Genomic DNA, 137,529 nt, shown 5'->3' on the forward strand with positions numbered 1-137,529 from the left:
GCACATTAAAATATCGTCTTCAAATGTAGCAAGCAAATTAGATATTATCATAGATAGATTGCAGCTCGATTTTTCCTTGTATAGCTGTGATATCTTAGCATTGAGATGGCTGAACCTACTATCAAAGTAATAAATTTGTCAATAAATATCTTTATAGGACGGGCTGCTATCAAGCCATATATTACAATATATCTACAATATAAAATAACACTTTCTACCATTCTAATAATAGAATATATAACTTTCTCTTAAGAATCGATTATATTAGTTTTAAAGCTGCAAAGCTGTGATATTGCTATTTATTGAATATCTTATTTAGTATTGTCAGTAGATTTATTGTTGGTTTTGTTTTATGCAGGAAATCAATTATATTTGTAAAAAGGTTTAGAAAAATTTTGAATTGGCGCAACGATGGAAAAATTGGTCTTTATCATGCCAGTTTTGGCTTACTTAGTGCTCGCTAGTGATATCATGGATGAAGGAAGTAGTCTTGGTATGAATCACTCTCGTAATAAAACTTTCTAATCGTAAATTATTACAGTGTACTTGCAAATACTGCAATAGAACTACAATCATTTTATCCTATAATAAGTGATCGATGTTATGTACATAAAATCAAGCTCTAATACTGTATCATCAAAGCAATTCTGCATTATAGTCGTTATGATTGGCATACATTTACACACATAGCTATAAGAATAATCTTATACGGTAGAGAATCTATCACTCAATCTCAAATTCATATATCTACAGTATTGCATCGTTGTACCTGAACTTGGCTCTTATGGGCTTAACTGATAATTTTAAAATATAAGCGTCTATTAATTGTAATTAGATGAGTATGTCCTTATTTAACTACTATATATTATATTCAACCTAATTCTAAGACTGAATTATAATCAATTTTCTTACAATATTAGAATTTGAGTTGGAAGATTTCGATATCGAAAAACGCTGCGATTACGCTATCAAGCAGAATTATGGCAAAATTAAAAGTCCTAATTATCCGTTCTTTAATCCCAGTAATAGTTCTTGCAAATATGTCATAACGACGAGGGAAGGAAAAGTCGTTGCATGGCGCTGGAGCGATTTCGATTTACCACCAAAGGTTTTCGGCCATTGTCGAGAATCAGTAACAGCTTATGACGGTCAAGTTCTTGGCATTAATCAATATTTATTCACACCTATCTGTGGAAGATATTCCCTCAATTCGTTCGATTTTACCTCCAGTGGTAATCAACTGAGCATTGTGTTACATGCAAAAACGAATCAGCCAGATATTGAGGTTTACCGGGGATTTTCTGCATATTTTTATTCAAGTAGGTGTCCTATTCAATGTCAGTAATGATTGATACAGTATGTAAAGTCGATATAAAATTTTTAGAACATATAGAAGACATGCAATCTTCATTCTGATGATCATAACACCGCCATTTGTACAGATTGGCAGGCAATCAATCAGTTAACCTCCTTTTTGTATTGTCGTTATTTCTGCTTATTTCTAAAATTTACGGTACCTTAATTACATCAATCTCTTTGGCCAATTTAAGAGAAATACAGTACTATACAAATTTGAGCTTACGATTTGCTATACAGCACAGCTGTAAACTAATATGTAAACAATACATAAGCCAAGCTAGAATACTTTGAAAAACTTTTCTAGAATGTCGGATAGTTTTCTTACCTGATATTCAACGGCAATTAATCAATTTTATGCAGTTAATAGGACACTAATTATTCAATTTTTTCAGAACCTTACCGATGTAATAATATGGTTTATAGGACTGCTTCGGGTGCTATCGTTAGTCCTCATTTCCCATTAGCATATCCACCCAATCAGGACTGTATTTACAAGATCCAAGTTGCACCTGGCATGATATTTTCCCTCAACTTTGCTGAATTTGCTTTGGGAAGACCTGCGAAACGTAATAATGTAAGTTCGGTGGAAAACTGCGACGATTATGTTGAGGTCTATGAAGGATTAATGGATCCAAGGCATCGTTACTTTAGACACTGTGGACTTTATAAACCACCACAGATTTTATCCGGTGGCAATATCGCTTATATCAAGTTTCACTCTAGCAAGTCGGCGTTATCCTTATATACTGGCTTTAGAGCATTTTATTCTGCAGGTATGCTATACACCATTTTTATTGGATATTGCTTTATGATTATAGATCCATTAACAAAATAAAACAGAGAGATTATAATTTGCTTTCCATTTAATGCTATATCTACACTCCAAAATATGAATTGTAAAAATCATTTCATAGTGAATTCTCTATGCGCGTATTAGTCTAACTACAAATATTTTGAGATTTCATCGTTGAGTAGACTTTTCCGGTATGTAAAACAAAAATGCAAACAAGCTACCGTTAAATATTTAAAACTTATTTTGAAATATGTTTTGGGTGTTTTCATTTTTAGCATATCCTGATAAATGTGGATTACACTACGGGACTGCATCGGGAGCAATGTCTATCCCTGTAATACCGCAAACCGATAACGTGGATATAGAATGTCAGTTCGTTGTTAAAAGTCGAGAAGTTGCCTATTATAAAATTCGCTGGCTAAGCTTTGGTATTGATATATTCAAGCATGGATGCGACAAAAATAATTACATCGAAATTTATGACGGATTTTACAACAGAAAAGATAAATTACTAACCAAGAAATGTGACAGAAAGTTAGAGGAAATAAATACACAATACAATGAAATGTTGATACGATTCAAGATAGAAAAGTTTAATCCTACTAGAAACTTTAAATTTCTCTATATTGGAGGTAAGTAGAAGTCTGATTAAACTTTCCTATACTTTATTCTTGGTTACAAGTGGAATGATGTAATTCTTCACAAACTCATATAACGATAACTTGCATACGACTGATTGACTGCAGTGTTCGACTCTAGGAAGATCAAGTTAAAAATTTTTACTTGCAGTTTAGATAAATAAAATTTCTGATTCTACATTTAGCCAAATACTTTAACTATCTTTAGAAGTCTATAGATATCGGTGTGTGTGATCGATTTTAATGGGATTTAAATGAGTAATTATCATTGTTTCTAGGGTGAAATCTAATGCCGATTTTATTTGTTTCATTACAGTGACCGATAATACTGTTAAAGTAATTACGGATAAAAATCAAACTTGTACGACCAAGACGACAATTGTATATCGATACTCTGGACCAGAAATTATCAGTAGGGAAGTAACATGCAAGCCTTGTAAGTAAATCGAAAAATAGGATTATTACACAGAGGTACTTAAGTGTTATTAGCGTTGTACGTCGAAAAATACGAGTATTCAAGTATTCAAGACGGCTGGCTTCTCGTGTTTACTTTTTAAATTAATGTTCTTTTTTGTGCTTTAAAGTTACAATTGCTGGATTACCAGTTTGGGCATCGATTCTTATTGTTATTGGTTCGAGTATAGCAGGAATAGCACTCTTAGTTGGTGGTTATTGCGTGATTCGTAGGAGATCGAGATCGAATGAAAGCTACGGAAGGCTTTCAAGAAGCAGTAGCGATGGGTCCATTTAACCGATTATGTTGTGCATCTTTCCTTAGTTAATACCGCTACAAAGATAGTTAAAGTGATAGCCTATATAAGTATTACTAAGTACATGCTATTATTAGGCCATTGCTTTATTAAACTTAAGGGTAAAGCTAAAAGTAAGAAGCCTCTGCCACAGGATAAATAATGATTTCTTTAATGTATTTGCACTTGCTTGCACTTACCGTACTGTTGTATTGTAAATTTAATGTGCTGTATGTGCAGTAGCAGAGAGATTTTAAATTGTATAATCTTAATGTGAACAAGCTATTTGATATTTGTCATCTCACTTAGAGGGCGACTTAGATTCTATAACGCGAGCACTACAAAAATATGGATTTCTACGGTTATCTCAGATAGTAGATACTTGTATATCACTATATTTTCATCATTAACGTTGATTTACACAGTAACTATCCTGTTTTGCCAGCAATCATTTGATTGTATTCAAAATAACTGCATAAGAAATTGTTCTTGAGTATTCCCGTAGGTCAGCTCGTAAAAATTAAAAATTGATTTACTAGCTTCATAGCTAATCCAAACTTCTGCCATATTGTAATGGATTATGTATTGCATTTAGCTCCGCTATATTATGTAATATTAATAAAATAATTTCAAAATATATAAATTTCGTACCCATATACAAGAGAGTAAGTTTGATGGATAACTATTTCTGGAGCGCTTGCACGTAATCAACCTTAAGCAAGCAAAGTTTAGATAAATTGACACAAATCATGTCCTATCATTTATTTAGAAATATACTATGCCTTAGGCTCACCATGAAATTAAAATCTAAGGCCAAGAATTGAATTGTATGAGAATATACAGAGCTTAAAAATTTAATTACGTTAAAATTGCTATTACTTTAAAGTGACACTGCCAGCAGAGAGAATTCACAATCATATTCAAGCATCAAATAATTTTCGTAGTTCTTTCCATTTATTATTCTTGAGCGATGTCCGGATACAACGAAAGAATTCAATATATTGAAATAAATTATGTCTAAAAAAATTTAAAATGCTTAATTAATAGTAGATTAAATAAAAACAGCACAGGCAATGTAACTCATAACAAAATTATAAGTTTAGACTTACGTCATGAGAAGGACTCCGCCCAACATCTCATTATTAATTATTAGATGGTGAATATAGGCTCTTGTATGGTTCGAACACACGAAGCATTTACAACCACTAACCAATGGTGAGAAATCTTCATTATATCTATTTTAAAGTTTAAGAGCGCAAATTCTGTTGTTTTAGTAAGTAGGGCATATTATGTGCTACAGACTGACTCCAATAATGTTATGACCTATCTTCACGTAAATTTAACAATGAAAATGTTGCAGTACGATCTTGATCATTGGAGGAATCATTTCCGTTTTCTTCTTCAACTTCAGTTAGCTTACTTGAACGACTTAGAGAATTGATAGCTTTAAGTGGTAAAACCATTGCCAAATTATTTTCCGTTAGATTGTATGGATAGCTGAGTTATTAAGGAGTAGTAACGTCAAAAGTATATGAATGTAAATAATATGAATATTGTTAAAATAAGTAAACAAGGATACTACGCATCAAATAGGTCAACTCCACTTTCGATAGCTTTAATGATGTTTGCTGTAAAGTTTTACATTAAAGGATAAGATCATGTACGCAATTGCATAAATTACATTTCGTAGCCAGAATAAGTTAATAAAGGTTGTACGCTCATAATATGGGTGATTAACGTAGCTTTAATAAGTATTTTCTATTCTTTACATACTGGGTGAACCAATCGCGTGAATTAATCTTGGCTTTTCAACTGGGAGGTTTTGCTAATATAAAATAATAATAAGCGCTTATTAATAATTTCTTATATTAATTGAATATTAACTTTATAGCTGTCATGAAAGCACGCAATAAATCATTACCGTTGTTAACGGAAGAAGCTCAAAAATAGTTTCAACATTCATTTGATCGCTACCAAATCCTTCTAAAGTGAATCCTAAATTTTAAAATTTCATATAAAACGTTATCTCTTAAGATTTACGGGGCTAATAGATGCAAAGTGGTTTAACTAAAATCACAATCAAAATGCGTATGTCACCGAAAACAGGCCTGGTTGCGGATTCCTTAGCAGATCGTTGTCTCTCATCAACTAGTCCACCTCCTTCAACAGCAGCCCATAACTCACTAGTTTTCAAACTCTTTAAGATTAATCACAATGAAAGTTTAGTTTAGTTTGTTAAGATGCAATAATGTACTCGTTCGTTGACACTCCGGTAGTAAATAGAAGCTAGGTGTCTACTGCATTTACTTATTGAGCTCAACAGTTACTTACATCATGTTTCTCACGATATTTAAGGCACTGATCTAAAAATTCTAAAGTTCTATCAACTGATTTGCGCGTTCTTTTAATAGATGCATTAGCAGGCACCGTGTCGCATAAGCTTTGATACCAACTAGGCCGGCAAACTTCGACAAATTTTGAGTAATCATCAGGTGTAACCTAGAAAAAGTTCAATAATGTTTTATTCTCCTAATAAGCTATAACATGGTTCCTTAAAATTTCAAATCATTATCGTTTTACCTTTGTTCTACCAGTCTTTGTCCACACGGAGATTGATTTATTTTCATTGTACTGGTACATAGCCTCGCCCTGGTAATCGGAGGCTGATATGTAAACTGAGTTATCCTAATAACAAAAGTAGTTGCATATGTTTCTTATTGCGCTATACAGCTTTGATAGTACTATATATATTTTAACATGGATTCTTCCGATACAAGTAGGACTTTCAATATACCACACGTACTTTGTATCCTATGAAGCTAGCGAGACCTTTGCCATATCCGCGTAATTTTATTAATCCAGGTTCTTCAATACTAAATACGATTGTTTACGTTAATGGAAGTATAGAATAAGTACATCATGAATATCCTACTTGGATTAATTAATTAAATAATAAATGGGATTGCAATGTCTTAAAAGCAAGTTATATCACGATTGAATTTTATGGTTAGTTAGTCTGCAGCAATTGGAGCATTTCTAAAATCATTTATATCGTAGTGTGATGACATGCTTTATTCTAATGATTGGTAAAATTTATCGAAAGTACGCCTATTTTGTAATACTGATGTATACTGTACACTGTATAGTATACTCATAGATGTAAATTAGATAAGCAATTTATTATTACTTTTACCATCTACATTTCGTCAACGTGTGCGTTTCTATAGACACAATCAAGGGACTGCTACTGCTTTCTTGTTTGTTTAGCGATTAATTTTGGCTCGAAAATATTATAAGATGTCATTTGGCGAACAGTTTTATCGTCGGCAATGTGATATCCTTGTCCATATATGATAGCAGTATTTTCTTAGATTTATTAGCTACAAATTGAACTGATGCTCGTGATACTTTTCATACAGTACGGTACAGTACTTTTTATCTCAACTTTATCAAACTTCAATATTGAGTAGAAACTTATTTACAGAGTAGCCTATTTCAATTTACAATAGTATACAGTAGTACGGTGTACGTAGTATCGAAACACTACTGTACTTTACTTTTCTAGTTGTATTATTTTCAATTCATTTAAATAAAATAAATTTTAAAATTTATTAAATTGAATTGAATTTATGTATTTACTGTAAGTACAGTATAGTAAATACAGCTATTGATTGATTGTGCAATAGTTATAATGCTGTACCGTGGCTACTAGATCTAATTAAGTCGTTCATGGCTATACTATCGTCATGGATTGCTAAATTTATCGTCTTTGCTGTTTAATGACGACAGTCAGGAGGGCATGAAATAGCCTTAAATATCACAATTAAAAAAAAAAAAAAATTTCGACCACGATGGGACTCGAACCCACAATCTTCCGATAACTTCATCTTCCATACAGAAAGATTTCGAAGTCGGACGCCTTATCCGTTGGGCCACGCGGCCGGTCAAGAATAAGGTCGAGAAATTTGCTATTTATATGCTTTTCCAGTCATTGTTTGGGTAATACAATGTCGCATTGAAGTGTACTGTACCGTATTTGGATATCTAAATAAGCTGTTCGATACCAAAGTATGCGGTATAGTGTACAGTATGGAAAATGTAAACGTATGTCGAAGTTGACAAGAACAAGTACAACACGGTGGACGGTACCGTGTTATGTACGGACTTGACTATATACCTGTAGAATTCCTATAGCGCCTACGAGCATACAACTAACTATACAAGGTAAAACCTGCTCCATATTTAATCAGTAATCGAGTTGTGGAGTAATATCACTCAAATGTAGTAAAAAACGATCATCTTAATTACAGATGATGGTTGGTATTACTCTTGCTGAGATTATTAACTCTATACACAAAGTGAGTGAACTGTTCAAGCAGAAGTATGGATTTGACATTGACGAACTGTACAATTGGAGAATAAAATGTACTAACAAACCGCAACAGCAATAGATCTATTACTGTCGTGGTCCGCAAATTGTTACACCGCCAATACATTCATTCTATGGCGAATTTCTAGTTTTACTGTAGCAACCAACAGTTTAATATATACTATAACTGTATTGTAGTAACTCAGAAAGTTCAAATAATACAAATGATTTAAATGCAGTAAAGTACAATAGATAGGACAGGCCTTATGTACTGTATATATAACTATATATATATATTTTACTGTAGATAAAGACATTGAATGATCAATGAAAAAGTATATGGCAGTTTATAGTACATACTTTGCATTGATCACATTGAGTCACCATTAACTAACTGTAACCCTATTTTACAACTGCAGGTAGTAATATTTGATTGGAATAAAAACCCTTTAAGTTGACTTCATAACGTTACTATTGAAAACTTACATCGAAGCCAGAGGTGTATGCATAATAGGTGGAACGTTGTCCAAAGTCTCCAAAATATCCGGTGTGAGATGAGGAACTACACCAGAACGGTTATAAATTAAACAACCAGGAGTTTCAACTACCTTGGTTCCAAATTGCAGTGCTCCTAGACGACAGCAAGACCCGGCCAGATCGATTACTCTCACTTTGAAATTCATGACGACAATGTTCAAAATTGATTAACCATTAAGCAGTAAAAGTAATATTATGATGAGAACTTTGGCTATGAACTCTGCACTCTCTATTTTTTGAACGTACAAAGTAATGAAATTTTACAGTATTATTTTAGGTAGAAAACAGTTATACTCATTGTAGTTAAATTATTATTAGTAAGAGCTCAAGTTGCACTTGCAGTCTTGCACAGCACTTTTTGAGCCTAGAAATTTTTTTCTACTTCCTTGGACGACTCCAGTATTGTACTGTAGACGATCACGTTGGTTACTGACTTACAGTACTGTATTGTACTGTAGAGTACAATACACTGTACGCACAGTATGTACAGTAAAGTAGAGCAGGTTGAACAACCCACACTCGTTCGTCATACTGTACCATACTGTACTCATATGGTTATGAATTTGTTCCTTCGATTCTACTGTCATGTCTCATTTACTGTACAGTATAGAGGTACACGTATAGTACAGTACACATGTACAATTGTACATGTACTTTCTCAGTAGAGTTGAACGTTTGGAAAAATGCAATGATTTTGAACGTTTTCAACGTCACTGCCAAGGGTCTGATATACTGTGTTATAGCATAGTCGATAAGCGGAACACGTTGAAATGAGAAAATGCGACAGACGGGCTAACAGACATCTTTTTCCAAATACTGTTGTACAGTATAACATGTTCTACTGTACAGTGTACAGTATACAGTACAGTACTTTGCCATGCAAATGTTGGAAACTCGTGCAGTACTGTACTTCCTCTCTTCACACGTATCAAATTTTATTGATTTTGATGAAGAAATAACTCAAAAAATATTCGTCGACTTATCTGAAAAGAAAATAATCACGTTGTACAGTACATACTTTGCCGTTCAAATGTTGGAAACGCGTAAAGTACTGTACTGAACACAGTGTACTGTACAGCTAGTACAGTATGGAATGAGAAAATGCAACAGACGGACTAACAGACAGTCTTTCCCAAATACTATTGTACTGTACAGTGTACAGTACTTTGCCATCCAAATGTTGGAAACTCGTGCAGTACTGTACAGTACAGTACTGTACTGTACTTTGCGTTCAAATGTTGGAAACGCGTAAAGTACTGTACTGAACACAGTGTACAGTACAGCTAGTACAGTATGGAATGAGAAAATGCGACAGACGGACTAACAGACAGCCTTTCCCAAATACTATTGTACTGTACAGTGTACAGTACTTTGCCATAAATGTTGGAAACTCGTGCAGTACAGTACTGTACACTGTACAGTACTGTACTTTCACCAAACGCTGGAACTACCGTCACTGGAAGTGGTCTGCATTGCAACTGTGGTAGTCTCCACTGGTGAGAGCTTCCATTCTCCTTGTTCTCCTTCAACGATAAACCAACTAGAAATACACTTCAAATGACCTCCATGATTTTGACATTGCCACCAGCTTCAGCTGAAGAAGGTAAACTATTAAGACGTAAGTATGCATCATTTCCACTCAGCAAAGAAGAATCTTTACTTAAAAAGAAATATGATGAAGGCAAACGTAAGGTAAATAAACGCTTCCGCGATAGACGATTTCAATGCTGAAAGATACAAGGTGCTCACCATCATCGATGAGCAATAACCTTGACAACATTGTTTTGAAGCATCACTGAAATGACACTAGTTTGAAGTAGAGATGCTAAAGAGTATATTGAATTCAAGTTTCTTTCTATTCAGGGAGCCCATCCAGCAATATACGTTATGATATGATAGTTTACTTCTAAATATCATGTGATTGCATTGACATTGCATTGATCCTACTGCGCTATACTATTCGTATTTCACAAGTACTGTGCATCCGAGTGATTCACAGGATAATACAGTAATGACAATCGAGTCAAGTAGTATTGAGTTGTGTGTACTGTTCGAGTTCGAGTTGATATAAATTGTTGTACGTATGGATGTAGTGCAGTGTCTCAAGTTTACCTGAAATAAATACAAAAACCAATCTGCAATATAATATTCAAGATAGATTCTGTTATTACTCTCATGTATTTAGCCTGCACCGAAGGAAAAGACCATTAAATCAGCCAAAGAAACTTCAACGATACCACTCAAACGATCAGGTAATTCGAAAACTACATACTTTACCATCAACAGTAACTATTATATCATTACAATATACGCTAATGTTAGTAAGCAAACAGAATTGACAGAGTAGCAACGGTCTAATTACAATAACGTTGAGGTTATCTAATGCTACACTACAATGTTGTGAGTGTTGACTTCAATGACGGCATTCGTCAACAACTACTTATTCACATAACTTTAAGTCATTATTTTACAATCGAGTATACTTAAGCTCACAAATGAATGGAGGGTTACTAGCCTCATCATATCTATTTCTGAAATGTATATTATGATCTGTATAATTCTGCTTTAGAGTGTAGTGTACAGAATCATGAATGATAAAGGACATGGCCTATGTTAATAAAGCTTACGTTATTGTAATTGTTAACTGATACTAAAATGATAATTGCGTATGACTAAATTTTTCCTGCTTTAGTCTACCATTCCTCGATGTGGATACCACCTTAACTTATGATTATGCTTATTACGTCTCTAATTAGGATCGTTAGATAGCGAAGAAATTAAGAGAGAAACGATTAAAAAATTACAAGCTTTAGGAGTTAGTACCGATAATTAAATTGATATCATACTGTAATCTTGATACAATCACCTTAAAAGCCAACTGATTGACTGATTCCTTAGTCCTTGCCAAATACTCAAGAAACCCCAACTCAGCCAAGTACAAAGAAGTTGAAAATATTACGACGAAAAACCAAGGTCTTTTACTGTAGTTTAATTAGTTTATTTGCGTTCGTACATAAAGAATATATTATACAGTCGGCCAAAAAACTATTTTCTATTGAAAATTAAATCGATTTTAATTATTTTTCTTAGCGAGTAAACTCACCTGCCACCAAACAAGCTATAATTAGTGAAGATGCTACAAAAGAGACAAAGGATAGCACCTCAAAACCTGTGACGGAGGAACCCGAAGAAAACGTATTATTAATTAGTCATTAATATACAAATAGATGCATAATAGATTTAAATTAAATGCAACGTGCTGAGTGTTGGTCTTGCAATTTTACTCTAAAGCAATCAGAGGTGGACAATGCATCAGCAGATTCAAGATCAAGTAGGTGTCATCTGTAACCATTTCGTGCTACCTATAGATTTACAATTAAGAATATACATGATACAGCGAAAATATTGATACGATTTTTTGACTACTTTAGGAAGACATCGGGAGATGGTTAAACAGTCTACTTCTTTCAAAAAAGTAATTGAATATCGAGTTAACCGTGCCTTTCGTCATAAATATACTTACTGCTTCGAGCCAGTTTAAGCTACGATGGCGATAGCGTTCTCTATACAAACTTATGCTTTGAAAGAATTTAATATCAACAATTCATATTCTGAAACTAGAAGTTAATTCCCTATAATTTTATCCAGGGTAATACGATCTATGTAACTGGCCGCGGTATTAGTGAGATGGTACTAAAGAAATCATTTACTGAGTTTGGTAGGTTCGAACAGATTACTATTTCATCTTAAATTAATCTGTCTCACCAATAAATTATCAATGGTAGGTCGTATACTATCAATTAATATGGAAGCAGAAAAAAAGTAAGATATCTACATTGGCATCTGAATTATATCCTACTAATGTTATCTTGGTTATATTATATCCAATTTATTGTAGAATGGATTTTGTTAATACTGTACTTGCTAATGCTGTTCTACTTTTTAGTTGTGCCTTCATAACTTTCGATAGCTATGAAGCGACATCACGCGCTATAAATGAAGTAAGACTGATATTTCAATTAATGTCTCCTTACGTAATTTATATCGTAAAGTGGGTATCCGAACTTCGGACACCTTATCTCTTCTGCTAATATACTTAATAAATGAATGGCGTACATTATCTGTTTGTAACCTTCTCATGATATATCGAATTCGTATATTTTTAGATGGACAATACAACGGCCGGAGGCGTTTCACTGAAAGTATCATATTCTAGAAAACAAAATTTTGTTTATATACCAGATAAAGTTGCTACTCATTCTCCTTGGGCTAGAGCTGGTAAGATTACCTAAATTTTTTTGCAGATGTTCTTAAGAATCCATTTCTAAGAAATAATAGGATTTATTAAATATTTTACTATATTTTTGTTGTTTATTCAATGTAGCTGCAGGACAAGTCGAAGGTAAGTAGTAAACGCTTAGATACATGATTTTGTAATTGAAACACTATTGCATAATATATCTGATTGGTAGCTTTAAGTTCCGCTTTTTAATACTGTCGTAACATAGATGCCAAAAGGGAAGAATCAAGAAATCTTGTGGATTATGAAGATGTATTCTAAGAAAACCTTATTCCTATATAAAATGCATATAATGCCGCTATCAGATTAAATTTATTACTGCTATTATTATTGTATTTTTAGTGCCGCTGTTAACTTTGTATTTGAGATTATTGTATAGTGTATACCCTCAGACATTCAGCAAGATGATAGCAGTTAATTTAATAGTCATTGAGAAGGCCCTGTAAATAGTATCTTAAAAATCTATAAGATTGTCAGTCTTCTGAATATGACGAACTGTCCAGTATTTTACGAAATTGATATACGAGTATTAATCTAATAAATAGAATTAAATTTGACCCTGTTGTACAGTAGTATGAACGAGGCAGTCAGAATTGACGTTTCTGTCGTGAAATGTATGATTAAAATGTTAGACTTATAGCACATTTAATTAATATTTTTGTAATTCTATGTGTAAGCGTTACTGTATGGTACATGTATGTCGTGTGGAGTTGTCATACGTATGCTCTATGTGCCAAATTACATAGAGGTACTTACATTATTTCATGTTAACCGAATAAATTTAATACAGTATTACTAATTTACTATAGTAGCAACCTCGTACGATTTCTAAGCTCAAACGGTACTAAAAGCGAGTGGATCAGTTCATCGAGAAGCAAGGGTTCCACAATCGGTTATAGTACTGCAATTTTGATACTGTATTGCAATTATGATCTATCATAATTTTATTTATAGTACAGTACTATCACGTACACTAAAAAGCACATGTACATGTTCTGATCAGCTTAGCTATAGTTCAATACGCCTACTGCTACTGCACTAAGTTGATAGTCATGCTTGAATATATGGGTACAATATTGTAACAAACTAGAAATCACAATTTAGATAACTTGCTGCTTCACGCTCATCGCTTCCCATTTCATAAATGAATCGCTATCGTCTTACTGATTCTTTAATACAGTATTTCGCTTCTGCATTTTATTCGTATCATGCAATTATGTCCACACTCCTATTTGCGCTTTATTTTCTTAATCCTGTACACTTAGAATTGTTACTTGGGTTACTATCATAGAGATTTTTTAAGGTTACTACGAAGACTTGAACAGAGCATTTCTGAGCTAGAGGTATCAGGCTATCTTGATAGTGCTAATCATTATTATCAGTATAACTGTATTATTTTGACCGAAAAGAATGGTAATATAGTCCACAGTAAGGAAGAAGGACTAAGACAACAAAGTCTTGCATGTATAACATTTCATAATTAGATGAAAAGGTTATTTCTTATTTCTCTACCTAGATCGTAGGCAGTGTTCTAAAAGGCAGTATCGTTCTTAGACTGATATCAGATCATAATGATAAGCTCCAAAAAATCACATTCCACAACGCAACTTAGTCCACTCACAATTACATTAATAATTGCCTATCCAATGTCAATAATTGTTAACTTGCGCTTCACATTGTATACAATATCAGATCGTTCGCACTGCACTACCACGTCTAACTGAGTCAGAATTAAAGGTTTATAATCGGAAATTATAAATTGTGTAAAGTAAAGGATATTGACGTAATTAACAAGAATAGATCTAATCTGGGTGGCAGAAGCAGACACCGCATGATTTAATTTAACGTCCGTTCAGGTTAAAGGTTTTATGCCAAGAAAAGTACTTTGTACGCATAGAAGCCATGTTAATTTGCAGACAAGATTTCAATCTCGAATTGAAGCTCGGCATTTGGAGGTATTCCCCAAGCGGGAAATCCTTGGGCTCCATATCCCTTATATCCAGCTATAGTAATGCGAGCAACTTCCCCAACAGCCATTGTCAAACAGCCTTCGTCCCAACCTTTGATAACTTTTCCGACACCAACTTGGAAAGTGAAAGGTTTTTGTCCAGGATCTTTGGTGCTCCAGAATTTCTTTAATGGAGTGGATAGCGATCCTATGCAGTGGACTGTAATAGTGTTATTGCTCTGGACTTTTGCACCATTGCCTGGTCTAAGAATCTCCTTATAGACACCATCACTTACTTGTATCCGATTTGCCATAGCGCTACCTTTGACTTTTTATTAGCTAAAAGTAAAAAATGGACAATATTTGATGATCTTCTTTAGCTCCAACGTTTCCGCTAGCACTGTTCAAGCAAACTACCGTGGAGTACTAAACTGTACGTTTCGATTTCCCAGTGATTCACTCTTGGATTACCATACTAAATCCTATTCCTCCATGGTACAGTTTGGGAAGTGTTTTACACACAGCATGACTGACATAGTCTACGCCGAAATTGGATTATGTCCATCGTAGTTATTACAATACTCATGTTCTATATATACTGACTATCAGTATCACTACTTTGAGCAGTTACTGCTTACTGGTATCAAGACACTAGACACTTCGTCAACGCGCATAGCAGCAATTTACTAAACCAGAATAGCATTTCAACTCTTTAATCCTAAAAGAGAAGACAGTGTTTACAGTTGAGAAAGTTACCTTATCAACTTTATCTTCCTTCACTTATTTCTATTAAGTTCATCAATACTGCAAAGGAGACTGCCATAGCTGTGAATTTTCCTAAAAGCCCAAAATAACGCAAAGATTGTACGGTATCTGTAATAAGCTAGAACAGGCCACAGAATTCAGAAAGCACAATTATACGAGAAATCTTAATAACTATGGTAGGTACAAATTAAGGTGTATACGTAATAGATGCCAGAATATTTTTGAACGAATAGAGTAAGTCTTAGTGACGGTCAATTTCATTGAAGCTTAGCTATATTACATACAGAACGTTGTACGCGTACAAGTTCGATAGGCCTGTGTATTTAGTGATACATCTTATGGCTGATCTTAAGACGATGATCGTTCTGCAGTTTTCTACGTGATTATGTAGAGTAAAGCGAAATATCTTTTTACGTTAATGTTAACATAAGTAATACGAAGTCATTAACGCAGTATCTGATTGCTGCTAGCATAATGACGTTGATCAATGAGCCAAGTTATGGCTAGCTAATTTCAGCCTACAGTACAAGTGGTTACGAGTACGCTGTTCAATTTTCGGATCAACATCAATATACTGTACAACTTCCTTAATACGCGTATTGATCTAATTTTACTTCTACCACTGTACTAGTGATGAACTTTTCGCCTTTCTAATAAGCTGATGAAATTATTTGCACTAAAGTGTTGTATGTTATATTCTAAATCGGAATATCTTGCTAATACGCGTATATCAATTATAATTATTAATAGCGATACGAATTTCATGCCAAGTTCAGTAAATCAGTTTTGGTTAATTTGTAATTCATTTATTTTAATCTCCGAATTTCTAAATGATTGCGTATTATAGGCCACAGGAGTCGATCGGTTCGTTGGTGCTGGAATGATAGGTTTCAGCCTAATTGTATTTATTTACTACACATTGTGGGTTATTGTAATGGTAGGTACATGATTGCTATTGATATATATATATATATTCAGTACGTAAGATACAATAAGCGAATGCGTTGATACAGGATAGCTTGCATAATCGAAATTAATTTTAGGCCTTGTCTTTAAACTAAATACAGTATCTCGTAAAGACGTTAAACAAGCTAGACTCTCGAATTGGCTAAATAAGTGCTGTTTCTAATGTATAAGCGATTTAATGAACTACTGTATTGAACGATTAATTAATTATTTGTATTAATTGATACTGCTTAATAATATATCTACAAGAAGCAGCAGCAGTAAACACAGGCACTGTCACAAGTCATAAACTAAAATTATCTTAAAAATAATCCGGAACCGCCTGAGTGCAAATACTTCCTGCTTATCGATTCAGTACCTGTACCACAGATTAGTAATTTAGTAATCCATATACAGGATTACATTCAGGTCTATTTAGTGTATTTAGAGAATTATGAATAAGGCCATGTTTGTAGAATTTCACAACAGTATTAGTTTCCTATTGTGAATTGCAAGAACTTATCTTGGTATATTGTTATTATAGCCTTTTATAGATAAGGATCTTGCTATACAACAATTTTTCCTACCAAGAGCCTATGCAGTTCTCATACCTATCGTTGCCGGAGTTGTTCTGCTATTGATATTAAGTAAGAAAGCTTCGTATATGGATATTCACTTATCTTGAATTGTGACATATTTATTATTAGATACCTAGCAAGTACATCAACCTTATAAATTGCTGCATTATTTGATATATAAGCATGGCAATGTATTTATACTGTAGATATTACTGTAGTTATTACTAGACCAGACACCGATAGTACCTCTTTTTGGAACAAGTTTTAGTGTTAGTTTATACAATGTGCAAAATCTAAGCTTTTCTAGTGATTAACTACTATTTGAATTTGCAATAATGGACTAGTTCTAATTTTCTTATTTCGCTTTTCCTGATGATAGCTGCAGTATTCTGCCTGATCATGTTAAAAGGTAAAGATCGCAAGAAGACGAAATAACATCCTGAACTGTGATTTTTGCCAGATGACTGCAGCTTTGATGTTTGCTATGACCACATAATACTTTTCGTTGTCAATCAATTGTAATTATAACAAATAAAAAGATAAATTATTATTATACTATTCGCCTGAACAATTGATATGACGCAATTTTTACTTTCTATTAGCAGACTTTCTTAAAACCTGTTTAGAAATGTGTCATATGTAAGATTTCGGTCAAATTTCAATTGAATATGATCCGAAATTCTTCAAGTCACAACACACAACATCATACAAATTTCTGTGCATTTGTCGACATTAATGGTCGCGCAGTTTTTGCTAGCTTGAAATTACAGCCGAGGTAGCACATACATGACTTAATAGTAGTTAGCAACTGCAGAAAACGTTCATTCGTAGAAAGCGAGCAGAATCGATCTTACGCCAAATTGGCATTAAATATTCTTAAGAATGAGACTTTGGATTATAACAATTTTGGACGGATTAGTCTGAATACACGGGTACTCTGAGCAACATTGCTTTCCAAAATCATGTGTTAGCTTTCAGTTGCATTTACGCTTAAATTGAAGTTCTTAATGTTATCCAAAGTGATATCAAAGTCGTAATTACTTTTTAAAGACTGCCAATTTTTGAAATCTTTCCAAGCTAAGTTATCCTGTTGACTATTCATACGCGTAGAAAATTTTGAATCCGTTAACACGGAAAGTAAAACTTTGCTTTCGTTGTCCATCATTGATGAATATTCCAATTCTTCAACGACGCGATGATAGTTAGACAAGTCAACAAAGTTAGCTGAAATTGCAATGGATCTTTCTAAGTTTTCAACACGATGAGGGCAGCCTGATGGTACAAACAACAGTTCACCTGGTTGTAAAATGCATTCTCTCGGTTTACATAGGCTTAATGCTCTAAGGAAATTATCATCGTTAGACGATAGATCGATATTAAAGGTACCGTCCAGACTATTGAAATATGACGGATATAGTAAGGGTAGATCTTCTCTTCTGAAAATTAGCCATCTAAAATCAATGAAATACGGTATAATCAGACGATTCATTATACATATAAGTCAGTACACAATAGGATATGGTCTGATAAAATATCAGTTAGGAAAACAATTGAATTATGACTGTCGAACAAATACAGTACAGTACTTTAGCGAGAATGTATGAGGTAAATTAAATATATAGACTATATCTTGATAACCACCTCTTTCGACCTTGAAATAATGCCATCCAGAAATTGGATCCAAAAGCATCTATATGCAGTTCACTACGTGCACCTTCCGGAGCGATGAAAAGGCTTGGCCAACTATCGTGATACAGGATTCCTTTAGGGGTACGTTGCAAAAAATCGCTTGCAAAGTACTTTGGAATAGTCAGTTCGCTTGCTAACTCAGGACAATTTAAGGGCAGGCTCCAGTCAAATAGATATAGTAACTGTTCGTCATCTAAAAGTGTAAATAAATTACAGATTTATATGTGATCTAAACATACAATTGAGAGGCGATTTGTACGATTTGTTTACTAACTGAAATTGCTAGGACTATCCATATTATTAACGAATTCTTTAACCGTCATACTACGAGCAATTTCAAGTCTTGCCCATTCAACCGAATCAGGAATTAGTCTTTTAACCGCTGCTTTCCTATCACCAGCGACATTCTTGATATGTTCAAAGGTCCAAGGTGTTGAGATCATATTGCAAACAGCATCTGTAATAATTACTGGCTTTGCTTGCAGTGCATATCGAGATAGAAACTCCTTAAATGAGAGATCTTTAGCTGATCTCCTTTCAATCTGCATAGGTGGGATAATTAAAACTATTAGTACAAAAAAATCTAAATTAATTTAAGATTATTAGCAATTATTTGATCTTTTAATAGTTTTGTCTTTTTAATTTTCTAATAGGTGTATATAGTATACGCATACATTTATACATGCATACGAGTATAATGTACGTAGATATATTTGCTTATTTTATATTATATAGGTAGCACATTATGCTGTAGTTTTATCATCACCGGTAGGGGATTGAGCATCTGCGACTTCTGGAAGGCAGAGTGCTCGGCCAACAATCTTTCTCTGGTTCTTTGCGCAAAATGAGCTCTGCTGATCTTTTCTTTTAGCCATAAAGCATCGCAAGCCTTTTGATCTACCTGAAGAGACCTTTCAATAAGATTTAAAGCTTCGGTATAGTCCCCTCTTGTATCAAAGAATGATGCCAAGGCCGAAAAGTAATGTGCATTCAATTCATATCTTTGCTTTACGGCTTGTAATTTTTGGATGGTCTCCTCGATGAACAGCTGACAGTCGGATCTCCTAAAATATGTATATTGATGCAACGTGATGATAAATTATCAGATACACAGTAGCATAATATTATAATGTATTTCAATTAAATCTTTCTAGGTAAGATTGATGATTACCGACTTTAATATGCGTTTAAGCTTGGTGTTTGCAACGACAGCAGAATCAGTAACGCCTTTATAAATTATCTTCTCTTTGGCAACTTGCTTCCTCCACCATCGTGCAATGCTTGGAAGTGCCCAGAGAAAGTTGTGCTCTTGGTCATCAACGTCACAGCTTGAATTTTGCGAACTATTTGCATGCGTTGTTACATTTCGTTTCTCATAAGGGTCATTGTCAGGCTGTTCTTGATCAATATCTGCTATCTTCCTTTTATGCGACTTGGTTAAGCTCTCGGTTTCGTCATTATCCGGAGGCCACTGGCTGATAAAGGTAACTTCCGGAAGGTTATTACCATCAGTTCCTTCATTCATACCATATGCTACTTCAGATGCTTATACCGTATAATACAGTCAATATCCAAGCATAAGAAGATGGCTATTACTAAGATTACTAAACTAGCAACACTAACAGTATTTGCAGTTCGTGGTTCAATTTAAATTTATAATCTGCAAATAGTGTCAATATAACTTTAGATCTACTGTATCTATCTTTAACTGATTATATCACGGTAGCTAGCGACTTGCTGATATGATCGTATGATCACATCCAACATCCGGTATAAAATCACTTAATAATAACGCCTATGCATACTTGCATAGCTCTTAATTAATTAATAATAAATACATGAGTTCAATCGGTACCGTCCTGTACAGTATCTAGAGATAATGAATGGAAGATTTCGCAGGCCTAAAGAGTTCAGGTTAGAAGAAGCAATTAGCAATTCCACTATTCCAGCATTGCAGCCAGCATCTTGCGCCGCTGCTCATTAATTCGTTGCATTCCAGTACAGTATACTGCACTGTAGATGTGATAGAAAAGCTGTTTGTCTTCTGTACCAGCGTGGGATAGAGATACTGTACAGTACTGTACGTACTGTACCGTACTGTAGGATTTTAGAATCCGTCCTTACATCTGTATCGTGATGTTTACTTTCGGTGAAGTAAATAAATCATTCACTTGTAATGATAATTTTATAATAATTTAGTTATTATTTGCTTATTATACTTATTTATTTGCCAGTGTTTACTGCACGCTGGCTTATTATTAAATTGTACAGTATACTGTAGTAGTAAAAAGGAAGAGGTATACAGTATAGTGTATAATATACAAATAAGCTGAATAAACTATCGTACGAAAACTTGCCGTACGGTACTGTGCTGTGCAGTAAACAAAGGTAGCTTTCTTAAATTCTTAAGATAGCGCAATCCAAGGGCTCTCTCGTCCTGAGGGGTTCAACTTCTTACTATAGTAGTACAATACAGTATGTACATTGTACAGTACTAGTACTGCTCATGATGTACAGCAGGGGCTAGGGACTACTACTGGAAGAACAGTTGGCCGTGGACTGCACTGCAACTTTACTGTAGTACCTTGGCTAAAAATTAAAACTTTTTAAGCTCCGTATTTGAATCCCTTGCTGAGTTGCTGTAGTAGTGTACTGGGCGTAAAGGCGAACAAACAAATTATCCTGAAAGCCATTCATACTTGGTGACGTCAAAAACGCCCACTACCACGTGACTTCTTCAATTGTTTTGAATTCTTCTTCTTCTTCTTCTTGACAGTCCAAAATAATATATATGATATAAAATAAATAAAATAAAATGATAATAATAATGAATTATGAGTAGGTGGCTGGGTGCTTTTTGGCCTTTATATCATACAGTGAGTGTATGCTGTTGGGCAGTTATGCGTACCAGGCCTGTCCATTCGTCCTTTTTTTTTCTCTTTGGAAATCCTTAACTAAAGTTGTATACAGTACAGTACTGTCCGTACAGTACAATCATGGTACAATTCATACTGTACAATACAGTACATTGTACAAGGTGAAACGTCTACGGTACGTGGGCTGCAGTGTACTGTATCTAAGGGCATAGAGTGATTACTGTACTAGTTGAACAGGTTTGCTTCAGTTTTTGCTGATCGTACACGTAGGTAGTCACGCCGGTCGCGACTACGCCGAGAAAAAATTCACTGAAAAAGACAAAACCACTGCAAAGAAATGAAGAAGAAATTTAAGTTTCAAGTCAAATTTCATTTACAAGAATTAGTCTCTGTTCCGTTTGTCAACGGTGCTCTCTTTGCTAAAATTCGCTTACTTCATGGGGGTAAATTTGTAGCCTTTTCGCCAAGGTAACGAATCAATAATTTTACTCAACATCACCACAGTGGATTGCCGTTTTTCTTTTTTCAATCCATGACATGACGACTTTGTTCATTGAGTAGGGGAATCGATAGTGATTCCAGTACTCTTACCTTTAAAATAATAATGCAGCTAAATAAAAAATTGACTTTCTATCGATAATAGGAGTAGAATAGGCTGACTTGGATAGTTGTAAAAATTATGGTATTATGACCAATTTGATAGTTGATAATTGTCAATGGACGTGGTGCTGCTAAATGTTAGTCTTTGACAACAGTTACTCGGGAACGGTTTGAATTCCTCATAAACTCAGTGAGATCGCCGCTACGTATTCTCATCAGTAACAATAATGTGATGTAATATAATAGATGTACTTCTAATAGCTAAAAATAATAGTGCTGCGATTATTTTATTGAAAGCCATTTTTTAGTATGATATTACAGTACTGGATGTCGTTGGGAATATTTAGAAATGCTGCTGGTTACAGCATGATACACTGTATACTTTTACTTCTAGCCTTGCAATACGCTTAAGAATATCTATTTTTTCAACTGTAGGGAAGAAATTCGTAATCATTCTGTTAGTTGGCAATCGGAATACGAATTTTCATGTAAAATATCAGCTAACGAAGAAACTGGTATTTTAGAAAACTGCTGTTGTCGAGTTTCGATACGAAAGGTAACTTTATCTTTAGCTCTCTGAATTTATAGTTCCATCTTTCAACATTGTATAAATCTTAATTTCTAATGAGCATTAAGTTAAAATGTATCCAATATCGCTCCAAGTTATAAGCTATAAATCAAAATTTTTCCACTGACAGCATTCTAGCGTTGTATGCTGCTAGTATTAATTAAGTATACAGGGGAGAGAACGAAGAGTAAGGTCAACTTAACGCCGTCTTGTTATCAATTTTAATAGATAGCGTTACTATGATTTCCGCCTTCTAACCGTTAAGTTAGCCAAACTAAATTTAGAATAACGCTATTTCATCTTCATGCGGTGCTGTGAAGCAATGCAAATGTACTATGGATGCAATTTCCTTATAACTGTTTCGATGATGCAAGCTTAGAGTTTATATTTTTTATTATTTATGATGAAAAGGAGACCTTGCCATCTCGAATCATGCTATAACCATATAACCAACATTTTCGTACAATTACCATAACGGCGTAGCGTATTTATCATCGATTTTATTGATTAGTGAGATATACAGCCTATCAGGTGCTGTATTATACAATAGGCAATAATTAGTGGTTTGCTGGATCGCTTGCGTGAATATTAGTACGGGGCAGCGCGGCTTAACAGTATGTTTCGAGAATTTTTTCTTCTTTTGTTTTTTGTCCAAAAAATCGTCCACAGAAGGACGATAGTGTATCGCATTTTACGATGGAACGAACCTGAGATCAATCTATATTTCGTCTTGAGTTTGTATTTGATGTACAAAAATGGATGAGACCGTGGAAAAATATAATTAGCACTAACAAAAATAATATTACTAGCCAGGATTTAGACTGTTTGTTTGTCCAGTCGAGTTCCGTACTGTACCATTACGGCTGTGCTGAACATTTCCATAACAGAGACCCACCCGTTCAGCAGTTCAAAATCGATACAGTACAGTAGTAAAGACCGCCAGTTATAGTGTACAGTACACTATACACTACGTCATGATCCCGCAAAAATGTATCCGTAAACATGCCGTTGTATATAGACATTTTTTTACGCAAGATGTCATCACATTTTGGGAAGAAACTAGAAATATTATATACTTTTTTCTTTGTTTGCTTGCCTGTGGTACTTATTTTTTTATTGATGAATGGTGTCAAAAACTGCCAGAACTGTATTTCTGTAATTGTATTGTTCACCATGGCCAGCATTTATGCAAGACAAAGAATCTTAGTAAGTGTGATAAAAGGAAACCGTACGACTTAGCCATATGTTGTCTTATGGTTTTGTCTTCCGAATCACTTAGTTACCGAATAACTCCTGTAAGGAGACTGCACGTCTCCAAGTTAAAATGGAATCAACATTTTTTCTCAATTCAATTAGTACAGGCCAATGATATTGGAGATAGCAAATGTATCTGTACAATTTTAATTGGAGACAAGCGCACTTTGTAGGATATTTAAAGTTTAACCATGACTTATTGATTCTAACTGCAAAATTGCTTAGCTGCTAAGTAGAAACTAGTTAAGATTTCTAGTAGAATAGTTCTAATATACAGTCTTGAATATATATTTTTATTTGCAAATCCCCACCGGAGCTAATACGCGTATATTAGTACTGAACAAAGTGTTTATATAAAAGTTTGATAATTAATTGCTTATTAATTTATTGTAGCTTAAATACCTTCGTTACTGACTAGCTTATATGGTACAATATTCGATTTTTGTGGCTTACAAATTAATCGTGCTGCACCATGCATTTGACAGCAGGCCCTCCGATGATCATGACTATTTCACCTCTTATGATTATCATGGGCATCGAACTTCCGCAAATATTCATTGGTCAGAAGCAATCACTTGTAGTAGAATGTATCGCCGGTGATACTTAGTATAAATATAGTGTTCTTATAACAATAATAATATTTAGTTCAATTCAATACTGTACTGGATATATGCATCAATTGAGGCTTAGATACACGGAGGTGTATTTACACCTGTTAGAGGTTTTTTAAATTAAAAAAACCTAATAAAGGACCATTCGCCGTTAAATTATACAGTAAAAAATTGGACAATGGACATTACTGTATTTGTATTTTAGTAATTTCAGTACTGTTTGTAGTTGTGGTGATTTCCCGGATGATTTTATTGTTTACTGACAGATAACAGGTTATCTTCGTCACTGCGTTTTATAGTCGGTTTTCGATGTTCGATGAAACGCCTCGTTTATTCCATGTGAGCGTTTAACACACCGTACAGTATCTTGTCCAGTAGTAAAGTAAATATAAAGGAAAGAAATCAATTCTTTATTGGAGGCTCTACGTTAAAGCCTTTTAAAAAAGTATCTATTCTGTATTTACTGTACATGTGACATATTTATAGTCAGTTAATGCAGAAAGATAGATAGGGTTTGATGCAGAATTTTATGAAATTATATATTAGATAATGGATGTACTGTACTGTATATTACAAAAAGATGTGATTAATGAACTCTATTTACATTTGCAATAAAAATTTTGCTGAATAACCCTCATCAATCGAACCTTTTCGTATTTATCACGTGCTGTTTTATAAGTCAATACAGTAAGATAATTAATTATACAGAATTATACAGTACAATGGGTAATGAGGGAGCGAACTTTGTCATTAGTTGTGTTTTAAAGTTTTGGTTACTGTAGATAATAAATACGTATATTAAAGTGATTGGCTCACTACAGTAACTATTTAATCTGGCACACCCATAAGTACTACGAGTGGCACCTCTCTCCGACGCAGTTCACTATTACGCAGTAATTTGTATTTTGAAAGCTTAACTATCTGTATAAATTTTTTTATCCATATATAGGAAATAAAAGGTGGACAAAAGTGTCAGAAGGTAAGAAATGCGAATTTTATTATATGCTTATTTTTATAACGACTTTCAACGTATTGTTTAGTTGCAGGGTCACTCATTGTATGGAAGAGTGATCATTTTTTGATGAACCGTTGTATTTGTCATGTACTTACTCACTGATGTCTTTGCACGTTTACATACTCAGCTACATTTCTTATCACAACATGATAGTCATGAAGTTTGATACAAATTTTCTAGCATTGTAGGATACAGTACAATATACCGTACGTTCGTATAGCTATGGCTAGTTCGTATTCGCTCAAGATTACTTATCAAATTTCAGTAGCAGAAATTTAAACAGAGTTGCTTCAAAAACAAAATTTTTTTGTTTTATTGCAGCTGGGCTACGTTGATCTTAATCTCTCAGAATTTACGGGAGGCAAGACTGCGCGCAGATTTCTACTAGAAGGGTATGATTCTTCTCATCGTCAGAGCAATTCAATATTAAAGGTAAGAATTAATGGGATAACTATTTAATATGATGTTGAATGGCAATACTGGTTAAATTGTTGAAGATGATAATCAATTCATTCTATAATTAGGTTGATGTGCGCTTAAGTTTAATTTCTGGAGATCCAGTTTTTAAAGCGTAAGTATAATTTATTGACTAATCTTGCTGAGTTACAACATTTTATGCTAGAAACTGCTATACGATGTATTTATGTTTGTGCTAATCTTTTAGTAGTGATGGTATTTGGATTGATATGAAGCTAACTGACATGTGATACATCGATTTATACTATTATAACCACTATAGGCCGGTTCCTGAAGTTACTTTGAGAGATCGTTCTCACAATAGTAATAGCGGCGAGAGCTCAAAAAATCTCACTTGGCATGGCAGAATTAGCACAACGAGTAAACCAGTAATCTCGCCTAGTCGGGCTCGTGCTCATGGATCTATGGATATGGTAAATCTAGGCGCGAATAGAGATACGGGGTCAAATATGATGCACGGACGTACCGATAGCGATTTATCGCGTAACTCGGGATCGTCTTCAAGCAATAACTCACAATCTCGGCGCGACAGTGACAATAGTTCTGGTTCTGGCGAGCATGAGCGGAGAAAAGGCTATTACGGCAAGCAGCAGGTAATGTTAGAAGTAAAAGGATTACTTTGAATATTTAGTTTAGTAGCTGACATTTTTTTATTTTTATGTAATATCATCTAATACTATTTAGTATCGAGGCAGTGGTCTGTACAATTCAAGAATAAATGCCGATGATGTTGTGAACGAAATTATTAACAGGTTAGATTTATTTCAAAATATGGAGTTAAAATATGCCAAATTCGACATTTTTGTTAATCACGTTTCATTTCATAAAATAGCCACGATTTTTCAGCGGAATCGAACGCTTCTGGTGAGTAAAGGGCTCCTATAGTCTTGTGATATTCTTTCATGTGTTGATTAGTTGGCTTTTGATATTTAGGTCTTTTATAAAAAATTTTGAATCCTTGTTTACATAGTACGTTTAGATGTTGATGTATTACAATAATAATAATAATAAAATTATGTTGACAGTGAAATATATTAATACTCTTATAAATTTTAGATCGCACCAATCTGGAATTGGTAGTATCTGGAGGAGTGGCTATGGTCAAGTAAGCTCGCGAGATGATGAGATGAAAGAAACCTGACAAATCTGTCCTTTGGACATGCAGATATTTTAGCATTGTCAATAATACTGTCCTGATGCAAACTTAGTAAACCTGTACTGGTGTTAATTTGGCAAATCATACAAATTCCTCAGTTGCTTAAATGTATTGTACTGTATGATTGTATTTATATTTTATACTTCACTGAAGTTTTATTAGTGTGGAATAAGATCATATATTACCCATGTACCTGTATACATGGGCGGTTAGTTGACGTGAGTAATCTTGTCTACGTTCACAACCAATCTTCATAACTTGTTCAAAATAGCCTGGTAAGCTATTGTTACCATTGAGTCTTACAGTGGTAGTAGCTAGACTACACCTAGAAACTATTTGTATACCGATAAAAGAATATATAGACTACAGCTCTGTGAGCTTTAATTTAGCGTTAGCCACTTTATTAGAACGCTATTTAGTATAAGTTGCGATTTGATTTTGTACTGATTGATCGCTTTCTTGTTTATGAATGTATTGTATACATCATTCACAGTTATCGCCCAATGACATATGAATTACTTACCGGAATGCTAAATGCACAAGTTGTGTTATTTAATCATGATGTTAAGTTTCATGCCAGCAGGCTGGCGAAAGATCATCCGGATGTAGTAGATTCACTTAATGCTGTGTTATATCTTCCGAGTTAACACTATCAAGTAAAAGGCTTCAATGTACGTTTAAGATAAATTGCACTTCCATTTACAATAAGAATAAACTAACAGAACCTTTCATCCAGTCTTGTTGCTCTCTATTGTTAGTATTTAGTATCCTTAGTACTGACGTTAGTGACAAAAGTTCAAATCGCGCATGGATGTTTGCGATGTTATCACATGTCCCCAAATTTGGGAATTTAACAATCGAATGCATGTTTTAGTGGGATACAACTTCGGAATGTACTTATTAATTAATCAGTGGTACTTTATGTTACACTGTTTATAGCGGATGTAATGCTTGTAATATAGCAGTGTAAAGCTACGTTGTCTACAATTACAGTTTGTAAAAACATTGACGTTTACAGCGTTAGAACGTTACGGAATAAGAAATGCCAAGATTGCATTGCACTTAATAAACTGTGAATTAATATGCTAGGGTAACTTTGCGTAACTCAAGCTTATTCCCAAAAATGAAAGTTATGAACGTTATTTGTAATATAAGCGTTATTAGATTTTACGACAGATTAGGGCAGTGATATGAGAAAGTAAGATTAGGTGGTGCTTTATGTTAGCCTAGTAAACTTGTTAGGAAGTCTGTGACAAGTCATAATTCCTAATATTCATTTGTGGTTATAAAAAGGTTGCGATAAGCACGCATACTCTGCGTTTAATTTTTATTATGAGGATACAGTATTATTCTATAGTAGTACATTTGATTTAAATATATAGTATACTGTAGAGAGAAACAATCTAGTTCTTGTACAATTTAATTCATAGTAACGTAAAAATGATTTAACTAAACAGTTTCTTGAATGTAACGTTATTAACATTAGATTATAAAAGTTTTGATAAAACTTTAAAAACAATGATGGGCTATATTCACAATGCCAAGTGCTCTTCATTTGTTAGTATCATTACATATTTTCCATCACAATTGCTTGCAATATACAAAAATGAACTGCGCGATATAGTTAAACAGGTGAAACTTCATTTAATCTTATAAATAGTTTTCGATCTACGAACATGATGACTGTTTAAACATTTGATTTTTATAGTAAGATTAGAAGAAATCTATATGCATGCACGCTATTTACAGTAATAGTAAATGCGTACGCATACCCTCTTTGCCTTCTGTTGTATTGAGTCGAACGCTTTACAAACAATTTTGCGACTTTAAGACAAGATTACTGAAATACATCATTGAGACCAAGATTTTCCAATTCATAATATACTATCGTTGAGTCGCTTTCATATACAGCCAAAACAATTGATCTTTAGCACGCAATGAATAATGAAACACGATCAGTTAAAGCATAGGTTAATCGAATTTTTAACGATTATTATAAAGGCATTAATGATTTAGAACAACCATGGTACAACGTTATTGCTACAATATTTTTTTATATTACGTTTGTTCGCTGCAGTATTGTCAAATATTGACTAATTACGCTCGCACATTAAAATTATTACGACGAGGTACTTCAGCTTTGTGACTATGATACTATGATGCAAGCATCATATAATAGTTTCCCCATAATTATGAATATTACTAGATAAAGTAAATTTAATTTAATACTGCTATCAATAAATCTACAATTACAGTATTATATATGATTGCTTCACATTAAGGTTGAAGTAGTAATTAATAATAATTATCAACAAAGGACATATAAATATGATTATCGAAAGAGGTTTAATTAATTAAGGTACCGCTCTCAAGCGTCATTATCGCTATCGCAAAGTCATATGTCTAACCTGTTGTCGGAAATTTGATCGATAGTCTCGAGTAATCTATTAATCAGATAAAGATTTCGAAATTCAATAAAATAATTTATAAGATAATAACGTATCATTGTAGTTTTATTATCTTTGTTGATAAAGTAACTTGATAAAAAATCTTGCGTTATAATCTTTGCTAAACCTTGTCATAGTTGTCTTCGATTGAGCGTTGACGGGTAGAACGACACTACTTTGATTCTAAGGCAATATTATCAATGGGTTGATTAGTTCATTGTACACAATACCTTTGGAGTAAGCATTAATGACATAGGAAATTGGTTGTATAACAATTTACGCTATTACGAAACTGAATAAGTGATGAACACGATTTTGTTTGTGCTGATATTCGTTGTGTTTATTTTACGTATATTAATAAATTGGCCGTTATATTCTAATTCGTGGATAGAACTTTTACGTTCCCTGCTATCTTTTCAAATTACGTAAATACCTAGCAAATAATGTAGGTATATCTAATGCGATCTGAAAGAATATGTTTCTTCATTATTGAGTTTACAATTGTTACTTATTTCTAATTTCTGGTTCAATATTACTATACTGTATGCTTTACTGATGCGTTTACTGTAAAACAGAACGCCAATATAAGCCTTAGATTATGTATTGTAAGAATCTTCATTATCACGTACATGCTGCATCCAACTACAAACTCACCTTACGATCTGATTTTCCCGTTATGTATATAATCTCATGAAGTGGGAGTCCATGTATCGCTAGTTGAAACCAATTTTTGACTACGATATTAAAAAAGCCCAAAGTAAAAATGTACGTTGATTCAATATATAACTAAGCAACTGCACTATTGTGCGACATTATACTGCAAATCACAGTTGCATTATTGCATACATGTGCACCTTCATTTAAAAATATCAGTCTGCTTGGAATGAATAAACTGTAGTGCAATATTGACGCATGTACTGTATGCTGACTGAAATGTTTAATAACTCGTGTACTATTGAACAACAATAATTGTTACATTTTTGATACAAGCTATGAGTGCACTATTACCTTCACATAAATCTAAATAGACTTGCAGGACAGCTTTCTGATATGTTGAATTGCCAATATTCCATCTTTTAATTTCCTCCGCCTGTACAGAATCCCAAGGTACATACTTTCAGAAATATGCAATTCTTTGTAAATAGCGACTTATACCAGCATACTCGATTAAGAACTAATCTTCCTCAAGTACGGTATACGCGTGTATGAATCGTGGAGCATCTTAATTTAAAAAAAGTCTATGGCATGTAAAGGGTAAAACAGACATACTATAATATAGATACAGATAGTGGCCTAATCTGTCGGTGATGGTGTAGTCAATAACGTTCTTAAGATGCAAAATCTGCAGTATCTGCCGGTATATAATTCACGATGTAACTAATTGTGATACATCTATATACATATTCATGCACCATTAAAACGTAGTGCTACCACTATATTAAGATGCCGCACTGTAACCTAACATGGTATCATATACTGTAGATTAAATACGCTTATGGGCTATTGCATGACGTATATAAGATATGTATTCAATACACAGCTGAGTTGTACGTAGATGTTTAACAACTAAGTTCGTCCAATTATTTTCTGAGTTTCTCAAGTTGGAAGTGGTCGGCATTTTGTGTACATAGACATCAGATAGTATAGACATTTAGAGAAGATTTATCTTGCGAAGGTGCAGATGCAGGATATCGTAGGTCAATTTTTAGCAATAAACATACTCGCATACGAGCATAGTGCCATCTTTACTACTAATGGGCTTTTTACCTGATACTGTAGTTAATTTTAAGATCAAGTCAACTGTAAATAACGGCTACTAATGTACTGTACTTGGAATTGATTTACAACGCCCTCATTACATGAGAAGTGTGTCCGGTACGTTAACCTATATCGTTCATTTATTCTTTCGTTATTATTATTATTATTAGTGTAAGACCACGAATAAAGTTCGTGATTGGAATTTGAAGCTATTCGGAGTAAAGTATTGCATAGTGTACGTATAGGAAGTAGATTAGAAGTGCAAGTCATGTACCTTAACTCGTTTTTATTATCTGATATCTGATATTGACAGTTTTTTTACTCCTGCACAAATTACTGTAATTACTGTACTGTATATTTTTTTTCAGTATTGTTACCTGTAGTACAGTACAGTACTATACTATGATATAAACGATTTTAAAAGTGTGGTCTAGAGCTACTTTACCATACATAAATAGAAAGTATAGAAAGTACATTAGAATTATAAGTCATGTATCTTAACTAGTTTTTAGTATCTGATATCTGATATTGATAGTTTTTTACTCCTGCACAAGTTACTGTATATTTTTTTTCAGTATTGTAACCTACAATACAGAACAGTACTATACTATGATGTAACCGATTTTAAAGTGTGATCTTGAGCTACTTTACCATACATAAATCATCGTTTAGTATTTGATCATAGGTAAACCAAAAACGGATACTGTAATTTTGATTTTATTAGCATAAGGATTTGTATCTACGAGTCTACGCATAGTACTTGATTCATTAATTAGAGATGAAAGAAATTCTTAGCTGGATCGTAACCCATGTTGCAATATTGTATCGTACTGTTGCATTCCACTAATCATGTACATATCCCAATTTTTGGCCAATGACTAACCTTTGGGTGATTATCTAGCCAAGTGTATCTATCTAGAATGGATTTCCTGGGGATATTTGGAGGTTCCATTCAGGAAATCATTTAGTTTGGATTGGATTCATGAATCAGACCTAAACCCTGTGAGCGAACAGCTTACAGTACAGTAGATACTCGATTCGGACGGTCGGACATTTTGACCTGATACGGCCAAATTCTATACTAGCTATATACTGTTTGAAACACTTGTATTTGTCATAATGCCATTAAGCAGATGGTTGATTTTGTCATGTGTTAATTTTTCTAAATGGAATAATATTACATTGAATTCTGTTCTATTTTACCAAGTTCTACACGACAACAGTTCTATAACATCATCCATGTTCTTGAATTAGAGACGTGGTTAAGAAAAAGAGACACAGAAGATTGATACTGCAAGTAAAATAATTTTCGATATTTTCGTCCTCATTTGGTCTTGGTTTCTTGTCTGTCCGAAGAATGTGCTATCAGGAAACTTCCAAGGTTCTGTCCAATGTCCATCCATACAACATAGTGATCGTACCATTAAATTACTGCTTACTGCTGAGTCTGACTATGGTGCTGTCGACATTTATTCGCTATTGTACGTCGAACAGTATTTGTCTTAGATGCATACTGTAAGCTACAAGATGGACTATAGTACTGTACTGTATATTCCATGGCAATGGCAGGACTGTACTATGGTGGTCTACTTCTTGTCAGGGATTGCTGTACACTGTGTACAGTCTATACATCCATACGATGGACTACCAGAAGAATACCTGGCACTAGCCCTAAGCATTTTGCATAAATTACTTTCGAATGTATCAGTGGGACAGCTTAAACGAAGTGTACAAACTACAAAGTAATTTATGCAACTCCACTGCAGCGTCCATTGCACATACCAACCATTCTTGCGTACAGTACAGTACAGTACAGTATTCATGGTAGAGTACAGTACATAGTACTACACTCCGCACAATCTACTGTACTGTACTGTACTTTATGACGTGCGGTCGCCCGCCATTTTACCGTACAGTACTGGAGCTGTACTGGTGCTGTACTGGTGCTGTACTGGTGCTGTACTGGCACTAGACTGGCACTAGACTGGCACTGGTCTGGCACTGTACAGAACCGCACGGTACGGTACGGTACGATACGATACGCAAATCCATACACCAGCCTGGGACGGTAGCCGGCTGAGGCACTTGACAGTTCAATCGCATAACAGCTCAACTTCACCGTGCACAATAGGCTCCAAATTGGCCAGAGCCACATTCAGTTGTTTTGGAAGTGAAAAGAATCGCATTTGAATCGTTGGCCATCGAAGCCCTATTTGACTTGTTTTTGTCCATTTTTTTCGTATTTACTACGATATAAGTTCTACCCAAGCGAACGCGCCTTGGTAAGTACTTGAATAATGTCTTTGAAATGTAAAAATGATCAACGATCGATGATGACCCAATGTCGTTATTGTTGTACTCCCTTGCTGACAAAGCAAAAATTGTGCATGATTGTATTGTATTCCTGTTGACTAAGGTGTATTCAATGGTAGTGGATGTACTATACTGTAGCCAATAGGCATCATCCAGGTGATGATTGCGTATGCGAAGCAAGACTTGCTCTACTAGCTTATGGTTGACAACGACCTTGCCAGACTGTACTAATAGTATAGTCAAAGGGCCGTTGCATGATTTTGCAATGACTCATAATTTGATACTCCCTTGTACTATGACGAAGCAGTGAATGATCCAATATTGTACAGTGTAATTTTATTGCCTGATATCTTGTCTTTCTTTAGACATTACTTTGGAGGCATATTCAAGTTGAAGAAGGTTCATTAATCAATCTATTCTTGTCTTGGACTCTTTTTCTTCCATAATATAGCACGTTCTACGGGCTTTCAAGTGCTGTCTTGATGACACAAGCTGCAGTATGTCAGATCAGCTTTCGTCACTTAAAACTAGATCGAGTTCACAGAAGAAGAATTTAGGTCGTAGTGCGAACTCAACTCAAAATATCACCAAGAGGAAGGCAGATAATAAATCAGGTAAGAGAAAAAAAATCTCTCAATCTTGTTCTACAATACAACTTAACAAGCCAAATGGAAATGATCCATTTGGTCTTTCTTCTCACTCAAACTAGCGTTCTTCTCTATGTTGAGTGACTAAAAAACGGACTTGATAGTGTCTTGACAGTACCCTAGGCTACATCTCGATACACTTGACTACAACGAAAGGCTGTGACAACGATTATAACTATACTACTACTGTGTTCCACTTAGCAAAGACAGTGTTTTATAGAGCACAGCGTAGAAGGATCATCAAATCATTTTGAATCAGCACTTTTTAGTAGTCCACCAAGGTAAATTTTGTCGCCATTTTTTATTCCTAAACAAGGATAAGAAGAAAAAAAGAATTGGCTAGTGTCTTATCTCCCCCCTCGCTAGTCTTTTCTATCATAAACTGCGGTAGTATTAGCATGGTGTGTGTGCGTACATTTTTTTACCCCTTGTCTTGACGAGTCTTGACCGTGCTTGCTAGCATTGTCTCGGGCCGTTTCTTGACCTTGTATTCCCCCCCCTCTATACGTACTAGAGAAATTGCATTTTTTTTTTCAATTATGTATAAATTATATCTTTGGATATGAACATAGCACAATATCATTCACTCTCATACATGGACGCTTGTCCTCGACACGATATAGACTGGACGTAAGTCATCTCGTAGGATGTCGTTATCGTTTTGAAGAGGAATGGAGAGGATTTGTGCGAAGAAAGTGATCCTTAGTTTACGTGTAGCGATGTTACGCGATAAAATACAGTAAACACTGCAGTGAATTTTCTCCATTAATTTTCATGCCTACTCTGTATGTAGAAACGATCGTGTAGAATTCATCAATTTAGGACAGTAAAATATGAAGGATAACGGTGCCAATGGAGCGCTACAGCACATAGCGATGAAATGACTTGGGCATCAATCCCGTTTTCAACCAGAGAAATCGGGAGGAAAACGCGATCACCAATTCTATACTAGCTTCTCGTCATCTTAGAGGAAAACAAGACAAATATTATAATGTCTCTCTACATAGAGTCAATAGCTTCAAAATGATCTGAACAAGAATGAATCGTAACCTTAGTTAGTCCTACTTTGTTCATCATCAATGTACAATATCCATGATACTGACTACTAAACGAGTATCTTTCAAGTCAATCAATAAAGAGCCTTTATCTTCCAATGCCCTTTCTTAATTTGATCCTGTCCTCTAGATTGTACTCATAACGATCTATAATATAATCGCCCATGGGATGCTTGTAGTAGTGCTAATGACCTATTTTGTTGCCCTCAAAATGTTCAAAAAGGCTTTTTCAAATACTATAAAATACTAGCAGATTTCTCATATAATACTTTTTACAAGTTCTGGTAGCAGAAGTGGATACAAACAACTACTACTTGTAATACATACGTATAGCCTCTTGATGTAATCTATGAACTTAATAAGTGTTCGATCAAAATTCTTTTACGTTACCTGTCTTTAATTAAATCCAATGGACTGTTGGGGCTGACTTTTTCTTGAATATAAACCCGATTATAACGGCGTGAAGTTACTGTACACAAGAGTTTTTGAGTTTCTCTTAACGATTATAATACTGTACCATATCAACAGCATACCCACTTCAAGATTCTACAGCTCACAGAAACTGCCAACAAGTACAGTGCCGTGTCGTAAATTATTTACAGCAAGTTTATCATCTTCCGCAAAATACATTCCATGTCGTTTAATTAATTATCAATCATCACATTTGGATTTCTTGTTGTGTTAAGTATGCTTGACGTGGGAAAAGAATGGACGTTGAAACGTTTTCAATCGATATTTCTAACCCTTACATATTTTACTCTTACTATCATCCTGAAGTCATCACTTTAGTACCTACGCTGCTTCGTTATGCAAATATTCCAGTTGTAACTACTTCAGGATCTAGTCGTAATGTACAGTAGTGTGATAAGTGTATAATAATGTTCTCTAATTTTTAGACACTTTTAATAAATGAACACATGTACAGTATGTTATGGAAAAGACAAATGATGATGCGAAGATGATCGTAAATTCTAACCTAAACTATCGATTACTAGCTAGATTACACTCTTTGTGACTTTGCACACTTACTACATACAGTCTGTATACAGTACATCAGTGTCGTTGTAGTTCTCTTAGTAATTTAATGGAATGAATTATTCAGGTATTGGGTAATTTAGTCGATAGTATAGATGCTTTTAAGTTTAGTTCTTATCGACATCTTTAATCATGTTGTGATATCTAATCAATTTTAATCATTGCACTAAGGATTGTTGTAACCTATATACGCGTACTAGTACTGTAGGTTGATACTCTTTTGAAGTGAACTTTAAGTCGCTTAAAAAAAGATGTTATTTATTTATGCTTTAACGTTAAATCATTCGAGATATACCGGTCTTGATTACAATCTATTGATGATGCTTTAAATTTTATCGTAGAGCTCAATACAATGAACGAATTGAAACACTTAATACTGTAAAATATATTATTTCAATCAATTGCTGAGTTGGGTTAGCAAGTTAATGCACTAGCTATCGTTAGGTAGTGCATTAACTGTAAATTAAGTAAATAACCATATTGTCGTCACCATGTAATGACATCAAGACGCGCATAGCTCCATTATGCCAATTTTATTTTCTATGTAGTACTTCCGCATTATTAATAGCTAGAGATAGTTATAGTTTTAGTGGTGAATTTATAGTTATAGCTACTGTAGACTTGAAGTCGCGACATTCCATGTAATATATTAATTGTGATTAAAGTAAATCTGGACAATATACCTCTCTAATTAATAAAATAATTACTTATTAATGCAGATTTACTCGTGCACTTATATTCTTGGATAACAATCTTCTATTCTACAGCTTAACTTGACCTAGGAGTTACAATATCTACTACCTTCAACATTATGCGAGCGAACTCGTATATTGCTTTTAACTCATTCTTATATTACGGGTAGAATGATATGCTACTCTATCCCCATTGATCACCTTAAATTACCATTTTAATCACTCTATGATTTCATTATTTCGCTGTTTTGGCAGCCTATTTTAGTTGATATATATATATATATATTATGTGATTGACATGATATAGCAGTATTGCCTGGTTAAAAATTATTCTCCTCGGTACTGCGTAGAATCTGAAAGATATACTAGATTGGAAACATAGCTTGCTTGTCATTAACTCTAATGTAACACTCGAAATATAAAATTGAAACAATCTCACTTTGCGGTACAGTACTTTACAGGCTATCATACAAGAAACTTCAGTTGATTTATATGGTAAATTAAAATGTTATCTCTTGTTTAATTCTTAATTTTGCATTAATTAAGAATTAAATTGTTCATTTTAAAACAATTATAACTTACAAACATAGTAAAGGTTGCTAACGCAGTCTCATATGAGATATTTGTGAAACCTTGACCCATAAAACGAAATGCAGTAGTATTAAATATGTACGTATCATATTAAAATAAAAAGGTCATAGTGAACTTAAAATACTAAATGTACTGCTATTCTATACGTTCGAATCAATGAATTAACAATTTGAGACCAATATAGCGATTATTCGGACTTATTACTTATAATTATCTCAATGTTAATGAGTATTCTTTGGGAATACTATCCATCAGCAATCGAATTTTTGCACTAAACATATTAGCCTGTATGATCGATCGTAATACGTATATATCGTATAATAATTAAAATTGTTAGTATATCTATTAACCTGCAATGACCTACAACGATTTACAATTTTAGCGTTTTGATTGACCCTGCGGAATTTTCTTTTCACATTGTTTGACATTAGTTTTTTTACAATTGGACGTCATCCTTTTTAGATATTCAAGTGCAAACTTGTAAGAGCGTATTGTTGCTACTTTCCCATAATCTTAGTTATACCAGGACTTGAATAAGTAAAAGTTTCTTTCTAAAGTCTCTGGTTAAGCGATGATATCAATACAAATGTTTTTAAATAATACTGTATTGTATAATAATATGTCTTTCTACTGATTAATATGAAATATAGCAACGTAATATTTCAATATTAACTTGAAATACTTTCCTGATATGAATATTCTTGCAGGTACTGGACTTCGTTCTGCTGCTGGCGCGAAGAATGTTCGACGTGTACCAGCGCCTGCTTCATTACCCAGTTTAAAAAGTGAAAATTTGGGAAATGATCCTTCTGTAAGCATCGTACCTTCTGGTGGCTTAGGATGGGGAAATGTAGAAAAAAACGATCAAAGTAGTAATAATACACCAGCCACGACAACTACTCGAGTGTCCCCAGCTGTAAGCCAGTCAGAATCTACTACCTCTGGTGCAACGCAACGAAGCCAAGAAGTAGATCAAAATGAATCAACCGCTAATCAAACTGTGTGGAGTGGCAGTACTGTCGTTGCAGAAGCAAAAGTAGCACAATGTAAGCCATAATTGATTATACGTGGGAAATATTACATTCGTAATCCTGTTAATCCAAACAAGTATAATCGATTGATTGTAGTAGACCGAAATAATGCAATGAGCATAATAATATTGCATATTAGCAACAGGGTCCGTATCTATTTTACCTACTTAGTATCTTTACAGTGCATTCTTGTTATTATGCAGTAGGTTAAAATTTTTTCCTTGAATTCAGTAATAAACATTGTAATTCTCATTATTACCTTATTACGATTACGATATATTACCACCGCATACTAATTTAACCATAGATTATACGTATCGCTCCTAATAGTCAATATTATACTAGTTCGACATATTTATACCCTATGGCGAAATAATTAGAAGTTTTATTTATTGATATAGCAAATCGACCACTATCCCAGCGTGAGTTCCCAGCTTTAGGCGATCCTGTTGAAGCTAGTGAAGAAGAACCGGATGTAAAAAATACCTACGGGCAAGAGCAAAATCACCCTCAAGGTACTTTATTATCGTATAGTGTCAATGTACAGTGTTGGAATGTTGATAATTATAAATTGCTGTATCTTTGTTAATACATTTATACATTATTCTAATTTAATCTAGGTACTTTTATTCCTGAAATGCCGTATAATATTGGAATGCCCAATCGTGGAATGATGTACCCACCTGGTGCTTACTTTCAACCAAATGTATGCTTAGAGTTTCTAGTATAGCTATGTTTTTCACACCTTATCTGGGGTACTTTATAATATATAACACGACATATTTATATATTTTATTATTATAATGTGATCTAGTTTAACGCGGGAATAGGTAATGATCCTAGATATTATGCACCTAATGAAGGTTTTCATGATGCCGAGAAGTAAGTTTAGACCCAAATTTACTCTTAAATAATTAGCACTGTCATGTTATATCAATGATACAAATCTATTGACACTTTATAAGCTGACTTCGCAATTGTCTATACATCAATAGTCGGAAAATGTTTAATCAAAGCAGTAATAATCCTACCAACAAATATCAGTCTCAAGCCGTAAAGAATAACAACGTAATTGAAGATGATACAAGCGATGAAGGTTGGGCAGGTCAACAGGAGGAGATGGATTTTACGGATCGATTATGCTTCGATACAGATGATACTGAAGATGATGAAGAATCAAATTCAGATTCATCACATAAATCTAGTGTAAATAAATGTAGCGATGAACAAAATATTGCAATACGTGATGAATCGCATAATATAAGTATTGAAAAGCCTAAAGATAATGTTCAAGTTGTTGATACAACAACACGCGAGGTTAGCTATATATATGTATATATACAACGTGCTAAACTATAAATTTTGCTACCATTTTTTTTACTCACTTTTTACATCATGTATCGTTTTATTATAGCCGTCAAAAGGAAATGGTAGAGCAGTACCTCGTCAAGCTTGGCATCAACCTGATGATAATTTTAAAGTATCACCAGCTAGTCCTAACAGAGCTAATGAACATGGCCCTCCTGCTAAACAGAGAGGTAGAACTGATATGATTGCTGATGATTGGTCTAACCCAGACGAGGAACAACAAAGGGACAAAGCAATGGGTCGTACCAAATTTGAAATATCTAGAGAATCGATAGAGCAAGCGAGACGTAGGCGTGAAGAAGAAGAAAAAAGGTTGAAAGAAGATCAGGCTAAAGCTGCTCAGGCAAAGTTAAAGGAACTTGAAAAAAAATGCCAGATTAAAAGTAACGATGGTGCCACTAGGTTAACTGATTCAATGCATTTAACTGACGCAATAACAGAAAATTCTAGTGGTAGGCATGCGCATTCAGATTTTTCTTCTCAAAAATTTGACAATAAGCAACAAGGCTATAGAAGGAATGAAAATAAATTTCATCATGCGCCTCATGATGCTGCCAGTAGCTCGCGTAAAGAAGAAGTTCCACCATTTCAGTTGTTGCGTAGAAATACATCTGATAATTACGACCACAACAAGGATGCAGTAGCCGATAGAGATGAATCACAATCGATTGGTGAGGTTAAAAACGCTGCTAGTTTGGATAATATTAATAACGATGGGGTTATTTTAGCAAAGAATGACAGTACTGCCAATACTAAAAAAGTCACTTCAACCGATGCCACATTGCTAGATTCCAGTCAAGCATTAACTAAGGCAGACGAAAATCTTGCAAAATCTAATGATGTAAAACAAGATAATATGAAAAACACAGCTAATACCGGAATGTCAAGAAATGTCGGTATCACACAACACCAAAAGAGACCAGAAAAACAGCCTGCTTATTATTATGACGAGTATGATAGTTATCAAAATTATGGGGGCGAAAATAATTACCACAGTAACAGTATAGGACGATCTAACCAAAAATATCGAGGTAGAGGTGGTAAACGAGGATATCCTGCTCGTCAACAATATGATAATCGTCCATACCCCAACAATCGTAGAGGTAAAGAATATCCGTACGATCAAAGTGGAAAGAGACAACCGAAAAGGATAATGGAAAGGGGTCAAAGAAATTTCAAACCTACTGAAAAGCACGAAAAAAGATATGATAATGCTACTGTTGAACCAGTGAGAAAAGGTGAAGTACAATCAGTTAAAGCAATACAGAATAATGCAAGAACAAGTAGTTCGTTTTCCTCTCGTGGATCATCAATTGATGAACGATTAACAGAATCTGCAATGGTAGAATCTGACAGCAATCAAGTGGAACTTGCTTCCAGTAATGAAAATAATCCAAATTTAGTAACAAGTATACCTGATTTGGGTAATCAATCCGTGAATCAACAAATAAATGAAATTTTTAATCAAGAATTAAATAATGATAATATATATGTTGAAAAGGGTCATTTACTTGCAGAGATTGAAAATAGAGATAGTTGCTTAGGAATTGAAAAGATGACATTATCGGATCATGAAAGTAGAGAAAGAGTTGGAAAGAGTCTAGTTAATGATGAAGATAAGAGTGATGTGACAGAGAAATCAACAACGATAGATAACAAAGAATCAGGTACTAGGATCGAAAGCGTTGAAAGCGATCATGAAATCTTGGCTGCCAAAGATAGTAATAATAGTGGTAGAGAAAATCTGCGTGATTCCAGTAAATTAGAAAGTGCACCAGCAGATGATAGGGAGCAAATTTTAACAAAAGATGGTAATACGGAAAAACTGTTAAAAGCTGGTTATACTGGCGCTCAAATGCGGAGAAAAGATAGCAATAATTACTCCACTGAAGAAGCTATACATAATAAATCTAATCGTTTCTTAAAATATAAGGACAATACCGACATGAAAGGGAGAGTTAATAAACGAAATTATAACAAAGATTATGAATATGATAATCGTGGTGCGTATAGAAATGATAGACGTAAGCCATATGATAAAGGAGTATCATATCCAAGTACACAAAGACAATACGAACAAGCAAAAAGCTCTCATCGAGATATCAGTATTACAGTGCCGACTGAGAAAGATGCGCAAAGAGTAGTTATAGTCGAAGACGAAAAACAGCATAGTAAGTCTTATGAACCATCAGCTAGATCTGATAACACTAAAAGGAGACAGGAAAAGCATCTTCCACCAAGTAACCGTAGAAATTACGAAGATGATGATCAACATCATTGGCCCCAGGATCGGTCAAGATTTGATAAACGTAATATCCACTCAAATAATAGACACAATGAAGGAAAGAGATATAATGATTCATATTATCGTCCTAATAAGAATTTTTCTAGTAAACCTCAAACTTCAAAATTTGATCGACCTGGCAACAAAAATCAAAACCGAAATTACAATGACTATGGTAGTCGTTCTGAACCGCAACCATATAAACATATGCATAAGAAGGTAGAAGAAACTAAAACATCGAAACGTGATCAATCTTATCATGACGATATTGCACAAAATTACGAAGGACGGAAAGCTGATGCTGACGGTAATGGTAATAATAAAGGAGATGACGATAACCGCCTAAGTGGGTCATCGCAGCCGAAAGGTAACGTTAGCGGATATCCACGAAGTGATACAACTCAAACAGTTGGTGACAACAAAGGGAAAAGTAAACCACCTACAAAAGATCCTCTTGACAAAAGTAATAAAGGATTCACAGAAGTTAGCTACAATAAAAGAAAAGGTAATGATCGTCAACGAAATGACAATGAACGTTCTAGCCATAAAACAAATTATAATAATGTCCCTACTAGCTCCGTAACTAGCACTGGGCAACAGCGAGAGCAATTAGAAAAATCTTCACATAATCAAAAACTACAGGAGAATGCAGCAGCTTCAAAACCACTAGATAAAAATTTAGTGGATAAAGGAAATGTTCCTGATGGTAAAGAGCGAGCGACTGGTGCTGGTAACAATGACCAAGTTGAGCGTGCTTGGGATATACCTCTAAAAACGAGTAAATTGGCCGCGTCAGCACCTACTCATCAAACCAACAGGCCAAATTTAATGCAATCACAGCTGGATGAAAAAATTAATGTAAAGAAATCTACCGATATAGAGGAGATTCATCGAAAGAATTCGCATACTATTAAAGATACATCACAGGGAAAATCTTCAAATACGGGAAATAGGCCTGATAAACCTATGGCACAAACTGATGAAAAAGCAAATCGAAAGCCTACCGGAAAATCTCCTCCAATTGGAATGGAAAGAATAGATGATGCTAAAGCTGATAAATCATCAACTAGAAGTAATTCAGAATGGGAACGAAGGAAAACTACTGATAAAGCTGAATTTTTGGGACAAAGAGATATAGAAGATCAAAATATTAAATACAAATCAGAAAGACAACAATATAGAATTGATGAGAAAGCAGATAAGAAAAAAGTAGCGGAAAGAAATGAATACTTCGGTCATTATGCTCAATCTAATAAAGACCTCGATGATAGAGGTCATAAACATGTTAAAAAATCCAATACGAAACCGGAAATTGAATTTTACCAACCAAAACATCGCAGAGATAATACCTCACGAAATGATTTTAAGAATCCTAATTATAGGAATAAGAATGATAAAAATAATCAAACAGATACGAGGAAACCTGGCAAGGCGGAAGACAGCCAGTACCATGAACAGCGAAAAAAGGTAAATGTGACTACTAAAGTTTTAAAACTAACTTTATTTTAGAAGCGACGCCATTTTAATTCATATTCTGATTTCTGATAGATTAATAATGATAGTTTGGGCTCCCATTCATCGCCAAAATCAACTGGATCTACTGCCCACCAATTAGTTGACAGCGATAAAGTCGTTTCACCACCAAAGAAACGGACTAATGAAGTACCCAAATCAGCACCGCTAACTTCAAAGTCTAGTTCCGACACACCCGACCAGGTAGAAATTTTTTATCTTCTCGGTTTACTTGATATCTTAAAACTATGACTATTTCAGCTGAATACAGTTGACATTATAATGTTTCTGTCGTCCATGTTATTAATGCATGTCGTAGTTGATAATTTGTACTGTTTATTTAATAATTTCAAAGAACCTTTTAGCTACAAACGTTACAATCAGTGTTAGATCTGTAATTAATAAAATATCTTGATTTTGTTTTAAAATACAGGATATTATAACAAATCGATCTAGCATGATATCAGGCTCGGGGAATCAGGAACGATTTCAAGTAGAGGATGAAACTGTAGTAAGATCATCTCATCCTGTTGTTGAAAAGGAAACACCTAACGCATCGGACAGCGGACGTAATGATACCTCGGTGAATAAGCATCAAGCATCTTCAAACTCTGTAAAACAGAGTGAAATTATGCCATCGATTGAATCTGTTGTGTTTAACAAGGAAACTACTACTGGTGGTGATTCAATGAATCTTGCTGGGAAACAGTGGTCAACTAGTACTAACATTAACAACAATAAATCAAATAAAAGTAGAATCGATTCAAGCGAAGTACCGGCATTGGAACCAAAAAGAGATGCACCTGACGTTGGGATACCTGATGCTATGGCAGGGCATGTCCCGGTATCTCAAGCTTATAAAGCCCAAAATAATCCGGTTGATTATCATCAAAATGGAAATCAACAGTATTACGTTCATAACAAACCGAAATTACCAAATGCATCACCTACTGGTACTCTAGGATCTCCAAAACAGTTATTTCAAGGGCAACAATATACTGTTAACCAACACCAACATGATCAAATGATGCGTCATTCAGTAAATAGATTAAGCCATCATTCTCACAGTCCTCACTTATATCAATCTGCAAGCCAAAGTCAACAACGGGTTGATGCAGTCGGAAATCATGGTATGGTGAATCATTCACTATCTATGTCAGTTAATGCTACAACGCCTAATTTACCTATATCGAATCCAAATTATAACAGTCAAGCGTATGGTACGAAGAAAGCAGACTATCAAACAATTCAGTCGATGGATCCTGTGCACCATTCATTATTATCCGCAGCTGGTATGCCTCCTCAGCAATCACAATCGCCTGGATTGCATTCTCAACCAGCATCTTTACAGTGGTCAGTTGAACAAGCGAATAATCCAGTCCAATCGACAGTTGGTTTAAGAGGGCCAACGGTACATGATGGTATTAACCAAATACAAACAGTATCATATATCGATAAACAACATAAACCTCATGGAGGTTCGTACGAAACAGAAGTATCGCCAATGTTTAGTAATTCCGTGGATGGTATAGGTAATTCAAATTTAACTGGAACAAATCCTCGAGTCCCTAGTCCAGGTGTCAATACTGCTGTTGGTGTGAATCTTCAAAACTCTTCTTATCGAGATTACACTGGACAAAATTTTGCAGCCTATCAAGCGTCACAACAATTGACAACTAATAGAAATTTTAATATGCAACCTAGCGTAAGTGGATTTCAATCATATGTTATGCCAATGAGTACAGTAGTAGGAAATAGCAATCAGGCTGTTGTTGTAAATCCGCAACAGGGTAATATGAGTATAGCTACAGGTACTGCTAGGCCTATTGGACCGCTTCACTCGACCACTATTCAATCGGTTCAGTTTCGACCGGCATCTATTGGTGGCGGAGTAGTAGGACAAACTACACGAATGGCTCCAGATGTTCAAAGTCTGGACCAGCTTGTTGTAGGGCCAAATGTACGTGGAATTATGACTAATTATAGTATGAATAATCAGCAAGGACAGCTGCAAGTTCGACCAACAAAGAATCTAAACAATCGCAATGCTAAATCACCTTATGAGCGACAAAATGGCAGCAATAACATGCATAGACTAAAGCAACGAGGGGACGTTTATAGGCATCGCAAAGGATAATATCAATATATATAAATTAACGCTTCATGCGCATACGTACTTACAAACTGTTATGTAAATGCGATAGTTTGATGAATGCAATTTTGCAAAAATATCCAAACTACAAGTGTATTAATTTTATGCCACTGAATTAAAATTTGTCTGCTATAACAAGATTTCTAGGGCGTTTATGATGTGGAAAGTTGGCATGCATATTGTGTATTATTTAGATAAGATTTCTTATACATTAATATTACGCTATCCACTAACTGCTACTTAAGCAATTGGTTTTGTTGCGATGGTTAATTATAACAAATGGTTGACCATCTTTACTTATGTACAGTAAATTATTGATTTGCGTATTTGTAGTCTAAATTGATATGTTCATCGCTGCTGTACTATTATTATTATTGTTATTATTATTATTCCTATTCTTATTACTCTCTATATTATCGTCATTATCAATGGTAACAATAGCAAGTTGTTTCTGTATTATTGATGTTTTCACCATTGCTGTTACTCTTTCTTTCGACATTCTACACTCTTGAATGGTTTAATCTTCTAATCTCGTTTTTTCGAATTATATCGATGCGATTAAAAGTATGTGAAATATATCTAAAGTGTACATTAATTAGTCTCTACCAAACACACACTCTCACACACACACAAAAAAAAATGGGTTTATGAATTGACTGTGTTAGCAATTAGACATGGTGCATGCGTTGTCATAATATAATACTAATCAGTTTACTGTATTGCAATGCGATTGTTTATTTTATCCAATTTTAAAGTTTAGGCGATACTATTTCGAGTCTAAAGGTCATATGCTGCTTAGACGCGCTGTATCTTGTTTATTGTATTTTAAAACTACTTATATATGTGTAGGCATCTATTTGTATACCTATTTACGCGTATAAGTACATATCTCTATGCCTGGTACTATTAATAAAAAAATTAATTAATTTACGCAATGCAAGTCTATCGATAGTGAAGCTGACTAAACGAATTGATATTGTATGATATTGCCTATGTCAGAGACTACAGTGAAGAAAATGAGTGAAGGACAGGAAAGGACTTTTCATTGATGAAAATGTGAGGGCCGACTTCCTTTACTGGTCATTTTAACTGTACAGTAGATCTGTAGCTGTGCATTGTGCCTCTTACTAGTGGCTCCCATAGTACCTTTGCAGTTATCACGTATAGTAAACTTGATGTTTAATTGATTTACGCGTAGTATGTAATCACAAAGTACGCTCGAGTATTCTTTAGAACAAGATTGAGTTAGAACTATGCTAATGCATTTTCTTCTCCTCCCGCACTCCATACTCATGTCTACCTTCATCGTAGAGTTTGGGTGTTCTACCTAACTTTTGGCCTATATGTAATTATTATTCTAGCCTAATTATGCTAATTTTATTAATTTAAGGTCGAGTTGATTTACGTGCAGTATGTAATCACATAGTACGCTCGGGTATAGCACAAAATTGAGTGAGAACTGTGCTAATACTTTTACTTCTGTAGTCCATGCCTATGTCTGCCGTCATCGTAGACTTTAAGCATTCTGCCTAGCTATTGGCTTATATACGCGTATAAAATTATTTTAGTCTAATTATGCTAATTTTATTAATTCGATGTCGAGCAGATTTACGTGTAGTAGGTAATCACATAGTACGCTTGGGTCTTAAAGTACAAGATTGAGTTAGAACTGTGCTAATACTAATGAATCATTAAATTAAAATTATTCATCAAATTATCCATAAAAAGTAGCACTTGCGATTGAATACAATGGCTCGTGTTTATATTCAAATGATTCTTGCTATCAATATTTTATTGATAACCATGACATTAGCCGATACGACTGCCTTGGAGTATAATCGTTTGCCCGCTGTAGTTATTGCCGTTCTAGCCCGTGATGCTTCTGATTTTCTACCCACCTCATTGGCATGCCTAGCTAATTTAAATTACGATAAAAAAAGGATTGCTTTCTGGTAACTGGTAATTGTATCAATATTTGTTAATATTACATGCAATTAACTCACATCAATGTAAACGTTCTGAATTTCTGCTTTAAATTTATTAGATTCTATTTTTATAGAAATTAAATTGCAAAAGAATGAGGATAGAGTTCAGCTTCCATGAATGCTATCTACTTACAAGACTGTATTTTACACGATATTTACTTATCATTATTACTATCTTATTTTAAGGTTTAAATCTACGTCATATTTTTTTATCACCTGCTTATGATTTACAACCCAACTTGTTGGCATACCTTGCTAAATTGAATTGCAATAGAAAGAGGACGGCGTTCAACTCTCATCAATGACATATTACATAAGAAAGTTTCATGTTACAGGATATCCTTTCGCATATTTGTTATTACTACTTCATCCATGTGACTTGAAGCCACCCATGATTTATATTTTTATCACCTACCCCTGGTCTTCTGTCCAACTTATTGCTAAATTAAATTGCAATGGAAAGACGATGACGTTCAACTTCTTTTAAATAGGATATTACTTAGAAATATCGCAAATGAGCATATCGTAAAATTATAGGCATTTAGCTAATTTATGATTGCTGCTTTGTCTATGAGGATATCATTTCAATACCTGCACGATATTTTCTATCCAGCTCGCTACTATTCCTTGCTAAATTGGGCTATAGTAATAAGGATACCACGCTAGCAATCGATAATACAACCATTACTTAACATTATAGGCTACCATTTCGTAGCTATTGTTGCTGCTCTATCATATGATTTAAATGTGTAGCATTCTATTATCCGCAAGCGATAGTTATGCTCTAGACCAAATCATTTTTATCTTATCAAGCCATTTTGATCTTTTGACAGCCATAACTCTTCTTTGATAGCAAATCTGTTCGATTCTCTTCTAGGTGTTCATATAACCACTAGTTCATAGAGTGATTTTAAATCTAAAAGCACCCTATTAGGTGCATTTTATCACCTTTAGGCAATGATTCATTTCTGGAACAGTCGAATTTTATTTTATTAACTCATTTCGATCAATTGACAGTCGTGAGCATATTTCTTTGATATCGGTAGCTGGTCTCTTTCATTCCCTTCTAAATTATTCATAAATGCATAGCTAGCTTAATTAGTAATTTTTTATTATAGGTGCTGTATATCTAATCACTTTCAAAGTGTAAACATTTTTCTAGCTGAGTTCACTTTTTTCCAACGTTCGTCAATGTGTAGCTAGCTTAATTAACAGTAAAAACTTAAAAGCATCGATACCACATATCATACGATGTATTTTTAACACCTTCAACGTATGATTATTTCCCAATTGAGCTCATTTCTATCCATTAAAAGCAGCAATAATTTTTTGATAGGTAACTTGGTTTGATTCTCCTCTAGTGTAAACCATGTATGAACATAGCTAGCTCATTCAGTAATTTTAAAGCTCATCAATCGATGTATTTTACTACCTTGTAATAGCAATTATTCTCTACATGAGCTGATTTTTATTTACTGTTAATCCAACTCATTTCTGATCTATTAACGGTAATGATACGCCTTTGATAGCTAATCTGCTCAATTTCCTTCCAAGCTGTTCAGAACATATTCGATAATGTAAAAAAAGCAACAATACATCACTCCTACGATGCACTATTTAATCAATATTTCTCAATTTTAATCGCTGTCCCTAGAGTACACTTTTCTATTTCAGAATCGTAGCATTATAATATGAATTCATTAAAACAGCGATTGAACCTGCTGCAGATTTACTTTTAACCCAATACAATTTAATTTATAGTCCAGAATGGTAACGAATATTTATTATAGGATAGATGCTACAATCGATATTTAATATCATTCTGGATAACGTATAAAGCCAGCTTATACCTTGTCATTTCTTCAATTTTATTTCTAATATAGATTAATAAAATACTAAATCTATTCCTTAAAATGAATATTATCTAGGATAGCAACTGATAACAACCAAGATCAAACCGAAGAAATGCTGGTGGAATGGAAAAGTCAAGTCGAATCAGATTATCATCGAGTTGAAATTATGACCAGCAATAACTATTCATTGCAGACTGATCTTTCTCTGCAATGGACACCATCAAGATATAGACATTTACTTCAACTTAGGCAACTAGCATTAGCCGCAGCATTAAAATATTGGGCTGATTACGTATTAGTAAGTCTAAATTTAGCCAAGTCAAGTGTTTTCCCGTTAAATTTATCTTTCAACAAAATTACTTTAGCGTCGTGTCGCATGGAAATAATCAACTAACTTAATGTAAAAGAATTTATTTAATATTGGTGAGAATCAACGCTTGCATGTTTAATAAACTTATTTTAACGATTAGATAATTATAATTCATCGACTTTTCCGTAGGCATCAGTCGAGATTACTGTACAGAATCTATAATGATAATTCATAAGCTCATTTATACGCACGTAAGGCCTCGTTATCTTTTCTTAGTATCCTACACACTAGCCGATTTCATATTTACTCAAACTACTGTATATCGCCTATACCGATAATGGCTGTTTCTATTTATAATCGAGAAGAGAATAACATATACTCGTAGATATCTGACCAGTAACTATAGAGTGAATTGGCTCATATTTAGATCGTGGAATGGCTAGAAATATTGTCGATTTTTACTATTTTGGCTGATGTATTGATAATTATATATTATACGTTTATGTTATACAATACTAGTACAAACTCACGTCGCTTTGCCGACGGTTTACAATAATGTACCCATTTGTTAATAATTAACAGATAGTATTACCATTCGACATTATATATATCCCGGTAATAGCCAGGCACTACTATATTCATAGCTATGCTTGTAGAATACTACTTTTCAATAATGCATTCACGGATGAAATGCTATGAAATGCTATATTAAGATTAGTTGATGGTCCATAGCACATTTTGACAACTAATGTGCGGTGATGGATATACCAAGTTAAGATTAGCAGGTACTGTAAGATATCTACAGTGCAGTACAATGCTCTTAGTACTGTGGTCAATTCTATACCAACCATTATAATGTGTCTAAGGATCGCTTGGGTGCAAGCGCTTGCTCTGTCGATAACAACCGTTATAAGTCATCTAACAGTAGTATAAATACCCCAGCGCTGCTCGTTTAAAGGGTGGAATTGGGTGGGATTATACAATATTGGATATACCGAAATAAAGGAGTTTAGAAAATGATATTTAGCCATATTCGTAGTAATTAATTTTCACTAGTTTAGGCAATTTCAAATTTTAATAACGCCGATACTACAAGCAAGCTCGAGCAATTTTCATCGTAAAATTGCTACAAATATGCAGCATATTTCAGCTAGGGTATTTATAAATATCAGTACAAGGGAAATCGCTTATAGAAAGTAGTTAATCCTGTCCTCACGAAAATATCCAATTAATATTATTTGTCAAATTTTATTTCTAAATTCATATATGCTTATTTTAGTTTGTAGATGCGGACAATTTTCTAACTGAACCAGACACCCTGATTGAATTAATTAAATCTAATAGGTATAATAACAGATCAATTCTTTATATACCATATATAACTACTGTTAATTACGGGTATGGATGTATAACATCCTAGATTTGTTGTATAGAATATTTGTTAATTAAGACACTAATTACATCTTTATATATTGTAATGTCAAGGTAAAATAATTCATTCTTTACAATGCTTCAATAACTCAATCATGACTTCTATCTTGATTCAATAAATTAAATTTAATGAAGATAACAACGAATTGTTTTTTATTTGTTAATTATTAATTACCGATATAAATACATAGCATCACTAATTATGATATATAATGTTAATTATAATATTATATGTATTTTATATTTACTTATAATTATAAGTCATTAATACGAATGTACTATAATTTTTTCTTTATAATGTTTTGAAAACTCGATCTTGATTTCATTAGTAATTAGTTAGTTGAAAATTTTTCAAACCTCTACCGATAGTTTCGGAATAAAACGGCTATAACTTTATCAAGTTAAGCTGTAACAGGATAGAACTTATAAACAGTGCCTAACATGTTAGAAACCTGAAAAAGGTCGTTAGAGTATGTTCCGATAGCTATAATTGGGGATATACAGATACAATAGCTATTAATTAAACGAGAAGCTTGTATACCAACGCTAGATGATTTATTCATTTTCTGGATTTATTATCGATTAGTAGAATGCTAACCTTAGTTTAGCATCATTTGTAGTAAGCAAAACGATGGAAAGCGACTAACTCTGCTTTATTCTCACTTAGAACGATGGTTGCTCCATTGTTAATTGAATCTAGACATTCCTATTACTCTAATTTTTGGTGTGGCGTAGATGAGCAGGTAGTTCAAAAATTTTTCAAGAAGCCTTATATTTATATTTGCTTCTTCCTTATATAACTCTCGATTGACCTTTTAACTGTAGGTATTTTATTGCTCCCATCACCTTACTGCATTAGCTATGATAAATCTTATTCTCATATCGTATGTATTTCGGTTCACTGCGAGGAGAAACGCACAGAATCTTCCGCATATGATTTTATTTTAACAACTACTCTATTAACATTATCGTACGTAGAACCCTAACCCTAACCCTAACACCGCCAAGGGAAAGACTAGCTATCCTATTATGTTATATCGTTATATCCTGCAGTATACGCAAAATTACAGATGGCAATTTAATTTACTCTCTTCGATGTCGCGCATAAATTCCAATAGTAACCCTAGAAGTTATCATTGATCGCACTTTCTTTTGATTCTAAAACTAGCATATAATTTATATTTTAATTAATCAAGTTTTACCTCCACCCTTATATTAACTAGATGTTTGTTTCCAATACCGTATACGGCGTGTAAGTTTAGCCACTAGTTGCCTTTTGGTGCGTCGTAGTAAATCTCACTTTCATTATGCTTATCGGTCTTTTAAGGGCTACTATCGCCGGACAGAAGATTATTTACCCACGCTTAAGCGCGAAAGAAAAGGAGTTTTACAAGTAGCCATGATCCACTCAACATTTCTGATAGATTTAAATCGAAAATCCGTCGAGAAGTTTTCATTTTATCCTCCTCATTCAAGCTATCAGGGACACATAGATGATTTATTAATCTTTTCCTATAGTGCTAAAATGGCAGGTAATTAACTTTAATTTAAACAATTTTTAAATAATTGAGTAAATTAAATACTACAACTTTCAAAATAATATTAAAAGCTTTTATAGTAAACTAGTATAGACTTGTACAGATAACATTTCGGTTCGAAATAAATACCGTCAGTAGTCTGAATTTCAGAGAATTATCTTGGCTATTCTCAACGTCAGAAATGTTAATAAGTACCTGATGGAATTCTAGTGAGATTTTGACCTAGTACGAGTACTTAAATTGCGGCAAAAATTTTAGATATACTATATCTGTCCTTCACTTTGCTTCAAGGACAGAAGATGAAAATGTAAATACAACTATTGATTAAAAATTTTCCTTTTCTTAATAGGAATACCCTTCCACTTATTAAATAATAAAATTTATGGTTATTTGTTCTCTTCGCCACAAGTGCAGGAACTAATTACAAGGAGAGAATCTTTTCTGAATTATAAATTAAATCAACTACGTTAGTCCTGTGAAATTCTGATAACTAAATTTCACAACCAAGATATTTCAAAACCATAGTTAATTTTGGATATTGCTGAATTCGACATTTATTTCTCTTGGATATCTATATCTAGTTGATGGAATACAATTTCCAAGATGGAATTTAATCTCTGATCCTTGTCGGCAATGGGGAAAATTGCCCTTCGATCAGGTTTTGAATTTGTTTCTTTCCATTTTCAAAATATAATGTTCATCTTATGTCGTATGTGGTAGAGCTAATTTCATCCAATTATTCCAGCCAGACTATATCTAATTATGCATTCAAGACTTTCAGAAATACAATGTCACTTTAACTACATTACGATAGATTTCTACGTATATTTGTCTCATTTATATCCCTAAGTCGCTCTTTAAATTGATGTGCTTACAGGTTTATGTCATTAATTTACTGCGTCGAAAAGAAAGAAGACAATATATGAAAGCTTTACTAGATGAAATTTGTTTAGATGCTGAATTTTTCGAAGCCATCGATGGCAGGTATCTGCAGCTGTAGGATAGATATTAGGAATTGCATATTTAGGATTACTATAATTTAGCTTTTAAGCAATTAGTACTAAATATCGTAGTGATCGAAAATTATTCTAGTATTCACTACTATCAGTGTCGATTATTTCAGGTGATTAAAGATTGTTCTTAGTTATTTTAAGCTATTAACGCTATAAAACCGTAAAGAAATGTTTTAATTTTAAAATTCTGTTATAAATATCTATGACCATTAATCTATTTCAGACAGTTAAATGAAGAAAAAATAGCTAAATTAGGCATTCAAATATTACCTGGCTACTTAGATCCCTTTCATCAACGGTGAGATAGGTTTGCACCTACATTATAGACCAACATAATTGCACTTACGCTATAGTCTTGTTAACAACAATGCAGAAATAAAACTCAAATATACTCTAACATTATCCATTCATACAGTATGAAAGCTTGTAAAATACTCTTATTTATCCACCGGAGAATATATGATCAAAGTCGTTATGGTAAATTCGAAAGTCTCTAATAGATTATGCGTTATTTACATACTTGCAAATGGAATAAGTTACCTATAGCCAACGAAACTACTAATAAGATTGTAATAAAGTATAGCGGAAGGAACACATTAGTGCATGAGTACGCATCAGCAATTAATTTATAGTCTATCGAAAGAAAGAACATCAATACAAAGATCTACTGTATGTCAACATATCCAGCAATAAATACATAGTTCTACGGGCGCATTGTGAGAATTTGCTATGTCTATACCGAAGAAAATAATATTCATTTACGTGTCATGCCAGCAAATCTTAAAATTAACATATACATATAAAGCTAAAAATTTGATAACTTTGTTTAATTATTCGATAAAATTATTTCATGCAACATAATAGACCTATGAAATATGGAGAAATCGGTTGTTTTCTGAGCCATTACCAACTCTGGAAAAAAGTTATAGTGATTTTATGCAAGAGTAGCATCCAGCTTTAGATGGATTTCATCATTTATTAGCTACCAAAGGTATCCATAACTATTCCAACTTAATATTTCACCTTATTCTTGAATAGGTTATCCAATTCAATTATTCATCAATTCTTATCCTTGAAGACGACGTTAAGGTAAAAATGGGCTTCCATCGCCAACTTAGCCAGGTTATGCAAGAAGTTCAGTCGCTGTCACTACCATGGGATATTATGTTAGTATTTATGGCAGCTCATTAGGTTATGGTAAATCTCTATAGACTAAAATAAGATTCACATTACAAACTTGAAATCCTGAAAATCGTTGATTATTATCATCACCTCTTCTACTAATTTATGGTTATAAGTCGTACATATTCCCAATTTTTCTACAATGTCCTAAGAGCATAAAAGAACTATTATTTTTTCTTGGTCATTCTCTCTCTAGCTATATTGGTAGGAAAAAATTACTTAGTGAAGCAGAAATACCTGTTAAAGGAGCAAATTATTTGATTTGGCCTGATTATTCTTATTGGACGGTGGGTTATATCTTGTCTGCTAGTGGTGCAAAGAAATTATTAGCATCACAACCATTAACTCATATGATGGCTATCGATGAATTTTTACCAATTATGTACGACAAGCATCCTAGGTACAAACTATATCAGCGAATATTTCCGACTGATGAAACAACCTAGCCATCCGATTTAGAATCTATTAATTTAAAGCAGTTTCTATCACTAGTAGCATCAATAAATACTATATAGAATACAGTAAGATAGGTTATACGTTACTAATATACTAGACTACTAGATTGATCAATTGCCCTATTTATTCTTTTTGTATTTACAAATCATTAAAACTGCTATTAGCAGAAATAGTAAACACAGAACATAGGATAGATAATGTAACGTCGTTGCACCACCAATGGATAGGTTTCTGGTCTATTTATTATTTACTCAGCCTATAACCTACTTTAGCTACATATGCATTAGCATATGCTAAATTTCATCTCATTTGAAATTGTTAATGCTATAGAAAAGACTGGAAGGAAATTTTTCCTGAGCGAAACTTGATTGCAATTTCTGCAGAACCACTGCTGATCGAACCAGCTTTTTACGTTGCGGATAAAGATTATGTAAGCGATACTGAAGATTCGTCTATAGTGGTAGCAGACCAGCATGACGAGCTCTAGTAAATGCGCAAAATAATGAAACGATCTTACCTAAATGATCCAGGTCAACATTACAAAGCAGCGCAATGATTTGAAAGTGATAGAATGATAAGGTGTAATTTAAAATCTAGCGGAATAAAAAATCCTGATTTATTTTTAGCGTCTACCGATTTGATACGGATTTTAATTGAAGGCTATGCTATACCTTATTAGGGCTACTATGTCTTACTAACAAGATATCAATCTGGTCGCTAAATATTGTCAAATAAATGCTATTTATGCTATGTTGCACACTGTTATCATCTCTTTTTAGTGTACAAATATGTAAAAAATAAATCAGACCCATATCGAAAAGAAAACTCGAAACAAGGAATAATACCTTAGTTGCTGGCCATTAAAAAGAAATTTCACACCTATGAAATATACATACGTGATATATATACTATACTTGTATACCGACATATACTCGTACATATGTGATATGCTGTAATATATACTGGATGAGCATATATAGATGTTGATAATAAATCAGCTACTAGTTATCTACCGGCAGTGGCTAAAGTCTTTTTAGTAGATAATTGAAATTAGGTGCAAAGGTCCTATTTATCACTTTCTTATTAGTCTAGACTCAGCGCATAACTAGGGCAAAATGAAATAAATCGTTAAATAACTCAAGTAGATATTGTTTGCTGACTGAAAGTGCTATAAACTATTCTACTTTACAAGAAGTACAGGTATTAAAATCGTTAGAACTAGTAGATTAACATTGAGAACTTGTCAACGTTCAAGTTATTCAGATAAATTAGCAATAAGCCAATTTACTTGTATTTCAGCTATGGAGAAACCATGTTATGCCACGCCATATCCCTCGCGTATTCCCATTCTGGTTAATAAAAACTACCTCTATTCAACGCCTATTTCTTCAAAAGTAGTCAAAAGTCAAGTTCACTATAACTCTATTCCATGTCGTATCCCTCAATTAATTCGACGCCTCTCGCCATCTCCGGATCAAGCCGCTAGCCATAAAAGACTGCCCGATATGGAGATAGAGCTACAAAATTATATAGATTCTGAATCGACTAAGAGTTATAATGATGAAGGCAAGAAATCTCTGGCTGGAAATGTATCTGATTTGAAAGCAAAATCAATCAGCGGAATTGTCTCCAAAGTCATTAGTAAATGCATCGACAACAATTTATTTATCGACAGCCACGACACCAAGCAAAATCATTATTTTCATACACCTAGTTTAGATCGCCGGAGTAAAGTCAGATTTCAAAATGCTCATTCATTTTGGAAAGATATTGAGATACGAGATCGTCTGTGATTTTAATCTGACTAAGAATTATTCAGGCAATGGATTATGAAATACAAAGCAAGGTTAAGATAAATACATTTATGTATTGTCTGAAATAGTATCGAAATTTGCAATTGTAATTTAAATTTGCTAATCTGATCCAGTAGAACGTATCTTATAGAGTGCAAATAGTAACTAATGTTTACTAGCCATAATTAAGGCTTTCATTTATCATATATCGAAGAGTAAAAATTTACTTTCTACAATTGGCTAATAACAGTAATAAGTACTAGTTTGGTTGCGCTAGCATTCAAGGTATCCGGGTATTTAAACCTGATGTTACACTTGCATGTAGAATTTGCAATACTCTGGTATAGCAAATTGTTTTACATGTTACTTTGATTGATATTAAAATATTATCGTAAGGGCTGCTTTATTCTCTCCCGATGATCAGTATCTATAAATTCTTTATTTGATCAATCAAGAATTACTTCATATAAGCTGTTTTCGAAATATTAAGTATTCAACACATTTTCTAGAATAATATACATGCTAGCCATCTTGTATCACGAAAATAGTACACGTTATAAATAAAAAGCATACTAAGACTAAGAACCATTTACAGTAATTATATTTTCCAATCAATATGATAGTCTTAAACATGCTGCTGCATGTATTGCACGTTTATTATAGGTGAAATCTTCAATCGTGTAACTTATTGCCGTTTGTATGTCTAGAGGGATCAATTACTAGTTTGTGGAGTTCATCAGATAATTCAACTCTTAGCCATATCTTGATAGAGCTAATGCAATCAATTTTTAATCCTAAAAAGGCGTAGTAAAAGATATTATGAGATATCCTATTAATTAAAGCCTTCTTTACGGGTTCAATTAATAAGTATACCCTAGATATTTTCAATCGCTTAACTAATTACCGATTGTGTAGCAAGGGAGGTCAACTACTAGTTTATGAAGCTCGTCAAATAATTCAGCTCTTGTCTATACATTAATAAGAACTGGTGCATCCAATTTTTAATCCTAAACGACGCAATAAAAGATATTATGAGATATCCTGTTAATTAAAGCCTTCTTTGCGGGTTCAATTAATAAGTATATCCTAAACATTTACAATAGCGTAACTTATAACCAATTTATATGGCAACGAGAGGTCAATTATTAGTTTGTGAAGCTTGTCAAATAATTCAGCTCTTAGCTATATCTTAATAAGAGCTGATGCATTCGATTTTCAATCTTAAACATACGTAGTAAAAGATACTATGCAATTTTCGGTCAATTAAAACTCTCCTCGCAGGTTTAGTTAATTAATAAGTATAAGTAATATAGAATTCCGGGCAAGGCGTGGCACTGGCCAACACGGTCACCTGAAAGACGAGATCGACTGCGCAGTCGTCATGGTTACCGTAGCAACGCTACTAACTAGATGATACTATTGATTTATTGTAAGTTCATCATCTCGTTATTGATGATTAGTATAGTAACGATTTTACTTACCATCTAGCTATTCATTTTATAAAGGATTTAAATCGGTAGTAGAATTACACAAGCATAAAGTCTATAGCAATTGCTTTACTTGTTATTTGCTCTATTAAGAACTGAACTGCATATGTAGTAGAGTCATTGCAGCTTGCTAGATTAAAAGGTATTCTATTGTCTAGGTAATATAAGTAAGGATGGCTACTACTAATACTATTCCCAAGAAATTTCGCCAAGTGACTACCAAGAATGTTTATAAAAAGTTATTCGATGCTGAGGTAATTCATAATTGATGTTAACTATTTACAATATACTGATGGAATGATGAAATAGAAAATCTTCTCATTTTTCTCACTCAAATAAAAGAAAATGCCTATTAATTGCTAAATGATCTTGTTCACAGTTTGCTTTAGAGATGACTATAATAAAATTGTCAAAATGATTCGTTAATATGTAAAGGTTAACACATGAAATAATTTATAGCTTTTAACCTTATTGCTAGAAATAATTCAGTTTGCGATAGGTAATCTACTCATAATTTATAGTAGACAGCTGAAATATTACATGAAATTTCGAGAGTAGCCAATTAATAGGAGCAAATAAATGCTCAGATGAAAGAAGTTGTAATTCCAAAACTTCATAATACTAGTTACAGTCTACTTACAATCTAAATGATAACTTACCGTACTCAATAGGCAGTTACGATAATAAGTGAAATTCGAGCACCGATCAAATCACGAAATGTAGTAGATATATACTGATTCAGCTGATTTTATAGGGAATATTTGTTTGATATGATAATCTATAGTTTGTGTTCTATTCTGAAATCGATTTCGAATATTAGTAAAACTGTGTAAGTAATTTGCTAAGAGTCATTGCCAAGCGATGATATAAGTTCAAGTTCCAGTTATGTACAACTCAAAGTCTGTTCTGGCAAGCTTTTTGCATTAATAAATTGCCATCAGCGTATTACCCCTAATTAAAATGAAGAAAATGTAATAAATTAATATATAGTTTGTCATATAATTTGATATCTGATATATCTAGTCAATTTCATCAGCTGTTTCTTGGCGTAACAACCATAACAGTCATAGTTGTGTGAAGTTTACATAGCATATTTAGCCTCTTCTACAACTTTTAAGTGATTATCGTTTTCTTAGAAACCTTATTTTTGTCAAGTAACGTAAGATTTGCTTATACTCTATAGCTCTATTTTGACTTCATCAACGTCCGCTTTCACATCAGTTGTAAAATTGCATACTGACAATTTTTAGCTTTCATTACCGCAACGCTACTTGATAGTGCGTCATTAGTTAATAGCATAGTTGATGCACTAATCTTGAAAAATTTGCCATTATACCGGTATAAGAGTTTACATGTCTCAATTATTTACATATTATGTATGCCTTTAAGCTAGTGCTTTTATAAAGTATTCAATTATCCTCCATTGAACCGTTTCTCTTCCGTTTGTTTATGTCTGCATTTGTGAAATGGATTTACTGCTAGTATACGCAAAGGTCTCACTACCATCGAATTCCTCTCTATGCTTGCACAACTGATATTATTTTAGTAAGGGAAATAATCATTATAATATCTGCTAAAATCTAGGTGGATCTTGTTAAATCACTAAGTAAAGAAAGAACATCATTTCCTATACAAGAAAAGCCCAACAGTATTCCCCTTGTTCGAGAATCTCGAGGAGTCTTGGGTAATGGAATCCTAACAGATCGTCAAAAGCGATGGCTGTTTAGCAACTTAAACGATGAACGCGTCGAAAATCCTGTTTATTTGAAGTAAAAAATATTAAGGATACTATTGAATGACTATTACATTCGTAAGATTGAATCTAAGATTTAATTATGCATAATCTATATAGGAAACAACTAGAGGCCGAGCGAAAACTTTCTGAAGAATCAGAAAGCTATAAAGCCGCCAAGGATGTCACTAGACTACAAGATAAACCTGGTAATTTAGTAACTTCTGGCGTATATTATTTACTCTTGATTAAGTCAATTTCCTTAAACCGCTTAATGTAATATTAGCCAAAACAGGAATACAAACTAATACGATTGAAAAGATTAATCGCAACCGCTATGTAAAGTAAGTCAGTACTGATGCTAGCTAATCCATTATAGTTACACCAAGCTATGGACGACATGCCTTTAAATTATGATTATACTTTCTATATGCTCATCTATTTCTCTATTTCTTTACAGGCATGAAAACCTATTAGATGACTTTTATCAAGAACTGGGGATGGTTAGCAGGGTAAATACAATTTGATATTAGAACTGTTTAAAATATTTTTAATTCTTAAAATGGATATGAGATAAAATTGATTTTATTTCGCACCTTCAATAGAATTATGAAAATCAAATTCTTGAAGCTTGCTCTATATTAAAAGAACGTCTTGCCGAAAGTGATAAAGGTTTGAATCGAATGCTATTTATAACTTGTTGAAATAGTAACACACACTAAACTTTCAACCTTCAAACTACTAGAACTGGAACTATTAATGAATCGATTAGCTGATGATGAAGTTAGTATGGAATTAAATTCCCTAGTCTCTTCTGTTCAAGTTTCAAATTGATGTGATCTAAGTGTAACTGCTGTGATGAAATATAATCTTAGTATCCACTTCTAATGCTAATAGATATTGGTAAAGTACTCTATGTGCGATCTAAATGAAATCTGGAACCAAGTTGCATCAATTTCCGAACCAAGACGGAAACTGATGCATGATCTAGATGAGGAATTGGATTCGATTGAAGTTGAAAGAAGTAAACAGGTAAATAAAAGTCCATTTTTTACCACCGAACAATCTAAAAGCAGAACATTATAAAACTTATTTATGGACTATACACTAAATTTCGACAGCTAATCAAGATTCTACACACCTATGGAAAGCAATTGGTTAAAACTGCTCATATCTTAACAGCTGATGTTGAACGATTATTGGACGACGAAGCCCAAGTAAGGATCATCAGATTGCCTTACCTTTACACTACTGTATTAGGATTCATTTTAAGAGTCCATATCGCTCATTCCATCAAATCAGAAACTAATCATCAGCTTTCATTTACAGCATATCAATATGTCCCTTCTAGCGAATAAAAAATCCTTTGCTGAGTTATTTGCAAGATTACTAACAGGTAAAAATGATCCAATTCGAAAATGGCCGTAGGTTATTTTAATATTCTGTGGACGCCTAATTGACTCTTACCATCATCTCCATCTTAGCTGATGTCCAAAGAGAATATAAACAACGTTTACGATGGCAAGAACGTGTACAAGACTGGAGAAGATTAAAGAAAGATGCCATCATTCAAAGTTTTGAGTAATAATGCGCTATTTCTATATCCTAATAAATGAATTGTTTTGCTTATCTATGTAAGCTGAAAAAATTCTTTTTCTTATTTTCTCGTTTTTATCCGAACTCTCATAGAACCTACATGAAAGATCTTGCATTAAATAATCCTGCCAATATTAGAGAAGAAATTAACAAGCTTAAGGAACAACAGCGAACAATTAATACGAAACGTTTACATTTACTCGACACTCTTCGGTAAGAATCTCTAGCCATACCCATGCAAAGTAGTCTATTCGAAATAAGCAAACATTGTACTTCATAAACTTGATTCTATACCATAATTATAATTGGAGAGGTAAATCTATATTTGCATAATCATTTTTCATCTACTTTTCAATAACAGAGATGTTAAACCACCGGCATCAACTAAAAACGCTGTGGCGCAGTGGAAATCGGCCATGATAACCGTTACGAAAAGGATTGGTAAGTCGGTTCTAGTTCTCTTACAAGACGATTCTGTCCATACAATCTAAATTGTAATCGGCTTAATGGAATTGAATGCTTACCTTGACGATTCCTTTCAGCTTCGTTACACAATAAATATTTAAGAAGGTTATATGAAGAATACGATCATGCATACGATGCTTGCTTAAACGAAATGTCCGAACATCAGGTATAGTTGGATTAATCTGATAGATAATGATCATGCTGCAGTTGCAAAAGAAATGGAATTCTAATATGTCGAAATGGGCACGGTGTTTATTTCATAGGAATTATTAGCTACGGAAGGAATTTGTAAAAAAGAAGAAATTTATATCGTAAGTGTGGAGTTCAATTAATTTAAAGATAAACTCTTGTAACTAGAGAAAATAAATGTTTTATTACTGACGTAACTTTTGTGTTCCTCATTAGATCATAAAAAATAACTTTTTACCTTTATTGGATGAAAGACAGCAACGATATCGTCAAGAAATGAGAGCTATTGAGGTATTATTAGGCTGCTCAAGATTGTATCAAGACAGCATCTTAGGGTACCAAATAATGTTGTGTAGTGGAAAAACTCTAAACCTTGAAGTAGTTTACACATATTACAATATTAAATAACCTCTTGAAGTATAAAATAATGCAACAGTTCATAGAAAATCTGCATGATAGAGTAGTATTAATTAATTATTTATCATAATATATCGATATTAATCGTATTAAAACATATCAATTCCAAATTATAGTTTGACTTGTTGTCTTGATTTATAGAATCACTTTCATGATTTATTACCTACACAAGAAGAGCAAATTATGAAGGTATTTCAGTTTGTCCAAGGGATTGCTCATATATGGGATGGGCATGAAACAGCCTTAATTAACCGAGAGACTGCCTTAAAGGTAGTAGAAGCAAGCATTATATTCTGTTGATTTAAGGACTTATTAGTATTTGGTATTGATGGTATTTGTTCGGTCTTACCTGAATAATTAGTCTGAACTTGAACGAGGTCGATTGGCTCACGATGCATCCAACCAGGTGATATATTAGCTTGCTTTATGCCAGATTTAGATCATGAGCAGTGTTTAATCATGAAATCTTAATCCACGATAGGAAAAGGAAGCTAGCCTTGATATTCTACTAGACAGGATGCGACAAGATTATTCAGAAGAAAGTCTTCAACGAAACCTCAATAAATGTTATGAATTTCTGGAAGAAGTCCGCCAAGGGTAAACATAGAAATGATATCTGATGTAAGCAGATATTTAATCATGATTAATCTGCCTTCTTTTTTCTCATGCTAATGGTGAATTTAGTTATATCGAATTTCAACAAGAGCAAAAATCAATCGTTAAGAATTATACACAAATTATTGAAAATGAGTTGAAAAAATACGAGGACAACGTTTTAAAATATTTTGGTCTAATTCGTCATAAGCCTGATGTAATGAGCACTATATGTTCTTACTTTTTAAATACTTTTACTTAAATACTTGAGTATCTCCTGAACAAGATTGAATTTTGTTATGGGTAAAGTCGATTTTATGTAGTATTATGAAATTGACATGATTATTCATGGATAGATTCAGCAATTTGGTGATGATGAAGATGCTATAACGATCAAAAAGCGGCGTAGAAGACCTAGTAAAAGGGGTAGAGAAGAGAAAATCTTGCCTGACAGTGTTATTGAGGCACTTTCCTTATCCAATGGTAAAACTTTCTATATCGTCACTTCGCCACACCAGCATGGATTCAATCCCGAAAGTTCAGTCTTTTCTCTACAACCTCCAGCTGACGGTAAAGCTTCTGTTCAGTGATATAACTTGTAATAATAATGTCTATCTTTAATGGACAATGGTAGCCTTCCAAGTAATGTCGGCAATTATTTGGGAAAAATACATCTTAAATTGATAGCGATAAAGCAATTAGTATAAAGTATAATCGATCATTAATCAAGTAGAATAACACTATTAATATTTTATTTTTAGTCGATGCTAATCAAAATGAGATTCGAGACTATTCGGAAAATATAGCCATCAAGAATTCCTTCATATTGTCTTTGAAAGCTTTGTATGTATCAATTGAGCGATTATCACCTAACATAGATCAAAATTAGGACAAGTAATTAAACAATATCGTCTTACTATTCCTATTTTTATTATTAGTAGCCAGATTAAAGTGAAAAATTAGCTTAAAAATCATCACTAGGCTATAGTACAGTAGTATCTTCAAAGCTATATTTATATATTTTAAATAACTATGCTGGAGCTTCGCATTTATAATTATTTATAATAGTCGTAAGTAAAAAAAATTAACGTAAAATCATCCCAAATGCCTTAGAAGTTTACTACCAGAATTGATAATAATTAATCTTTTCTTGCATGATACTCTATTTCAATCCTATATCATCACTGTCGCCTTGTACTAATATCTAATCGTTTTTGGTTTTTTAGCGTTCGAAAGACGTTCTTGGAGCATATGATGGCATGGCGAGAACAAGCTATGGAAAGAGCAAATAATGTCGTTACTTCAAAGGTAAAAATTCATACTGGAAATATATCAATAAGTAACTCTTTGATCGTCGTTAATCAATTATCATGTTTTGTAGAAATAGCTAGCTTAGATTTTAATCTCTTGTCTTTATTCTTAACTATAGGTCAAAGAACTCGATAGTGAACTCGAATTAAGATTACACTTACATGGACCGCGGACTAGTCGCATCGAATATGACGTCCACAATGTTCGAGCTTGTAAGGATCAGAGAAGATAGATCTATTTCATGACCTAATACTTTCTATTCGTATCTTTCTTGGTCAATATAAACTTTCTATTTTATCTAGCTGAATTATTATTACATCGCGAACGATTACGAGAACATGTTACTGCTGTAACAAGATCCTTGACTAAAGAAAGAGCTAAAGTTACTGATCTTTCGGCTACTCACCAAGTGGATGTAAGTTAACATACGCCAATCTTCTATTTCAAATCTTTTCTCGAATGGATGATTCTCATTCTTATACTCTATTCAATTTCATTTCGCCAGGTTGATCAATTTCTTCATGTTATCGAAGCTTTTGAGCCAAAATTAACATCAGCACGTAAAACTGCACAGTATGTCTGATCTATTATTTTCCAAAGTATTTTTCTGGCATTGAACTTTAATCGATTCGTTAAGAAATCTTATTATTCTTTAACAGCTTGGTCGCGATTGAAGTAGATGTCCAAGACCAGTTGGATAGCGTAAGCAACAAAAAAATTTGTATATTCTACTAGTCTAGGTATAATTCTTAAATATTATTCCTTCTTATCCATGGACAGTTTATTCATGGAATCCGTTCATCCATTCGTGAATTCCGCCGATTACTAGATGATCGCCTAACTGAATTAAGAGATTCCAACGCTAAATTCTTGAAATCTTTCAAGTAAAGAGAGACCAGAGTTTATTTTTAGTTATAGTACCTAAAGGTTATGGTAATAGCTAGCGTCGATAATCTAGTCTGATTTTGATGTTATATGTGATAGGTTGTTCTCGGAAGGAGGTAATTTTTGCCCAGATGAAGTCAATGAATTCAGGAAGAAACTCGTAAGTACTACCAATAGCTAGGTAAATTCCAATATTGTTAAGCAACGATCGGCTTCTATTCTCTCTTATGGTTATTTCTATTTAACGCCATTAGGAAAAGCTCTCCAGAAAGATTGATAAAGAGGAGGGCCTAATATTAGCCGATCTCGAAGGAATGGAAACGAAACGACTTGAAAATGCCAATGAAATTGCGAGCAAATTTTTAGACAAGTAATAAGATGGAATTCCTTACTCTATATTAAATATAAGATAGAATCTATCTAAGAACAGATATACTGATCGAGATAGAAAGTCGTTGTTAGCTCATGACTGCCCATATAAGATAGCAATACTGAGGAAATGTTGCTTGCTGTCTCAATGGATACTTTTGCCAATCACTTTAATTAATCTGTTTTAAATCTAGATATTATTACTATCTTATACTTACGTGTATGTAGAAAAATTTGCAGTTTATTATTCATTCGCCAATCGAATAGTCATCTGCCGTTGATACTAGTAATCCATATTGGAGATATTTTAATCTTAGTCCTAGTTCATTGATATTTGTAGCAGCTTTGATACCTGAATATGACGTTATACAACTTACCATAAGTTAGTTCCATTTTGATTGCTATCTGAACTTTCTTCTATCTCATGCCTATGATCTATTGGTAGTTAATGCAACTTTAGACATGACCATGGCTGTCTGTTAAATGCTATCCTTTTATTTTAGGTCAAAGCATCATCTTTATGATTTAACTTATATCGAGAAGGTTGCTCGTCTCATTACCAACACCGAAGTTAAGATTAAAGCGGAGGTAAATCCGATAAAATAGTGAACGATGCAAAGTCTTAATGGACATTTCCAATTAAAAGAAATATTTCCGAGAATAGAGTATTTATAGCCATTTCTATTTATCCTATTCTAGGTTGCTGATAGTAACAGCCAATCACAAAAATTAGTTAAATATTTAGATCAACTGGAGAAGAGAATTGATGCAGTTAATCATCCCAACATGGATAAAGAGGTGAAATAGATTTGCGGCCAAAGATTTGATTCATTATGGATATTTACCTAATGTCCATTCTATCTTCTCTCCCACTCTTTATCTAAAGCAAATCTCTTCCATTGAGGTTTATAATAGTCTAGTAGAAATCTTTCATAGTTTTAAAGATCGAGTAGATTATCTCTCTTGTCAAAAAGAAGTTGAGCCAGTTAGTGAAAGTCCAGCTAATCAATCTTCTCTTGGAGCACCACCGACGGCTTCGAGTGTTGATTCAAGTGGTGAACCAAGTATTTCTACTTCCATTACTTCTCTAAAAGCAGCTAAAAAATTAAGCAGGTTCGTTTTATATCCCAATTGTCTTGTTTGCTATATACCATGATGGTTTAAAGTACAGTAGAAGGAATAGAAGACGTTTGACTTGGATAAATGAATAGCTAGTCGAACCTCAAAGAGTTGCTATACTCTAACGGATCGAAGCTCATTAAGTTACTTTTTAGTCTGTATTGGAAATGTTTTATGGGATATTTAAAAGGCAAAATTATATAATGGCGGTCTTTTTCTTTGCAAATTAGGCATACTAAGCAGCGTTTAAAAGCCAAAAAGCGTTTTAAGGTTCCACCAAACACGACTGAGACCGATGAACGTGAAGAGTCAAGTGCAGGTTGGTTAGAATTTTCCTGGTAGTTATGGCGGATTACTTGTGATCCATGCCATATATTTGTAATATATTCTGGTTGTAATTTATGCAAAGAAGATGATTGTATTAATTTGTTCTCTCTTGCTTCTTAAATCCTTTAAGCGAGCCCACCTACTCCTTTAGAAACACTCAAAGTAGATAGAGGGATATCTGAAAAGAAAAGATCCAAGGTAAAGTAATCTAGTTAGTTTGTTAACTCTATCAAGATTCCTCTAATGGAGAACGAATTATCCAATCTAGTCTATGGGCAAATCGAAAAAGAAACGCCATCGAGAAGGGACTGGCGATAAACTGGTCAAGGTAAAGTCATTTCGTTAACTACTGTACTACTTATATCATTTTTCCGTTTAATGAATCCTTGTCTTAATCCGTTTACCCTAAATACGATTGTGCCTACATTAAGTTTTATATTTAGCGATAACTTTGGTACGAGAAAGAAATTCAGAGTCTTGATTTCACATTTCCCCAATATTTTAAACATACTGATTCCTGCATTACCTTGATATTTGCGCATTTATTTAGCCACAATTTCGATAGGAAAAGGAACTTCATCCTATAGAAATATAATAGTCTTGATCCAATTTCCGCTCAATGCTTTAAGCATGTTCATTCCTACATTACGTTAATATTTTAGCCCCAACGTTGGTATGAGAAGGAACTTCGTCCAATAGAAATAAAATAGAGTCTTGATCCAATTTTTTCTCAGTACTTTAACCATATTAATTCCTATATTACGTTAATATTTAGCTATAAGTTTGATAGGAGAAGGAACTTTATTCTATACAAATAAATAAGAGTCATGATCTATTTTCTCGCCAATACTTAAAGCATAATTATACCTATATTAAGTTCATATTGAGCGACAATTTTGGAGTCTTGATCCATTTTCTTCTTAATACTTTAATAAGTTCATATTTAGCGATCATTTTATTAGGAAAACGTAATGAATCTTTCTAAGCAAATAACTAAACAAATGTCTATCTTGTCTATTACTAATAAATTATAAGCTTGTAAAATAGGCGATTGCGTTTAGCTTGCTCGTAGTTAGAGTTGATGGAAAGTAGTTACTGTATTTGGATCGAGAATACTTGTTGCCATAATTATACTTACACTAGCTTGCTGAGGAAAGGAATCAATTTCCTCTCTAGAATAAATAGATCGATGTCTTCAGTTTTGATTCTCGTGCAGAAATACACGTTGAAATGTTCCTATCTGTTATAGATGAATTATAACTTAGAAATGGTCTCTTCTACTTTTACAGGCTCATAGTTTTAGTAAGATGGGAAGCGCCGATATAGATCGCGCCCGTAGTGCTAATGAGAGGTAAGTTGTTATTTCTGCGTGGGCTCAATTATAATTCTATGCCTCATATTAGAAGGGCTAAATTGTATCTCCATTTTAAGCTTAAACAGTCGATCAAGTATTCGAAGTGCTCAGTTTGTATTTGGCACCAAAATCGACAAGAAATATCTCATTTTCGGGGAAAAGAACGATGGAGACGAGCAAAGACCATCGAGAAAGTAGGTACCTTTAGACTCCATTTATTTCTTAAATCCTTTCTAATACTATGAATGATATTCAATTTTGGATGTAGGGGTTTTATGGTGGTAATTAAAAATATCCTTCGTGAATCATTGGATTCGCTGTTGACAACCTCGGATGTGAGTTTAAAATCCTAAGAACTCTTATGCTATGGCTACTGCCAAGACGAGATTGATATAAAATTTTTTTAAGAGTTTCACGGAGCTTCTTTTTTTATTCTACCAACAGTTATACTATAGGCAAAAGTCCCAGAAAAATATCACAAGACCCGAACAAGTTGCAGAATCTTTCGAAGCTTGTGCAGAATCCCTTACCCAACGTTTACAGTCTTATCATAACCAAAGCGATGAATATCACAAGTCTTGTATTAAAGGTCAGAAATGGCCATCAATGCATTCAAATAATGACGATACTAATTCTGTCGTCACCGAATCAACTCGTCTAAATGTTCAATGCTTTCTTCTCTGATTAGAACTACATACGCAAATTATTAGCTTTCTAAACTGCCTACAATATGTGCCAGAGCCAGTGATTAAAGAAATCTTGCAACGCTATCGTAATGATGCTCAACTATCTCGGGCTAATGTTCGCGAAGAATTGCATGCTAAACTTCAGCCATTACAAGCTGAAAAGGTAAACTACCATTCCTTTCCAGGCTTTCTTAGAATGTCTTTGCTTTAGCCTAAATATATATAGGAAATGAAAAAGGTTATGGCATGGTTTTGACTATTCATAAGCTTCTAATATTCTCTAGGACGTCATCTACTTTAGCCATGAGTTTGTCGCAGTAATTTCCAATTAGGTTGAATAGGATGAAAGTTAACAATATTAGGACTTTCAGAGGGTTAATTTTGATGTTTCGCAGGGCCTTACTGTCTCTTTAGAATATCTTCAATTTAGTTGCTATTCTAATAGAATGAATGTTAAAGTTATTTGGCTTAATTATTATGAGTGCTTCACGGAAATTTTCGGTATCTCTTTAGAATATCTTGACCTTAGCCTTTAATCCTTTGCAGTACTTTCATAGCAGGATTAAATAGAGCAAAATTGCGGTCCTTCACTAAACATGGAATATTATTGTCTTGAATTACATGTCATTGCTCTTGTTGCTAATCTATCGCAATCATTTCACTTGAATAGGGCGATAATGAAAGTTTACTACGACCTAGCCTTGGCCATCCGCAAAATATTCAAGAGCTGAATGAATTACTCACTAAAGAAAAAAGAAGGCAGACGGAAGTCATCGATTTAATTAAATCCATTGCTTCAACGCAAAAGGTAGAATAAAATGGAAAAATTTCTTCATGAGAGCAAGATATACAAAAACTGGAATAGTGTTACGAATAAATTAGTCTTAAACTAAATTCGTCTAAATGCTATTCGATACATAATATTAGTTCTTCAATTTATAATCATGATATTTTTGTTACGTCGCAGGAAAGCGAAGTCTACTATGCCTCCATGTTCTTAGAAGAATTATCTAAATTCTCTTCTCGGACACTTCTCTATTTTGACGAAGCTTACATTCCAGATGATATTATCACCATGGATAGCGGTAAGCAATTAAGATCTTATTTACACTTATAATGAGCCGCAATTCTATCTATTAGCCCAATAGCAAGATATTATAGTAGCTATTTCGGAAACGTGATTTTAGCAAATATGCATACGTTCATTTTCCAATTCTAATTAATAAGTAGTAGTAGTAAAATAAAGACTTTCTGGCTAATCGATTCTATGACCTATAGGTGAGGTGAAAAAATATAACGCTATAGAATTGATGAGACATAGACTGAGAGCAAAACCGAAAACAGCCGATGAAAGTATGTTCTCAACATATGCAACCTTGTGGCTAAAAATTGAAACTTTCCAAGATTTCGATGATAACGCTTAAAGTTCTAATTACCTTTTTTATCATTATGATTTAATTCATTTTTATAGAATCGGACAAGAGCAACGATGAAATTGATGTTGGCCTTTTAATCGCGACTACATGGTTAGGCCTACCATCGAATGAATTAACGCTGGCTGAAGAATCAGATACTCAACATATCCTTTACTATGAATGCACATTCATCTCAATCAAATAGCTGAAAATTCTATTTTGCAATTAACATTTTGATAAAAACAGTGTTTTCCTTAACAATTTCTTACATTTTCCATCAACTTTCACCCGCAAAACTAGTAAAGCGCATAAAGCTGTAGTGGTTGCTCGTGACCAGGCTTATAAGGTACATAAATTCTACAATTTGATCATTAACGCTGATTCTGATGCGGGTCGCATGCAATGATAACTAGATGATTTAATTATTGACAATTTGTATGATATTTTAACACACTAGGAATATCATCAGTATTTTAAAAAGTCTATTGAATTGATCGAAAAAGAATTGGAGACGTCTTTAATAAAGGAAGAACGATGGGCAGTCTGTTGGGAGAAATCCATTAAAAAAATGCAAGATCTTTACGCAGACTATAAATAACTATAAATATCCGTTCGAGTATTTCAAAATGCCAGGCTTGGTTTTTATTGTCAATCTATTAGCCTACTGCTTCGAATTTGTATATAGTCCATTTAAAATTCGCATTTATCAAATGTATGATGATATATCTTTATACTTAAATTGCAGTAAACGACGTTTTCTAGCTATATGAACTTGATCATAGCGGAAATAGTCAAGATAGCTTAACCAAGTTGAAATAAAATTCAACGTTACAACGTAGGACTATTTATACTGATAATATTTGACAAATCAATGCGGCAAACAGCCGATTAATAATTTTGTAATTAAGCTCTTATTAAATAGAATGTTCTTATTGTAATAATAGCATACACAGCAGCATAATTTGTACAGCAATTATATTGCAACACTTCTTCAAAATATAAAATTTCATCAAACAATTTCGACTTTCCTCATATGGTTAATTAATAAAAATAATGAAACCAGTACAATCAACTTTTGATCCTATTCAATCGTTTGCATAAAATAGAAACTTAGAAATAATACAACTTTTAAATTAATTTTACATAGTTTCTTAAAAGATCTCTAATTGACTAAAATGACGAGTAACAACGTCGTGCTAAACACTTAGAAGAGCCTAGAAAAAATAAAACATAAATCTTACCTCAATAATCAAATAAGATCAATGTATAACCTTGCTAATGGAAATTTTGAACAGATTAAGTTTAAAAAAAATCGTAATAAATTATTCTACTAGTATCTTATAGTTTCAATAAAAATACCTATCCTAACATCATGTAAATTTGCATGTTAATACAGAGTTTGCTACAAATAGAATGAAAATTCAATTAAGTTATGACACTTTCTTCTTCCAGCCTTTCTGAACTGTTTTTGAGTATCTTGTCACGACTTCCTTAAATAGGTCTACATAGGAGTACTTAGTATTAGCATAAATAATCCAGTAATATTTATGGAAGAAAAACAGCTAAGATATTATTTATATAGTAATTATGAAATGACTGTACCACTTTCTAAGGCTTTCGATGCTGCATTCTTTTCTGCCATTTTAATACTGTTTTAAATAACACAAAATTAATCAGTAAAAAAGTAAATTACATAATTGCATGCTACATGCTAATACATTTATGCTTACCTGCTTCCAATACCTGTAGCTATACATTTTCCATGTAAGTGGACCTCAACTGACAACAGACAAAAGAGCGAATCATAGAGTCATCGCTATTGCTAAATAACACATTTTTAGCATCCAAAATTTCATTATGACTGTTACTATTATCAACATACCTGTAAATTCTCTTTGGTTTCCGAAGCTATAATTTCTGATTACGCTTTAAAACAAATAGTAGTGAATTAATAATTCGTTTTAATTATTCTACTTATACTGTAAACTGACACCCTTACACATATTTTGGATATTCTGGTTGCTTATTAGTTTTACGCATCATAATGCAATAATTATTTAGTCTCGACTTGGGATCGAATTTTCCCAGATCGGGAATTATATCCTACATCAAGATGAAAATCTTAAATCAAGCTCAAATAGATACATTTAGTCTTAACAGTATCACTTAAGAAATTCATTCTTGTAATACTGTAGTTGCAATCTATAAAAATAATATATTGTTATCGTTAGTGAAGTTCTATTAATAGTACCTTAATTTTTGAAAAAAAACAAACACTGCAAAAGGCTTCTACGTATGATATCCCTTTATCGATGAATAATGCCCCAATAAAAGCTACATAAAGTTAAAATCGGGTAAAATGATAATTTTCATCATTTTTCGTAAATAGAGCACTTTTAAAAACACTAATAAATAATGTCTTTTCAAAATGCTATCAGCTAATTACATTCCAGTATGTCTGCCATGATCTTTTGTCGCTTTGAATGTAAAATCTACCAACAAAAGATTAAAAATCAACAACTTTGCTTAATGACGAATCATTCGTATACGGTATGCTCTATCTAAGTTAGCAAAACAAAGGTAGTATAATCTTTACCTTATCTCGGTCATTCACACCGGTATACAAATACTTATCCAACAACAAATCCTCAGCGACTTTACTTTGTAATTCATTATTGGAAAGTGAACTCCTTAAAATCTTAAAAATTATGATGGAATATCCACCAAATGTTATGCTAAATTTTTAAATCGCTTAAAGTCAAAAGTCAAGCAATTATCTTACACTTAGATGACCTTCACGGTAATGTGGAAATTGGCGATATACATGTGAAGCTAGCATGTAACTTAAGATCGCATCTCCAAGAAATTCTAGCCTTTGATAATCTCCTCTGGACAAATAAACAAATAACATTAAATCTTCAGTATAATCGAAATATCAAATGACGTAAGAATTTATAACGCACATTGTTAAATGATTTAATCCAGCTGATGGATGGGTAAACGCTTTAGCTAATAACCGTATATGTTTAAATTCGACACCGATCGATTCTTCAAAATCGGTTAAACCCTATTAGATAGCGATATAAATAGCCGGTTGAATTACTTTTATTAAACCTTATCACGAAACAATCATGGCAGTGTTTAAGTTATTTAACCTGCAAAAACTGAGATTTCGGAATCAATATTCGGTCACCGTCTGGAAACTGTTCCTACAGCGGTGCATAATAACAATAAAGCATTAGACAGTAATACAGATAAGCTATTGCCAAGAAAGAGTTTAGTGTTTCGAAATATAAGCTAGTTTGTAACTGAATATTGAAACAGCTCACCTGCAATGGGTGCGTTACAAGATTCATCCAAGTTCCCATAAGTTCACTCTGCGCGTAATAAAACGTATTGTTTGATTAATAAAATAACTGTACTTAAATACTCTCGCTAAATGACAGTGGATTCGTATTACATCGTCATCGAATGTTAGCTTGCCAAAAATTTCTCGGACTCTATCAAGTCCATTTTCCAAATACATTGCACCTGGTGTACATTATAAAAATGAAATACTATTAAAATTAAGAATAAAATTTGCAATTTAGATTCAATGAACAAAATGTCTTAACCAAATAATGCTTCTACGCCGTTAGCGATGGAGCGATCTAGATTATTGTTTTTAAGGGCTCTAAGAAATTATTTGAAGATTAGAGGCAGATATGATCTTGTCTAAAAGCTTTCCGAGATTGAATTCTTAGCTCGTACTCATGAGAATAAGCCAAAAATTCGTCGAGTTTGAGTTTCTGAAAAGTAAAGATACCTTGTTTACAAAATTTGTATCTAATAATTAATTTTATGATATAAAGCGTACCTTTCCTAATCTTCCCAGTTGTTTATTATTTACTAAGGCTGACCGATACACTGATAAATCTCCCTCCGATAGGTCAGGAAACATAAAAAATAGTTCGACGCTAAAAGTATCAACGGTATGTTATAAGCAAATATTCGTAGATTAGGTCCAGTCTAAGCTTTCAAAATATAGCAGTTATTCCAGTCTCCACAAGATGGAAATTGATTATCGAAGATTAGTATGTGAGAAAATCGAAATTAAATATAAATATACGTTATTAATGCCAACAAGAACACACCTTGAAATATAATTTATTACTGCATCACCAAGATATTCTAGAGTTTCGTTATCCAAGATACTTATTTAAATAGAATGATATTATTGATAATTTATACAATACTAAATAACATGTATACGTGCATAATACTGTATTTATTTTATATATACGGATCTACCTTGTTTCAAGCTCTGTTGATAAAATTTTTCTGGCTTTCTGTGGATTTAATTCTAATTATGGTGACAAAGGCACATAGTTCATCGTGAACACACGAGTATATTAAATACTAAAGAAAAAGCTATTTATCATGAAGATGTGCAGCAAATTATACCCTTAAGGTCATCGATATCAGTCATATGGTTTCCTCCAGCATAGTGCGGATTCTTAATGCCACAATTAAATAAGCTACAAAGAATATGATCCATTTCGCAGCCGTCTCGAATGTTGGCATGGGTTTTATTCGCAAGAGCACGCTTTGTGACCGAATTAATTTTGGACATGAGTATTTATCAAGGATATTATAATTTAGTATTATTTTATAGGCCAAAAAGTAACCAACTAGAGTGCACAACATAAAAGTAAACAGTTTGTACTTATATTGCGTTACGTTTATACCAATTGCTGTTTTATTGTATCATCGCAACTTAGATTTACGCTTTATACGTCGTCTAATGTAATAGCATACCTCACTGACTAAATTTTTAACGAAACCAGGATTAATTATCAGCATTGTAATAAAATTTCAGTTTTCAAAACGAAATTAAAATGCATCGGATATCAATAAAAACTTTGGTTTCTGTTTAACTATTTTAAGATGGTATTATAAATAGAGTAAGCATACAGTTCATAGCTTAATAAGGTACATATAATCGAGGTGAAATCTACGATAACCCCTCTCCAACTATTTGAATACCTGCAGCAAAGATTTGCGTTTGAAAGAATATCCTATGGCTTCTTCAAAGTAGTAAAGACTGCGATGAAACCGGATATGATGCACAAGAGTTGGCAAAAGTAAGGCATGCTATGTTAAGTACCAGTAACAAAAGTTAGTTGTGGAACGAGGTCTGAGAATTTCACTTCTTCTCGATACTAATGAAAATTTTTCTTCTTTACCTGTGTTATATCACCTTTTAAGCCGATTCTGTTAAACCTCTCTCCGTCAATTACAACCCTTACTTCACGTTTAAGATTACTAATATATAGGCCCAAATAATTTAATATGCTGATGATTTTCAATTATAAATATTTTATTAAATAACGTTAACCTAGATTCTTTTATACGTGATAACTTTTCTTCAGCTTTTCGCATCAGTTCGCTGACCTGCTTTCCACTTTTTAGCAAGACTCTAGATTACCAGGAAAATTGACAGCTTATTAGTAGAATTATAATCTTGTTTATGAATAATGTAAAAAAAACAGTACATTATCAGTACCCGGCTTTAAACCCCTCTCTTAGAGTATTTCGTTCATGGCAAATTTCTAAATATCTACAATGAGAGTACAGCCGATAAAATTTTATGTAATTCACGCAAATAAACAACTTCGGTTTCACCATTAGTTGAATTCATGAATGCTTTAAACTAGCAAATTTACTTCTTGTTATTTAAATAGCTATGATGGTGAGGCCGATGACTGCAATGAATAACTTTCGGGTACGTCTAGAAATAGACCAGATGCCAACAACTCGCTTTAAAAATTAATTCTTCAAAGCATACATATTTCAAATCGTATATTACCCTAGACTCGTAGCAGACTTTACTCCAATCAATATCATCAACACGAATAGTAGACGGTTTCTAATAAATAATATCAGAGTATCAGCTGTGTTTGCAGTATCAGTATTGCTACTTCATGTATATTGAGTCCGATAAGGAGCATTACTAAGAAAGGCGAATAGACTAGTGATCCAGTAACTTCATTCGTAATTTTTTTTCTGTCTTCGTTGTCATACAACAAACACTGAACCTAAAAAGAATCATTACATCTATCTTAGATTAATTTAAATGATCAATAAGATTATCGACTCGATAACTTACATCAAACAGAGGTTGAGAAAAGTTTAAAATATACTCCAATACTTCAGCTACAGATAACGTCTCTACGCTTTTCTCTAAATTTTAAAAGTCAGTTATGCACAGTATTTACGTGTGAAATATTCTGGATTGCCCCAAAATATAAGCAAAATGTATAACACTGCAAGTATAAAAAGTAAAGCGACTACTATAATAACAGTCTTACCATGGCTTTTTCTGACGAATAGAGGTATAAAATAAAATAATCTTCCATCACCGTTTGGATCTGTAGTACAAATATTTATTATCAATTAATTTGGTATTAAAATTGAATAATCGTACCTTTCGTATAACATGTGTTATTACATCATAACACCGCAATAATCACTCTAAAAGATGTATTTATTTAATTAATTATTCGTATAAAGCGTTATATAATTCTCCATTATCAATTGTTGTACGTGGCCCAATTAAAAAGTAAAAAGTGATATCGCTCCATAACACTTATACGTTTATTCAATATCAGATTACTTTGAAATAAATTTATGACGACTATAACTGTAGATATTCTTTAACTAAGCCGCGTCGTATGTTAACCAACCTTTTAAGCTCCAATCCGGTAGCTCTAATAGATGATCGAACAAAAATTCTTGAAATAATTCGAGATCTTGTAAGGTATACGCCTGGTCGTAAAGAGTAATAAATATGCAGTTAAATAACCCATGACTAACGGATAGAGTCAACTAGTTATAAAGGTCAAAGCACTTTCCAATATTTAATCTAACATACCAATGAAATTGGTTCAGCATTAGCAGAGATTTTATACTGGCGATTATACCGATGAAGAAGACAAACCGGTATATTCTCGAGAGGATAATGAGATAATATAGAAAAGCCTTCAAATACATATTCGTTGTTGTTTTTCCGTATAACTGTTGGATGATCACTCTATACGAATGTTAAGTTATAATATTTAATAACGAAGAAAGAGATTTTTAAGTATTAGTTGTCAAACATTTAATTACTTTAAAATTGACTGAAGGCCAAATTGCAATTCTGTAATGGTAGAATTTATTGTAGGAACATGTCCAGGGATCGTAAGCAGGTACGGCCTTCGTGATACAGGGAAAATATAGAAGTTTAAATTGCGATATCATAGCTGCAATCTAATGATAAACTAAATATGATGCTATGGCGATTTGATTTCTTTTATTTACCTGTTCTCCTACATATTTATAGTGTAGTAGGCCTTTCTTATTAGTTGTACATTTGCATATACATCCACTGTAATTCTTTAAGAGCAAAATATGCAGAATCAAAGGAAATTTCTAAACCTGTGCCGGTTAAATAGCTTCACCGACGATAGCCATAATTAATTAGCACAACTTTATTAATATACTGTACAGCGTACAGTATCTATCACTATACTTAATATGCTTCAAGATAGAGATGTAAATTTAACTTAAGACTAGAGTACCAGAACACTGAGCTAAATTGTGTACAGCTGTTAGCTGCATTTAATAATTAATTAACGAAACCTCAGTACAATTTCAGTAAACTTCTTAGTTCTATTGATAAGATTAAGGTAAGTGTAATTAAAATAAAAAGATTCATTAGTGCGAGTTGCGCTAATTGCATGTAGTAAACTAGCACCAGAATTATTTTTTATGAAATTGTAAGTAATTTACAGTAGAGGAGGTGGGATTCCTACCATGTTAGACTCATTATAATAGACGTTACTATGCATGATACTCTTTCTCGATGATGCAATATCAGGGATTAGTCTTTTTTTAAAGTTGGCATGTAACAGCTTTAAATTAAGAGTTGCAGAACACAGCATCAGCCTCTTTCCCTATAATTAATAGCCAATAGTGATCGCTAATTAGACAATTCAAAGCGTTGTACCAGGTACTTAACTAGGTATAGTTGAGGTTCACCTGCACTTCTATCAAATCTTGTTTATAATAATATGGATTAACAGTTCTCCAAAGTACTCGGTAATTTTCTTCCTTTACTAGGAGTTCGTCATTTTCAAATTCAGCATCTTGGTCATTGTTGATGTTTGACACATTTTGTTTCGAGCTTACGCCTTCAAATTCATCTGGTGCTAACCTATGCGTGTCCATATCCATTTCATTCCGGAATAGATGAGCATCAAAACTAAAAGGAGACATTTTAAGACAGCAGGATTTATCATAAAGAACAAGTTTCATTCCATCTCTGTTTAATTAACATAAGAGCATGCCTATTCAATTACTTCTTGCTTACCCTTGTGGGCTATGGTTATAATCTACTACGATTGGCTCACATGATATATTTACGTTCCTATTTCTTGAGCCTATTGCTGTAGATTATCACACAATCTGAATTATTCTCATCCATGTTTTGAGTAGATATTCAACAAACTGTGTACGAATTATACAGGATATGTTACATTCGTTAGGTAATATTTCTACTACGAATAATGCTGACCGGTAGGTTGGTTTTCTGTTACTCTTGTTGGATTAATCCTTTGGTAATTACTATCGCTGGTAGCTTTCCTATAGTAGTAATTGAAAGCAAGATTAATCATTATACTTTACTGTATATCAACGCCTATAATTGTAAACAAGCTAGTTGGATTTTTCTGCATTTTCTATAAAGGATACGTATAAATCATTCGTTGCATGCACATTGCACAGGTGCTACAAGGGGTAAATATCTTAATAAATCAAGTATTGCGCTACCTACAAGATCAGTATAGTATCATGTTGTCACACACCACTAGAGACAAAGTAAGTTTACACACGATAACGCCTCTTACTGACTTAACGAGACGAGATTAGCTATATCACGGTTATTATCACCAAATAGTTCAGCTCTAACGACTAAATACTATAGTATAGCTATAGCGCCACTGATAGTGTAGATGAGGTAGTCAGAGAATGATCTACTATTGATTACTGAAGAAATCTTAACAACCAAGATTGTAGTCTTGCCAATTCAATAGCAATTGACAAACTAGTTAACTCACTAACCGACTACTAACTACAAAGTGATCTTCATGCACTAGCCTTTTCTAGTCTCGTCAGAAACTCCTGGAGCACATAAAGTAAAACTATCCTTCTATAGTTATAGGAACTAATATGATAAGGATACTAATATTACTATGCGTATGATTCACTCAATGTCAAGCTTGGTTTACCTCCACATTACACGTCAAGATTGCTCACCTCTTCATCTTGGCTTTGAAATGATTTCTTACAGCATTCTACTCAGATGCGATCATCCAATGCATATGCAGTTTATCCAATCTATGTAAAATTGAGTCTTTCTACTAGTGTAGCTGCACTAACTTCTGCTTAATATATCAACCAGACTTTTCTGCATTAATTTTGTTGAACTTTGCCCTTCTCAAGCCACTATTAAGAGACCGAAACAGGAAGCAGATTCGATTACTGATCTGCTCTCAGCCCTCAGGTCCTTTCATCGATTTTCCAGTACTGGACAGTATTATACGTCCAGCAGTAGATACAAACTGACTAGTGTACCATGCCACAGTACGGAATCGATGTCACTCGTCCGAACAGAGCTTTTGGCCAGTTGGTGACATGATTTTTTATTCCAGAATATAGTCTAGTCTGGGATCGGGAACAGAATGATGTCACGTCGCCTCTACTGCATTTAGGCCATTGGCGACATGATTTTAGCTCGATCTGGGCAATTAAACGCCGGTTTTAGCTCTGGCTTTTTACTCAATCCCTACGATTTTTACTACAAACTACTGTCTAAAGTACTGTAGCTGTTTGTGTTTGCCCACGGCACATTTGTTGCAAATATTGTACTCTCCTTATTATGAAGCTCAGCAATAAGCATTCGTCAGCACCAACTGCAGTTGTCGGCAATGCATGCAATCTTTTAGAACTTTAAAATGCCAATCATAAACAGCAGTTGAAGTATCTCTTGCATACTACAAACGGAAGTCTTTCTTTATTGCAGTTCAGCTGTCTAATACAACATTTTAGAAGATAGACCATGACAGAGTATGGATTAATTAACCTACAGAATGAATACATGTTACAACGATCCGTGTTGCTCTTCATGAGAAATATTATTATCGTACGGTACATCGTTAATAAAGCGTGAAGTTGTATACTCCACGTTAAATAATCGTGGAGCTGAAAGTAAAATAGTTCATAGCTTGATCTCGTACAGCAATAGACGACGTAAGTGCAATAAACTAACGAAAACGAAACAAGAATTCCTGCTGGCACTTTTCTGCAAAGGCATGCTACTATTGCAGCACATTTGTTTTTTATAAAATGGTCAATTCTGCTGTGTGTTACTACAATAGCTAGCTAATTTTGTCATACGCGTACAAGTACAGCAGTAAAAACATAACAGTTATTTATTTTCAAATAAAAGCTATTGGTGAACGGCCTTCAGGTGTACAGTATATAGAAATCAAATGAGCTACCATACAGTATACAGTACAATACATTAAATTGGCAAAGATCCAAATTTTATAGTCAATTTAAAATAATTTGGAAGATCCGTCGGCATGAAAATATTGCAACAAATAGCAACAGCAAAATATTTGAGTGACTTTGTGGCCGACGGAAATGATATAAAGTGTTAAAGGATATCCTTGGAAGGACACGTGTGGCGCGTCGAGTGCAGCTATTAACACCGCCAAGACAGTAGCGGTATGGCAAGCACTGAATTGGCTTTGGCTCAAAAACCACTGATCCAAGACATATCCTAGCGATAGAGAGCACATCCAGGTAATGAAAAAAGGCATAAAGGAAGGCTTAGGCTCCTTGTCTCTGAGTACAATTTTAATCCAGGGATTACCGAAGAGAAGAGGCGAATACCAGAACGCCCCAATGATTTGATCCACTACGAGGTAAGATACGAGTCTGACCCAAAGTTCGTAAGCCATGTCTTGTTATTTCCGTAAAACTAAGAATAGCTAAAAAAAAGCGCAAATAGAAAGAGGTTGGAAAATAAGAAAACGAGCCAACTTGAATTAGACCTGAATTTTATACAGTAGACAAGCCTGATGATGACACTATCATGCACGTTGTTCATGTTGCATCCAGTTTTGTTGTATAACATTGTCCATCTCACAGTCAATACTAGCACATTGCTGTATTCCTGGAGGTCACTGGATGAGCATTCGAATGCAGCAGCGTTGCTCTACCGCTGACTTTTGTATACTGTCTGTTTTTAACTCGCTAAGCAATAATCTCAGCAAGATTGCAGATACTTGGCTACAGTCCATATGCAATGCAATCCATCAAGCTTGGCAAATACAATAACAGAGGTAAGATAATCATACCATCGACTTGTATACTCTAATCTTACCTTGAAAAGAAGAGCAAAATTGAAAAGATGCCTGCAAATTCTTGTCTCCTTTAGCAGCGAACAATCGACAATATTAGTCCAGCATTCAAGGTCTCAAGTGCATCTGTAGGCAATGCGCTTGCCTTATATAACTGAATGTTAACTAAGGGTTATGCTAGCCCATACCATACATTCATACTGTACACTGTAATCGGTTACAGGTAGAGTACAGACGCATGAGTAGTTTACTGCATACTGTAACTGTACTCTACTGGACTGTATAGAGTAGTTGTGCTTTGGGGCTAATGGGACAAGTCTCAACTTGCATTTGCCTATGTTGACATGGCATCAGCAACCATTTCCGAAATTGTGGGCCTTGGACACATGTTGACAAATAAACTATTTACTGTTTTATGCAGAATGTAAATACAAATGCATATTCTATCCAGCAACGCATTCATTTTATGTTAACAAGCAGAACCCCCTGTACCTTCGTAGAGCTATTAGTGAATCATACAGCAATGGAATCAAATTGCTCTCAAGCAAGCAGATACATCGATTGTTATTTTTGCAGCAAGACGAAGCAGTTTAAAGGAGAATTTGGCGCCATTCCATCGGACTACACCACAATACCATGTGCTTAAATTACTCGAGCAATGTACAGTCTAGTGTACACAGTAATGTTCTATCTTTGCTGTTGAACTGAATAAATGTCAACATCTGACAGAGCGACAAAATCCTGCAGCGAAAAATAGCTGGACAGTAATTTAATTTCGCTACAAAATTAAGCTGGAAAGTCAATCCTTTTTTCTCCAATCACGTCAACGGTCCCAACACAATGCCATAGTTATGTCTATTTTACTGTAGTATTTGTTCATGACTTTATACTACGGCATAATCTTTTAATCCTGATAGATATTTATTCTGAACAAATAGACTCATCCATGGACTACTAGATTACAGGTTATATCGAGTAGTCCATGAACATGACTCATCGTAGTCACGGTTGATAGAAATAAATTACTACGTATTCTAATTAAAGACACTGTGCACCAAAATTATCCATGAGGTACGTATGAGCTCATCTTTTGCATCTCTGAAAGTGAGCGTGAAATTAAGGTATGTAAAGTAAATGGCAATATACCAAACCGAGCAAGCAGAGAAAGTGCTATACACCTAGTGTACGTTACTTTTCGTGATGCTTATCCGGAAATTAAAAGGCTAACAAAGAAAAAGGAGTTCGCGAGAATCCTGACTGCCGTATGCCTTTATGCACACTTTGAAACGTAACCGTCTATTGAAAAAAATTGATATCAAAGCAGACATGAATAATATTTAAAATTTCCGTGATACTATTACGGTCACATCTGACGATGCCTTAAACAATACGTTCATATAATTAGTTCAATAATTAAATCAGGTTGAAACCTTATTTTTCCATCAAAACTTAATGTTTATTTTTCATCTAGTGTATGGCACTAGCTAAATAGCGCACAGTATTTGTCTATTTACCTTACCCTGAAAAAACAAAATTCCTCAAGAGAGATGCCAATCTGGACGGGTTGACTGTAATTGTGGTCTCTACAGTAGTTGTGAGCAGCAAGCCCATGAAATTTGTAGCACAATACGTACTTTCATGTACAGTAGTGTTATTTACTTCGAAGCAGAATTTAACAAATTTTCGAGTACTCGGGGAGATAAATTTAGTTCTAACTGTGCCGCTAGCTAACTTCCAACGGAAATGTTCTTCTTGTACGAGTATATTCTTTACAGTATTGAACTGCCTACAGTACATACAAGCACAAAATCGGAACATGTTGCCGACATGTTGTGTACTTTGCAAATAACAGCACGTTGCATTTAGCAACTTTACAGCATGCTCTACAGCATTGAAAAAGAGTCTGATAACATTTTTATCATACTGCATCTCGGACATTCACATATTAGTACAGTACTATACTGTACTATAGTCTGCAGCTATTTGATGTAACTTGAAATACCAGCATACTGGCAAATATTTCGAATCCGAGCTCTGCAAACGATGCCAAAAATTCTGAGTGGATGACAGTTTATTAACATGAGAATACTGTGTAAAATGCAAAAAAGTTGGATTCTATCCAAAAATACTCATTTGGATCAATTGCTTTTCATTATCTTTCATACTGTACTGTTATTGCTTGATCACTCTTGCAGCCAAGTGCACTATTCTATTCTTTCTTACGATATACGAGTACAATATATGATCACTGTAACTGTAGGTGATAGAAATACTAGCATGCTTTAGCAGAAGCCTTGGAGGAAATATCGCAAGGTTTTATTGAACCAAGTACAACTTTAAAATCAATGAACGTTTCATTGCAATTGAGCATGTATCCCAAGGAAACAGTACTAATGCATACTGCTGCTAGTCTTGAAGCACAATGTGCAAAATTTGAAAATAGAACGTATCACGAAATCAATCATACACGAATAGGTACTATGAGATTTGAACATTATGTTTATCATTGCGAAGCCGCAGCTCATGGCTACAAACTTCGAATGAAAGTCTTGTAAAACAAGGCATTTACGAATTTGACTAGCAAGTAGCGATAAGTAGCAATACCTTGCCTACACTTCATCAGTGAATCAACATGTAAAGCATTATCGTGGTATGTTTTTACATTTGTCCAAAGCAACACGAGTGCATTGTACTTTGATAGATGCAAATTGAGAGAACATTGCATAATTTAACAATAACCGCAATTGTAAGATTGTACATTTACTTGCATTAAAGACAACGAATCAAATATAAAAACTAGCTATTCGTGTTAATCACGACATGAGAAAGATCTTCAGGTCATGGAGCGATATGGATGTACAGAGGCACATCTACACGCTAGACATACTACGGTATACAGTACTGCATAAAGCAACTCTAATTTACAACATGCATGTGGTCTTAAAAGCCACCTTACAAGAAATAGATCAATTGATTGGCTTTGATCCTTCATCTCTCACCGCAAAGGAAAGCACCAACATTTTGATTACTGTTGATGAATCAGATAACGATGTATGTAGGCCATGGCTGCAACACAGGCAATACTATGGCTACAATCGATTAAATAGACTATTGGAGACCACTGAGAGAAGGCAAATTGAGGTGCTGCAAGAGCCATGATTACAACCGACGCAATGGCAAGAGTTGGAACGAAGCCATAAGTTGTTTGTGTGCCAAACCATACATACAGCAAGTAGGACGCGACGACATTACTTGTAAACGAGATGAGATAAGGTAAGACAGAGTTATCATTTTCCATTTTACGATTCGGAATCTTGTAAACGCGTGTATACCAAGCTTGACCAAACAGTATACCGTACCATAAAGCGCCAAGAATATGAGCTGGTATAGCAACTGCAACAATGAGACCAATTTCAACTAGATTCATTGTGATACGTCTGGAGAAAACGGAAAGCAACAAGACAAAAAAGTAGATGCAAATGCTTCAAAACTTTGCCAAGCTCAGGTGGAACTTTTCGACGAGCAGATTTTTTAGCAGCACTTAAAGTGGACAACGCGATCACGGTTGGCATTTATACTGTACTGTACCCGCCTCAGGAGATCACGGCCTCTACAATGCAAACCTTATAGTACTCTGTAGTCTGTACTGTAGCGTACTGAATTTTCTAGCTTAAGCGCAGTACAGTACAGTACAGTACAGTACATTCTGTAAACACACTACAGTACGCAGTACTGTAGACCATAAACATGAATATGGATGAAGCTGAGCTCGATGTGTCTGGACACGCAACTTTCAAAACATAAAGTTTGAAGTTTTTATTGACTGTTAATTAATTGAATTAAAGGCCCCGACACCACAATTAGTAACATGATTCTTCCCATATTATTTTGAAAACTCAGTATGTACTTACAAGGCAACGTGTTCTACAGTTGGCAAATTACTTAGTATAGATACTGCACGCATCAAAAAATGCGTTATGTCATCGTTGTAAAAAGGTCGTCGGGTAGTCGCCTATCAGTGGGCAGTATGGTAGTTGAGGAATGCTTTAGTTATGAACAGTTTTGACAACATCATGGTCCGACTGTCATTGATTCAATTAACAAATTTTGTTGCAGAATGCATATGCATAAATGAAGATTTCGTTTTATACGGTATATATCCAAGTAGCCTATAATATAAACGCATGAGTCGTACAGTCTCATTCAATCGATGCAATATTGGCATAGGTTCAATGACTGCTGCAATGTAATTACATCCATTAGGTCGGTCAGAAATTTCTGTAGATAGTGTATATCATTATTATTATTATTATTATTATTATGAGATCCTGAGCCTAAGGGTCTCTAGCGCGCATGCTGCATATACGTGTACACAAAATGAAAATTTCAATCGATATACAGCCTGTGATATAAACTCGTGACTCGTTAGATACGGTAAGGTAGTAACCAACAAGTCTCAATCAATCGATTCATTGTATATTGGCATAGATTCTAATAACTATTACTACTGCACTTACATCCATTAGATTAATGGAATTTCTGTAAAATAGTACATACAAGCGTGTATGCTGTACTAATGAAAATTGTATTCTATACAGTATACATACGATATACATGCATGTATAAGTAGTCTTTAATAGAGTAAACTCGTGAGTTGTTGGATACAGCAATATCTAACAAGTCTCTATCAATCATTGGCATAGATTTAAACATCGCTGCATTACACTTAAGGCATACCGTACAAAGTAAATGGATCTACAAGTAGCCTTTAATATAAACTCGTAGTCGTTGAATACCGTAATAACTGAAAAATTTTAATCAATCAATTATTGGCATAGATTCAATTATGCTGCTGACTGTACTTACATGCATTAGCTTCTGTAAATAGGGTATATGTAATATGCAATAATAAAGATTTCGCTTTATAGGATATATACGCATCCTCTGGTACCTGCATGCTACTATAACCTTTAATTTAACAAATTACCAATTAATCATTCCTTGACATAGATTTAAGTAGTTCTGCTGTACTTATATCATGTTATTATCCTTTTTATTGTTCTTTTGTAGACTATCAATGTGGTGAAAGATAACCTGGACAATTCATAGTACTTTTTGCAATAGTATAATCATTATCATAGAAAAATAGATCGTTTCGTTGATTACATTAATATAAAATGATGATTTCAAGTTTAAACTTACAGTAATTAGAAAATAAAGAAAGATAATAATGCCACTCAATATCAATACTATACTCGTGTTCTCGTCCATTAGCGGCAATATGTAGGCGACTGATTATAAAGCAAGTCAAACGAAAGTAGAACTATACTTTAGTGTATACTAAAGTTATAATAGAAATGATATTACGTGATAAAATTGATGATTATAATGGTAGGAGTGATAGCTTGATTCATTGTGAATGTAACCGTTTAGTCCCACAAGAAAATGAATCAAAAGTCGAAAAATGAATATCGATGTCACAGTATACACTCTCAAGTCGTAAGATCTTCAATGACCTATTATCAATCTATTCCATACATCAAAATAAACAATCCAGTAAACCATTACATCATATTACAGATTATGCACTATCACGGCAATTAAATAGCTGTACAAATTCATATATAGGAAAAGACCCTACGAACATAGACTAGACTTTTATCCAGTGATTAATTTTAGATTTTAACTAGAGTCTTTTCAGTTTCTAATAATATTTTAAGTGTAAAAATAGATTGCTTTTCCATATATACTGTCATAATATACAGGAACATCACGACCTTAATGATCTCATAATCGTATACGTCCTTGAATCAATACAGTATTTTCTGCTATTGGATTAATACAGTACACAAAAATCATATTTCTTATTTTACTTTTAGAGGTACTTCTTTTTCTATTTGTTCCGCTCTGTGTATCGTATTCTTTTGGAAAGGAGGTTTATAGTCCGGAAAGTCAATCTCATGACCATAACGTTTACGTCTATCCTCTTTGCCGTTTAATAGCTCTTCCTATAACATATTCAATAGTTGTATGTATTTATGAGATATTATATTAAATATGGCCTTCTATTAGTATACAAGTGATAAACGCTGAGAGTCTTTTAAGTAATGTTATCGAACAGGACAAGTATTAGAAAAATAAAATTTTAAGTGATTTGTTATACGTAGTAAGGTATCGATGTTATTGTATTCGATTTGAATTTTACCGTCGTAGGTTGAGGTAGCCAGACGCTTTTAGGTTGATATTCCAATCTCTTTTCTTTTTCATCTTGAGCAGCGATTAATGATGCAGCAAGTATAATGGATCCCTTCCTCTTAGGCGACGTCTGAGCGTCGTTAGTAATAATAGGTGGAGGAGTGACAATGGAGGATTTTTTTACTTCTCCATTGGGCTGAGGTTGCTAATGATAATCAAAGAGAAAGCATTCATTAACTGGTGCACATGCAAATGCTCTACCAATCTAGACGATAGATCAGTTGAACATTCTTTAACACGATGAGATAGATACGATTGAAATAGCTTGTAATGCTAATAGATGTTATACGGGTATGCAATACAGTAATAATTAAGTAGTGCTTTGAAACAGACAATAATTTGTAAGAATTACATACTGTAATACATACCTGATTTCCATCTCCAGACGTAGGTGCTGCCTTCGGTGGAGATGCTGTTCGCCGAGTTCCGGGGCGACCTATATCAATGGCGAATAGTTAATTTAAATTAAATTAGACTACATATTTAAGTACACTTAAAATTAGGATATCATCCGAGCCTAGAGGGTAAATATTAATTAATGATATACGTAAACTTACGGTTTTTCTTATTTACAGGTGGCAAAGAATCAAATTTTGCTTGGACAATTGAAAGGACATTGGGATCTGCCCAAGCTTTTGCAATTTCTAGAGCGGTTTGTTCCTTTCTATTTTTTAGTTGTACCTTACATCTATAGTAATATTGAAAATTTTTTAGTACCGTTGTTATCGTTATGACCAAAATAATTGTTTGCACGGTAAAGGAATGGAGAATAATGCTACAATAACATATCTATTTTACCCCTTTTCTATTATATGTTGTACTATGCAAGCCCTTGAGGCTTCAATAGCTCGCATTAGAGGTGTACCACCATTTAACGTTTGGGCATCAATGTCTGCGTTATTTTCAACCAATATCTTCACTATGTCTTCCTATTTAGACAACAATAGTATTGAGTGTTAGATAATATGGAAAAAAAGATGTTTTAATTGATACAATACATTATATTAGCCGACTTAAACAATTGAAAATGATCCACAAAGTATCCTAAATTTGAATTGTGACATACTATAAAGCAATACGATACTTGCCGAACTACTAAAATTTATTGATAATGCAGTAGATATTCCACTATGTTATACTTTATTATGAAATCGATATTCCTGAAAACTTACTTGTCCTGCATGGCAGGCATGATGAAGAGCGGTCCACTTAAAGTTATCTACCTTGTTAATTTCGGCCCTGTTATAAGAACACAATTACCCATGTTAGCGGTAATTACCTCATATAGAATTTCTTATAGAGCTCAATCCAAGACTTACCCTTTTTCTAATAATAATTTTACAATGTTCACATGTCCACTAGCACTAGCTTCCATTAATGGAGTTTTGAAATATTTATCTCTTTCATCGACATTGGTGCCTCTCCTCAATGCAAATCTAACAGTGTCGTAGTCACCAATTTTTGCAGCATCCACGATATTGATATAGGTCTTGTCTTGAATGCATGAAAAGATCAGTTATAAAAGTTGATTGGATATAAATAGAGAGTGTGGTATATTTTATACTTTCATCACCAATACGAAAGCATAACAATCAATTATAGATAATGTGATTGAATAAAAATACATACAATCGAAATTTTTTGAACGAATAATAGTGCTATCCAAAATTTATGATCAAATGCATATTATAAGAATTGCTATAAATCTGGCTAATTTTACATTGATAATTGATAATACAGATTATAAATTAGCAACATTGTGAAATATAAAACTATACCGTTCGCTGCAATCTATACAAAGTTGATGAGGAAGCATGAATGAAAGTTGTACCATAATTTATAAAATGTGATGTATGATTCTAAACATGTTGTATACCTGGATTGGGAAGATACCAAGCTGAATCATCTTTTAACGGATGAGCAGGAGGATGATCGCGATCAAATCTCCCAGTATCGGTAAACAACTGTTTAATAATAAATTAAAATTACCTATTAATTTAGTTTAAATCCAGTAATAGATATCGCTGTATTAGCATGTTAAGAGTAATGTCACATAGCGTAAATTTACAAGATTACTGATTCATTATTTGCTAATTGTCAAAAAAATTTACGATATTGTGATTAAGAATGTATTCTAATTCTAAGCTACCGTACACTTCTAGCTAGGAACGTTAGAATATGAATATTCAACATAAATTGTATAGATAAAGTTTTTATTACTCAGAATTCTATTATTTTCAAGTACGCTATTTCAATTTTACTGTATAAAGTGAAAACTGATTAGGAGTTATAGCTATTATATCAATCTCGTACAATTTGTTTTTCCACCATATTTGCCGGAGGACCACCATTCACTGTTCTAGGCCCTTCTTCTGAAGTACATATTGGAATTGGTACTTTAGTTTTCCCGGCCTAAAATGAGCAATTGTAGGATTTAACCAGTACGATCTCAATTCATGTATTCAATTAAAATAATATAATATTATTACCTTTCTTCTAAAACCTTTTTTACCAGCCTTTTTTTTGCCTTTCTTAGGCTTTTTTGGAGCTCGAGGGTCCATATAAGCCTTTAGTAAAATTTAAAATAGTATATAAGATGCTGTTGTATTATTTGTAATAGTCGCTCAATCAATTAACTGACATATAGCATTTAGCTTTACTTTATAGATCTTAATATCTTACAAATATATTTTAGATATCATTAAGTACGATACATACCCTGGCGATGTATTTACTTCCTTTAAGAAATTCTCCATATGCAATAGAATCATCACGATTTTTATCATGCAAATTGGCCAACTTTCGTAAATCATCATCAGATAAAGGAGCACCTGCAATTATAAAAGTATATGTGAGCTAATGAGCTTTATACAGAATTTATCAATTGTATTCTATGCATTGAAATACATGTTCCGATATACCTAAGCTTTTTAATCCTGTAATGAATTCATTTCTACTGAGTACACTATCACCATTGATATCCAGCTGCCGAAATAGTTCTTCTGCTGTCGTTTTTCTTTCCAACATCCAGTCGTACATCTTGTTTAATAATACGAATAATAACGTTTATCATCTTTGTACACAAAATTACATTTTATTTACTGCCTACACAACAAATTAATTTATAATCCATAACAGGAACGGGAGATTCTAACTTACTCTGACACACCATGGTTCTACCGGTGGTTTACCGCCTTTTGCAATTTTGTTAGCTAGCTTTTCTTGTCTCCGAATAACCTTTAAAGTGTCATTTTTATCATGTTCCTTTGCAACTGCTCTAGCAGTTTTACCTTCAAGATTTTTTAATCCAATAGGGCAGCCTGTTAAGAGGTAAAAAAATCTTACTTCCACTATCATGTATTAACTATATAATATAAAGAGTTTATCTCGTTCATGCCCAATAGTAAATTCACCCACACTAATTCTTCCAAGTTACCTCGTTGGATTAAATATTTGCCGCATACAGAATGACCAAATGCTGCTGTTAAATGTAATGGTGTATCTCCTTCATAATTCGTAGTGCCCATGTTGGCACCATAGCTAGACAAGACTTGCAAAACTTCGTAGTGACCACTTTGAGCAGCGCTAATGGGGTCAAAATGATTGATAGTAAATAAATGTTTAAGATTTCATGCAGTTAAATTTTCTTTTCAATCATATTCATTAATATCATCTTACAAATGAGCAGCATGAAAGCTTTTTTCATCTACTTCATCTACATTAGCTCCTGCTGATAATATTTCACGGACACAATTGGCATTTCCTGAACTTGCGGCGGCATGAAGAGCTGTCTTACCAGTAGTCTAAATAAAATCATGTTGTATTAAATTATAATAATATAATCGATTATTGATATACTAACGCAGATCAACTGTAAATAGTAAGGTATGATCGTAGTAGTGATTAATTAAATTAATAATTGAATTTATTAGCTAGTTTGATATGGCTAACCTCGTTTTTATAATTCGGATCTGCTTTGGCATTTAGCAGTAAGGTTACCATTTTTTCGTGACCTCCTTGTGCAGCTTGAATTAGCACTGACTTTCCAGTGTCGTCCTAATTACAATAGCAAGGTAATTTTAATAAATCGTTGATTGCAGAAATAGATATCGTCGTTAAAATTAATTAATTTTCCAAAATTATACGATGAAAACTAACAATAAAACTATGACTAACGTTCATTAACAAAATGTCAACGTATAATTTATTTTAATTCAGTTATCTTTCTAAATGATTATTTTCCTTACCACATTGTTGACGTCCGCGCCGTTGTCTATAGCAACTTCTAAACATTTATAATGTCGTTTTGTTGGATATATACAATAAAAGCAAACTCCTTTTCCTTCGTTATCGCATGCTTAAAATTAGAAAGAGTGGATAATGCTATTATTAATTAATCTACAATGGTTTATCATCTATCAGATTACAAAATTTTTAAAACAAAAAGAATTCGTCTTAACAATTCATTTATAGTTAAAAATTTATTATCAATGCCGCTTGTTATATTTAAAAAAATCGTAAGCATTTATAAGTGACAATGAAGATAATGCAAGACTTCTGGATTGAATCAAATCATGACTAACATACTGTATATATATATCTGTATTAAAAAGTATCAGATCATAATCGGTACTAAAACCGTAGGCTATTTGAATGTAATATCTTAACAATATCGTCTGTTTAAAGCGATAGAGAAGTGGTTGTAAACTATCTCATAAATTTACAAAGTTGCTTTTTACACATATCAGATTATGTCATTGTAAACTATATACGATAGTTGATAAATTATAGAACCAGGCCTTATAAACCTTAAACGCAATATGAAATTTACTATACCTAGTAGACTTGCTTCAGCTTCAACAAGCATTTCGAAAACTTGAATATGACCTAATTCTGCAGCTTTCATAGCAGGTGTTCTTCCTTTCATATCAGTCATATCGGGATTGGCGTCTAGGTCGATTAAAAATTGTACCATTTTCTCGTCATTAGCACATGCTGCTAAGTGTAAAGCTGTATTTCCATTTTCCGGTTCTATCATCATTTTTAATAATCAGTAAAGAAGAAGCAAGATCATAACGATTAGTAATTTCTCCATTGCTATTTAATTGATACGCTGATCAATATTTAGAATTAAAAGGAAGACATGGCATAAAGACATTATGTTTAAAATTATTATTATTGCGATCCAATACATTATTTACTGATAAAAACGATATTTGCTTAATTAAATACAGCCAAGTTGTTATAAAAATTTTTGTGATCCTTTCATTAATATGTTAAAAATGTGATCGAAAATCAAAGATATTTTGTACGTGCACGTATATCTAACCAGCGAATGAAGCAAAGTTAGTTACTACACTAGCAGAGCTATTGTAATGATCAATAGTTGGACGTTTTTTTACTAATATGTCGATAGAATAGAAGCACGTAAATATGCCGGTGTGTAGGATGAATAGAATAAAAGCCAGTTCGGTTTAATACTTAGTATTTATAAAGACTCGATATACAAGATATCAATGTTAAGAAAATAGTTGTAATCTTTCTCCATGGGCTAATAGAATAAAAGCAGTATCCAGTTGAAAAGTTTTTGCATTAAGAAAATTGAATGTAACAGAAATATTTGATTCCATAAAAATAGATAATAGATCAACAAAAAATTTCAACTTTGATAAATTAATTAAGTTTGCTTGGAGAGTTGATATTAAATATGAGGTGGCTTCCAGGGTAGCTTATGAAGCGATATGGGAAATTAATATCGGAATAAAATCGTTGTAATTAATATTATAGTAAATACGCGCAACTTCAATTGGGACATGGACTAATCGCCAACACAATCATAGGTGAAAAGCATTCAGAGATTTTACATCAATATTCATAATGGCTTTGTTTGGGCGATTCTGTTATATCCAATTGTGTTACCAACAAGGGAGTGCCTTGGTTCTTATAATGATTAAACTACTGTAAAATGTGTTGAGTATATTAATCTGTAAAAGGTGATTACCCTTAAAATATTATGACTAGCCAAGATTTAGTTACTGACGACTGTACGGCAAACCTTTGCTAAAAAGGTATATTCATACGTTATTTTGATTATACGGTAAAAAATTTGTTTTTACCAACTAATTAAATATTTGATGCAACTATTTTATACCTAATTTCTATGCTTACAACAAAATCTAGCGTGTGCACTCTTGATTTAATTTGGACAAATTAATCATCAACCTGCTTGGATCGTTTATGATAAGAAGTGATGATATCTACAAGATCGCTATAATACTTTAACAACGATCCTGAATAGAGGATAAGGAATAGCGTTGCAGTCGTAAATTAGTCTTGGCATACTGACTAAGAATCAATATTGTGTAGTGGGTCCAACTTGATGTGCTTTATTTAGGAAGAACTTGAAAGTAGTATGATAGATAGCTAAGTTTATCGTGAGTTTTGAACTTTTTAACTTGATATTTTCAATGCAGTAACTCAATAGTACGTATATATCGCTTTAAATCCATTCTTAACTTAAATATATTAATATTATTTTAAGAGTAGGTCAAGTTTAGCTTTTATTAAGGTTATTGTCCGTCGCTGTAATCATGATTAAAATAGAAGATATCACAAATACTATCATATTGTCTTTTACTTACCGGAGTAGTTGATAAGTTGAGGTACTCCATGTGTCGTAAACTTTTCAATTTGTTGCGTTTCTTGTTTACGGACGCATTGGAGAAATTTATGAATTTGTAATAATTCTAAACGCGATTGAGCAATTGGCATGGTTTATTTTCATTCGCTATAACCAAGAACGCCAATAAATGAATAACTGAATATGAAATATAAAATTTTGATAGAAGTTTCTTTCTTTCGCTAAGAGGTAATAGCATAAACGTGATAAATTAAGCGCAACTACGCCTATAACTCAAAACAGTATATTTTATCGTCGGTAGTCGCTATCCAGAAACATTTTTTCCATAGGACACGATGACTCTAGTTGATAGATGAGTTAAGATGTATAAGGAAATGATCCAATTTTTCAACTATTGCAGTGATGATAACTTCAATCGTAAAGTGTCTATTTAAAATCGTTGAATGTGAGTTGGAAAGTTAAAAAGAAATGGGGGGAAATTAGCGATTAATGTCGTGATTGAGTGCAACAAAAACTAATTCTATCGTATGTGTAGACAAATTAGCTAGCAAGAGTCGATCTACTTAATAGAGTTGTCTATATTAACTGGGAAAGTAATAGTATCGCTATGCGACTAATTACTAATGTAGTAAATGACATAAGCGTATTGTTTTAGCTCTAATTTAGCCTGGAATTTCTATCAAACAGTCGATAGTTGCGTTAGTGTCTATAGAAGACTCGATGTGATAATATTGTGCGGATTACAACTACTCAAACAGGCCAATTTCCTACAGCAATTGACTCGATCATTGGACATATTCTTCGTTAGAGAAAACTGTTTCCATGATGTATATACAAAATTGCCTAGAGACGCAATTGTTGCTAGGGAAATATAAACAACGAATAATGTTGAGGATGGCTGCGTGAACAATTGATCACGTGATTCGATGCAGAGCAAGGTGAAATAAATATCGTATTTGCGGTACAGTACGCTATACAGTGACGCCGATTATACCATGCAAGCCATACAAAGCCTATGATAGATGTCTCCATCGCCTTCAATCCTAGGTTAGGCAGTATTCCAGCTCTATATATCACTAATAACGCATAGTTTCTAGAGACTTTGAAAGTCTATCAAGAAAATAGAAAATGCAACTATGCATACATGTACATATCTCGTAAATGCTCCATCAGGGGAATTATACTGGTACAGTACAGTACAGTACGAACGGTCTACTAGTTAAATAGCTATAATTAATTAATTAATTAGTCATAAGTTATTGCATACTACTACATTATATTAGTACCCCAGTTGCGGTGTAGTGCGCTATACTATGACGCAAATTATGCCATGTAAATCATACAAAGTCTATGAAGAATGGCTGGATCGCCTGCACCAACTTTCAGTTTTGCGAGGTGTACTTATGATTTGAACTATTATTTCAAACGAGTAAATTACCAGTTCAAATGAACGGGAACATAATCTCCGTAAAGTAATACATTAAATGAAAATTTGCAGCTAGATTATCCTAATATATATGCTTCCTAGATAAGTGCGATATTCAATCAAGTTTATAGAAAAAATAATTTATATATTACCTATTGTATTTATGCGCGATTTATTTTTGAGCTGATTTTTAACTGGCGACATAGCTCGTAGCTGATATTTGTTTATGGTTCTACTTTCAATTACGGTTTACATCGATTGGTTTTTTTTACAGAAAAGAGGCATTAAATTAAATTAAAAGTCGGATTTGAGCAAGAAGTTCTGTGCTTGATTTTTATTGCGATAGCACCACATTATAATTATGAACTTATTGAGATTATTTTTTAATTTTTTATATTAATTCAATATATACTCTAAGCTGTTATTTTGCCTAGGCAAAGACAATTATAATTCTGAGTCTATACAGTATTAATATATCCGAAATGGTGAATAAACGGATAATTATTCTTTAAATGCACACTTTCATGCTTTATTGTCTATTTGTTTTTCAATTAATTGTAATATTGCGTTCGTTGTTGACCAGAATAGTTACGCGCCATCATCATTTCGTTTCGATTACCGTAATCTATGGATATGGAAAGGTAGTTAATGCTAGTTTGAATAGGGTTTATAGCACAAGATTGAATTATTATTAACACAATATTTCTCAAGATTTTAAAGTAGGACTAAATAAATAATGCAGTGGTATGAACCAATAACGATACCTAAATCATCAGGAGAATAGCTATCATACTGAGAATTCATCGGAATACCATCTGCAAATTGTTCTCCATATTCAGCTGCATATTCTGCTGCATATTCGGCTGCGTATTCTGGAGGGACTTGATCATAGCCATACTCATCGCGAAGTGAAATTCCTTCATCTTGTCCGCCTACACTGACTATTGAACCAACCATGGAACACCAAAGAAGACGTGTTTAATAAAAGTTGAGTTTGATGCTATAGCGCTAAACTATCTTTCAACCTCTAGTCTACGTAATATTATGGTGATGGCTCAATAAATGATACTGATCACTTATACCTGCATCATACGGAATATCTCCATAAAATAATTCCGGCCGATCTAATATGTCTGCTTGATATTCTTCATCATCTTCAAATATGCCTGCATCGTTACTGTTAACAGACTGATCTCGATTTTCAATCATGTCAAGCCATTGGGAATTATGCCAACGGAAACGTTCATTACGAATTTTTTTCGCCCATTCTAAATCATAATCCTTGATATAATGTATCATAATACGTTCAATATAAACAAGATTAGGTATTGAAATTTTCTCATTTGAATTTAAAATCTCTAATCAATATCTCAGTGTAATTTGCATACCATTATAACATCTAGTGCGCCTTCGCATATTGTTCTAATCTCTTTGTTCTTGTCGTGCATTAGGTCTACAAAGTATGCTGTCGCTTCTGAAAATGTACGTTAAGGTAAATATACCTAAATATCCAGATAAACGCGTAGAGCTTTTTGCTATTATCAATGTAGAATGCATATATAATCGATATAATCTATCCTTCCTAAAACAAGTAGAAGAGCTATACAATTTAATGTCAGGATACGAGACTGCTGAATGGTTATGTCTCTCGTAGTATCATGAAATAGTAGCTGATAGAAGACGTACATGACTTGCAGTACAATTTCGTCATCTTCTTGCTTAGCTGCAAAGCAAATACAGAACTTTAAAACGTAGAACCAATTACGTTTGTTGCAGGAAAAAAATTCCGATAATTTTTTAACTTAATATTACTATCCGATTTCGTACCATTTAATAAATTAATTAGAGAGTCGACAACGCCTTGACTAGCCAATGCAGTAGCACATTCTTTGCTCTGACTCAGCGTCGCTGTTACCATAACGGTGACAAGTAATAGATCATCTTCACCTGCACCTACTTGCCAATATATGTTTGCAAGTTAATAACTATATCGCAGATACCATAATGAAAACTGAAGTGAATATTTTTCGTAGTAGTTATTAAATTAAATTAAAGATAATTTTCCTTTCGCAGTAAAATTGCAACTAACCGAGCTGAAGATTTTTCATTAAGACTTTATCCAAATTATACTGGGTAAATAAACGATAATAATTTAGATTGGGAAAGGAAATATTGGCAATTATTCCTAATGCCTCTATAACTACGTCTTCATTGCTTTCGTTTCCAACGATATTACCCATTTCTGATAAGTAGTTCTAAATTGAATAAAAACACATGAAAATGATCAACTTTAAATAAAATTATTGATAAATTTAAGTAGTGTAAATAAAATATTAAATAATTACAATTTATTTTTTGTCACCGTACTTTAGCTTTTACATTTTAACAATATATCAAATTGAATAGACTTAATATTATAGTATAATGTGATTATGTCGCTAACTTCAAATTTCTATTTTCAACAAAGATTGAAAACGTTAAAACTCGTTTATTGCGTAGTTAATTGGTATATTAGCCTATTTAATTCAGATATTATTGTCTACCGAAAGCCTTATCAATATATTGAAATTATGGCACTGCTAGTAATTAATATAATTACCGAACGGTGCATGATAACTGTTATGCTTATCATATAACCTTCATGCTATGAAGTTGAACTGAAAATCTTATATAGTATAAAATTTTTGCTCATAATGAATTTACCACAAATTGCTTTTGCAACGATTTATGTTGAGACACATTTCGTAACATCTTTAATAGTAAAGGATCTTTAAATTTAATCGCTCTCTTCATTAACAATTTTAATCCTCCACCATCGCAAATTAAATCGGCATTGCGCTTATTTGCGACTAAATTAATTATGAGAGCAGCTACTTCGATATCGATAACACCAGAAGGGCTTTCAAGAATTAATTGCATCAACTAGATGAATAGGAAACGATGAATTTTAGATTATACATTGATTTTAAAACAATTTTCTGCTTAGCCATTATTAAAATGTTTTTTGCAATTATAAACTGCGTTTACTAATGATTAGTAATCATTCGAATATGCAGTCGCATAAATTTACACACTTCTACGTTATTTTCAATAATATGTCCTTGTGTTTGTACAATATTAATTTATCACATCGGAAAAGCATGCTATTGAAAATGATGGCTTAAAAGAGAATCATTATAGTTCTAACACTTACACTATTTAAGCTGGAAACGCTTATTGCTTACCTTAGGTATACATTTCGATTGTATAAAAATGGCTTTATATTTATCATTAATGCTTATGTGATACAAAATGCAAATGGCAACCGTCGCATGTTTGCTGTTATCTGTAATTAATATAAAATTCCGGTATATCATAAAGCGCTTCTTAAAGTGACAATTTAGTAGCACTTGAAATGAAATAATTAGATCTAATTTTTAGGTATCTTATGGGGCATACTACATAAGTAAACAATACGTGACAAGTTATGGCAACTAACCTAATATGTTTATTAACTTTGGTACTATTCCGACCTTAACCATTTGCGCTCTTAATTTATTATCAAATGACAGATTGAGAAGATAGCGCAATGTAACGTTGGTCAGGCCCTATTGCAAATAAATCGAAAGTCCATGTTAATTTAAATTAAAATAATTGTTACAATTCGTGAATGACCTATTAACATGAGAATTACCTCGTTTGGTATATTAAGGATCAATACCAGCTTTTTAACAATGTTAAGATCGATCTGTGAAAAAAAGTTTTGATTAAGTTTACATTTATACCGATATCTGCTAATCGACTTATCAATATATCATGTGAAAAACATTCTACAGTTTTTGCTTGAATCAGCAATCATACCAATAAAATAAATTATTTCAGGCAATTAGTGTACCCTTGTTAATCTTTGATATTTATCAGTTATTTTTCTAACTCGTTTATTAATTTTAGGCGCCATTGTTAATTGACACCGAAATTATATGTATCTACATATAAAATCGTACCATTTCCGAAATATTTTCTGTAAAAATGCTCAATTTCTTTAGGAATGAAACAGTTAATATCAGTAACTCTTGATTGTCCCTTCCTAATAGTGTTATTAACATTGGAATAATTTCCTTATTCTTCATCTTTACTTCAACTCTGATGTCTTCTGATAAATTTAACAATAGATACAGAGAAACTAGGAAGAAAGCAGAAGTTTACATATTACTAGAGGAGTAATTTTACGTAGCTCGGGATAATTTACTTTCCGTATTTTCCGTTATTATTTTTGTATGAGCATTGCAATGAAGTAAAGTAATTTTAGATATTATGAATTACCTCGCAAGAGCTGATTCTGTTTGTCGACCAAATTTCGAAATTTTTTATAGCTTTTTTCAAAATCCTTTTTCAGTTGCGGATCTTTATCGGGTGGGATTGGTTAAGAGTAATAACTATAAATTTTCTTATTCAACTCATATTTGATTACGTATTATTATCATCAATTACAGCATATTTTTAAATAAAAATTAGTAGAAACTAAAAGGATATCCAATGCTTTTTTCTTATTTAATTCTTCAGCCCAAGTTTGATATCGTTTAATTTCATAATCAGTAATTGTCATGCTGAGTGCACCAATTTTATAGTGAGCTACGATGTTATGAAACTGGCTAAACGTTGATAAACAGAAAAAGATGTAAATAATGTTGGTAGCAACTTCCGTGCTCTTTTTCCAGTCTTCCCGTAGTATGCGAGACAATGCTCCAAGTAGAGTTTCTTTTATTGAGAACATATGAAAAATTAGTAATCACTTAAGGTTCCAATTCAAATAAAGGTTTTATAATATAGAGTCGCTATAACAATCTACGGAGCAGAGAGCTTTATAAAGTATATAAGTGGAACAGTTTACCATTTTGAACTAATTCTTCCAGGTTATCTGGATATCTTGATAATTGCAATATCATTCCGGTACCATAAATTTTTTCGGGAAGCTCTTCATATAACATTTCTATGTACTCATCGATATCATTAATATTAGCCTGTTTGCCATTTTCTGTATCTGCAAAGGGATCTTTCGGCTTCGATTCTAGCTTATACTCTTTTTCCAACTTACTTTCCACTAAAGCGAACAATTATAAAATGTGATATTTCACTTATAGTGGATAAGTATTTTCACTTCTCCATATAATATACGATAGATCTTGGAAATTTCATGAGAAGAAGGCAAAGTTTTCTTGACATAGCTGTCATCTATCAAATCTATGTTGTGTAATATTACTTACCTTTTTCTGATAGCTTTCTATTTTGTAAATAATAAAGAAGTTGCTCAACTTCTGCCAATCTAGAAGGATGAATTAGCTTGCATTTGTCGACTAATTCCTTTGCTAACTTTGATATCTTTGTATCTTTATTAAGACTTTTAACTCGAATCCTGTTATTTATAAATACCCAGTTTTACAATAGAAAGCAAATATTCAATTACATCTTTACAGATTAGTAATATTATCCTAACGTGAATTCAAATCTTAAATTGAGATATGTATTACTTACACTTTTTTACATTCTTTTTTCTCACCAAGCATCGGATCACCTAAATCACCTAAGATAGTAGCTTCCACTTCATAAGTTACTAGTAAAGCGTTCTCGGTTGGATGGACTTCAATTTGTCCTCCTTTGACCTTTCTGCAAATGTAAGCATTATTCATTGAGTTATCATTATAAAACTTACATCATTATATCCAATGTCCTTATTTCAATGCAATATAATACAATATTTGTGTTCACTTGCGTGTATATGAATATCAGTGCATGTTGCAATTTAATATTTCAAAATTGGTCAATAGAATACGATTCTGCTAGAAAGGCAGACGTTGTCATTATGTTGAATTTAAGTAATTTTCTCGAATTTTTCTTTAAGCTATATCATCCAAATAACTATCAATATTCTTTTGTAGAAAGTCTATGTGTAATTAATAAAATCATCGAGAGAGGTATCTCAGGTTAGCAATGGTATTGATGTATAAAGTAAGATGAGTGCAGCAGCGTATATGAAAAAGTTAGAATTCAGAAATGTACAAGCACGGCACTAATGTAATCTGTAATTGAAATTAGAATTTGATACTATAAATTATAGTAATTATTACAGTGAAATTAGTGCAAGATCGCTGTATCATAACTAAAATTTATCGCACAACATGGGAATAATATCGTAATTAATAAACTAATACAATAATAGGATAGTCAAAGATATTTTTACTAGTACTCTATGTATAACACACCTTTTAAGAAATCTGGCATCTTCTGACTGCATCATCTTGAACCTTTTAGGAGTAACGGGTTTACCAACAACTGTACCGTTGAGTGACTACTGCGTATTAATGATATCCTTCTAAAAGGATAAATGAAATAGATCTTGTTATATTAATTTTATAACTATAACATGATTGCAGCATTATTCATTTAGGTTAGGACAAGCCGAAAGTCCGTGTTTACGGTATAGGGGTAATCGTAAGGATTGATAAAATTGAGTAACATTGAAGTTTTATAGATCTCAATATGTATCATATCAGTGTTTAAAATGTAAGAATACGATTGTAGCTACTGACTGATTGAAAAAATTAGAAAAGTTGAATATTAAGTTATACGAATATGGTACCAAGTGAGGCTCTATCGAAATTCGACATACTTGAAGAACAAGAAATTATTGCAAAATATAAATTCATCACTCTACAGTATAGTAATACTATCTTACATGCTATACTACTGTACATTTAAGTATATATGTTACCGTATTTCAACTTGAATTGATCTATCATATAGCGGGAAGAGGATTTTCTTAATGCCAATTGGCGGTTGTGTACATTTACAAATCTTCGACAACAACGTTATCGCTTATTTAGAGAGGAATATTACCGGTACTAAGTGGTATGGTATCAGTAAGTACTCTTTATACAGTAGATGGCTCGTTTGATGATCTCAGCCTAGTCCTAAATCATATATTCATATCCTACCTCACGGTAGCGATTCATTTGTACAGTATATTTAAATATCCTTTCCTATATCTATCCAGTGCTCTAGTATGCCCTAGGCCGTAAGGGTTAACTGGCCCGTGTCGCAGTTGTCATAGTAACATTATTACCATCTCGTTTAGTCTCGGCCGTGGTACTGTGTTAGACCAATTGGGCCAGATGATACGCAACAAGCACAGTCGCATTGTACAGTATACTTATACTATATAAAATGCCTATGGCATCAAAGCAAGTATAGAAATAGGAGACTTTAAATAGCTGAATGAGCTAGCTACTTGCTGCTTTCTCCGAATTTCTTGAATGTAGATTGGAAAACGACAACTTCTACTCTACTGTATACTGAGTGTATAGGCGTGAAGAAAATCAAGATGATGCACAAAATCAGGCTAATACTCTATAGTACAGTATAGACAAGGCGCGCGATCGCGTACACAGTGGTACTACAGCGCGATCTTCAACTCCAGGTCCCCCAATTCGTACAGTATTTTTGTCACAGTACATAGTACTGTAAGGGACAGTGTGTGTACTGTAGTATTGTACTGTATACGAGGGTCTACGCAATCTGTAGTTGGATTATTTGCGCAAGCGTAAATACAACAAACTCAATGGCTTTCATGGTGGACAGATTTTAGATCGAAATGTTTGCAAAATTAAGGAAGCAACTCGCTGATGAAACAAGCGATGGATCTAAACCCAAGCCTACCAAAGTGAATACAATACCTGATAATCAAGAAGCAACTAGTATAGATGATAATACTGGTAAAAAGAAGACGTCTATTGGCAATACGACGACTTCTCCTGCTATTAAAAGCTATTCCGCTAGCTCCAGTAGCACTTCTCCAAGCAAATTTTCTTTTCCTGATGTGAACAGGGAAACTGAAGCTAAGGTAATTTCTCCGATTTCTCCTTTTCATGATCGTAGATAGTAGTCTATTTCTTGATGATCGGTTTAAGCGTTTATTCTTTTCATACACTTATTTTTTCAACTGGTTTATGGACAGGAGGAAACAAATACAAGAGATGATAGAACCCACGAATTAGAACGTCAACTTGAAAGTAATTATATTAATGATAATGAATGAAAACGTAATCTACGCCGATCGTCGTTAAAGTTGACTAAAGATTGATCCATTTTTATAACGGTCTAGTTATGATACTTGCAGGAATGAAGTTATAGATATTGCTTTAGTCTGATAGTAGATATTAGATAGTTATTTTTGGACTACAGTCATAACTTACATAGTGAATAAATATCTTCCTAGACGTGTACTTATAACTCTATCCAAAGTGGGTAAATAGCGCATATGTTAAACATTTATACAAACGATAACATTTACAATTCCGTATTGAACTAGTCTATTTTCCTTTATCGTTGTATTAGATTTGCGTAAAAGTTTTAAAGATCTGACAAAGACAAATGAATTACTCCAAAGTTCTTTATCTAAAAGACAAGATGGTAGCTACCTTTGTCTTCTACAAATATCCCTTCTGAAGTTGTATTTTGATTGTTATTATTATTATTTTAACAAGGTAATCTTATTTATCTTACTAGCTAATCATGAGCGTAGTCGAGATACTCATTCAACAAGTAAGACTAAAGCATCAGATGATTTGCAGGAGCAATCCAACGACCTAGAGGTAACAGATATGAATGTAAATATTAATTCTTATTTACCAACGTTTACTGAGATAAACTGTAGCTGCCCTTACTTTTACATGTCGACGATTAAAGTCTTATTGCTAGTAATGATTGCTGTAAGATTATACATAATTTTGACAACAACGTAGCCTTACATAGTTGTGATAAAATACAGAATAAACTAATTATGATGTGATTTTATAATAGGAAAAAAGTCATCCCATAGCTGAGTCACAGCTTTCACAAAGTTCTCGTGATGAATTAAAGAATATGAAACAACAAATAAGTTCTATGCAAGAAAAGTACAAAGAATTAGAGCACACTTATGATAAGGTTTATGCCTTTTATGTAAATAAGGCCAATTTAGTAATTGTCTTTTTGATCCTGTCACTTAACCTTTTTAAATTAGGAGAAAAAGATCTCTAAGGATAAAACAACGAAACTGGAAAAACTAGAAGCTGAATTTGAGTCCTTTAAAGTTAAAGTAATAAGATAGTTTTGGATTCAATCTTTGCAACAGGAATAGACTGTAATACTTATTATCGAAACTTATCGCATGCTTGTAGGAAGCAAGTAAAAAAGCAGAATTAAATGAGTTACAAAGTTGGCAACGCGAAGAAATTATGCAGTTGAAGCAAATGGTAAATTCCACAGTAGATACTTGAGCTCTCATCATTGCATTAAAAATAGTAATTTTTGTCGCCTCTACCATCACAGTTACTTAAATGTCAGGATAGTTTGTTAAAAGCAGAAAATGGACAGAAAGAAGCTACTGAGGTATATTAAAATATAATAAAGAACTATATCAATATTGGTAGCTAATTGTTGTTTATTATTTATAGCGCTTAGATAAAGTTACGGTGGAATGTGAAGCCAAGAAAAGTGAAATAAAAGATCTTAGGGCTTGCATTGACGAAATAACTACGGATCGGTATGACGATATCGACTTAGCTCACTAATATTGCGTAAAATACGAACATATTTAAATTTTCGTTTTCTTGTTAACATTAGTGATGAATTTATAAGAAGAGAAAAAGAGACTAAGCGAAATTTGAAAGAAGGACAGAGTTTGTTGGATTCATATAAGCAGCAAGTAGAAAGTTTGAGTAAAGAAGTAAGAATGAAAGACTAGTATTGATATAAGAAGAATATGTTTTTTACTTTAAAGTACATATAATTGATTACTTGATACGCCCGTAGGTATCATCTATTCGATCATCACATGCTAATGTAGAGGAAGTTGGCATGATTGAGAGAAAGAGATTGCAGCAAGAGGTAAATACTTCCATACGAAATTAAAGGAAATGCTGTTTAACATATTTGAGTTTATGTTATGCTTATCTGTAGATTGTGTCCAAAAATTCCAATATAATCGATTTAGAAGAGAAAGTGAAAGTTTTACAGCAAAGGTAATTGAGTCATTTCATTTAGATTACTGAAGGTCATGATACCAATCTTCAATAACTACGTGTATTATTAGACTAGAGACCGCTCAACTACCTGATAATGACGAAAAGCTACAAGCTGTTGCGAAAGAAGTATGTATTACGTAGCATTAACATAATAATAATACGTGTACTGATATTAGAATTGTATGTCTATATGTTATTACCTACTAATTACGAATTAATACTAGTATTGGTATTACTTAAATAACCTGTATCACGATTAATTCTCATAGAGAGATATATTAGAAAAACAGATAGAAGAGATAAAGCAAGATTTTTATCAAACAAATTCAAAATCTGATGAGCTGGTAAGCGATTAAATTTAGCCAGATTCTATGATGAAGTATTGCTTTGCCTCGTCATTAATTTGCGAAAAGTAGTCACTTGCCTGTATATTTTACTATGTTATAAAAGGTTAATAGCCTAACAGTTGCTCTGAATCGAACTAAAGCCGAACTAATGCAATCAGAAACTTCTGCAACCAGCAGTATTGGTCGCTTAACGAAAGATGTATGTAGTGATTTGAATAGAATTCGATAACTTGCACTCGAATGATCCCGGTTTATAATTCATAAATTAGATCGAAGAACAAAAATTAAATAGCCAAAAATTGCAAGAAGAAGCTGAATCTGAGATCTCTAGCTTAAAGGAGAAAGTAAGAAATTTCTCGTAATTGTAATTTGTGATTATGTGACTTTTTAATTAATGAAATAAAATTAATACATCTTTAAGGTTGAAACATTACAGAACGACTTAAGAGCTAGAGAACAAGCACTTAGGGAAACCGATTCTTGCAATATCGAAAAAGTAAAAATTCACTGTATATCGTATTGTAATTTTTGTCATTTTATATTACAATGACGTAATCAGCTTTGCTAGATTTCGCAACTAGTAATTATATTATTACTTAACAACTTAGACCTCTGTATTAGAAGAAAAACTTGCCGAGACTGAAATTAAATTTAGAAATCTTGACAAAGCATCAACTGAAAAGATTACTCGCTTGCAGCAACAGGTATTGTGTTCAATAAGAAATAACCTAATTATAAAAGCTCGGTTGTTAATAATACTAAATTATGGTAACTTTTCAGTTAAATGAAACCGAAACACTATTAAATAATGAAAGAATGATTGCAGAGCAGAACCTGGTTAGTGTGATTGCAGTCAATGAAATTTTTAAATTAATGCTTATTAATTAGTGTTCTATTTTAATATATTTAGGCTACTTGGAAATCATTTTGTGATGAAAAAGATATCGATATAGAAAATCAAAAACAACTTATTGAAGCTATTCAAAACGAAAGCACTTCGCTTCAGGTTAATAAATTTTGCGATTTTTCGCTTTATCAGATTCTCTTTAAACTGTCTATATGTCGAAACTATTTGGAGTCATAATGCTGTGGTTTGTAGATATTAAATATTTCCGTTTGTGATCAGTATCATAAATATCCTTGATATCATGTACTCTTAGAATGAAAATTCAAACCTTAAACAAGAAGTTAGTCGACTTAAAGAAGTAATTGAAGAATCCAAAGACAAGGTTGGCATATCAATTGACAACATGGGCATCATGTATGCGTATATCAAACCTTACGGTTGTATCTAATTAAATAGATAAACGAGCTTGAAGAAGCTATGGCTAAGAAGTCGCAAAAAATTTCCATTTTAAAAAATGCCAACGATGCTAAGGTATTGGCCTTTACCGGTAGCAATCTCTTGTTTGCTTATATATTCTCTTCCTGAGTGCTATTAAGATTCAATCTATACGAAAGTTCTGCAGATAGTTGATGGACTAAAATCGAAATTCAAAACGTTAATATTATAATTCTTTACAGGAAAGTTTACGTGCTTCAGAAATAGAAACTCTGAAGACTAAAATTGCCGGTAAGCAATGGAATTATATTGATATGATACATTTTATGATGTACCAGCTGACGTTGCTTAAGGTGAACTACTGTACAGTATATGCTAACTTTTCATAATAGATTTAGACCGTAGTTTTCAAGAACAAACAGCGTGCATCAAAGAATTAGAGCTAAAGCTCGAAGAATTAACAGTTCGTATTATGATTAGCTTTTTATATTCAATATAACTTTATCTAGTTGTACTATTCATAGACATCAACATTTTATGCTGCATTCACGATATAATTGATTACATTTTCATTACCATTAAGATTGAAAAAGAAGTACTTAGTAAGGGCAATGATGAAAGGTTGGTTATTCGTTTATAATCAAAAGTTTAAAAAAATTTTAAAATATACTGATGCAATCTTACTGGCTTACCGATAGGGAGAAGGCAATCGACTTGTTGCGAAAAGAGTTAGCTGAACGTGATCAGCAGTTAAACGAGAAACTACAGGTGCTATAACTGAATTTGATATAGTTATCTATTATGATAGCTTGAGAAAACGAACTAAAAGTTTACATTTCCGGTTGAAAACTTCTAGGTAGTTGACGGCGATGCATCCGTGATACCTAACGTAAATGCTAGAAAAGAATTATCTCAAAAAGGTAGCGAAGTAATGGATTTAGCATATTTACCCATTTCATTAATATTATATTGAACAATACCTAGATGGACTATCGGTTGCGATGTTGGCGGTTGAATCAAAGCCTTTTACTGATCAGTTTGATTCTGAAATGGAGAGTGGTTCCACTGTACAAGTTATATCTGTCGATTCGCTTAATCAAGAGAAGCAATCGTTACAAGATGTAAATGTTTTGCAAGTCTCTTACTTAACGCTACTGAGGTTATTAGACTTAATATTGATATTTTTATAACACTCAGATGGAAGCCTTCGCGCAAGAAAACAGAGATTTACAAGAGCAACTGGATGAGCGTAATAAGGTATGCTAGTTACAGTGCTTTAACGCGACTATTATTGTTATAGTAACGCCAGTGATTAATCCGTACTTGGCTCTTATTCTTGCATACATGTCTACATTCGTCACATGATATAGACAATCAAAATGCAATCACAAAGATTAAATGATTTAAAAAAGGCGTTACAAAAGGCACTAGTGAGTATTTATAGTAGTTTATGAAAATATAGAAATAGTAGATAACATGTATACACAGTAATTGCACTTCTTAACTGTACTAAATTCTAGAAGCAACAAAAAGCGAATGCCAGCGTGAGTGCGAGCGCGAACGCGAACGCAAACGCGGAAGAGAATGACCCTTTTTCTCCGGATAGTAGAAATTTTAGTTCTGATAATTTAAGTCTTCATAATTACAGTGAAAATGCTTCATCTAAATTCAAGTCAGCGCCCAGTCTACTCGATAGTGGCTCTCAGCAAAATCTTGAAACAAATTTTGAGTACCTGAAAAATGTAGTTTATAAATTCATGTCCAGCTCAGATTCGGAGGTGAATTTACTATGTGCTCTGTTGGTTCCATTTTTCTCTCTTTAATTAATATGCAAAATTTAATTTTATTAAAGGCCCAACATCTTGTGAAGGTTATCGCGACATTACTAAAGTTTAACAAGACTGAAGTTACAACCGTTAAACGAATGATGGAATACAAGGTAACAGTACTCAGATAATTGGCTTTGCTTTATGACTTAATGATTACGAATGCTTGAATTAAAATAAAAGCCCTTTTGCGATAACTGTAAAATGTTCTGCTTTAATTTACTATGCTGTATAGATGTCGTGGTTTCGACCGAAACCTTCATCCTCTCTACATCAAGTTTCAATGAATTCATCCCGTATTTAGTCTTCATTTAATTATTTGAATCCGTCTTGTATAAACTCACAGGCAATGAGTCAAATTGTCAAGTGCGTTTAACAATTTTTTATATAAATATATCTGATTGTCATGTAAGGAAAATGAATTTAAAGACGTTCAATCAGTATGATATATGGGGCTCCGTTGTGATAGCCTCTTACTTGTACAGTATATACGTAACTGGAATTAACTTTAACGTAATCATAACATTAAATTGTAGATTGACGATTTAAGGCAATGTTATTGGTTACGTACTGTTCAATCCTTGATATGATATTTGCATATAAAATACATTGAAATTGATTATAACCTATTGTTTTATTTCATTGACATTGCTAAGCAATTTTTCTGATGGTTGTTTGTATAAGTATATTGGTGTGTTAATTTGCTTTACAACAGGGCTTTTGACTATTGATCATAGGATTGATCTGCTGGCATTAGTATGCGATGTTTCTTTGCGCCTACGACTGTAAGATATTGAGGGTTGTATATATGAAAGGATATTGTTTTGTCCATAATCTATTCGCTATGATATTAAAACTAAATGTATGGTATATCAGACCTTATTATCTGTACAGGTTATGTGGTTGTACAGCTCTGGAAAATGTTATTATTGATTTTGTTAGTGCAGTACAGTAGTAGAAGATTAATTTATAATTGCTCGTAAAGCATATGCTATTTTAAGCATATTAAAGTAATTAATGCTGCGCTGTTCTATGATTCTAGAATACTTGATTTTTATTTAATCGGCTGCATTGCAGTAAAAGTGAATCGATTTAAGTTCTTCATGAGAAGTTTATAACTCTTAGAATACTTTTTTATTCATCAAATAAACGGAATATATACTTTCCCTATGACTGCAAGTTTGCAAATGTGAGAGAGAGATTGAAGTACACCTTGACTTGTTATTGGTGAAAAGAATTTTGTAACTGCCATAGAAAACTAGGGTCTGCTTATAGCAAATAATAAACTTTCTACTTATTAGACGCTAGGAAATAATACTGTAACTTGAGGTAGCTTCCTGCTAAGCTTCGTAATGATTCTTCTACATACTGTTTAACTGTAATCAGTTATTAGATAATGTAAAATAATGATTTAAGTAATTAACTGTAGTTATGCATAACATGTCACTTACTTTCATCAGAAACCTATAGTAAAATTTATATCATGCTGTAAATACTATGAAAAGTAATTGCGTACTGTAGAATGATTAATTTCACGTTATTTCTATATGAATTCACACATAAATTAATAATATTTACCCTAATTTAAATTAGAAGTAAAGATAATGTTAATATGTTTAACTCTAAATCGGAATCTTTGATATTGCCGCAATGTCTACTACTTATTGACACTTGTTATGCACTCTTGTATTTATCCATTTCCAGAAAATTATCCACTGAAGGCATAATTAATATATGTTATTATATTATTACCGTATTTATAGTAGACTTTTTTTCACAACGATCATGTATTAAAAAATAGATCAGAGTTACTTTCGCAATATGCACACATCATCATGGCAAGGCTAGATAGCTGTACGGTATATACTGTTTCAAAATACGCCATTTATAAAATACTACATTTCAAGAGATAAAGTTATCATCACAATTTAAATATTATTAATCTACATTATAGTATATATGACTAATGAATAATTGTGATAAGTAGAAACTGTGGAATGTACCGTAAGAACTATTTAGATCGCTATGATTCTATACCATAGCTAATAGATCCTATTTATATGTTACGAATTCAATTTATTAACCTAGTAGATGAATTTATACTATTTATGACTATGATTACTAGATTCATTACATTGGGGACATTTTGACGTAAACCGTATGATATTGAACACTTATACTGTAAGTCTATATATTTAAATGAGTAAATTTACTTCATCAGTTGATGAATTTCCTATCATTTTATATTATGGATCAGACTTTATTGCCTCAGGCAAGTGGTAGTTATCTCGATTATCGCAACAGGTTGCTAACGAACGAATCTTTACCAGAAATTCTTGTCTAAAGCTGTAGAAAGTAGCAGAATCTGTAAATTTCGCTATTCTTTGTGCTACTGATGATTATAAATATCACATCGGACTGATTTTTTGGTATATAAATGGGAAATTATTTCCGTACATATCATTTTACATCTTTTCGTGTGGTAATGTAATACAAACACGAATGTAATCAAATTTTACTAATTCGATATGCCTGTAATAGACCGGAGACTTCGAATACTACAACGACTCAGATTGCCTAAGGGCATACTTGCTGTAACATACATCATTGTCTATTCCTGTGTAGAAGCATTCTATAACATAAAAGTAACAAGCCTATCCCTTTAACGTAAATGAACTGGTGATCCCAACTGTGAAAGTCTAGAATGTTTTGTAGACAGTATCCACGTCTATCAATTGCAGGCGTTGATAGGATATAGATTGAAGGAATTTGTGATATAAAAAATGATCTATTTATCATCCTTGTAGTATAACTACGTTAACTATAGACTTGTTGATTAATTATTGGAAAAATAGATGTAGCAAGGTTTGATAGATAGACTGCATAAACCTCTATATGGGTAATAATGATGTAAAATGATATCGATTAATATATGTGTATAATATCCATATATTCTTTAGCTAAAAGGATACTGTATACTAGCAAAGTCAAAATGGACAAACTCATTGAGAATTAATTAATGAATTAATTACTAACCAACATCTTAAAGGGGAAAGCTACTACCGATGCTATCTAATCTTATTTACTGAAATATTTCATAATCTTCAAAGTAAACCATCTTTCCATGACAATGCCCCTATTGAAATTAAAGTATACAAAGTAGAAAAATAAACGCTAAAAATATTACATAACAATAGTTAGGCTTGGCCGGAATGATAGACTACTATTGTTCTGTTATAGTGTACAAGAACGCATAAACTTTAGCGAAGATGCCATGTCCGGATAATAGAAATAGCGTTATGTAATTACTAAGTCAATCCTATTTTCTTTTATCACGCACTACAAGATAATCGTATAAGAAATCAGTAAATGAACTGGATTTGACTACTTCTTAATTTCAGTTTAGCTATTGTCATCATTTTTAAAAACAATATTGTGGGAACGTTATCCAAATCCAGAGTCTAACGATACTGTCCTAGAGCTAGATCGTTTTAATGATAGTATTAATGGTTTATTAATCGAGCAGTAATCTAGCGATTTTGTTAGTAGTTCTAGAGCTGTAAATACCGAAGCAACTAAGAAAGCTTCCATCAAGCCGTAAGTATCGCATTCTCGGTCATCTATTTGATCTTATTCCATGACTGTAATCTAGGAAATGAATTAGTTCTATCAAGAAAAGTTAGCTATTGTGCTTTTTAAAATGATGCTTTGATTTCGTGGCTATTCTTTCTATTATTTTAAATACTAGATGCTAATTTCATCTCTTGCTATAGGCACAGATCTGATTAATTACCAATTAATCGAAGAGAATCGCCATTTTTTTTCTTGCTGTTGCAGGGATGTCATGGTTGACTATTGATTACTAGAGTAAACTGCATGCATCATAGCAAATGAAATATTGAGTTTAGCCAACTGTGTTCTAAAATCTTCTAAATTACCCTTCTATAATCATATTATTTTCATGGCCACTTCTAAAAAAGAACTTGCTTTTGATAAAGAAGCAAATAAGAACTTATCAAAGACTAAGGCAGAGTTAACTGGAATTAACAAGAATAAAGGAGAGGAAATACGCTTGAGAAGGAATTTAGATGTTCTTGAAAAAGAAAAACGCGCCAATTTTAGCATTAGTAAATCACAGGAACTAGCTATGAAAACAAAATTAGAAAAATTTAAAAAATTAAAAAACAAGATATCTAACAAGACTGCCTCTCCGGAATCAGACAGTGATGAGGATATCGAGATGCTACCAAATTATGGTGAACGGAGAAGATCAACTGTTTCCACAAGACCCAGTTCTGCAATCTATGGCAATAACGTAATTATGCCTTCTACTAGTGCTGGACAAGTAAAGGACGCTAAATATGATATGTATGGTAGAAGGAATACTTGTACTTCATTGGGCATTAAACCCGACAAGCTCAAAGAATTAGCTGGTAGAACTTCTGGTAGTTCTAGTAGAGAGCAATCACCGAGTAGATACAGACCGTCATCTGGGTCTGGTATGAAGAGATCGGTAACTGATACAAGGATTGGTAAACTTGATGATTAACATGTTAATCCCTGCCGTTATTCCAGAGAAATTATCGCTGGTGGGAAGTTTACTAAGAAGTAACACATAATATACTCTGCTAGCTGGTTGATTAGTTGGATGAAAATACTTAAATTTCGTAGGTTATTCTGCATTTTATCCATAATACTGCAGATACACAGTATCCATTTACTGTTGTCAAACATACAGATATTCATCAAAGTGAGCTAAAAAAAATTCTGAAGTTCACTTTGACAGGGTTATTTGAATATAAACATGATATACAGCTTTCTTAGTCTAAGAAGATATGATTTATCGTATGCATTATATTCTAGCGGCTTGATAGTGTCTGTAAATTATTTGCATTCTCGGTCTAGTTATTCTATTATTTTATGAATAACATTTAGATTGTTGTATTGTTAAATCAGCGTAGTAATTCGGTCATGTACAGTATATGTAATGAAATGTGAGTTTAAAATTGCATTTCTTGAGACTTCAGCAGACATACAAAGGTGTTTAATTATTATTGGATAATTATAATTTATAACATTTCAAATTCGTCATTAGCGATAGGCCTGAATGGGATCTAGATGTGCTATTTGATCCTTTAAAGTGAAATTCAAACCATTTCAAATTATTTTCTATATAGATACTGTATTGATTATCAAACATTGCAGGTCTATCGTGCTGGCCATATAATTTTTTTTAACCGAGCAGCTATAGAAATTCAATTATATATTTAGCGAGTAAAACAGCATACTCAAAACTGTTAATGTTTAGAGCCAATAGTGCATTTTAACTCAATCTTATGTTAACAGAGAGTGGGATATTAATCCAGTAAAGAGCTTTACATCCTAAAAAAGCGCAGAAATACTGAAACCATCATAATCTGATCGATTGTTTATTGTACAGTGTTTGCTAATATGTGATGGCTACAAAAAACGGATTTGCGTCCCTTGGCTATCATCACAATCGGATGTTTTTATCTCTAATGTCACAAGAGTGATATTATTACCATGAGGGATTAATTTACTTATTACTTTGGTAATAAGATGCAGATTCTTTATTGAATTGAATTACTTCAAATTTAACTTAGCGGATCAAGAGATGTTATGGAGTTGGTGTCAATACTGATGATTATTTCAGGACCAATAAAAAACATTCAAAATTTTTAGGATTAAATATTGAAAGATTTCTTTATTTTTGAACAGACAGCATTCTTATCGATTAATACATTATTAAGATTTGGAAAGACATTGTTGTAGTATACACATAATACATACAAAAACAGTATTCATTGTCACATTACCAATGCCTAATTTAACTAGCATAACTTACAGATAAAAAGTAATGCAATGAAGTTGAACACAGCATAACGTATAACTTTAACATTACATTAAATTACGAAAAGGTCAACCTAGAAAGAAGAAGCTCAATAATGCATTTAAGACGTATCCATGGCCTCTACTCTCGTTGTCACGTCTACGTTTGATAATGTCAGTTGTTTTTCTCCAAGAACACCTACAAAGAGAATTTGTTGATAGCAGTTGTTACGCACAGATGCGATTTAAATTCTAAATACTCAGTTCATGTATACAAACCTGTAGTTCCTCTCTTATAACGATATTTTCCTTGCCTATACACATTAAAAATATTCCCAATTATTTATAACAATTCAAAAACCCATTCAACTGAAAGTATTACTTTAAGCATACCTGACGCCTTTTATGTTTGCTTCATCAAACGGGCGAATATAATCGGTCCCGTCTTTTGTTATTACGCAGAGATCAACATTACTTCCCGAACCCTATTGATAATTTAGAAACATACAATTTGCATCAAACTTGGTAGCAGAAGTCAATCCATCCAGTGAATATCGTAAATTAAAAATTACCAAATCATTAAAAATTCCAGCTGCAATTGCATCCCTAACTAGCTGCTTTGCTTCGTCTAACTGTTCAACATACTTTATGTTAGTATTGCAAAGACATCGTTAGCGGAAAATAGTAGGACTCTATTACCTCCATATTAACATGGTATCTATCTTCGAACACTGCCATAGCAGCAAGAGATCCAGAACCTAGCAAAATAAATTTAAATTCCCAAATCAACGTTCAAATAGTTGAAAGGTTTTCAATTTCTTGAATTAGCATCATTAATAAACTAACCCATAGTTACGTAAGGCAGTTTATCACTACTACCACGAGCATGAACTGTATACAAATGCGGGCCTGTAGAATCAACGCCACCAAGAACTAGGTAGGCACCAACATAACCTTGATATCTATGTCGATTATACAAGAAAAGCGATGACTGACCATGTTCATGAGAAGTGATATAATCATACGATGAAATAGAATATTGTTGCAGACTATGTAAATCATCCCAAATTTGTAAATTCTTAAATCATTGCCAGCTATACCTAAACAACATTTGCTTCAGCATCGTCAAAGCCGCTACAACACGAGGCTGGAGGATAAAGAATATAAGTAAACGTTATAGTTAACGTGAATTAGAAATAAATATCTATAACCAAGTGATCATTTTAGTGTGCCTGCAAGGAACCGTTTGATTAGGTAAGTAATACAAATTCCACGTTCAGACTTACTTTTCTTTCGGTCGTTAGGCTGTGTAGTTCAATCTTAGACGAGATCAAACGTGTGACATACTCAGTATCAGCTGCAGTACCTGCGCCACAGCAGCTAGGTAATGAAACAGAAATCAGATTACTTATCTCAAATTATATGGTAAATAGTCAATGGTTCAAGTCATTAGCATCTTGTGTAAGAGGGTACTTACTACATGTTTGGTGAAATATAGTGGATTTTACTGCAGTTTTTGTCAGCAATAAATGTTCCCTGTTAATATAAACATGATTAACCGTTACAAATGTACATCGAGTCATCTCATGAGCCATCCAATTATTACTGGTAATCCAAATGGTGTGGATATTCCACTAGCGAATAGAGAAACAACTTACTTCACTTGCTCTCGTATCCGCTCCAAGGATAATCCCATCCTAATCCATGTGAAGGAAAAAAAAGACATGTAGTGGTTGTATTAACCTGTCTATATTGTCCGGTATCATACTCAAGAAAATCATATTCACTGTTCTATATCAGTAATAAGCTAAAAGATAGAATTCCACCCCAATCGGAGACAACTACTTTGTACTGATAGAATAGGCTTTTACAGTACGTTCACTCGTACCGCAGACTGTATAGTACAGTTGTCCAGTACGACAATATACAGTAAGCAACCTCATTGCTGTATGTGATTATTACTGTAGTCTTGACTTCTTGCATTGGATATCTAAATGGAATTGATCGCCTTAATTACCTTGAATACAATCCCAGCAATTGTTGTACCGGTTTTTCTAGCTTTAGCGGCTTGAATGCCCTTTTTAGCGAACATTTCATTGCTATATCCAGTCCATCATTATAGAGAAAAGACAAATTGAAACGTCATCATTGCTCAAGTCATTTTGTAATACACAAGACATGAGCCCAAGGCGTATTTTTTTATAGCTAAATTCATGCATAAATCAATTGTAATATGTAAACTGTTTCTTTAATCATCGAATAGCACGTTTATTCTACCCTAACATTTACCGATTAACATTATCGAAGGAGAATCCTCCTTGCGGAGAATCGAGTTCAATGGACGCCATTGGTTTTTCACGGATTCTTCAACGTGAAATTGAGCAAGCGCAAACAGTACAATATGTACCGCTGTGGTGTACTGTCCATAGTACAGTACAGTACAAACTGGTTTACAGTACTGTACTGTGTACTGTACTGACCGTAGTTTACTGTAGAGGTAAAAGAAACAAAAGATAAAACCCCTACAGTACAGTATTTTATTGTACTGTACTGTACTGTATAGTACAGTATGAGAAAATGAACGCAGAATGATGAAAGAAAGGAAAATGATTGTACTGTAACTCGGAGACTGCGCTGTACTGCACTGAATCTAGTCCTGGACTGGACCGGACCAGACCAGACCATGCAGACCTCTAACCGCCGTACAGTACATAATACTACTGTACATACTGTACACTCAGTGTACAGTACTGTAGCTGTGTAGCAGTCCTCATGATTCGGTCCAGTTCAGTCCAATTACTAAGGGGACAGCGAACTGTACTGCTACTGTATGTACCGTATCATCATGGACTACTAAAAGAAGACCGTACCGCATATAATTGAATTTTGCAATAAGAAATCGAGGAGAACCGAGAGGTCCATGTCTGCGATTAGTCCATGCACTTTTTGGGGAATTCAGTAGTCTGTAATATGAGCCTTTCGGAGTAAATCGAGTGATGCATGTCCGTGATTAGTCCGTGCACTTTCCGCCTGCTTTGTACTTTTTAAATTTAGTAGTCTGAGATATGAACTATAGAAGAAATCGAAGAGAACCAAGAGGTCCATGTCTGCGATTATTAGTCCATGCACTTTTTTTGTTGAATTAAGTAGTCTGCAATATGAGCCATTAGGAGAAAATCGAGTGATGCATGTCCGTGATTAGTCCGTGCACTTTCCGCCTGCTTTGTACTTTTTAAATTTAGTAGTCTGAGATATGAACTATAGAAGAAATCCAAGAGGTCCATGTCTGCGATTAAGTCCATGCACTTTTTTTGTTGAATTAAGTAGTCTGCAATATGAGCCATTAGGAGAAAATCGAGTGATGCATGTCCGTGATTAGTCCGTGCACTTTCCGCCTGCTTTGTACTTTTTAAATTTAGTAGTCTGGGATATGAACCACTAGAAGAAAACGAAGAGAACCAAGAGGTCCATGTCTGCGATTAGTCCATGCACTTTTTTTGTTGAATTAAGTAGTCTGCAATATGAGCCATTCGGAGTAAATCGAGTGATGCATGTCCGTGATTAGTCCGTGCACTTTCCGCCTGCTTTGTACTTTTTAAATTTAGTAGTCTGGGATATGAACCACTAGAAGAAAACGTAGTGGTTCATGTCCGTGATGAGTTTATGCACTTTCTGGCTGCACTGTACTTTGATTGAAAATCAACCCCAACTTTTGACTACAATACACCGTCGAGGGCATAAAATGTCCCTGATAAAAGCCGGAAGATTTTAAGGGTGGGGGTGTTAGGACGAAAGAGAAGATGAGGAAAAGAACCTAGTATGGCAGTAAGGCAGAGATAGAATAAAGGTCAAGATTAATGGGAATCGATTCTTGTCAATGATATCGTTTGTTGTACTTTGTTTCTTTCGGGTACGACCGTTGATCAGGAATACCAGTATAATTATCCGGGAAATTTTCTGTATTGTCAATAGCTCTGATCAATATTCGGATTCGCCATGAACGCTGGTTCTGATAGTTCTGAAAGAACTATCAATAAGATTGATCGGCCAATTTTAAGAACGATCCATCATGATTGCTGGACCAGTATTTCTAATCACAGGCACTCTACGAGTAAACACTCTTGATCAAGAAGATGAATAGTATATGGGGAAATTTTCTGCAAAATTAATAGTTCTGATCAGGTTGAGACTCGTATCATACATACTGGTTCTGATAGTAATTCTTTCAGAAATGCCAATAGGATTGACCGGCCATGATTGCTTGATCATCTCGGGCTAGATCCAAATCACCATCATGGCCGTGACTGACTGATCAATTCTGAGATGATCAAGAAATCAAAATAGTAGGACGGTTAATCTTTGGGAATCCCTGAAATTCTGGGCTATTATGATCCGGTCATTCCTTGCAAATACTTATTAATCATCATCAAAGCAATATATTCGATATTGTTGTTATTGTTATGTATGAACTTACTTGAGCTAATACAATCAACCTTATGTAAGGTTCGGGTTACTCCAGATTAGTCACTGACGCAAAGAACTGAGAATACGCAAAGCTCTGTAAATTGTAATTACTACCACTAATTGATTTATTGATTGAAAATATCTTTGATGTTACCATCTTGCTTTAGTGACCTATTATCCTACAGTTTTGATTGTAGAATGCTCATTAACGCTTCTTAAATGACTACTGACCGCGTGCAACTTATAGATTTTGGATAAGGCTATAGTAAAGATTACCAATTTAAGCGTAAAACTATGCTTTATTTTAAGAAATGTTAGAATATCAAGACGTGCAGTTAGATATGGCACTTTCATGCGAAGGAAAACCAGACGAAGACTGCCCGCATTGGAATCGTACTGTTTAGCTTTATGTATGTTGTTCTAACGCAACAACATATTGAGAACAAGAACTAGGACGATGGATTACTCCCTTCCACCGGTAGTTTACCATCTATTTGATATTCCTAATTTGATACCTAATAAGCCCATTTACCGCGTTTTAGATAAATAAATAAATAGGTTAACGCCGCTGACTCCTTTGTTACCATTATTATTATCCAGCAGTTGTAATTTTACCATGAAAAGTACTCCTTGGGAAAAGCCATGGCTTACGAATCTGAAACTTAAATTTTCTCATAAAATAAGTTACTATACCTTTATGATACTAGATAATCAAAGAAATTTATGATAGTTTTTAAGTCACTTTATTTGCTTATAATTATAATTATCTTGCCTAATGACATATTCGTAAATTGGTAGATACAATTGTAGCTAAGGAGAAGGGAATACCCTTCGAACCAAATAAATTAACACCGTTATTTAAAGGGGGGACTTTTAACAAAAACTGTAATAAGAAATATAAGCCGATTCACTTTAATATAACCAGCGAAAATAAAAGGTAAAGCTTGTTGCGGTCATTACAGGTAATCTCGATTTGAACTATAGCCAAAACTTACGTATTACTGATTAATATTGGATCAATTTATAGAAAATTTTTGTTTTTTTGAAATACAGGCTACGGAAGTGATAATAAAAATTGTGTCGAATTCTGTGTTACATCCCACCATTTTACTGTTAATAAAAAGCATGACAATGCTAGAACTTTTAGTAATGCTGCCATATATCTCGGATGTGCAGAACGAGTCCATCAAGGTGTTGTACCTAACGAATTTAGGACGTGGCTATATGGAAGAGGCGCTTGGTGTCGTGGGCAGGAGGTTAAGCCTTTGGTAGTTGACATAACCAACTAATTCAGTACTAAATCTGTCAACAATATTACTTATCCTGGATACTACAATTATGTGGATCCACGTCCCGCTTACAAACCAGGAACTATTGTAATGTATTCCTATCTTACTCTTCACGATACGTACTAGTTGTAATGAAATGTGATCGTAAGCAAAATATATTTTTGTATAGCGTATTGTGTGATATTGTTATAATCATACACTATAGATACGATATTAAACTAGTCAAATTGTGCGGCACATGTACGCTGTTGGTTAAGGCATTACCATTCTGCCTATCTAAATTATGTGACTATTCTAGATTGTCGGTTAATGACATTTAATGACAGTAAATGCTTGCCTAGATAAAATACAGGTTTCCTGTGATGTAATTTATAAGTTTATAGTAATCTCCAATCCTTAATTTCTTGGGAGATTTTAATACATATTAAGCAATTTAAAGAGATAAACTAGCGCTTAGTAAGGTTCTATTTGCGATATTTTCATTTGTTGTCATCTTCCGATTTTCTCTATCTACTTTATTCTTGTGTAATTTTAAACGAATATAAAAGCTGTGTTGGTGCAATAATAAAGTGTTGACTAATATACCCAAGTGTGGTACTAATTTGTTATGAGCCCCTCAAGTTAGTTTAACTTTCACGTTAAATTGCAGATATATATTGTCATATATCGTACAGTTAAAAGTATACTAGTATCATCTAGAGGTAAGTAAGAAATTTTTGATTAGACAGTACAGTATGTTATCTCTCATGGAAGATATATCCATTGATTAACATTTTTTGGTTTCAATTTATATCATATTCTTTTATCATAATCCCATGCTACTATCTATAAAACATGTAAGGTATTGATCTACAATCAACTTATTATAGATTCATAATATGAAGCGGGCACAAATTTCCTCTATACAGATAGATGTATCGCTGTATCTACGGCGGTTTTGTATCTTAAAGAATCAATTACAGCTGAGATTACCTGAGTTTGCTGTTGTATGCGATTTAACTCTGAATAGTATCATGGTTAAATGTTCGTAACCTAGACAGTTACTAATTCATAGAATAAGTTCGATCGCTTTTCTGTTATTATAGTTATAAAATGTTGTCATTATAATTTAGCTAATCATAATTTCAAGCAAGCTCCAACATACGGGAATTCAAGGAAATTCGTAATGATGTTGTTTGATGTCATTCTTCACTCCTATCATAACTCATAATTCGTTCAAATACAACAATTTTGCAAATCACCATCAATATAACTTCATCGATTATAATTTGCCAAAATTATGTTATTCTGTATTTATATACGTAAAGTAAATATAATAGTGAACTAATGCATTTGCTAAAGATAAATTTAATAGAGAGAAAAGCTTTCAATGGAAAAGATAAATAGTTGATTTACTAAAACGAAGGATGACAGTATTTAAATGAGTTATTTCTATAAATTCAGAAATCAATTAGAATGACTACTGAAATCATCATATCCCTTAGTATATATTTCTTTAATAGGATAGTAACTCAGCGATTCGATAAATTCCTGAGAATTCACTAAAGATATTGTGCTTCTGCCCTTAACTGCCTCATAATCTATGCTCAAGATAGGAATACGACTTGTATCTATTTATCTAACCTTTTCCAAATATTTTATTTGCTTGACAATATTTAAAAAATTGCTTTAGAGAAGGATTTTAATTGATGTGAACATTGCACATATATCAGCAACCCTATCGCTAAATCAAACTTAAATAAATTAAAGTTTATTCTTACAGAAACCTTTCCAAAATAAGACCGGCATACTATGACCTTGAGTTAATTGCAATACAAATTGGTTATACGTATAGTATAAGTATCTCTAATACAATAGTTCTTATCTTAATCTGCCAATATATCCGCCTATAATTCCCTCTCCAGAACAGCGATTAATAAATGTAGTAGAAAACAAAGTAGAATTAAACAGATTGTACAGCGTTTTTCCTAGATTTCAGTGGAGCGCATCTGACTATATAGATAGTGTGATGACTTACCGCCAAATATTCTCCGCTGTATAAAAACGATAACAATATTAATTAATTTACATGTATTAATACGTTAGCTAACGAATGGCATTAGCTGTCGATTTTAGACTCTGTACTAGAAAATTATTGAAACTATTTACTAAATAAAGTAATTCACCAGCTTTCCCCTTACCCAATTTATATTTCCGCACCAAGTAGAATGACGATGGCGTGACCGGTAAGTGGTTGTTTTTGATTTATATTGACCATAAACAGTACTAATTCCACGATTAAAGAAAATGAATTATAAACAAGAAATGGAAGAATTCTCATTGGTTATATGGCTAGAATTATGCTTCAATAGCTTTGATTAACTATTTTACTTATTTAATACGGCCAATTTACTCGTAATGATAATCGTACACTTGCGCACGTAGAAATACTCACTGCAATATAGAAAATACCAATAGCGTGAACGCTACGCCAATAGCAATTGCTGGCAAAGTCCATGATGGATGCAATGGTACAACTTGATTTCCATGCCCTATAAATAGTACCAAGGAGAAAATTTAAATACGAGTCCTATACAGTAATGCATATAAACTGCTTTAATGTACAGTACAAATATACGTATATACGAATATAATATACTGCGTATGATGCTTACTGCATTTCGCGGATGCTCAACATCAATTCAGCTGATAATCAATCATTATTACTAATATTATTACTAACTGAGGCTATAAAATATTCAATCGATTAATACAATGGTTAGGGGAATAAGCCTACATTCAAAGACAATCGGTTGACTTTGGGGACCATAAATGCCTGCATCAGTCTTAGCTTGCATCTATATGTGTTGTAGGATAAAGGATTCTTTAGATCGATTGAAACGCAATGATGGATACAGAATGAAGAAGCAAAGACACACCTGTAGTATGTAAACATCCACTTTCGGGTTTGACTCCATGGAAGCATTAAATTCAAGCGTACCACCAGGTAATATATATTGATAGGTATATGGTCGGTCATCGTTGCTTAAAGAATTGCCGACTTTCTTACGAAACATTGTATAGTTTAATATCTTATCTTTTACACAATCGATAGCCATGTTATTGCAGTATTTTAATGCCATCGTAAGATTAGCTAGCATAATTGGATGGATCATTATTCGATATCCGGTAATAACACCTCTTGTATGTTTTGGTGGTTCCCATCTTACATGAACACCAAAGGCTTTATCTATTTTGACCGATATTCGTTGAGGAGGATCCGCAGGAACTAAAATTCGCGAAAGTATACAATTAATTATTTATAAAGACCATTAATAAGACTTTCATATTTTGGAAAAGTGTGATTATTTTTAGATTTGAGATTATATATAATTGTCATACTTCCAGGAGATGTTCGAATTTGCCTGATTGTACAAGAAGCTTTCTTTAATGCCATCTGATGTCCATCGTTGTTGTTAATTAGCAGCACAGGAATAACATCGATACGATAAATAGTGTAGGCTTGCACTTTTGTAAATATAATTCTGTATTGTTTTGTTATATTGCCGTGCTTTTGGACAACAGTTTGACTATGTGGTATTTCATTTTTATTTTTTACTGCTTCGAGTGAAGTAAAGGAGACATTGTATTTTATAGCAGCAGTGTTTTCGATATGAAGTCCATTAAATTCTATTTCAACCGTATTCATCGTTACACGAATATGGTTTATTTCACATTCGGGTATGCCTTTTGTAAATAGAAATTGGAATAATACATAAGGTGAGTTTATGATAGCTTCTTCATCCTCTACAAAAATTTTTTATATGAAATTCGTCCGTAATAATAGAAGATCGTCCCATCAATAGGTTAAAATTCGATCCAACTAAATGGATGTTCTTTAGATTTAATATAGCACTTCATAAAATTATTTCACTTACGGATGCATTTATCGCTTCTAGCGATACTATCATAACCACAGTAGCAGTGGGTAGTAAAATTAAGAAAATTCTGCATTCCAGTTGGGCACCTGGCACATTTATTATTTGAAACACTTGTCTTGTAATAGTTGAGCCGGCATTCTATATTACACAATTCAGATGAAAATATAAGACAGATAGAGATCGAAAACTATAATTACGACTATTATATTTTCGGACATACGCTGACAGATATTATTTTGCAGCTCATGTCCGGCTTTGCAAGCACAGGATTGTAAATTTTGTGGTTTACTCCATGTTCCATTTGGAAAGCAAGACATTATAGGTTGAACCTTGTCATCAACAAGTTGTGATTTACCAGTGCAACTGCCATTGCTGTAGGATACATTGGTGCCGGTCTGCTCTGTTGCAGCTGCTGGAAAATATACGTTGCCAATTTGTTTTGGATGACAAACTTTGTACCATACTTGTACATTTTGAATGATACTACATGAACCTTTCCCATCCAGAAATAGATACATTCCATTCATATTTTCTTGGACGGTTACAAATGCCGCAAATTTTCTATGTTGACCCAATAGTGATACTTTTCTTCCTTTTTGATCGGCAAGTAAGCTACTTTCCTTAGCATGAATTATTTCTTCTAGATCTAATGTGTCTCTTATGCGGCTATATAATTCACTTTTCTAGTATTAAATGTACGAGACCAAATTTAGTTTGTATGGTATTAGTTAACGAATAAAACTAACCTATTATAAATAATGCGCGTACATCAGTTCATATATTCGCGCGTAGATACTTGTATTTTTTAGCATCAAATACAATATAGCATTATCAAAAATTGAATAATTCTACACCTGAAAACACAAAATCTTTTCTAATCTTCGATCTGAAAAGTTGCAATTTTATAAAGTACCGGTACCTAATGCAGTAGCTTACTAGAGGCTTAACTCTTAAGGCAAGTCACGTTGAAAGATATTTTCCTAATGTTGAATAGATGTAAGATCTAACGGTTAAGAACGAACCTCACAAAATTGGTTACCGATATTTTCTTGAAATTGTAGCCCGATGAAGTAAAGAAAGCTTGTACAATTTTTTGAACGAATGGAGCAATTGCTTTTAGTCGAATACTCTATATTAACGTAGACTTTCTTTGCAACTCCAAAAGGAATATATGGAGAAATTAACCAAGCTCGTTGATGATGACCTTGATAACATATGGTGTATTTGCCGACCGTTTCGTTAAGAAATTTTGTATAAGCCCACTAGAAATATAATGTTGAAATCTTTTCTTAAAAAGTGTAATAAACCTGCAGAACTACGACCTATAATGCTACCAACTCAGTTTTTATAGCATTAATTTTGTAAATATTACAATGTATATAGAGAGAGAATCTGTTGCAGTTTCTGTAGGTCAATCAAGACTATGCTATCGATTCTATCAAATACGGCACTTTAATTCTATATGATAATCGACAGTGCCCAGTGACTTTTATGTTTGATGAATTTTTTATACTGCAAGGCTTGCAGTATCAAAATTGCGACGTAGCGATATCGGTATATGGACGTATGGTATATTGGCATAGGTATAAAATAGGTGAATCGAGTTGTTATCATAGCAAACCGCAGATTGTTATCGACTTACATTTCCGAGATGACCAGGAGGGCTTGTGCATGATTTCCACCCAGGCCAGCCCAAATTTGCTGCTTGATATTTATTCGTATCGAGTAAAAGTTCTAGACATTAAAAAATTAAACAAATTGAAATGATAAAATTATAACAGCCTTCTAGCAATATGTCCTGGTCGTATATCAATCACAACTGAGGAAAGCAGAACGCCAAGATAAGATAGTTTAATCTAATCGTTGTTAGACCAGCAGTTCTTCCGTATAATTACTAAACTGATTACTATATCGGCCAATGAATGCAATAACTTGAGTAACATCAAAGTTTACCTTTAGCAGCTAAGGTGTAAGAACTATGAACGAGCAGAAGATAGAAGAAAGCCGTAAAAGTCTTCATGCTTGACAGGAAATCAAATATGGCAGTACATCTAAGTTTTATAATGCTATAAATTACGGATTCAGTCCGAATTAAAATAAGCTATTTTTAGGTTATTTTAAACCCGCTTTTGTTACCGAATTGGTCACCATGCGTTATTTTAATGGCTCTGAAAGTATTTATGACGTAACATGCTAAATAACATATTGATCTATTCCTCTGATGAATTACAATTAGGGTAATGCAATTAGGTTTTGTAAATTAGATTCAATTTCATAGTTTTCGTATTCTATCGGCTACCATTATGATAGAATTTGAGTAGACCACTACAGCTGCAACGGTTCAATATTTAGAAACTTGATTTATCGTTGACGGCACAGTTATTGATCGACAAAGAGGAAAGCGCATCGCGTCTATGGTATACGCGAACGTAAGCGTATATTATTCTAGGCTACATGACATATCTAGCGATGAATATTTACTACAATTTAGTTTGCAATAACTTATGAATAAACTAAAAATTATGTAGGTTAGGTTTCTTTTCGATTGAATTATTATTCGTTTAATTTTGTACAGCCATTATAAGGCAATAATGAACAGTGCAAAGGGGAAGTAACGATATGTTATGTTGTCATATCTTTATTTTCCTGTCAAGGGCTGTTGATGTACGTAATTGACGTTCGGAGAACTTTATTATGGGTAAACTTATCAAATGCGTTCGAATATCGCATGTCGTAATGAATACTCTCTAAGTTAAATAATATTCGCATGTAACAATTAGTTCAATTATATTCGTATAAATCAATTTATGCTTATCTATATAAGACAGTAATGAAAATAATACTGGCGCATGGCGCTAGAATACTATCGATAATAGCTAAAGAACTTAAATGGAAGCGCAAGGCTGATATTATTACCGCATTATCCATTAGTCTAGACTATTTGTAAGTGCATTTGCACTAAAATGGATAGAGGGTGCCGCATACTCAGTATAGCTCAAAGAAGCAGAGATGGATAAGTATGCTTATTATCTCATAGTGCCATACGAGTATAAAGCATGATAGGAATAAGGTCCGTGAGCTACTTCTGTCTGTTTCTCAATTTTCTTCACATATGAAGTTGTTCTCTAAACAAATTGCCTATCTACTGAGTCGCACCTCTTCCCATAGTTTAGGTCTAGCCTGCAGTTAGGAGCTATCGATACTCATTGCATAGCGCAGAGAGTAAGATCGAGCAAAGCGAGTGATGGCGGAGAGGTTTATAAAGAGTGTTCTATATATACAGTCAGAAATATTAAGATCTAAATGGAGATAGTGTCCCTGTGGCTAATTGAGTTAATGTTTTAGAAGTCTAGTAACTACGTAGTAACACCATGGCGCGATTACTCATGGAGTATACAAAAGAGGGGTATTCATTTTCGTCTTGAGTAAAGTTTAAATAGGAAATTTAAAATATATTTTGGACAATTATATTTGTGACTATTTATATGCCTGTAATTACATCAACAAAGCCTCAATTTGTAGACTATGCACATAAAAAGCAATTTACGCAACAGTTTTGAGCAATAAAGTTGATATTTCTGCTTACTGATTATACAGTATACTTTTTGTAAAGAAAGACTAAGATATATTTCTCTCTAACCTAGTGAATTCGTTTTGAAACGTGCCTATATGAGAATTGAAATGCAAGACGTTACACAATTTTAAAATTAAAATTTATAACATAAATTTGAAGTTGCTTAAAGTTAACTAAAGGTGAATTGCAGATGATGATTACGACTCCAAGACGACTTGATTAATCATAATTGATTGATTGATTGATTATTTATTTATTGAAGGGCACGCTCCAAATCAGGGATAGCTTGACTTCAATCATAATGGATAGGGTACCTCTCGAATAGATACTCTAACCCACACAGAACTTTAATGAAGTATTCAAAAAGCATGTTATAAAATCAGATCTAGCATCTCTCGAATAGCTACTCTAAACACTCGCATACCGCTTTCATTCCAGCCACTACAAGTACTGGTCGAACTAGAGATACTCGGAGTGCCATATACGATAGTTGTGCTTAATAGCTTAGCAAAGTGTATACCATAAATCACGCATCCCTGATTTCAATCATGTTATAAAATCAGATCATGCACCTCTCGAATAGCTACTCTAAACACTCGCATACCGCTTTCATTCCAGTCATTGCAATTACTGGTCGAATCCCTCTCCTCTCTAGTGATACTTGGAGTGCCAAATCCGATACTTGATATAGCTTACAATCTTCAAAGTGTATGCTATAAATCACGCATTCCTTGACTTTAATCATGTTCTAAAATCAGATCTAGCACCTACTCTAAACACTCGCATACCGCTTTCATTCCAGTCATTACAATTATTGATCGAATCCCTCTCCTCCCTAGTGATACTTGGAGTGGCATACAAGATACTTGTGCTTAATAGCTTACAATCTTCAAAATATATGCTAGAAATCACGCATCCCTTGATTTCAATCATGTTTTAAAATCAGTCATGACTTAAAATCAGATCATGCACCTCTGGAATAGCTACTCTAGACACTCGCATACCGCTTTCATTCCAGTCATTACAAGTACCGGTCGAACCCCTCTCCTCCCTAGTGATACTCGGAGTGGCATATACGATACTTGTGCTTAATAGCTTACAATCTTCAAAGTGTAAGCTAGAAATCATGCATCCTTCGACTTCAATCAGAATGATTATTTTATATTTCGATGAGTACTAGCAAACAATTAACGGTATTATTTTTGGGCAGTGTAACATTATGATCTTATATAGAAGATGCCTAGTATAGTAATATCCTAATATACGAATGCTTATCATATACCATTTAAGTACTGATTTGCATTACATTTATAATGTACGACATCATGACGACATATAGACGACATTATCTCAATCTCATCCAAAACCTATAAATACCCTTGCAAGCTAACTCGTTAGTCAGTTCCTACGTTCCTGCTATCTCAAATACCTTATTTATAACAATCATATCATTGTTAGCCTATAACTTGTATCTCAATAAAATCCTTTATACCTGCTATCATCGTCTACCTTAAAATACTCTACGCTACTTAAAGAAGAATTATTACAGACAGTGTTGCCTTAACCTATGGTAGCGGGCCATTAGTCTAGTTTGTGTTCTTTATTTTACATTAGCCTAGGTGTTCTACTTTGCCGGGAAAGTAGCCGGCTCGCGGTAGCGGATTCAAAGTCAACAAACTAGAGTACCCAATACAAGTACTACACTTCGACATACGTTACCAATAAAGGGACAGCAACAATTAACAGTATTATTTTTGGACAGTGCTGCCTTAACCTACGATAGCGGGCCATTAATCTCGTTTGTGTTCTTTATTGCACATTAGCCTAGGTGTTCTACTTTGCCGGGAAAGTAGCCGGCTCGCGGTAGCGGATTCAAAGTCAACAAACCAGAGTACCCGATACAAGTACTACACTTAGACATACGTTACCAATAAAGGGACAGCAACAATGAACAGTATTATTTTTGGACAGTGCTGCCTTAACCTACGATAGCGGGCCATTAATCTCGTTTGTGTTCTTTATTTCACATTAGCCTAGGTGTTCTACTTTGCCGGGAAAGTGCAAGGCTCGCGGTAGCGGATTCAAAGTCAACAAACTAGAGTAACCAATACAAGTACCACACTTAGACATACGTTACCAATAAAGGGACAGCAACAATGAACAGTATTATTTTTGGACAGTGCTGCCTTAACCTACGATAGCGGGCCATTAATCTCGTTTGTGTTCTTTATTTCACATTAGCCTAGGTGTTCTACTTTGCCGGGAAAGTGCAAGGCTCGCGGTAGCAGATTCAAAGTCAACAAACTAGAGTAACCAATACAAGTACCACACTTAGACATACGTTATCAATAAAGGGACAGCAACAATGAACAGTATTATTTTTGGACAGTGCTGCCTTAACCTACGATAGCGGGCCATTAATCTCGTTTATGTTCTTTATTTCACATTAGCCTAGGTGTTCTACTTTGCCGGGAAAGTGCAAGGCTCGCGGTAGCGGATTCAAAGTCAACAAACTAGAGTACCCAATACGAGTACTACACTTGGACATACGTTACCAACACAGGGGTAAAAGGTAAAATGGGTTCAACTACCATACAGTACCGTATGTTCAACTGGGGACTAGTCCACGATTTTGGGGGGTTTTTATTCCTCTTGTGTAAGCCAAGTGTTATCAAGTCTTGTTTGAGCCATCGTACGAGCAGAACGAGGTCGTTGAATGACGCATGCGCATTTCAGCTCGTCCACTCCATAATACAGTAATCGGAATCGACTGCTGTCCGTAAATTGACGCACAGTACAGTACACTGTCGACTACAGTACACTATACTGTAGTGTACAGTACAAAAAGAAACACTGTCACTTTCATCTCTGTCCAAGGGCTGTAAGCCATTTCGGCCATTTTCTCCCCATTGACAGCCATTCCTTTTTTTTATTAATAAAAGCTTAATCTAAAAACGAAATTGCCATTGGATGGTGGAATATTGTTGACGAGTGCGATATCAATTTATTTTCTAAAGGTCAATCCAATTTTTCGTTAGGGATCCTATCGTAATACGAAAATTAGCTTGATCATGTTTTCAGCCATTGCAAGTTACTTTCAAGATCGTCCACTTTTGAAGGTATCGACTATTGCTGCTCCGGTGCTCTTAGCACATCAATGGTGCCAGTCTTCGTGCTTGTCTTTAACTTGTTTAGGTTTCTCGTTGTATATTTTTACTGGTGGTTGGAAGACATTATGGATTGCATATATGACAATAGGAAGAGACGCAAGGTAAGCTTTGCCAACACTTCTCCAACCGAGATTCGGACAGTGTTTTAGTCTACATCCTATTGACCTCTTTCAAAACTTTCACTCCTTGACTCATGGAGAAATTTTTTTTGCTATTCCTCTACGTTGACGACGATCATCTAATTTTTTTTTTTTGCAATAAAAGTGACGTAAGTGTGGCCAATTTGTCCATATACCTTTTGACTGGACATTGTCCATTAAATTGAATTAATCATATCATTTTTATTGATAACTGTAAAACGCCGCAAAGTATCAAAAGATTCTTTTCATGATAGTTTATTAGTGATACCAGTAAAAAATTTCTTTATCTCATGATGAAATTCATCACTTTTGTACACCTAGAAACATTCAACAATATCGACAATATGGCATTAAAAGCATTGTATTGTAAACTCTGTAAGTGATCGGTTAATTTTGCTTCCCTTATTAGCTGTGATACTTGGCTCCCATTTCTGCTTAATTAATTAATTAATAAATATACCGTAATTAAAGTATTCGTGGGTTATTACATACTTTTTATAGATGGTTTAGTAAACATGGACAATACTGTAAACATAATTGGTTGAGTCAGCCGTGATCTTGCAGCACTGTTATAAACCAGATTGATTTGCAGATGATAACGATCCCAAAATGAGTTTGTTTTACAAATTGCCTTGACTATACTCAGTTGGTAAAATAGACTTTCTTAACTGGTTAAATGTATTGAGGATATAGGGCAAGCTACTGATGAATCAAGATTTGGCTTCATTTGTAGCCATGCCAGATATCATCGTCGACCTATTTACTTTTTAGCTTTGCAGCTTTACCGCTTTCAATGAATTTACTTGAAGATTGAATCCATTAAGATCTAAACTTCACTTATAACGCGTGATCTAAGTCATATTAAGGCATCTTGTACCACAAATGAGATATGTATTCTTAAAATATCTCTTTATGATGAACTAAATTTCTTCAATATCTCTAAAACGTCGTTAATTTCTTCTCAATTATAATTATTGAATTAACAGGAATTATTATACCGGTAATTATAATATCGTATAATTCTTTTCGTATAGGGGGTTGTCATTTGTTATTCGCGGTCGCAGGAGAATACGTCAACTACGAGACAAGCATGCTATTATAGCAGATGTCTTTTTGGAGAACGTCAGAAAAGATCCTAACAGGATTGCCTTCTATTACGAAGACCGTAGCTACACGTTTCAAGAAGCTGAAGATATGACCAACCAAGTTGCCCGATTCTTCAATAAGGTATTCAAAATTCAATTGAACCTATTATATTCATATTGATAATGATCATTTTATATCCATATGGCTATTTCAACAACTATCGTAACGACATTAGAATATGGGATTAATAGCTTATCAGTTGTAATTGCAGTACTACTAGAATGGCGTCTAATGACGACTTCTAAGTAGGAAAGTAAACATGTATCTAGTAGAGTGCATAGTATAAACGTATGATGAAAGATGACTCTCTTTGACCAAGTTTGTAGCATTTTTTATAATTAACCTTTAGATGATCTTCATTTCACATTCTTATTCTTTATATTGGTATAACCAATTTCAGCTAGGTTATAAGAAGGGTGATGTTGTTGCATTATATATGGAATCGTGCCCAGAATTTGTCATGATTTGGTTAGGTTTATCCAAATTGGGCGTTGTAACAGCTTTACTGAATCATAATTTACGTGCAAAGTCTTTGGCCCACTGTGTTAACGTTTCTCAATGCAGAGCTGTCATCTTTAGTGGCGACTTAGTTGATGCTATTGTTGAGATTCGTGATGAATTAGATTCGGAAATGGCTTATTTTAGTTACCGTGAGCCAACAGCAATGGACAATATACCACAATACCAGGAGCTAACTACTGCATTTAATGGCTGTTCAAAAGAACCCTTGAGAGTCGAATATGACAGACAGTTTACTGGTAAAATATTCTCTATTGTAGCAAGATAGTACGTTTATAATATAACTAATAGATTTATAATTACCTATGGATTAATCTCTTTGTGTTTTACATTCTTAAATTTTATTAGATCGATTGATATATATTTATACATCTGGCACTACTGGCTTGCCGAAAGCATCTGTTATTTCAAATAGCAGGTAAGCCACTAGCGAATTATTGATATCTAACTATATATGCATAGCATACGCGAATTAAGGGATCACTTATGATGGAGAATTTATAATTTACATTTGCAATGACCCTGTGTAGGTATTTCTTTGCTACTACTGGCGTAGCTAGTCTGTTAAATATTGACAGTAAAGATACTGTATACTGTGCACTGCCAATATACCATTCTGCCGGTGGAATGTTAGGCGTTGGTAGCTGCCTAATACATGGTGCCAGTTTGGCAATTCGCAAGAAATTTTCTGCCAGTCGATTTTGGGATGATTGCATTAAATATAACTGCACGGTAAGAGACGTGCTTTTGCCATTTTGTGAAATAGTTCTGAGAATTTCTTTACAGTAAAAATTGATATGACGATTGTCTATCATCACGATAGGTTATACAGTATATAGGAGAAACTTGCCGTTACCTTCTTGCTCAGCCAGAGAAGCCGGTAGACAAACGTCATAAAGTTCGACTTGCTTTTGGAAATGGTTTAAGACGGAACATATGGCACGAATTTAAAGATCGATTTCAAATTGAGCAAATTGGAGAATTTTATGGATCAACTGAGGGCAATGCAAACTTGATAAACATAGATAATACTCCTTTTTCCGTAGGTTTTAACTCCGCATTAATTCCATGGGTTTATCCAGTACAATTAGTTAAAGTTGATAAAGCTACTGGTAAACCAATTCGAGGTAGCAACGGCCTGTGCATTATGTGTAAACCAGGTGAACCAGGCGAACTTATGGGTCGGATTGTTCAGAAAGATTTATCACGCCATTTTGACGGATATGTTAACCAAGAAGCGACGAATAAGAAAATTGTTCGAGATGTGATGCGTAAAGGAGACTCATTTTTTGCAACTGGAGATATTTTAGTAAAGAATGAGCTTGGATATACTTTCTTTCTTGATCGAACCGGCGATACTTATAGATGGAAAGGAGAAAACGTTTCAACTACTGAAGTAGAATCGACCATTTTATCAGTTGTTGGCTTTCGAGATGTAGCTGTTTATGGCGTTGAAGTTGGCAATTTAGAAGGAAAGGCTGGCATGGCAGCTGTTTCAGATCCTAATAATGATCTTGATATGGAACATTTAAATCAAAGTCTAAAAAAGTCATTACCACCATACGCTAGGCCCCTTTTTATTAGGTTACTGCTTGCAATCGACCAGACATCGACATTTAAACTAGCAAAGACAAGATTGAAAGCTGAAGGGTTTGATCCCAGTAAGGTTGATTCTGATAAATTATTCTATTTCAATAGTAGTGTAGGTCATTACCAAACTTTAGACGGAGAAATATATAAGGCTATTCAATCAGGTTCGATCCGATTTTAGTGAGTATCATGAAAGATGATGAGATAACTACGATTATCTTTATCTTTGTATGTATAAATGTATGCTTGCAAGGTTAAGTTGCGTTTTTAGTATTGGTGGTAAATATCTTACCGCTTCCAGTCCTTTATTGTTATGCTATCGAAACTGCTACTCTGGTAATTTATTCACTGTCGAATGATTTTTCGAATCTCTAATTCTGTTTATCGAGTAGCAAGTGTGATGACTGGATATTCCCAAGTGTAGCCTGTACTAGTGATAATCTGAATTTAATATGATAAACATGCAGTACTGCTATTTGACAATTAATCTGGTCAAAAAAATATTTTTTAAAATCATTCGTACAGTACCACTTAATTGTCAGTAACTTAAGCAAATTCTGTTTAGGGAACGTTTCTTTATAGACTTTATTAAAGTCATTGTATGTACACGAATCATTTATGTCTGTTATTAGCGGATCGACTTTAATATGGTTGTTTTAGATGAGTAAAATGCCAAGGAATGTGAGCTTGCACAAGCTCTTATTAGCTCAGTAAGGTTGCAGCTGAGAAAATTGTACTACGCAGAAATACTGCAGGGGTTTTACAATTTAGATTTTATGAAAATTTATAGCCTTGTAGTATAAAGACATCCTATTGACATGCAAAACATGCACCACATGCTGGCTTGAGAGTGGAAATAAAATAGATCAAAAATGTGACTTATTTTTTAAATCTTTATTCTAATAATTCCTACGTGCACTTATGTAATAGGTAACTTGTTCATAATTTATACTTATGTAATGATGGCAGTTAAGAGAGTTTCATA

At 33.5% G+C, this 137,529-nt stretch overlaps 21 protein-coding genes across 21 annotated transcripts; 11 read left to right on the forward strand and 10 right to left on the reverse strand.

Moving 5' to 3' along the window:
* Positions 1 to 411: 411 nt before the first annotated feature.
* Positions 412 to 3,541, forward strand: TRIADDRAFT_53274 (uncharacterized protein; the record flags this gene model as incomplete). The annotated part of the gene is made up of 6 exons (XM_002109313.1): positions 412 to 493; positions 921 to 1,319; positions 1,752 to 2,132; positions 2,428 to 2,784; positions 3,107 to 3,226; positions 3,375 to 3,541. 6 exons carry the CDS (start codon positions 412 to 414, stop codon positions 3,539 to 3,541), a joined length of 1,506 nt encoding a protein of 501 aa, XP_002109349.1.
* Positions 3,542 to 4,459: 918 nt separating this feature from the next.
* Positions 4,460 to 8,591, reverse strand: TRIADDRAFT_53275 (uncharacterized protein; the record flags this gene model as incomplete). Its single annotated transcript, XM_002109864.1, has 10 exons — positions 4,460 to 4,556; positions 4,649 to 4,774; positions 4,863 to 4,983; positions 5,313 to 5,364; positions 5,461 to 5,534; positions 5,637 to 5,736; positions 5,871 to 6,038; positions 6,120 to 6,224; positions 6,343 to 6,412; positions 8,395 to 8,591. The coding sequence occupies 10 exons, from the start codon at positions 8,589 to 8,591 to the stop codon at positions 4,460 to 4,462; spliced, it is 1,110 nt and encodes a 369-aa protein (XP_002109900.1).
* Positions 8,592 to 10,002: 1,411 nt separating this feature from the next.
* TRIADDRAFT_53276 (uncharacterized protein) lies at positions 10,003 to 13,191 on the forward strand (the record flags this gene model as incomplete). The annotated part of the gene is made up of 10 exons (XM_002109314.1): positions 10,003 to 10,137; positions 10,631 to 10,697; positions 11,202 to 11,260; positions 11,536 to 11,640; positions 12,067 to 12,163; positions 12,231 to 12,267; positions 12,392 to 12,446; positions 12,612 to 12,723; positions 12,830 to 12,847; positions 13,088 to 13,191. 10 exons carry the CDS (start codon positions 10,003 to 10,005, stop codon positions 13,189 to 13,191), a joined length of 789 nt encoding a protein of 262 aa, XP_002109350.1.
* Positions 13,192 to 14,650: 1,459 nt separating this feature from the next.
* TRIADDRAFT_21313 (uncharacterized protein) lies at positions 14,651 to 15,007 on the reverse strand (the record flags this gene model as incomplete). The annotated part of the gene is made up of 1 exon (XM_002109865.1): positions 14,651 to 15,007. One exon carries the CDS (start codon positions 15,005 to 15,007, stop codon positions 14,651 to 14,653), a length of 357 nt encoding a protein of 118 aa, XP_002109901.1.
* Positions 15,008 to 16,305: 1,298 nt separating this feature from the next.
* TRIADDRAFT_21546 (uncharacterized protein) lies at positions 16,306 to 17,088 on the forward strand (the record flags this gene model as incomplete). The annotated part of the gene is made up of 2 exons (XM_002109315.1): positions 16,306 to 16,395; positions 16,948 to 17,088. Coding segments are annotated over 2 exons (231 nt in total), but the record flags the coding sequence as incomplete, so codon positions are not given.
* Positions 17,089 to 17,948: 860 nt separating this feature from the next.
* On the reverse strand, positions 17,949 to 20,195 carry TRIADDRAFT_53278 (uncharacterized protein; the record flags this gene model as incomplete). The annotated part of the gene is made up of 5 exons (XM_002109866.1): positions 17,949 to 18,432; positions 18,623 to 18,863; positions 18,945 to 19,212; positions 19,572 to 19,734; positions 19,846 to 20,195. 5 exons carry the CDS (start codon positions 20,193 to 20,195, stop codon positions 17,949 to 17,951), a joined length of 1,506 nt encoding a protein of 501 aa, XP_002109902.1.
* Positions 20,196 to 21,883: 1,688 nt separating this feature from the next.
* Positions 21,884 to 27,953, forward strand: TRIADDRAFT_63641 (uncharacterized protein; the record flags this gene model as incomplete). Its single annotated transcript, XM_002109316.1, has 10 exons — positions 21,884 to 22,014; positions 22,582 to 22,702; positions 25,529 to 25,558; positions 25,916 to 26,026; positions 26,119 to 26,165; positions 26,334 to 26,664; positions 26,756 to 26,823; positions 26,904 to 26,935; positions 27,128 to 27,176; positions 27,721 to 27,953. 10 exons carry the CDS (start codon positions 21,884 to 21,886, stop codon positions 27,872 to 27,874), a joined length of 1,074 nt encoding a protein of 357 aa, XP_002109352.1. The 3' UTR covers positions 27,875 to 27,953.
* Positions 27,954 to 38,477: 10,524 nt separating this feature from the next.
* TRIADDRAFT_7690 (uncharacterized protein) lies at positions 38,478 to 38,744 on the forward strand (the record flags this gene model as incomplete). Its single annotated transcript, XM_002109317.1, has 1 exon — positions 38,478 to 38,744. A coding segment is annotated over one exon (267 nt), but the record flags the coding sequence as incomplete, so codon positions are not given.
* A 9,171-nt stretch (positions 38,745 to 47,915) lies between these two features.
* TRIADDRAFT_21834 (uncharacterized protein) lies at positions 47,916 to 56,367 on the forward strand (the record flags this gene model as incomplete). Its single annotated transcript, XM_002109318.1, has 13 exons — positions 47,916 to 48,064; positions 50,026 to 50,248; positions 51,540 to 51,604; positions 52,359 to 52,434; positions 53,019 to 53,223; positions 53,579 to 53,695; positions 53,811 to 53,887; positions 54,107 to 54,213; positions 54,466 to 54,540; positions 55,107 to 55,164; positions 55,281 to 55,408; positions 55,621 to 55,824; positions 56,211 to 56,367. 13 exons carry the CDS (start codon positions 47,916 to 47,918, stop codon positions 56,365 to 56,367), a joined length of 1,641 nt encoding a protein of 546 aa, XP_002109354.1.
* Positions 56,368 to 57,181: 814 nt separating this feature from the next.
* TRIADDRAFT_53283 (uncharacterized protein) lies at positions 57,182 to 57,673 on the forward strand (the record flags this gene model as incomplete). The annotated part of the gene is made up of 1 exon (XM_002109319.1): positions 57,182 to 57,673. One exon carries the CDS (start codon positions 57,182 to 57,184, stop codon positions 57,671 to 57,673), a length of 492 nt encoding a protein of 163 aa, XP_002109355.1.
* Positions 57,674 to 59,333: 1,660 nt separating this feature from the next.
* TRIADDRAFT_53284 (uncharacterized protein) lies at positions 59,334 to 62,477 on the forward strand (the record flags this gene model as incomplete). The annotated part of the gene is made up of 11 exons (XM_002109320.1): positions 59,334 to 59,414; positions 60,745 to 60,929; positions 61,013 to 61,101; positions 61,146 to 61,236; positions 61,353 to 61,404; positions 61,498 to 61,564; positions 61,638 to 61,675; positions 61,790 to 61,924; positions 62,014 to 62,109; positions 62,222 to 62,288; positions 62,377 to 62,477. The coding sequence occupies 11 exons, from the start codon at positions 59,334 to 59,336 to the stop codon at positions 62,475 to 62,477; spliced, it is 1,002 nt and encodes a 333-aa protein (XP_002109356.1).
* Positions 62,478 to 62,588: 111 nt separating this feature from the next.
* Positions 62,589 to 72,217, forward strand: TRIADDRAFT_53285 (uncharacterized protein; the record flags this gene model as incomplete). The annotated part of the gene is made up of 34 exons (XM_002109321.1): positions 62,589 to 62,701; positions 62,850 to 62,929; positions 63,031 to 63,119; positions 63,217 to 63,264; positions 63,359 to 63,433; positions 63,701 to 63,829; positions 64,041 to 64,156; positions 64,244 to 64,370; positions 64,510 to 64,723; positions 64,915 to 64,996; positions 65,380 to 65,461; positions 65,583 to 65,676; positions 65,767 to 65,879; positions 65,970 to 66,037; positions 66,124 to 66,166; positions 66,245 to 66,348; positions 66,449 to 66,509; positions 66,604 to 66,719; positions 67,222 to 67,306; positions 67,418 to 67,516; positions 67,605 to 67,831; positions 68,068 to 68,156; positions 68,295 to 68,362; positions 68,433 to 68,492; positions 69,454 to 69,515; positions 69,787 to 69,853; positions 69,963 to 70,107; positions 70,207 to 70,367; positions 70,875 to 71,012; positions 71,172 to 71,289; positions 71,483 to 71,557; positions 71,676 to 71,730; positions 71,866 to 71,965; positions 72,077 to 72,217. 34 exons carry the CDS (start codon positions 62,589 to 62,591, stop codon positions 72,215 to 72,217), a joined length of 3,444 nt encoding a protein of 1,147 aa, XP_002109357.1.
* Positions 72,218 to 74,392: 2,175 nt separating this feature from the next.
* On the reverse strand, positions 74,393 to 75,559 carry TRIADDRAFT_20536 (uncharacterized protein; the record flags this gene model as incomplete). Its single annotated transcript, XM_002109867.1, has 8 exons — positions 74,393 to 74,507; positions 74,583 to 74,686; positions 74,775 to 74,828; positions 74,949 to 74,996; positions 75,080 to 75,150; positions 75,234 to 75,292; positions 75,370 to 75,407; positions 75,476 to 75,559. The coding sequence occupies 8 exons, from the start codon at positions 75,557 to 75,559 to the stop codon at positions 74,393 to 74,395; spliced, it is 573 nt and encodes a 190-aa protein (XP_002109903.1).
* Positions 75,560 to 77,026: 1,467 nt separating this feature from the next.
* TRIADDRAFT_53287 (uncharacterized protein) lies at positions 77,027 to 80,963 on the reverse strand (the record flags this gene model as incomplete). The annotated part of the gene is made up of 11 exons (XM_002109868.1): positions 77,027 to 77,077; positions 77,468 to 77,527; positions 77,768 to 77,841; positions 77,970 to 78,029; positions 78,345 to 78,426; positions 78,599 to 78,691; positions 78,961 to 79,035; positions 79,681 to 79,903; positions 80,012 to 80,087; positions 80,216 to 80,283; positions 80,956 to 80,963. 11 exons carry the CDS (start codon positions 80,961 to 80,963, stop codon positions 77,027 to 77,029), a joined length of 870 nt encoding a protein of 289 aa, XP_002109904.1.
* Positions 80,964 to 86,091: 5,128 nt separating this feature from the next.
* Positions 86,092 to 86,493, reverse strand: TRIADDRAFT_53288 (uncharacterized protein; the record flags this gene model as incomplete). Its single annotated transcript, XM_002109869.1, has 1 exon — positions 86,092 to 86,493. The coding sequence occupies one exon, from the start codon at positions 86,491 to 86,493 to the stop codon at positions 86,092 to 86,094; it is 402 nt and encodes a 133-aa protein (XP_002109905.1).
* Positions 86,494 to 98,419: 11,926 nt separating this feature from the next.
* TRIADDRAFT_20927 (uncharacterized protein) lies at positions 98,420 to 103,658 on the reverse strand (the record flags this gene model as incomplete). Its single annotated transcript, XM_002109870.1, has 16 exons — positions 98,420 to 98,668; positions 98,776 to 98,861; positions 99,012 to 99,110; positions 99,215 to 99,343; positions 99,477 to 99,642; positions 100,091 to 100,309; positions 100,612 to 100,712; positions 100,866 to 100,974; positions 101,061 to 101,114; positions 101,371 to 101,549; positions 101,690 to 101,753; positions 101,889 to 102,124; positions 102,258 to 102,460; positions 102,627 to 102,779; positions 102,899 to 103,030; positions 103,627 to 103,658. 16 exons carry the CDS (start codon positions 103,656 to 103,658, stop codon positions 98,420 to 98,422), a joined length of 2,211 nt encoding a protein of 736 aa, XP_002109906.1.
* An 11,185-nt stretch (positions 103,659 to 114,843) lies between these two features.
* TRIADDRAFT_53293 (uncharacterized protein) lies at positions 114,844 to 115,431 on the forward strand (the record flags this gene model as incomplete). The annotated part of the gene is made up of 1 exon (XM_002109322.1): positions 114,844 to 115,431. The coding sequence occupies one exon, from the start codon at positions 114,844 to 114,846 to the stop codon at positions 115,429 to 115,431; it is 588 nt and encodes a 195-aa protein (XP_002109358.1).
* Positions 115,432 to 116,997: 1,566 nt separating this feature from the next.
* Positions 116,998 to 118,824, reverse strand: TRIADDRAFT_21588 (uncharacterized protein; the record flags this gene model as incomplete). Its single annotated transcript, XM_002109871.1, has 10 exons — positions 116,998 to 117,046; positions 117,126 to 117,217; positions 117,305 to 117,364; positions 117,432 to 117,490; positions 117,579 to 117,694; positions 117,833 to 117,879; positions 118,019 to 118,112; positions 118,210 to 118,268; positions 118,391 to 118,429; positions 118,750 to 118,824. 10 exons carry the CDS (start codon positions 118,822 to 118,824, stop codon positions 116,998 to 117,000), a joined length of 690 nt encoding a protein of 229 aa, XP_002109907.1.
* A 5,521-nt stretch (positions 118,825 to 124,345) lies between these two features.
* On the reverse strand, positions 124,346 to 126,173 carry TRIADDRAFT_53295 (uncharacterized protein; the record flags this gene model as incomplete). Its single annotated transcript, XM_002109872.1, has 7 exons — positions 124,346 to 124,452; positions 124,503 to 124,518; positions 124,666 to 124,750; positions 124,920 to 125,016; positions 125,262 to 125,322; positions 125,404 to 125,753; positions 125,867 to 126,173. 7 exons carry the CDS (start codon positions 126,171 to 126,173, stop codon positions 124,346 to 124,348), a joined length of 1,023 nt encoding a protein of 340 aa, XP_002109908.1.
* A 384-nt stretch (positions 126,174 to 126,557) lies between these two features.
* Positions 126,558 to 128,425, reverse strand: TRIADDRAFT_53296 (uncharacterized protein; the record flags this gene model as incomplete). The annotated part of the gene is made up of 4 exons (XM_002109873.1): positions 126,558 to 127,088; positions 127,428 to 127,667; positions 128,048 to 128,139; positions 128,359 to 128,425. The coding sequence occupies 4 exons, from the start codon at positions 128,423 to 128,425 to the stop codon at positions 126,558 to 126,560; spliced, it is 930 nt and encodes a 309-aa protein (XP_002109909.1).
* A 4,625-nt stretch (positions 128,426 to 133,050) lies between these two features.
* On the forward strand, positions 133,051 to 136,725 carry TRIADDRAFT_21641 (uncharacterized protein; the record flags this gene model as incomplete). Its single annotated transcript, XM_002109323.1, has 6 exons — positions 133,051 to 133,250; positions 134,324 to 134,516; positions 134,836 to 135,193; positions 135,303 to 135,372; positions 135,485 to 135,686; positions 135,778 to 136,725. The coding sequence occupies 6 exons, from the start codon at positions 133,051 to 133,053 to the stop codon at positions 136,723 to 136,725; spliced, it is 1,971 nt and encodes a 656-aa protein (XP_002109359.1).
* Between the last annotated feature and the right edge of the window lie 804 nt (positions 136,726 to 137,529).

This window comes from Trichoplax adhaerens, genomic scaffold (genome assembly GCF_000150275.1).
Source record: "Trichoplax adhaerens TRIADscaffold_2 genomic scaffold, whole genome shotgun sequence".
Lineage (NCBI taxonomy): Eukaryota > Metazoa > Placozoa > Uniplacotomia > Trichoplacea > Trichoplacidae > Trichoplax > Trichoplax adhaerens.